The 144,179-nt window shown below is 34.9% G+C and overlaps 1 long non-coding RNA gene across 1 annotated transcript; it reads right to left on the bottom strand.

The window, feature by feature from the left end:
* Nucleotides 1–54,496: 54,496 nt before the first annotated feature.
* LOC107649307 (uncharacterized) lies at nucleotides 54,497–124,476 on the bottom strand. Its single transcript, XR_008912968.1, has 3 exons — nucleotides 124,323–124,476; nucleotides 97,586–97,706; nucleotides 54,497–54,709 (listed from the first exon to the last, which is right to left on the bottom strand). It is a non-coding gene; the product is annotated as an uncharacterized LOC107649307 (long non-coding RNA).
* Nucleotides 124,477–144,179: the final 19,703 nt, after the last annotated feature.

The raw sequence follows: 144,179 nt of genomic DNA, 5'->3' as shown, positions 1-144,179 counted from the left end.
TTACTTATTGCAGAAGATAGTGATGTAGATCAGAGGAAAGACTATTTTACTTTTCACTGGGGATCCCAAGCTCCTAGCACAGGCACACATGATAACTGTTTAGTAATAAATCCCTGGTGACTGATGATTTATAAAACAATTTTTAAGATTTAAAGAGCTATAGAAAATGTACTATTATAGAGGTATCCAATTTTTAAACAATCCCAGCTCATACTATAGCCTGTGTTAGCAACAGTATTCAGTTTACTGGGAATTATATTATCTTATTTTACCTTCACAACAATGCTGAGAGATTGATGTTCTTATCCCTACTTTACAGATGATGAAATTGAGGTACAGTATGGTTAAGTGACTTGACCAGAGTCACACAGCGGTTAAGTGTTGAAGGCAGTATTTTAACTCGGTCATTTTTGACTCGGGTTCATTAAGCCATCAAAGAGGCTTAAGCAAACATTGGGAATGTAGTCCTGGAACATTGGGACTCTCCAGGCATTATAGGGTATTCAACATTTGTAACCTTAATTCTACAAAATGCACAAGGAATATTTATAGATTGAAATATGCAGTATAATACAAGGCATTTAATATGAAAGCAGAATGGTTTCAATAAAAGGAATGTATGAAATTGGCATAAGCCTGTTCCCCTCTTTCCTTTCTAAAAGCAAAGGTTTGAAAAATCCATTTGGGTCCCAGGTCTCAGTCCCATTCTTTGACTGATCATGCATGCATACTGTGGGAGGACACTAGAAGTCCCATGGATCCCTGGAATTTAGAAAGAAACAAACAAAATAAGGAGCACAAAATAGTTAGCCTTTCAGACCAATGGGCAAGGGAAATATTTAGGTTAAAACAAGATCATGAGAACATTATGAGATATAAAATAGATAAATTTGACTACATTAAATTAAAAATAATTTCTGCACAAACAAAAGTAATGCAATCAAGATGAAAGTGCAACAACAAACTGGGGGAAAATGTTTAGAAGAAGGTTCTCTGACAAAGTCTTCATTTATCAAATATATAGAGAATTGAGTCAATTTACAAGTATCCAAAGATGGTGAAATATAAATTTACCCCATTTCTCTTAATATTTACCTTTTTGTTAAACTCCAGTTGTGTATATATATATATATATATATGTATATATAGATACATAAATATATATTCATGCATACATATATGTATATACATATTTGGAACTATGCCCAAAAGGCACTAAAAGACTGTCTGCCCATTGAGCCAGCCATAGCACTGCTGGTTGGGTTTATACCCCAAAGAGATAAGGAAAACGACATGTACAAAAATATTCATAGATGTGCTCTTTGTAGTGGCATAGAAAAATTGGAAAATTAGGGATGGCCATTGATTGGTGAATGACTGAACAAATTTTGGTATATGTTGGTGATGGAATACTATTGTGCTAAAAGGAATAATGAATTGGAGGAATTCCATGTGAACTGAAACCACCTACAGGAATTAATGCAGACTGAGAGGAGCAGAACCAGGAAAACATTGTACATAGAGACTGACACACTGTGGTACAATTGAATGTAATAGACTTCTCCATTAGTTGCAATGCAGTGTTCCTGAACAACCCAGAAGGATTTATGAGAAAGAACACTATCCACATTCAGAGGAAAAACTGTGGGAGTAGAAACACAAAAGAAAAACAAGTGCTTGATTACATAGGTCAATGGAGATATGATTGGGGATGTAGACTCCAAATGAACATCCTATTGCAAACATCAACAACATGGAAATGGTTCTGATCAAGGACATATATAATACCCAATGGAATTGCGCATTGGCTACAGGAAGAGTAGGAGTTAGGGGAGTGAGGGAAAGAATATGATTCTTGTAACCAAGGAATAATGTTCTAAATTGACTAAATAAAATTTAAAAAAATTAAAATTAAAAGAATTAAAAATTAAAATAAAATAAAATAAAGAATCTAAAGCATTTCCCAATTGACAAATAATAAAAAGAAAAAGCAGGCAATTCTCAAATGAAGAAATTAAAACTATCTTTACTCATAAGAAAAAAATCACCTGAAACTATTATTAATTAGAGAAATGCAAATTTAAAAAACTCTGAGGTAAAAGTTCAAATCAATCAGATTGAATAATTTGACAAAAAAAAAACAAAAATGATAAGTGCTTGAAAAGATTGGAAAATTGGGACACTAATACACGTTCAGTGGAGCTATGAACTGATATAACCATTTTGTACAGTCATCTGGAAACATAGCCAAAGGGCCATCAAAACTGTGTATACCTTTTGACCAAGCAATACCACTTATAGGTCTGTATCAGAAAGAGATTAAGGATAAGGGAAAAGAACCTACCTATTCAAAAATATTTATAGCAGATCATTTTGTGTTGGTAAAGAACTGGAAACTGCAGAGATGTCCATCAATTGGTGAAGGGCTGAAGAAGTTGTGGTATCTGCACGTAAAGAATTCTATTATGTTATAAGAAGTGATAGGCAAAATGATCACAAAAAAAAGTTGGAAAGAGTATTATGAAGTAATGAAAAGTAAAGTGAGCAGAAACATGAGAAAATTGTATACAATAACAATAATGTATGATGATCAACTGTGAATGACAATTTTCATCAGGAACACAAGGATACTTGACAGTTTCAAAAGACATAAGACAAAAAAGGATATATACTCTCATATAAGGAACAAATAGGGGCCAAATACAAATGAAAACAATCCATTCTTTATTTTATTTCCATTAATTTTAGTCTAATGTAAGCAATATGGATCATCTTTCACTGCATGACGAACATGGAAATATATATTATAATATGTGTATTGAACCTATATCATATTACCTTCCTTCTTGGGGAGGAAGAAGGAATGTAAGGGAGTGAGTGAGCATTGATTGAATATATCAGAAAATTAATATTAAAAAATGTTGACATGTACTCTGGATTTAATAAAAATTATAAGAATGTGTATATTCCTTTATAGTCCAATTGAATTTTCTCTAAAGGTTTATCATATCTAATTTTTCTAAAATTGTATTCATGTCCTTAACTTCTTTCTTGCTAATTTTTTTTTATTTATCTAGTTCTGGGAGGAGAAAAGATGTGGTTTCCCTACTATAAAAGTTCTCCTGTATATTTCTCCCTGTTATTCATTTAACATTTTTTTAAAGAATTCTTTAAGAAAACTTCAATGGGGGAGGAGGCAGAGTCAAGATGGTGGCATAGAAACAGCAAAAGTTCAGACCTCTGAAAACCCTTCCTTACCAATCACAAACTGAATGTGCCTAGGGGACTAAAAATCAAACCTAACAACAAGTCAGAGCCAAGGAACCCTCCTGCTAGACTCAATTCAAAAGGTATACCCCCCCCCAAAAAAAAAGCCAGAATCCGAGAATACTTGGATTTATGAGGAAGGCAGAAGGGAGGTCCCAGGGCCCCTCCCCCTCTCCCCCCATAGATCGTTAAACCTTCAGTGGCTGTGGGAACCTCCGGGTGAGCAAAGGCACTGGTCTGGATGGTGTACCTTGCAGGCAGGGCTGTGCAAGGCTCAAAGTGTCGAACACAGGCGGTGGTGAAGGAGCTGGGGAGGGAGCGCAGAGCAGGCAGCCTGGTCAGAGCAATGGAGACTCTCCATGTTCTTCCAGACTTCCAGGAGGTTTTGGCCTCAGAGGACATCCAGCCCAACCCAGCTGAACTTCATCCCATCAAAAGTCTTCAGAGGCCAGGGAAGCCCAAGCTCCAACACCCCTCTCCCACAGACTGCTGGACTTTAATCCAATCAAAAACCTCCAGAGGACAGGGAAGCTCAAACTCCAACACCCCTCCCTCACAGACTGCACTGAGAGATCTGACAAAGCACCAAGAGGGGAGACTGACAGAAATTCCAAAACCAAAAAAATGAGAGGAGCAAGAGCCCAGACAAATAGGGGGAGCAAAGAAGAGATAAATATGAGCAAAATAAAGAAAAAAAGAATAAGAAAATCACAATCAACAGCTTCTGAATAGGCAACGAACAAAGAGCAAATGGAACAGAGAAGGAGGCAAGCAATAAAAAAGAAATCCCAGCTAATTGGATACAGGCATTGGAAGAACTCAAAATGCAATTCAAAACACAATTAAGAGAGGCTGAAGACAATTGGGAAAAGAATTTTAAAACTACAATAAGACAAAATCAACCAGCCTAAAAGGAGGCAAAGGAGATGAAAGATGAGGCAAAGAAGATGAAAGATGAGGAAAAGGATATGAGAGATGAGGTAAAGAGGATGAAAGATGATCTCCAAAGAAAATCAGACCAGAAGGAAAAGTATGACCAAAATCCAGGGATGAAATCCAGTATTTAAGAACCAGAATACAACAACTAGAATTAAGTGACCTCACAAGGAAGCAGGACACTGGAAAACAAAACCAAGAGAATGAAAAAACTGAGGAAAATATGAAGCATCTCATTCACAAAACAGAGGATTTAGAAAATCGTTCAAGGAGAGATAATTTAAGAATCATTGGTCTACCAGAAGACCATGACAAAAGAAAAAGCCTGGACATAATACTACAGGAAATTATTCAAGAAAACTGCCCTGATATTCTAGAACAAGAGGGAAAAGTGGAGATTGAAAGAATCCACAGATCACCTCCTGTACTTAATCCCCAATTGACAATACCCAGGAATGTTATAACCAAATTCAAGAACTATCAGACCAAAGAAAAGATATTACAAGCTGCCAAGAAGAAGTCATTCAGATACCATGGAATCACTGTAAAAATAGAGATTTGAACCCTGGACTTCAATTCCCAGAAGTCCTTGGTAGTTCCCAGAATTCCCTAAAATCTCACCCTGAGTCCTCACCTGAATGCGAGAACACAATTTGTTTTTAAACTGACTCTGCCTATTTCAGCCCCTATCTGGCTTCCTCTTCTAGGAACATGAGGCTTTCTACCTAGCAGGCAAGAAGTAGGTTGCACGTGTTTTTTTTTTATTTTGTATTTTCTTTATTTCTTAATCTTTAATAGACCTCTAAAATATACTTTTATCAGAGAAACTAATTTTAATCGTTACAGTTTTGGCGAATTACATCAGTTGTGAGGAAATACCCGAAATCTTTTTAACTTTCCTAAATCTTTACTAAATTAAACTTTTAATAGCAGTGCCTAGATAGTGACTTTTTAAACCATGTTTCTCCAAGGCTTTTTAGCAAGCCTCTTGACTCATCTCGCTCCTGGCTCCGACCCCAGCTCCGGGCTCTGGCTCTTGCTCCTGGCTATTACTGTTCACCTGGTCCCAACCCCAGCCCACCCAGCTGCGGCCTGCAATCCAGACCCAGATGAACAGCCCAGCCCAGCAATTCTGGCTCATTGCCCCAGGCCAAGACTCACTTCCACTGGTTGGTAAAAATGGGGGTGATTTTTCCTTAAGCCACAATTAGCCTCTGCGTGGACTGGGTGCAGGGGATAGCAGAGGGGGTGAAAGAGGAGAAGGAAGATACTTTTTCAAACAGAAACTTAAAGCATGGCTACTTTAAAAGGATATCTTTTGATTGTATTGATTCTTTCACTTATTTCACCTGAGGGTCAGGGCAAAAATTCAACTCCCTGCAATTCATTGGAAACTTTGAGATTCCAAAATCCCACCCTCTCTATGGGGAGACAGATCATCGGTTCAGTGAACTGAGATCCAGGCCTAGAGATGGGCATTCCTAGGTTGAAATCTGGCTTCAGACACTTCCTGGTGGTGTGGCCCTGGGCACATCATTTATCCACCATTGCCTAGCAATTACCAATCTTTTGCCTTCTGACAATAGGCATCTAACTGGATAAAAAAAAACAAGGAACTTTAAAGAGACTGGAGGTTATATTTTAAAGACTTTTCAGACTCCATGTTTTATAAAAATCTCTGTATTCTATTGCATTTTACTGATTGTTTTAAGGTTTAATTTTGTGATTTTAAGTTTATATATTAATGCATTCAATAATATTATGTTACACTGAATCATTTTAATGCACTGGGTTTTAACTACTGTTATATGCTGTTGCTTATCCCCTATAATCATACTGAACAAACATTATTGAGTAGACTCATATGAAAACAGTTTTTCCATTTTTGACTTTGTAAATTGTCACATAGAGGATAGATGGACTCCATCAAAAAAATTGTTACAACAACATGTAGAAAATTTAATGAGATAAATATCTCAAATTGTTGATTTTAAGGGTTCTTTAGACATGATTTTTAGAATTTTTCTTAACAATCTCTGGTAATTTTGCCTGCCCCTAATGCAAGGTAAGGCCCATTTTAGTAGCTGAAGTGAAATACAAATATAGTCTCAACTCTCGGATTTATAAAAATGTGAATGGAAGTTGGGAAATTAATCCCAGGGCATTGTAACCCTAGAAGCCTCCAAAAAAAGGGAGCATCTCTAATTTATACTCTTCAGCTCACTTAACAGAGGTTTTAATTTTTCCTAGACTCCTCTGCCACATTTTTGTAATGATATCTAGATTTCTTAATGATGTTCTAGAGCCAAAATAAGTTTAACTTTGTTTAAAAATATGTTTACCAAGGTTGAACGATATGCTATGTCTGTAAAATTTGTGATAAATATCCATCAGTTCATAGGCTTTTAAAAATGCCATATAGCAACTTATGTGAAATATGATAGTGGGTTTGTTTGTTATTGTAATTAACTGGACGATTGAGAATTTTGGGGATACCTACATATTTGTATTACTGTTCTTAAAAATAAACTGTTACCTTATAAAATTCATTTGCTTGTACTCACAGTAGATCATGGCCAGATATGAAGAGGAAATGGATCTCATTTTTACTGAGAAAGCCTTGTATTCTATATTTTCTTAGTGTGTCAATGATTATAAGTAACATTTTTGAATTTTTAAAACTCGTTTATTGTATTTTTTCTTGCATGTGCAATATACTATTTCAGTTTTTTTCTCTCCTTTTTTGTATTTGAAGCACATGTCACTAGTATTAAGAATTTTTTTAACTTTTTGATTTTGCAATAATATAAGTTTAAAATACATTTGCTATGTCAATGTGTGCCCCAAAAGCTTGAGACTATAAAAATGATGCCACTAATTGTTTAAAAAAAATTATGGGACTTTGCTTAATGAGTCGGTCTGATTCTAGGACAATATATACAAAAGAGCCATTACACAGAGCCAAAGAGAAACCAATCTAGGACAGAATGATGTACTTCTAAGCCAATACAAGGGAATTGAACCTAGTGTGAAGACTCAAGGTTGCGACGCTTAACATACATTAAGACGTAGACCTTCCTTGTATCCACACTCATTGTGAAATTACTTACAGACAAGTATCCCTAACTTGGCTCCTACTTGCCTCCTATAATCTAGTCCCCTTTCTGACTTTCACAGTGTGGCAAACTTTCTGTAATCCTGCCTACTAACTGGGTAAATGCATCATTGCTTAGATCATTTTAATTGGGCCCAAATTCAAGGACCTGTTATAGATTTACTTTTCCTTCACTTGGAATTTTTATACATAAGACTTTAAAAGTCTATATTTTCATCCAGAAATTTTCTTTTTTATTTGGATTTTTCTGATGTCTTTTTAATTTCTCTTGCAAATTGATTCATATACTTCATAACTCAGCCATGCATCCCTAAGTGATCCTGTGTTTTTCAATCACCCTCTTCACGGAGAAATGTAAAAATATTATTATTTTAAATTGCAAAGTATAAATTCTTCTTGAGAAGTATTTTAGGTTGAGAAAGATGCTACCTCTCCGAATTCAGAAACTGAACTGTTGGGAGAAGAAACCATGAAGATGCCACCAGACCACAAGCTGCACGAGAAGATCAAGAATGACCTTTGGGTGTGGTTGATTGAACGTTTATTTGAATGTATACTTTCATGCCAAAGAGGACTGCCCCCTACCAGGCTTTTTGTCAATGTGTCTAGCAATTATTGGTTTTCTTCTTTTTTCCTCTTATCCTCAAATTATTGTAATCTTTAAGTTGATTATGTTTTCATGATCCTTTTGGGGAAAACTTTTTCCAATAGAATCAACAGAGAAATGTAAAAATGGAGATTTGAACCCCAGACTTCAATTCCTAGAAGTCCTTGGTAGTTCCCAGAATTTGCTAAAATCTCACCCTGAGTGCGAGAACACAATTTGTTTTTAAACTGGCTCCACCTACTTCAGCCCCTCTCTCGGCTTCCACTTCTAGGCACACGCGGCTCTGTAATATTTAATGGGAAAAGGAAATAGGATTTGGAAAACAGGGGGATAATGGGAGGTTTGTAGCAGGGTATGTAGGAGTTAAGGGAGAGAGGGAATATTGCTTGGTGATGCAAAGGAGGGAGATGCCCCCTGCTGAGAGGAAACAGCAGGGGTCCAATAAGGTTGGTTTGTCCTGGAATGACTGACCTGAAGTTCAGCTCCCTCTATGACCAGAAAAGATAGTCCACTTATCTGACTGCGAATTCAAATAATATAAAGTTTAAAACCCCATAGGAATTGGAGTTTTTCTCAGCTTCCGACCTGAGGCCAGGCCCCAGAGGCTGGTGGAGGGTCCTCCCACTCCCGTCCACTCTATATCAGTCCAGTTTTGTCTTTTAGAATCTTCAGGGAAGACAGAAAGCAAACAAGGACAGGTCTAACCTTCAGAGGTGAATGGGCCTGAATCTTCGGGCTGAACCAGGAAGAGGCGACATACCACACCAGACTGGGCTGAACAAGTTCCTCTCTCCTCCAACTCCCACCCAGCAGGAAGGAAGTGCTAGTCACAAGACCCAACTGCTACTCCCAGCAGGAAGGAAGTGCTAGTTACAAGACACAACTGCCACTCCCAGTTGGCCCCTTCCCCCACAAACTGTCAGTCTTATTTCCTTTCCACAGCTCTCTACCTAGAAGGCAAGATGTAGGTTGCACATGCTTTCTTATTTTGTATTTTCTTTATTTCTTAACCTTTAATAAACCTCTAAAAATATAATTCTTTTAGCAGAGAAACTAATTTTAATTTTTACACCACAGTGAAGATAACAAAGGATCTGGCTGCATCCACACTGAAGGAATGAAAGGCATGGAATATGATATTCTGGAAAACAAGGAAACTAGGTCTACAATGAAGAATCAACATCCCAGCAAAACCGATTATATTTTTCTTTCACTTGTCAATTGAGAAATACAAATGTATTTTTTATTATCCTTATAAAACCTAAGGAGAATAAGTGAAACTTACATATTCAGCACATATGAAAACTAAAGGGAAATTGTTTTTGAAAAAAAAATGAAGCTTGTACAAGAATGCAAGATTTGGGGGGAATTTTGAAGCATTAAAAGGAAGAATAAAGAGACTCTTAAAGACCAAAAGAATTCAGGGGAAATAAGTATATACTGTCTTTTAAAGAAAAAGATGAAAAGCCTTCAGAAATAATGTGCATCTAAGATATAGATAGATAGATAGATAGATAGATAGATAGATAGATAAATAGATAGATATACCTATCTATATCTAAAACTATATCTATATCTATATCTATATCTATATATATAGAGAGAGAGAGAAAGAGAGAGATTGAGTTGATGGATGGTAACCTCAGAGGAAGAAATCGGGTTGGGATTGGGAAGGGGGAATATGGCAGGGACTGGTAAAGGTCTCTTGAAGTAGGTAGGATTTGATTTATATCAGTTAAAGAAATCAAAACTATTAAAAAGTACATGAAAAAGTGTTCTAAATCTCTTATAATCAGAGAAATGCAAATCAAAACAACTCTGAGGTATCACCTCACACCTAGTAGATTGGCTAACATGACAGCAAAGGAAAGTAATGAATGCTGGAGGGGATGTGGCAAAGTAGGGACATTAATGCATTGTTGGTGGAGTTGTGAATTGATCCAACCATTCTGGAGGGCAATTTGGAATTATACCCAAAGGGTGATAAAAGACTGTCTTCCCATTGATCCAGCCATAGCACTGCTGGGTTTGTACCCCAAAGAGATAATAAGGAAAAAGACATGTACAAAAATATTCATAGCTGCACTCTTTGTGGTGGCAAAAATTGGAAAATGAGGGGATGCCCTTCAATTGGGGAATGGCTGAACAAATTGTGGTATATATTGGTAAAGGACTACTATTGTGCTCAAAGGAATAATAAAGTGGAGGAATTCCATGATGACTGGAACAATCTCCATGAATTGATGCAGAGTGAGCGGAGCAGAACCAGGAAAATATTGTACACAGAGACTGATACACTGTGGAACAATCGAATGTAATAGATTTCTCCATTAGCGGCAATGCAATGAACCTGAACAACTTGGAGGAATCTATGAGAAAAAACATCATTCACATTCAGAGGAAACACTGTGGGAGTAAAAACACCGAATGAAAACAACTGCTTGAATACATGGATCAAAGGGTTATGGTTGGGGATGTAGACTCCAAATGAGCATCCTAGTGCAAACATCAACAATATGAAAATAGGTTCAAATCAAGGACACAAGTAATATCCAATGAAATTGCATGTTGGCTGAGGGAAGGATGGTTGGAGGGGAGGGAGGGAAATAATATGATTATTGTAACCAAGTAATAATGTTCTAAATTGACTAAACAAACTAATTCAAATGGAAAAAAGAATACTTCATTTTCAATGATACCTTTTAGCAAAAAGGTAGTTTCCCACCTTATATTTTTTTAATTAGATCTATTTTTTTTAACTTTTGCTTCATTTGAGATAACAACTACCCTTGGTTTTTGGGGGTTATTTTTGTTTTTAACTTCAGCTGAAGTCAACATCTGAAAGATGTGAGGTGATAACACTATTTTAATTTGCATTTCCCTAATCAAGAGGTATTTAAAATGTGTTTTCATATGACTATTGATGGCTTTAATTTCTTTATCTGAAAATTGCTTGTTCATATACTTTGACCATTTGTCAATTGGAGAAAGTTTAACTTAGTTTGATATAAATTTGAGAAATTAGACCTTTATCAGAAACAATTGTTATAAAAAATTCTCTCACTTTGTATTTCCCTTCTAATCCTGGTTACATTCATTTTGCTTGTACAAAAGTTGTTTTTTTAATTTAATGTAATCAAAATTATTCATCTTACTATTCTGTATCCCCTTGTAATATTTATTGGGAAAGGTGAGGGGATTGGAAAAACGGGGGATAAGGACGGTTTGTAGCAGGGAATGGAGGACATTAAGGAAAAGAGGGAGTAATTATGCTGGTGATTCAAAGGTGAGAGATGTCCCCTGTTGAGAGGCAGCAGCAGGGGTCTTATAAGGACCATTTGTTGTTGAATGACTGAGCTAATGTTCAGCTTCCTCTATGCCCAGAAACAATAGTCCACTTATCTTACTGTGATATTCTAATAAGAGAAATTTTAATAACCAGTTTGGATTGGAGAGATACCAGGGGAAAAGGGAAGAGGGAGGTCCCTAAATAAAGTTGGAGTCTTTCTCTGCTTTGGAGCTGAGGCCAGGTCTCACAGGTTGGTGGAGGGTTTCTGTCACTCCCATCTACCGCTATATCTATGTTAGTTTTTTCAATTTCAGAATCTTAGCAGTAGACAGACAGCAACAAGAACAGTTCTAACTTTCAGAGCTGATTGGGCCTGTGTCTTCGGGCTGAACTGAGTAGAGGCACTCCTACTCCATACTGGGAAGCCAATGCTCCTCCGACCTCCAACATCAAGAAGGAAGGAACCCTGAAGGAAGTGTTAGTCACAAGACCCAAGTGCCACTCCCAGGTTCCCCTTCCCCCACCAACTGTCAATCTTGACAATTTCCTCTCTATAGATATTATCCCTGTACTTATTCCAACACAGTGGCAGAAAGTTCAGAACTTCTTCTTGTTTCCTTTCCACAATTGCCCCTTTTTTTGTAGTGACCTTCCCAAGGACACTTATTTTGATTATAGTTACCAATTTACTAAATCTACTCTAAAGAATTCTATGCAGGAAATTTTGGGTAAGGGTAGTTTTAGGGTTTTAAAATAAATTCAGTACAATAAATGTTTAAACAAAACCATTACAAAGAAATTTGAATCTTAGTGCTAATACTACTTACTCTTGCTAAGTTAACTAAAACAAATAGTTTTCCTATTATATATATATATATGTATGTATGTATAATTATTTTCAGACTATCTTATCTATATATATTTCCATTAAACACAATTTCAGCATCAGCTTTACAAAAATAACTAAGTATATATATAATATCTAAGTATACTAACTATCTGCAAATGAAGCTTGTTTATTCCTATGTATAACTAATTATGCTATGTTTAACTTAACTCCTAATCTTTTCCCTACTTATTATAACTATTATCTTATGTACAACATATATACATGCTATGCTAAATATTTACAGACTATCACTGTTACTAACCTAATTATAGTATATACATTATTTATAGAGATTTTTTACATATAATACAATAATATACACTGTTACACATCCTGATGCCAGTCAAATAGAAATATCTATTAATCTTTCTTTTTGCCTAATACCATAAGGAACTATCTATATACATATTAACATTTTGAATAAATACAAGTTCAGACACTTGTTTATTTAAACAATTTCTCCCAATATGTCAGTTTGTGATTTTGTATTTTGTTTCTAACACTGTTGTGTTGAATTAATACTTATCAAGTCTCTTCAGATTTCCACTTCTCATATTGACTAATGGATCTCTTCTTTCTTCCAAGTTTTGTAGTGATGAATGCTATTTCCCTAATATGTGAAATTACTTTTGTTTTATTATTTCAACACACAGTCTTAAATATTCATTTCATTTTCCATCTGTCCTCTTCTTATATAAACACATTTACAAAGTTCAAAGTCTTAGCTGCCTATTTCAGCTTTTCCTCTTATTTTCTTGTCCCTAGCAGCTTTTCTTGATGCTTTTCTTCTGGGCTGGTTTAAAATCTTTTCCTCCGGGGTGTTTTTCCTCTGGAATGAAAATTTGTCTCAAACATTATGTGTCACTATTATTTCTTTGTGGTGTGCTTTTTTATGTTAATCAGTTTTTTTTTCATTTCTCAGGACTATCTTTTGTCTAATTATCTTCTATGTCTGTTACAGTGATGTTGAATTTTTCTGATTTTATTTGGAAACAGTAGAAGCATGAGCCTTTCCCTACAATTTTTATAGCTGTTGGAGTAGTAAGCAATACTTCATGTGATCCAGTCCATTTTATGTCTGTAGCCAATTTTCTATTGAAATTTTTTAAGTATACTTTGTCCCCTGGTTTGATGTTGTGCAAATTGTAATCTAGGAGTACTGTTTGTTGTATCGAGTCAATTTCATGCAACTCTGCTATTCTTGTCTTTAAAGCTTGTATATATTTTGTTAATTGGCAGTCTAGTTTGTAAGAAGTTCTAAGTCAGAGAAAGATGTGATAAGATCATTACATTGTTTGCTTCTTCTTCTGTTTGTTTTCTATCAGGTATATAATTTTGTTCTACTTCTAATTTAGTGTCCTTTTCCTCAGACTCCTATTTTTCACAAAATCCTTGATAATTCTTGACTCCCAATGCTGCCAGCACTTCTTCAAATGAGATTGTGTATTTTATGTCCTGAACTAACTCCTCTGACAGGATCGTTTGTTCTTGATTTGAGTTGTTAATGAAATCATCTGTCTCCTCCTCTTATAAAGCTTTGTGATCTTGATTGTAAGGTTTGATAAATTCATAAGGTTCTTGGTCTTCCTCACTTTCTGAATCAAACACTGTATATAGTGGTTTTGTGTGATTCATGTCTTGCACTGACTCTTGCTTGGTGATTTGGCTGTCCTCAGGAGACATTTTTAAAACAGATTTAGTTGCCCCTATATTGATAAGAGCTGGGTAGATCTCATTACCCAGTTTTATCATGACCCTTGGTTCTGTGTTCTCACTTTGTTGGCATACTTGGACCATAGGTGTGTGTATTTCTATTTTGTTCAAATCCAACTTTTGTTCTTCAGCTACAGACTTTTCTTGTTGTTTAGAACATTCAATTTGCAATCCATCATCAGTTTGCAATGGAATTGCATCATCATAGACACTTAAGGGTGGCTTTTGAATGTTCTCTGTTATTGCATTTTCCTCCCCATTGGACCCTTCGGTTGTTTGCTAATGCGCTTCAATTAATTCATTTGCAGTTTGTTTAGAATCTTTAGAACCCTCTACTATTTGTGTCTCATATGGTTCTGTGTTTGGGTTTATACTTTCTGTTTCTAAAGTATAGTCATTCCTTTCTGCTAAGTTACTTTTGTCTTGTGCTGAGAAATGTTGCAAATCACTTTTACTTGGATCTAATCTTTCATGTTCTTTGCTTTTAAAGTTATAATGTCCTAATATTTTTAACATTTGTGTATTACAGACTGTTGCCCATTCTGTTCCTTCCACTTTCTTTGTAGCTTGTTCCACTGTTCCAAAAATTTTCTCTTTAATCTCTGTTACATCATTATCTAATTGGATTTCTACTTCTATCTGTTCTTTAGTCTTATTTTGTTCTTTTGGAACCCCAAATTCTATTTGCATGTGGTCTTCTTCCTTTATATTTTCCCCATTTCCTTTCCCATCTTGCTTTTTTGATGTTACGATGTACCAGGCTTCATAACTGACTTTCTTTGGCAGCACCTAAGACTACGTGCAAATAACGTGTTTTCACTCCTTGTTGGATGTATCTCTCCATGGTTTCTAAATTTGGTGCTTGCAATGAATTCTTGCAATTACAATTACAACATTTTGTAGTTGTGTATTGTTACTGCTATACGTTATATTGCTTTTCTAGGACATCTGTTTGTTATTGGATTGGACTAATTGTGCCTTTAAATAACAGTCTTGAACCATGTGACCCATTTTTCCACATAGGAAACATTTGGGTACATTTCTCCTTTGATTGCTTTGTGTGTAATTTCTTGTGGTTTGTATGATTACAGTGTGGCTAGTTTTTTTTTATTTCTTCAATTTCTTTATGTTTATTTGTGCTATTTGCCTCCTTGAGCGTGGCTTTAAGCTCTTTTATTATTCCATCCTTTACCTCTAGGATTTCTTTATGACCTATGAATATGTAAGTTGCAGTTTTTCTTAAATTTTCCAGACTTAGTGTTTCCCAGTCTGGGCACTGAAGTTTAAAATATGATTTAATAGGTGTGTTACTGCCTTTGACAAATTGTCTCCTTATGTGTTGGAGATTTTGTTCAGTTACATTTTCAAATCTAAGCACATCCTCTGCTACTTCAATAACTCTATCGAGGAACTTTGATGGATGTTCTCCGCTTTCCTGTCTCAGTTTCTCAAATTGTCCCCAAGTATGTGGTCTTTTTGAAAAACTTTTCATTGCCTCTAATACATATTCTCTGGTCTTTCTTAGATAACATAGATCTTCATTATTAGATAACTCTAAGTCTGTTCCTTCCTCTGGCCCTGATGTTAAATTGGGATTGTTTCTAGTTTCATCAATTAATTGTTGTTTTTCCCTTTTTGAAAATAATTCTGAGAGAAGAATTTCAGTGTCCTGGAAATCTGGATCATAAAGTCTAATTGCTCTTTTAAATTCTTTCAAACATCTCAACCGGTTCTGAAAACCAGGAAGGCATCCATTTTTTTCAGATTTTCAAGGTAGGCTATTGTAAATGGTTTATGTGTTTATGTGTTTTAATATGAATTATGCTGCTATGTGGTTGTAGGCTTGTTTGATCTCTTAGTGGAAATATTGGTATTTTACCTTCAGCCCCATCTGTATTTTTTTGCTTAACTACATTGTTATTTTTAGTTATGTCATGTTCTGTGTTAATACATTTGCCACATTGTTTCTCTTCAGTCAGTTGCTTAATCATTTGCTTTAGTTACATCATCTCCTCACTCATGGCTAAAATCATCACAGCCATTTCATTGTCTTTTGCTTTTTTTTCCCATAAATTAGATGTACACCTTTTTTTAGGGCTTAGTATAATTGCATTAAGAAGAATAATGTTCATTTCAATTCAGCCATTGCAAACTTTCATAGATCTTAAGCAGAAAATAAATATAATCCAGAATCTTGACAAAAAATAAGTTGTAAAAGTCATAAAAGAAATGTTCAATCAATCTCTTTGTACAATGTTCTCCTGGTTCTGCTCCTCTCATTCTGCATCAATTCCTGGAGGTTTTCCAGTTCACATGGAATTTCTCAAGTCCATTATTCCTTTTACCACAATAGTATCCCATCACCAACAGATACCACACAATTTGTTAAGCCGTTCCCAGATCAAAGGTCATCCCACTCCATTTTCCAATATTTTGCCACCACAAAGAAGGTAGCTATGAATATTTTTGTACAAGTCTTTTTCCTTATTATCTCTTTGGGGTATAAATTTAGCAGTGGTATAGATGGATCAAAGAGAAGGCAGACGTTGGAGATTAAAATCTGTCTATTCATGTCCCTGCACCATTTATCAACTGGATAATGGCTTGATTTTTATAAAATCAACGTAGTTCCTTATACATTTGAGTAATTGGACTTTTATGAGAGGTTTTGGTTATAATGATTTTTCCCAATTTGTCGCATCCCTTTTAATTTTGGTTGCATCAGTTTGGTTTGTACCAAAACTTTTAAAATTAATGTTAAAATTATTAATTTTACATTTTGTAATATTCTCTCTCTCTTGCTTGGTCTTAAATTCTTTTCTTTCCCATATATCTGACAGCTATACTATTCTATGTTCACCTAATGTACTTATAATTTCCCTCTTTACATTTGTCATTTACCTATGTAAAGTCTTTAAAAGCAATCCTATTCAATGTTTTTAATAACTCCTCAAAGAAATGGAAGAGAATAAATACAAAAGTAGTATAGATAGCATAATTAATAATTCTCCACATGTAAATGTAGTTGAAATAAATAGAGCTTTTCTACTTTTGTTGCAGGTACCAAAAGAAAAAATATAGCAAGCAAAGGAAAGTATCCTATGTCTTCTTGCACAAAATAATGAAATGGAGATATACATATTAAATATATAATACAACCTATATCATATTTAAAAATACTTTGTGTCTTAGAATCAATAATAATTATCAGTTCTAAGACAGAACACTGGTAAAGTTTAGACAATTGAGGTTAATTGACTTGCCCAGAGTTATATATCTAGGAATGGTCTGAGGTCAGATTTGAACCTCGGTTTTTCTGATTCTAGATTTGGTTCTCTATCCAGTAAGCCACTTAGCTCCATTACCTGCCATTTTAAGGAAAGTTTAGGGGTGGGAGGGAAGAACATGGATACAAAATGTCAGAAAACTATTATTAAAATTGTATCAACATGTAAAAAAATAATTAATTAAAATTTTAAAACAATGATTGCTCAATGAACTAGGATTCCACTTTTCTGAAAATATATCACCATATGAACTGGCAAACAATCATAAATATAATTGTAAGAAATGATAAAGAATTATCTGCCCAGGACACAATGGCTTGGTTCAATAAGCTGTAATATCCTTTGGAAGCCTCAACAGCACCTAGTAGCTAGATCAATGGTAATCACTTTTTCTCTTCTCTTACAACTATCACTGGGCTTTGGGGCAAGAAAGGGACTTGGGAATAGAGGGAAAAAGTGGTATTTTGTGAACTTCAGGGAAATTATTTAAGGGTAGACAGGTTTTGTTTTGTGTTTTTTGGCTCAATGTTCAGGTAAGTCATTCTCATCAGGCTATTTTCAAAGTGTCTTTATTCTTGTGGGGAAATAGAACTTTCACATAGTTTCGGCCTCTCACATCCATCACACTATCAGAATGCCCTATGGATGTTGAATGTGAGAGATGGACAGGAATCAGGCACCATATGGAGCAAGAAACTGCAAATGGTTGTGATAATTGATTAGGAACCTTCAGTTCCGTTGATAGAGTAAGAACATTGAATCCCTGCAGGCTCACAGGAGTACAGGAATTTGTATACTGGGAAAAAGGGGACCATTTAGTAAATAGAGAAACTTACACATTCATTCCTCTTTAAAAAAAATAAAAATAATAAGGGAGGAGGGCCAGGAAAAGTTCACATACAATAGACTGAGTAGCCACTAAAAAAGTTCCCTTTGAAGGAGAGGTTAAGAAAAATAAAAGAATTTTTGTTTTCTCTGTTTTAAATAGAAACCCAATCTCCCAGATTGTACGTTATATGAAATTTTCATCCACTCAGATAGCACTCATTTCACATCTCATCTGTTCTGTGAATGAGATGGGAAAATAGTTCTCACTTTTTTTTAACTGCATAAAGAACCCTTGGTGAATTGCACATTTACAGTATATGATTATCCATCCTGTCTTTTTCCAAAGATTGACTCTTGGCAGTCCTTCTGTCCCTTTCCCTTTGCAGCCTCGTGGATGCAGTGTTCTGCCCTTATGCCAGACCTTACACATTTTGATAAATCTTCTTATAGTCAGACTACCAGGCTAAAGACCCTGAATTGAAAAGAGAGGATGGAAACTAATTCTTGACAACTGTTATCAAAAAATTAAGACAATAAGAATTCCTTTAAGTATCTTTTATTTGTAACTACTATGTTTAAAAAAGACTGGTTCCCCACAGATAGTAGTTAGGATTTCATCATAAAATACTCCCGTAAAAACTATTTAATTTTCCACTACAGGGCGGGAGGATTTGATCTCTTATTAAACATTTTATGGAAAAGTCTAAAAGTGCTTTCAATTATTTATCTGAATTGAAATCTAGGTCTTGGAAACTGCTGGCATTACACACACACATAATATTATCAGCCCACTGAGTGCCATTAGGTCATAAAATGCTGCTGTAGCAACATCTCTGTTACAGCTGCTGGGGCTCATGCAACTTTTACTATAGTTATAAAGCCATTTATTACATTTTCTTTATGATGCTAATGCATTGCAGTCTGTTATTTTATTGTTCCCACTGTGATAAAGACCGAAATGTATGATATTGTGCAAAAAAAAAAAAACGGCCTAATAATGTACCCTGCTGCATTAAAAATCTCTTAGAAAAGCTTAAGAGACTCATAAAAATATTATCAGGGGATTACAAAAGGAAAATATTTTGTGGGACATTTTCTATCATTTGTTTTATTGTTCCCCATTGAAAGCATTTTTAATTCTGCTTTGTCAAAATATTCCAAAGATGATATGAGTATCTGACAGTCCCCTTTCCCAATTATAATATCATCACAGTGGCAGAACATAATTTGCAACTCACTAACAGGAGAAATGACTAAATAATATCCCAATAAACATATGAAGAGAAGTAAAGTCATTAAAAAATAATAACATCCTTACACCCAAAGGTCCCCCTAATTGATAATTACAACTTGCTCAAATTGTCTAAATTTAACTCTCCCTTTAATACATTTCTATTGTCTTACAAATAATGCTGCTTACTATTGAGGGGAGAGATCAATTAACTTAATTAACTACTACCTGGTAGCATTTTAGTTCATTTAGCTGTTGACTACCTACATGGTGAGGTAAAACTCCAATGGTCTCATTCAAATCTGGATACTTTTCTCCCCCGTTCTTTTTTTCTTTTCTTTTCCATTTTTCTTTCTTTCTTTTCTATTTCTCTTTCTTTTTTTCTTTTTAGAGAACTGTGGATTGAGAACTTTCTTTAAAACAGCAATAATAAAAGCCCTAAAAAAGATTGTTCTAAGACAGAGGGAAAAATCTAAGGAAAACAAACCACTTTGTAAGAGCTCTTTGAATTCACTGATCCAAATGATAGATTTTTAACTTTTGATTTGCCCACAGGGAGCCATCAGAAACAACAGAAGCTCAGCATTGTGGCAAAACACAATATTGTGTTCTCCAAACTGAAAAGGAAATGGGTTAATTTTCTCCAAATTTCCATTCTTTTCATAATATCTTTCGTTAAATTACATGATGATTCTCCCATCATCCTCTCTTCTCACAACCCCTGTCACAACAGTGAAAGATTAGAATGTTAATGCTTACACAAAGTCCTGCCTTATTCAGTTACTGAGAGCTGGAAGGCATCTGCGTTATCCTTCCATTTATAACAGGGAAACTGAGGTCCAATAGGTTAGAAAGGAAGTATCAGCCTCAATTTGGCAGTCCCTAGGAGCATGGACTCCTCTGAATTTAAAAAGTAAAGACATTAACAATTCAGGCGCCTTTTCTTGGGTCTATAAAATGTAAAAGCTGCACAGTGTGAATTGCTCTTGTGGCTAAGATTACAATGCCAATAGAAACAAGGTAAATTAAAATTTTGGATCTGCTCTTGTTTATATCACATCCAAGCCAATGATTTGAATTATGCCTCAAAAACTCTGTTTTGTGGAATGCAAAATGAGCAAATACAAAAGACACCCCAAATTATATGCAAATAGAACAATGAATGAGAAACTATCAGTGGATTAGACTGCTTACCATAATGCCCCATTTTATACCTCATTTATATTTGCTTAATCATACACTTTCACATGTGTTTGGAATCTTCTTTCAGTACAATGCCCTGCCTATAGAAAACTCACAAAGAGTTATTTAATAAAGCCAGATATACCCTTAGTTGCTTTAATACATGATTAATTGAGCCATGACAGTAACTCAAAGAAAAAATTCCAATTTTTAGAAATACTATGTTATGAAAAGTAAAGAATCTTCACAGTATGAGGATTCTTTAGAAATCATATAACTACTTGTAAAGGCTTCATAGTATGTCTTGTTAATTAGCATTACCTCAAGAAATATTTGTTTTAGAAGCACTGTTTTTTGGGTGCCTGCAAAATGTATTGCTTGTATAGTGCATAAATTATAGTACTTATAACTGAAGTCTATATAAAAGTAGTAATAAAGGTCTCAAGTAAAATTAAGAACCTTCACACTGAATGAAACGATTTAGTATGGGCATAATACATTGTATATGCACACTAATTAAATCTGTAATTATTTTGATTAATATATGTTTACTATAGATGGAGCAAAACAGTGGAATGGTATATAGAGAACTGACCTTGTAGTTAGAGAGACTTGTGTTCAAGTTTAGTCTCTATTATATCCCAGCCATGCTCTTTACTATCTGTGTGATCTGGAAGAACTTTTTAATCTTTCTATCCTCTGGTATCCTCATCAGTTAAAGGAAAGGGGTGAGTTCCCGATATCTAATGAAGCTCCCAGCTCTGCAGGAAAAAGCCAATGCCCTAAATGATTCCTGTGCACCTTAAACTGCAGATTAGTTGCTAATATGTGGTGGTGAAGGAAACTACTCTAACCTAAATGAAATCATAGGTCCATAGTATAAGAAGAGAGAAGCTCCATGATAGAAAATATATTTTATAGAAGAAAAATAATGTAATTTTTAAAAACTTCATAGGGAGGTTAAGTGAAATAAATTATTTGTAGTCAGTCTTGAATATACATATTCTACTAGTTGCATGTATCCTCTGTATCTGAATATGTCATCCTGTATCTGACTTTCTGTCTCTCCCTGTCTCTCTTTTTCTCTCTTTGTTTCCTTGTCTCTCTTCTGCCCCACTAAATCTCCTTTCACAGTACAAGAAAGTGATCATTGTCTCAAAGGAGTTCAGAGTTTTCAAAACAAATTTTAATTTCATTCATTTTCATTTGGGCAGATTTAGAGGATAGAAAAGCTATTTTTTCCCCTAAATGGTGCAATCTGGGAAAAGTAATCAGTCTTGTATGCATGAAGTGTGACTTAACAGTAACAGCCCCCCAAGTAGTATCTTTTTTGGTTTTATATATGATAGTAGCCTATACAGATTTGAATTAAAACAAACATTTGGAAACATTTTTTTCTGAGTTAATTTGAGAGAAACAATTTTTTAAAAGAACTAAACTACAATTTTATTTTTTTCTTCTTCAGAGAAAATTTTTCATTCAGACAACTCCCCAGATTTTGTTTCAGTGGATTGTTTTTTATCAATTAACCTTATTCATTGTGTCCTACACAATTATATGAAGTGAGATTCAGGGGAAATATTAAGTATTTGAAGTTAATAAAATTATAATTCTATATGAAATTTCAGTTGATGAAATTTAAAATAGCTTCTGAAGAATATAACTTACAGTGGCTTCTTCATTAGCCTTCATGGACTCTCATAAGTTATTTTCTTTCCAGTCCAACACATACCAATATAAAGGCTTAGTGATGTGTGGGCAAAAAGAATATCTTTCCTGAACCTCAGATGTCTTCCCACATCTGAGTGCACAAATCTACTCTATAAGCATTTGTTTGGTCAAGTAAATCTAAAATAGAAAGTCATAGAAGAGCAAGAGAGTTACTATATTACTTCTTTTATAAGTATAATGTATTCTCTTCTCTGTTTATACCAAGTAATGGAGTTATTCCTTTCAGAAATGGAAGGTCCGTTTCACTGCCTTTTATACACTTGACTTCAAAACAAAATCCTTTCTGAAATACTAAACTTGAGGGATTGAAGGTTCGCACATTAGTGCAGTTTGTTTAGACTTGGTCTTGCAAAATGTCATGTTAGTAGTGAACTGGAAACATTGCTCATTGTTTGGGTCACAGCACATTAACATATGTCAAAGGCTTAGAGTTATTCAGAAAAGCAGGAGGATTTTCTGCCTTTGAAGAAAGCTGAGGTAGAAGTCAAACCATTTATGAAGTACCTGAAAGACCATTTATAAACTAATGGGGAAATAGCCTAAAGACTAAAGCAAGAATTACATGTTCAAGGGAAAGATTAAGCCAGCTCTTCCTCTCCAGATCTGATTGTTAAATTTTCAGTAAGTGCATCTATGCCAGGGAAATTCATAAATACTATAAGTCAAGGCTTGATTTATTGTCTTGCTGATTTTCTTATTTTAAGAAATGATCAATGAAAAGTTAATAATGCATATTAAACTTAAAATTATTTCATGTATGTATTTTTTTCCTTCTAGAGAACTGACTGTATACAATTAAAAGCATAACCCTGCATTGCCCCTCCTCCATTGATTGCTTGTTGAAAAATGGTTTGCATTTTTTCCAAATTTCATTAAAACATATTTTAAACACTCACAAAAATGGGCAGAAATTGTCTACTAAGTATCATAGATACGCAAAGTACTTATTTTTTTCAAATTTGTAAAGTTTTCTGTATGATAATAAAAAGTGCATATTGACATGTGTGTGGGAGCAGTAGGTGCTTTATAGATGCTATTTCATTTGATCATACTTTACCTCATTTCATCGACATAATAATTCAGTATTCTCCACAACTAGAGGATTAATAGACTTTCCTACTTTCCCAGGAAACCTTTGGAAATAAAACAATGCTAAAATTTGCCTAAACCCCTTTGGTGGTACTGATGTAAAACTAATCTATTTGATTATTTAAAGAATTCTTATCTGCCTTTAAATCAATAAAATATTTGGTTGCATTGTGATGAGCTGTATCCTATGCTGTCATTCTCCATATGTTTCATAATACGCACAGAAGAAAGTCCTGTTCTTTTTAGACAGACTAAGCCCTGTGTTATGATTCATTGACATACATAACTCCTGTTTTATTGCCTTCTCTATAGTATTTGGAAAATTATTGCTTGTAAATTTGATATAAGATGATACAGAATTATAGATGTGTGAAGTTAACAAAAACTAATCACAGTCAACTATATACTTAAAAAACACAGAGTATTTTTGATATCATAACTAGATGAGAATTATCAAGGATTAAATCCCCTGTATGAAACTAATTTCAGGAGCAGATGGCTCTAAACAACTTTGATGGCCCTTCAGTTTCTTTATTGCAAATAAAATTCTTGCTAGGTTTGGTAAAACAAAAGTAGAGCCCAGCTGTCTTGTTTGTATATATTTTGACTAAGTATACATAATCAGTCTTTAAGAGATGTGACAGTTAAAAATAAAAACTTTATTTTCATACCATTGGTAATCCAGATTCATTACTGAACATATGCACTTGAATGATGAGGCACTAGGTAGTGGCACTCCAGGGATAATTCATAGTAGAAAAATAAATGAAAGTTATCACTGATTTTTACAAGTGAGAGGTACAGAAGAAGGAAGGGGAGGGGAAGGAAAAAGGAGGAGGAGGAGACTGCGAAGAAATGTAAAAATTAAAATTAGTCTCAATAAATAAAAATATTGTATTTTAGGAGATTTATTAATGATCATTAGAAATCAAGGAATAAAGAGGATACAAAATAAAGACCATGTGCCCATGGTTGATTAGCCTATTTAAAATCCCTGTGCTTAGCTTACCACCACCATCATCTATGCTCTCTGCAAGCCAAAGAGAGGGCAGGACCCTCCATGTTCCTACCTAATACCCCCTGCCTACAGGAAGTATGTAATAACAGGAAGTCAGTGGGCTCCCAGAAAATGTAGTTCCTTTTTTAGGGTAACAGATTTTCAACTATACAGGAATGATATAGGGAGGAAAAGGAGGTAGAAAAAGAAAATTAATAATAATATTATGAGAGAGAGGAAAACAAAAAGGAAGAGGATGCTGATGTGCATTGTTATAATCAAAATTACAATTAATCATAATGGAAGAAAAAACTTTTCATGGAACATAGATGAAAACAAAGATGGTCAGGCAGTTTTCTGCAAAGATATTTTAAAAAGGAGAAGAATCATGAGCCAATATTTTTTTTTGCCTGTTAAAGGCAACAAGTTCTAATATAGCGTAGTAATTTTCTCACATGAAGCCCTGTGTTTGAACTTCTCTTATTTGACTTCTTTTACACCGACTTATAATTGTTCTTGATAGCTATTACCAATTACAACGGGAAAGTTGATTAAGTGTTAATGACATCTATGTTTTAGTGACTACATAAAAGAAGAAATACATGATTTTATAAAGGAACATAACATAAAGATATGAACGATGGAAGATAAGTTAAATCCTCATTATAGAGTGGAACTTATCTAAGGCTAGACAGAGAATGATAGATCCTAGGAATCTGAAAAGGCACAAAATCTGAGCCAAAAAACAGTGTTATATATTTGTTGTCTAAAGACCAGCCCAAATAAAATAAAAAAGCTTGAAATCAAAATGATAATGAATAGATATTAATTTTCTTCTTGGCCATAGTAACTCAAGACAAATGTATGCTAAGGCATAGAGAGGTCAATATTTATGTCAATGGAAGGAATTATCACACCTCTAAAATCATGAATCTTTTGATGTATTGGAGAAAACCAGGGTCTCATTGCTTCCTGCATCTTATTTCATCTCCTGCAGGTTATGGGCTTTTACCATCAGTAGTTGGGGAAAAAACTCTTTTGAAGCATTTGATCTTCCTAGAGTTATGTGGAGATATGATAGATAGGAGTACAATAGCAAAGGAAATGAGAATCCTTGGCTATATTAATTTAATTCCACTATACAATCTTAGTTTTACAAAATGAATGTGTGTTTTCAAAGGAAAAAATACTCAACAGTTTTTCTTTTATGCTCTTGTTTGGCAGAATAAAACTACTTTCAAAAGAAAAATGTTACTGTGCCTCTTGTGTATTTGGATATAGTCAGGATAATAAAAGTTAAGTAGCTCATCTACAATCAGGCAGAGAATCACTCCTAGTGATAAAATAGTGCCCTATTCAATACATGAAAGATAACCATTTTTCCAACTCTCTGATAACCCATAAATAAAAGAAGAAATTTAGTATCATAGTTATATCTTTTCATATTTATCTGGAAGAGATAACATCATTGCCAGTAATGTAACAGATAGATAGATAGATAGATAGATAGATAGATAGATAGATAGATAGATAGATAGATAGATAGATAAAACAGATATATTGAGTGATGAGTAACAGATATGAATAGCAATAAAGCCATAGATGACAGATGTTAGATTAGATAGGAAAATAAATATAGAGGTAGATATACACATATAGATATATCACTGATATAGGTACAGGTAAAGTTTTAAACATAAAGATAGGTAAGAGGGATCAGGACAGTAATACAGAGAGATGTGGATATATACAGAAAATAATTAGAGAAAGTTTCAGATACTGGATGCAAATATTATAGTTATCAATATTTATATCAATGATGGGATCCACCAGTTTTTAATCTATTTCACAACACTGGCCCCTTGACATTTGTCACTGGAGGGACTACTCTAAAAGCTAAGAACAGGTATTTCTTATGCCCTAGAAGTTACCTCTCCAGTCTCTATAGGCATTGTAAAGCTTTATCTCATCTGCCTTTTTACTGTACCAAGAATCTTGCATTTTTCTGAGGCTCATTTGCACTTTACTTTTAATGGAGTTAAACTGTACCTTTTCAGAGATAAATAGTATAGCAGCTATTATTTTCATCAATCTAATCCTGATGTATGTGAGGGTTCTGGTCAAGATGAGCAAATGTGATGCATATAACAAGTTTCTGAAACCTGTTTGCTCCTTTTCTGTCCCACTGTGGCAATGTGCTAACTCAGCTTTCCCTCCCATTCAGCACCAAACTGTTTAAGTGGCTTTGTTGATGTTGACTCTCTAAGAATACAACTTTGAAGAATTGGCCACATTTAAACATCAAATGCACACTTACATAAAGGACTTTTTATTTAAGGGAGAACTCTCAAGAGGCAAGTGCTCACATGGCAATCTGAAGAACAATACAAGGATATTCTCAATGTCTTTCTGAAGGACTTTAATTTTAATTGTGAGACATGGTAGATACTAGCACAGGACCACTCAGGCTAGCATATCTGCATCAAAGAGAGGCCCAATGAGCAAAGCAGAATTACAGTAGCATAAAGAATACAAGAAATGCACAAATTTAGAAATATTTCCATTCAGACTATTCAAATGGACAATTCTTGTCCAATCTGTAATAGATCTTCTTATTTCGTATTGGATTCATCAGTCATAGTTGAATACAATGGATCCTTCTCCCCCAATATTGATGTAATTGGTCCTCTTTAAATATAAAGGACAAACAACAGCAACAGAAAACTTTCTAATCTCCTTATCTATATTTTTTTCATAAAAGAAAAAGGAAGAGATTTGGAGATGTGTCCTCTTTCTACCACTGGTTGGTCTATTAGGTAGTTCAGGATTGAGGTGATGGATACCTGCACTAGAGTGGAGACACTGTCATAGAATGGGGTTTATTTGACAGATGTTCAAAGGTGAAATTTATAGTAACAGCTATATATGGAGTTTGAAAGAGAGTGAGGAATCCATGATAACTCCTAAGTTGAGCCTAGGGCATTGAAAGTATGGTATTGTCTTCTAAGGTTATAAGGAATATAAGAGGTAGGTAGGGTTTAGGAAGAATGATAATGAGTTTCATTTTGGACATATTTTGTTTAACTTGTCTATGTCTTAAAATCAGTTGGAGATGTAATATTGGAGGATAGCAGAGAGTCTAGGGCAGGATATGTTGATTTGAGAATGACTAGCATAAAGATAGCAATTAAATCCATGGGATTTGATAGGATCACAAAATGATGTGATATAGAAGGATAAGAAGAAATGTATAACCCTAAGGGATAACTCTAGTCAGAGGGTATGATCTAGAGAAGGATCCAGCAAAGGAGACAGAGAAGATAGGTGGTGGTCACTTAGAAAGAGAACCAAGAGAGAGACTAGACTGGTGTACCATAAACATAGAGAGAAGAGAATATCAAGGAAGAGAGTTATCAATGGTATCAAAGAGTTCAGACAGGTCTAGGTGAAGGAGGATTAAGAAAAGATTTGGAAATTAAGTGACCATTAGTAACTTCTGAGGAAGCAATTTTGGTGGAATAAGATTGGAAGTCAGACAGAAAGGGATTAAGTAGAGAGTGAGAGAAGAGGAAGTGTAGACATCTATTGTATCTAGCCTTTTCAAAAATTTAGCTACAAAGGCAAAAAATACACATAGGATAATATTCAACAATTAAAAGGTACACTGTATAGAGAGAAATTTGGAATTAGGAACACATAAATTTAAATCCTGCCTCAAACAATTTATTGGCTTTATGATTGTCGAAATTATTTTATCTCTAAATATCTCAGTTTCCTAATTTGCAGAAAAGGGGTATTAAATAAATAGCATCTATCTCTCAGTATTGCTGTAAGAATCAATCTATATAATGTTTTGTATATCAAATAAGTATTTTCTATTTTATTATTTTATTATTACTGTTATAGTAAGTGAATGAGGAAAAATTAGGTATTCCAACAATTCCTAAATTATCTCTCCTGGATCTATTTTCCAGGTTAGTTGTTTTATTTTTTTCAATGAAGTACTTCATGTTTCGCTTGTTTTTTTTTTCCTTCTATTGTTTTTGTTTCATTATTTGTTAATGTCTCATGAAATCATTAGTTTCTTATTACTGAATTCTAATTTTTAAAGTATGATTTTTCTCTGTCAGCTTTTGGGTCTCCCTTTTCATTTGACCCATTTCTTTCTGCATTGCTTTCATTTTTCTTCCCCACTTTTCCTCTGCCTATCTTAATTGGTTTTTGAAGTCCTTTTTGAGCAATTCAAGAATCTGTGTCCAATCCATAACATTGTACATGAAGCTCTGGAACATTTCAAAGTATCTTCAAGACACCTAATCCAGGCTAACTGGTCATCTAGGATAAACCATATAAGTGAAATTTATATATTATTGGGATTCTGATATTTAATTGGATGGACAGCCTACAGGGATAGATAAACATTAAGGATGCAAAATGGACTAGGCCTAGAATTAAATAGGAGAAAAAAGCAAGATACATTATTTTTATATTGTACTTATTATTTTGTTAAACAGCCCCAATTTCCTCTCTGATATAAAGGCCCATTTTTTAAACAAAAATAATATTCCAATGATGTTATATGGCATCATGTCATGGTATACATCAATCTTCAATGAATTAAGATTTCAGGTCACCCAACAGACAATGGAATGGCATCCAATATATGCTATCATTTTCCTATAAAATATCACCAATGAATAAGCACATGGGAGAAACAATATGAATGATATCATCAGAGTGATTAAATGATTGAGCAGGTCATTTATAATGTAAGAACTATTTCATAATAGGGCTTATTATTATTAATCATAATTGTATATTTGGCACTAAGAATTGGGTTTAGCACATAGTAGGTATTTAATAAACAATAATTGATTGAATAAATGATTTTTGTCTCTCAGAACTCCAACACAGTTTGGTATTTTGTTACATTGTAAAAGTTTTCTATATCTTTTTACATGTCTATCTTTTGTTGATTTTTCTGGCAATTCTTTTGAGGAGAAAGTTAGCTCTGTCCATTTGAAGGAAATCAAGATAAAGTTCATACCAAGCACAACATCAGTAGTACCATACTTAAGCATGAATATATAACTGAAGACTGTCCAGTGCTGTATCCTACAAAAACATACATAGAATATCCTCTGGAGCTCTTTTCTTGCTACCACTGAGACTGGCAACTTTGAGTCCTAAAAGTTAATATGAGGTATTGCTCTTAAGATTCTAGGGGTAACTGAGGAACTAGAAGTGGGTGTCTTTTCCAGTGCTATAGATTATGAATTCTCGCTGATATGCTTCTTTCTATGATTATAAATCAATGTCGATTAGAAAGACTTAAATGGCTACAGAAAGCAGTATTTAGGTAGCATAGAAAAGGTTACATCCCTCCCAAAGTTTGTCATATATTCACCAATTAGTATATGGTAAGCATTGTAAAATTGGACTCAGATTCAAAGCACACATGGCAAAAGATATGGCACACAGAGCCTGGAGGTCCTTTGGCTTGAGTCATGGAGATGTGCTCCTTGGATATGCTCTAATTTGTTTCCTGGGTTCCTTGTAGAACTTTGAATCTACCCTGCACATTGCATCCAATCTATTCTCTACTCTTGAGGCAGACATAGCCATGAACTATTCTGGATGTGCTGCTAGAATGACGAAGTTGTCTTTCTTCACAATGAGAATATTAGTGTATAAATTATTCTCCTGTTTATCTTTAGTTCACTCTTTATCAGGTGATATAGATCTTTAAAAGTTTCTCTGAAACCATTCATTTAATAATTTCTGACTATATACATTCATATAATATTATTAGTTCAATCTTTCCTCAGGAGATAGATACCACCTTGTTTTCAAGTTCTTTGATAATAAAAAAGAGCTGCTATTAATATTTTTGTACATATGAGTCTTTTCTTTCTTTGATCTCTATAGATATAGGACTAGTATATTTATGGAGTATAATTAAAGGATATGTATAATTTGAGCCATAGTTTTAAATTTTATTGTAGAATCACTTTGCAAATTCACAGCTCCATAACAGTGCATAAATATGCCTTTCATCTCCACAGACCCTCCATCAATTTCTATTTCTCATTTTTTGCATCTTTGCCAATCAGATGAGAATGGGGGTGGAAATGGAGTTTTTTCATTTGATTTTCTTTAATTGCTTATGTTTTTGAGCATTTTAAAACACCTTTGTTTATGTCTTTCTTTTTTCTCCTTGGGGAAAAATTTCAGATCAAATTATTTGACCATTTATCTGTTGTGGGATGGTTCTTGATCTTATAGATAAAAAATAATGACCTTATATATGTTGGGTTTTCTTACATAACCTATGCTCTTAGAAAAGACTTTAACTTTTCTTTTTTATATAACCTGGTGCTTGTTTTTAAATAGTGTTTACCAAGTTAAGAAAATATACATTTATTCCTCATCTTTCTTAGTATCTTTAATAGAAATGCGTATCAAATCCTCTCAATAGCCTTTTCCACATCAATCATTAAAATCATATACTTTTAAAATTATTTATTGATAATAGTGTCTATTATATTTAAAGTTTTATTTCTATTGAATCAATTCTGACTCCCTGGTATTATATGGTAAAGCCATAATGTCTCATGCTCTTGATATATTGTTGTGGCCTATTTGAATCAATATTCATTTGGAATATTAGTCTATAGTTTTCTTTTTTTCTCTCTCTCTGGTTTAGTTTAAAAAAACATATTTACCATATTAAGGGTGTGGAATATTCCTTATAGTCCTTTTTTGGCAAAAATAAAACCCTAATATAATAGAATTAATTGTTTTATTAATGCCTGATAGATTTTATTTGTAAATACTTCTGGGACTGAATTTTGTTCCCTTCCCCACTTTCACAATTCATTTATGGGAAGTTTGACATATTTTCATGATTGAATTATTTAAATTATTTCCTTGTAGATCTGTCATTCTGGACATTTTATATTTTTGTAAATATTAATCTACTTCCTCAATGAATTGTTGGCATATAATTGATTAGACTAAATAATTTTTTGTAGTTCACTTTGTTCTAGGCTGCTGATTGCATGTCCAAAATCCTTTGGACTCTGAAGTTCATCAGTCTTTCTCTCATTAGAAGAAGGTGAGTAGGGTGAGAGCATACCAAGATAAAGGCTAAGACTGGGACTCTTCTCTCTCCCCTCCCGAATCAATTTTATTTTATCAAGAATACCTTGGCTAGATATTGCCACTAATAAGCTAAATTTTCTTGCTTAAAAACTACCCTGATAGTTTATAGAAGATTCAAAATTAATAACCATTCTCTTCAGCCAATCTGAAAACTATGTGGCATCACTCAAGGGTTCACAAAGATTTTTAAATTAATAAAGGACTTTTCACACTTAGCCTAAAGCCTAAGAATTATTGACATCTTGGCCTTGTTCATTGCTATATAACCTTGGATTGACTGGTTGATTATTTACACTTTAAAAAGATATCACTTCTCACTTTATCTGTGGTAGACAGATTCTATCAACCCTCATATTTAAAAACCTGTATCATCCCTAACAACTCCAAATTTGCAATTCAAGATAAACACTTTGAAAACATATTTTCACAGGGCACATAGGCAGCTGAATAGAAACAGTGAAGCATTATATGAATGGATTATTCAGAAATTAAATCATATAATAATAAAGGAAAAATAATTTATGATGCTATGCATGTTATTGTGATGGAGATAAAGAAGAAGAGTGGACATTCTGGTGCCATAAAGTATAGGGCAATGGTGTAACATAAGATAAAGCAGTCATATTTTTTTTTCCTTACCTATTTAGGAAGATTCCCTAGGGAAAATATAGTTCAATGAACAAGAGTTAACTTGCTGTACAGAAATTCCTTGTCTTTACTAATCTTCATTTTATTCTTATATAGCATCTAAATGTTAATTATCTGGCAAGTGGTCAACTACTAGACGGAAGTAAAAAAAATCTAAGTCATAGGATTTACAGATAGAATGGATCATCTGGTACAATTTCCTCTTAGAGATTAGCTAGTTCATAGATCATTTTCTGTGTACATAAGTCACGATCTTGACTCATAGAATTACATTATTAGAAGGGATTTTAGAGGTTATCTAGACCAAGTCTCCTTATTAATGCAAAATTCCTTCTTCTGCTTCTGCTACAAATGCTCACCTAGTCTTGACTTGAACACTTCTAATTACAAGTGTCACTTAGCATAGGGAAGCAACTCAATTCACTTTCAGGTATATCTACTGTCAAAAAGTCCTTTCTTATAGTGATTCATGTTCTACCTTTCTGTGACTTCAAACTGTTCATTCAAATTCTGATGCATGGAACTAAATATGAGAGCTCTTTAGATATTTGAAGATTTCTATCCATCAAAGACTTTTTTCTATGAGATATACTGTATTAATAAAGTACATACTAAATTAGAATGTAATAAATGAGTATTTTGGATTATTATCATTATTGTTATTTTTATTCTTCTTGTCTCTTTTGGATTTTTATAGAAACAATACTAAGACAGATAATAATAATAACAATAATGATGATAATAATAATAATAAAGATAAAAATCTTCTAATTATCATTTTACATTTATTAATTTGGGTACATGAAATACTTGATCCTGGTGACTAACAAAAAGCATTATGATAATCACTCATCTTCCAAAGGAATATTTACAGTATCTTCAGAATAATTCCAGTAGTAATAACATAAAAGGCATGCTATTCACCTTGTCCTACTTCCATGTTTCTAGTGGTACATGGCACATACTACTATTGCCTTGAATAATTTTAACTCTAGCATCCTTAAGGATAATCCTCCTGTTTTCTCTAGGGACAAAGAAGTAGTTTTGAATTGCCATTGTAAATCTCTCCATATCAATAAAACACATCCAAATATAGCCATTTGCCCTTCCCGTTTTATTGATACATGTTGGATAATTTAATGAGATTTCACCTATTGAGGGCTTTCTGATTCCATTAGTAGATCTTAGCCATGTCATAGTTCCCATCCACAGGCCAAAGCCTCATAAAACAAATGAAGCAGTGCATATCTATTATCAAAAAAGAGGCCCCTATTTTAGAATGCATTCTCAAAGAGTTTAGCCAAAAAAAATGGAGAGACAGAGAAAACTTTCAGAGATACACATATCACATGAGGTTTTAATTCAGAGGAACTGCTTGATTAAAACAGGAATGATTGACTGGAATTCAACATTGGAATTTATGGAGACTTCAGCATAGTCTACTGTGCATCCTCAACTTGGAAAAATAGATTACATAGAATTAAGAGAAATAATATACAGTATTTAACAGCCTAACATCATAATGGGAAAGTCAGATCAGGAAAAAGCAGAGATTCTTTTTTTTAATAATATTTCATTTGATCATTTCCAAGCATTATTCATTAAAGACAAAGATCATTTTCTTTTCTTCCCCCCCACCCTCCATAGCCGACGTGTGATTCCACTAGGTGTCACATTTGTTCTTGATTCGAACCCATTTCCATGTTGTCAATATTTGCATTAGAGTTTCGTTTAGAGTCTCTCCTCTGTCATGTCCCTTCAACCGCTGTAGTCAGGCAGTTGCTTTTCCTTGGTGTTTCCACTCCCACAGTTTATCCTTTGCTTATGGATAGTGTTTTTTTCTCCTAGATCCCTGCAGATTGTTCAGGGACATTACACCACCACTAATGGAGAAGTTCATTACATTCGATTATACCACAGTGTATTAGTCTCTGTGTACAATGTTCTCCTGGTTCTGCTCTTCTCGCTCTGCATCACTTCCAGGAGGTTGTTCCAGTCTCCATGGAATTCCTCCACTTTATTATTCCTTTTAGCACAATAGTATTCCATCACCAACATATACCACAATTTGTTCAGCCATTCCCCAATTGCTGGGCATCCCCTCGTTTTCCAGTTTTGGGCCACCACAAAGAGCGCAGCTATGAATATTTTTGTACAAGTCTTTGTGTCCATTATCTCTTTGGGGTACAGACCCAGCAGTGCTATGGCTGGATCAAATGGTAGACATTCTTTTGTCACCCTTTGGGCATAGTTCCAAATTGTCCTCCAGAATGGTTGGATCAGTTCACAACTCAACCAGCAATGAATTAATGTCCCTACTTTGCCACATCCCCTCTAGCATTCATTACTTTCCTTTGCTATCATGCTAGCCAGTCTGCTTGGTGAGAGGTGATACCTCAGAGTTGTTTTTATTTGCATCTCTCTGATTATAAGAGATTTAGAACACTTCTTCATATGCTTATTAATAGTTTTGATTATCTGAGAACTGCCTATCCATGTCCCTTGCCCATTTATCAATTGGAGAATGGCTTGATTTTTTGTACAATTGATTTAGCTCTTTATAAATATGAGTAATTAAACCTTTGTAGAGGTTTCTATGAAGATTTTTTCCCCCAATTTGTTGTTTCCCTTCTGATTTTAGTTACATTGGTTTGGTTTGTACAAAAACTGTTTAATGTGATGTTGTCAAAATTATTTATTTTACATTTTGTGATTCTTTCTATATCTTGCTTGTTTTTAAAGCCTTTCCCCTCCCAAAGGTCTGACATGTATACCATTCTGTGTTTACCCAATTTACTTATGGTTTCCTTCTTTATGTTTAAGTCATTCACCCATTTTGAATTTATCTTGGTGTAGGGTTGAGATGTTGATCTATTCCTAGTCTCTCCCATACTGTCTTACAATTTTCCCAGCAGTTTTTATCAAATAGTGTATTTTTGTCCCAAAAGCTGGGATCTTTGGGTTTATCGTATACTGTCTTGCTGAGGTCGCTTTCCCCCAGTCTATTCCACTGATCTTCCTTTCTGTTTCTTAGCCAGTAACAAATTGTTTTGATGACTGCTGCTTTGTAATATAGTTTAAGGTCTGGGACTGCAAGGCCCCCATCATATGTGTTTTTTTTTTTTTCATTATTTCCCTGGATGTCCTTGATCTTTTGTTCTTCCAAATGAACTTTGTTATGGTTTTTTTCTAAATCAGTAAAGAAATATTTTGGGAATTCAATGGGTATGGCACTAAATAGATAAATAAGTTTTGGTAGGATGGTCATTTTTATTATATTGGCACGTCCTATCCATGAACAGTTAATGTTTTTCCAATTGTTCAAGTCTAGTTTTAGTTGTGTGGAGAGTGTTTTGTAGTTGTGGTCATATAGTTCCTGTATTTGTCTCAGGAGATAGATTCCTAAGTATTTTATTTTGTCTAAGGTGATTTTGAATGGGATTTCTCTTTCTAGTTTTTGCTGCTGAGCTGTGTTGGAGATATATAGAAAAGCTGATGACTTATATGGGTTTATTTTGTATCCTGCAACTTTGCTAAATTTGTTGATTATTTCAATTAGCTTTTTGGTTGAATCTCTAGGATGCTTTAAGTAGACCATCATGTCATCTGCAAAGAGTGATAATTCGGTCTCCTCCTTGCCTATTTTGATGCCTTCAATTTCTTTTTCTTCTCTAATTGCTACTGCTAGTGTTTCTAGTACAATGTCAAATAGTAGAGGTGATAATGGGCATCCTTGTTTCACTCCTGATCTTATTAAGAATGCATCTAGTTTATCCCCATTGCAGATGATATTAGCTGATGGTTTTAGATATATACTGTTTATTATTTTTATAAACGACCCTTCTATTCCTATGCTTTCTAGTGTTTTTAATAGGAATGGGTGTTGTATTTTATCAAAGGCTTTTTCTGCGTCTATTGAGATAATCATGTGATTCTTGTTGGTTTGCTTGTTGATGTGGTCAATTATGTGGATGGTTTTCCTAATATTGAACCAGCCCTGCATCCCTGGTATAAATCCTACTTGATCATGGTGGATGACCCTTCTGATCACTTGCTGGAGTCTTTTTGCTAGTACCCTATTTAAGATTTTTGCATCTATATTCATTAGGGAGATTGGTCTATAGTTTTCTTTCTCTGTTTTTGACCTGCCTGGTTTTGGAATCAGTACCATGTTTGTGTCATAAAAGGAGTTTGGTAGAACTCCCTCTTTGCTTATTATGTCAAATAGTTTGTATAGTATTGGGATTACCTGTTCTCTGAATGTTTGATAGAATTCACTGGGGAATCCTTTAGGCCCTGAGGATTTTTTCTTAGAAAATTCTTTGATGGCCTGTTGGATTTCATTTTCTGATATGGGACAATTTTAAAATTCTATTTCCTCTTCTGTTAGTCAAGGAAGTTTGTATTTTTGTATATATTCATCCATATCACCTAAATTGGTGTATTTATTGCCATATAATTGGGCAAAGTAATTTCTAATGATTGCCTTAATTTCCTCTTCATCAGAGGTGATGTCGCCCTTTTCATCTTTGATGCTGTTATTTTGCTTTTCTTCCTTCCTTTTTTAAATTAGATTGACCAGTACTTTGTCTATTTTGTTTGTTTTTTCAAAGTACCAGCTTCTTGTCTTATTTATTAAGTCAATAGTTCTATCACTTTTGATTTTATTAATTTCTCCCTTAATTTTTAGGATTTCTAGTTTGGTTTTCTGCTGGGGGTTTTTTATTTGATCACTTTTGAGTTTTTTTACTTGCATTTCCAATTGATTGATCTCTGCTCTCCCTAGTTTGTTGAGATATGCACTCAGGGATATGAATTTACCTCTGATTACCGCTTTGGCTGCATCCCAAAAAGTTTGAAAGGATGTCTCACCATTGTCATTTTCCTCGATAAAATTTTTAATTGTTTCTATGATTTCTTCTCTAACTAAACGATTTTGGAGTATCATATTGTTTAATTTCCAATTAGATTTTGATTTGGTTTTTCATGTACCTTTACTGATCATTATTTTTATTGCCTTTTGATCTGAGAAGGCTGCATTCATTATTTCTGCTTTTCTGCATTTGTGTGCTATGTTTCTGTGACCTAATGTATGGTCAATTTTTGTGAATGTGCCATGTGGTGCTAATCCCTATTTATTTTTCTCCATATGTCTATTAATTCTAATTTTTCTAAGATTTCATTCACTTCTTTCACCTCTTTCTTATTTATTTTTTGGTTTAATTTATCTAAATTTGATAATGGTTGGTTTAAGTCTCCCACTAATATGGTTTTATTGTCTATTTCTTCCTTCAATTCTCCTAGTTTCTCAATTAGAAATTTGGGTGCTATATTATTTGGTGCATACATGTTGATTAGTGATATTTCCTCATTATCTAAAGTCCCTTTTAACAAAATATAATTACCTTCCCTATCCCTTTTGATCAGGTCTATTTTTGCTTTGGCTTTATCAGATATCATGATTACCACTCCTGCCTTCTTTCTGTCAGTTGAGGCCCAGAAGGTCTTACTACATCCTTTAATTCTGACCTTGTGGGTGTCAACCCGCCTCATGTGTGTTTCTTGAAGACAATATATGGTAGGGTTTTGGATTCTAATCCATTCTGCTATTCATCTACGTTTTATGGGTGAGTTCATCCCATTCACGTTCAAAGTTATGACTGTCATTTGTGGACTCCCTGGCATTTTGATATCCTTCCCTGGTTCTAACCTTTTCTTCTTCAGCTCTCCCTTCTAGTCCAGTGATTTACTTTTAATTGGTCCTCCTTGTCCCCTCCCTTGATATTTTTCCCTTTTTAGTCCCTCCCTTTTTGTTCCCTCCCATTCCCCCCCTCTCTTTCCCTCCCCTTTTGTTTTCCCTCTCCCCCCCCCCCCTTGGTATTTTTGCTCCATAAAATGTGTCCAAAGTCGCCCCCTTCTTGTTTTTTTTTTTTAATTTTGGGAAGTTTGTGCTTCTGTGTAGTTTGCCATCTCTATCTGAGTGGGGGGGACTAGCTTTTCTTATCTCTGTCTGGTGTTCAGTGGTTTTAGCCCTAGGCAGATTGTCCATTCTATGCAGTTGTTGTTCTGTCTCCCGGGGAAGCCAGGAGTTGCTGAGTGTCCCTGTTACTGCTCTCCTCTCCTCGGCACCCTCCTGATGCTTCTCCTTTGCCTTACTTCCATGTTCTAAGCCTAGCTTGGCCCTTGTTCCTGTGCCTTAGCCAGCCAGATGAGCCTGCTCTCTGAAGGGGGAGGGGCTGCGGCTTCCTGGAACTCTGAGGGCTCCTAATGAGATTAGCTTTCCCTGGGTTAAATTTAATATGCCTTGAGGCAGGGACTTTTTTCGTGAGACTCTGATGGAAGGATCCAGCCAGGGGGTTACAAGCTCCTCCCTCTCTCTCTGTTTCCCTGCTGTCTGGGTGCCCTCTCAACTGGGTCAGGTTGTTTTCAGGATATGGCCTTCAGAATAGCTGGCTCCCGAGGCCCTTTTGCCAGCCCTGAGGGTTGCTGTTGTTTCAGAAGACCCTGCTCTCTGATGGGGTGGGGCCGCGGCTTCCCGGAGCTCCAAGGGCTCCTCCCAAGGGGTTACAAGCTCCCCTGTCCCTCTCTGTTTCCCTGCTGTCTGGATGCCCCCTCGACTGGGTTAGGTTGTTTTCAGGATGTGGCCTTCAGAATAGCAGGCCATGGGGCTCTGAGGTTGCCTCTGCTGCCTCGGACTTGGACTCGGCGCTCTGGGTTGGGGGGGGATGGGCCCTAGGACCTTCCTTCTGCCTACACCTTAGGTCCAAGTGGTCTCGGATTCTGGCTTTTGGGGGGGGGCGTACCTTTTGATCCAGATCCAGGTCCAGGAGGAGGACTCCCAGGGTCTATGCTGTTGATCGTTTTGAATTTCGGTGCCCTAGGAGCATTCGGTTTGAGATTGGTAAGGAAGGGTTTCAGGAGATCTGGACTTTAGCTTTCTCTAAGCCGCCATCTTGACCGGAAGTCCAGAGATTCTTAATGATGAAGTTTTTAGGCAAAAATAGCTTGAACTTTCTCATTAGAAGGAAAAAAGTATTGAATATAGATAGTATTATATAGATATTATATATGTATGTATGTATGTATCTATATCTATATCTATATCTATATCTATATATATATATATATAGCAAACTGACAAAATTCACTTCAATCCCTAAGCCCCACTACAACCCTTCTCTTAAAATTGTCTGCATAGCCTGATCATAAACTAACATTAGTTGTGATTATTCTCCATAATTTAATGTATAGTTATTTTGTCACTCTTCAGAATGCCAGATTACTGAGAGGAGAGGTTATAATTAATATTTCTTTTTTATCTCTCACAATGTTTAGGTTAATACTGTAGAAGGGACACAAAATACTTTGACAAAAGAGGAAGTTAATTCTTACACTGTATCCCTCACTAATCAACCCTTTTCCTTTTCCTCCTTAGTATCTAACAATATTGAAACTCAGGTGGGGTTCGACATAACACACTGTAGCTCAATAGGTTTAAACTGCAAGTGTAAAGTTGATATGATTATTACATTGACATATTGTCATATTGTCATAAGGGCTTAATCACAGACAAAAACTGCCAATGATTACAAATCATTTCATTCAGAATAACTTTTTTGTAAATCACACATAAGCCTATTTTTTGAGCAAACATTTCATTCTCATGACAGCAACACCAAATGGTATCATTGGAAGACTGAATTACAAAATCAGAGCATGGCATAATATAGATAATATCTATATTTCCAATAAGGTCTGCTTTCTTAGAAATCTTTAATAAACTTCCATCAAATATTGAGGCTAATTTTCCTCCTTTGAAAAAGAAAAGTTATTATAAAGGTTCATAAGGCTTTTCATTACCATGCTGAATAATGAAAACAATAATAATAACATCATTCTGGAAGGCATCCAATTTGCTATTAAATTATTAGGAATATTTAGCTATAAAACTCAAAACCATACCCTTTTAACAATAACTTTTTATGTCAACAGCCTTGCCATTTTCTTCTCTAGGCTCTTAACACAGTTTAGTAATTTTAATTATTCTCCAATGTTCCATGCCACTATTAGAAAATTAAAACTTAAAATTATAATAAACAGAAATATTTATATTGATTATGTATACAACAGCATATTGCAAAGATGTGCACCCAAGAAAAATCAGCATCAATAATAGGGAAAATAAGACAGAGCTTAAAGGGAAAAGACATTAAAGATCATCAATTTCAATTCATTTGTTCGTCTGATGATAAAGCAGATAGGTCAAGTGTCTTGCCCAAAGTCTTTTTTTTATCTTATTATGCCTGGTGTTTATAAAGCACTTCACACTTGATGGAGTGTTTTATAATATAATACTTTTTTTGAGTACAACAATTCTGTGGGCCATAATAAGTATAAAATTGAAATTCAAACAAATGAAGTGATTTCCTTATCATTATATTAGGAAGTTTTCAATGCTTTAGGCTTCTAACTTCAAATGCAGTGGGTTTTTTCTCTTATACCCTCTTGCCATTTCATGTTGCTAGAGGGAGTGATGGTAAATGGAGCAACTTAATTATTGTGATGGTATCTACAAAATCCTGAAGACCTTCTAAATCAATTCTGTCTGGACAATATTATGGACAGATATGGATAAGAATCAAGTAAAGAACAAAAGATAGAAGGGTTACTCTGTACTGATTGTGGAAAGAAACATATCAATGATACAACACATGACCTAAAATATCAAAGCATAATGAATAATTCAGTGATTGCACAAAAGCCAGTTATAGTTCATAATTATGCTTATTCCCTTCAGATAGTATCTGATATGGAGTCAAATTCCTTTATGTCAACATTCCTTCATACTTTTTTATGTACTTCAAACAGACACAGAAATAAAATAAGGACTTAATCATAATCTATTTTACTTCACCTGAAGTGAAAAAAGGCAAGAGATAAGCAGAGAAATGATATCTTGCTAAAAGATTGTATAGAGAAGAAATAGAATACTTAAATAATCCAATATAATAAAAAGAAATTGAATAAGCCATCCAAGAACTCCCTAAGAAAAATCCCCAGGACCAGATAGATTCACAAGTGAATCCTATCAAACATTCAAAGAACAAATAATCCTTAATGAACACAAATGCAAAAAAACTTAAAATACTAGCAAACAAACTCCAGTAAGTGATCAGAAGGGTTACTTATTATGATCAGGTGGACTTTATACTGGTAATGCAAGGATGGTTCAATATCAGAAAAACCATCTACATAATTGACCATATCAACGAGGAAACGAACAAAAATCACATGCTTATCTTACTAGATGCAGAAAAAGGCTTTGACAATATATAATACTCATTCCTATTGAAAACACTAGAAAGTATAGGAATAGAAGGGCCTTTTCTAAAACTAATAAACAGTATATATTTAAAAGCATCAGCAAGCATCATCTGAAATGGGGATAAGTGAGAAGCATTCCCAGTAAGATCAGGAGTGAAACAAGAATGGCCATTGTGTCAAGGAAATTCATACCTTCCCCCTCCTGGATTGCTGACCTGGTCCTTCAACATTCTTAAAATGCCAGCAAAGCATCTGCAAATGTCAATAAAAGAGAGAGGGCAGGTACTGACCATGGCTTCTTGCTTGGAACAGACACAGGAGCAGAGCAGGCAGGTAAAGGGAAAAGAAGGGACTGGCAGTCCAGGAAACACATGGTCAGTTTACATAGAGGAATGATTGTCTATGCTTTCTAATAAACTTTATAAAATATATATCTGGGTAGAAATATTATTTCAATTCTTACAGAATGGCAACCACTTTGGCTTAAAACAGACCTTTAATTTTCTTCTGAAAAGTTTTTAGTGAGTGCTTAGATAAGCTTATGTAATAAAAGTGGCTTCAGTTTGCTTACCTGCCTGCATATACGAAACACCCTGGCTGAGAAAGAGAAGCAGAGCCATCTAATGTGCTTCCCCAGATTGATTGGTGAGCAAACTACCTCCCATGTGTTCCCCCACCCCCATTCTTTTAACTTATCCTAGTGTGGGTCAGTAGACTCCTGGCCAGAGCACAGGAACCCAGCCCAGCCCAGCCCCTGACTTCTGTGGGTGTGTGAAACAGCGGGGTCCTACTGCCACTTTGCTCAGATAGGTGCTGCAATGAATGAGAAGACACTCCTTAAATTAATCCTGGGGGTCCTTCTAGGTCTGGGATCCCCAAACTAGGACTTGTGGGTCACATGTGACCCCCCTTGGGCCAGGTATCCAGCCCCAACACACTTTCAGTAGGGGCACCTCATTCATTGATGGTCATTGAGAGGAGCACTGTATGTGGTAGCACCACAAAGCACAGCGTCACTCATGTACAGTGCTACTTCTGGTGACATAATCCTTTGCATGGCACCTTAGAATGCCGCACAAAAGATGATGTGGTTGCTCAAAGGAAGACATCAGCATGGTAAGAGACGATCTGGGGGAGGGGATTCCACACTGTGTATATTGCTTCAGGGTTAGGGTTAGGGTTAAGGTTACGTTTTTATAGTCCAGCCCTCTGACAGTGAACTGGACCCCTGTGTAAAAAGTTTGGGGACCCCTGTTCTAGGCTGTGGATTAGAGTTAGGAGCTCTCTGGGGCAGTATATAAGGGGAAGAACACTTTTTGCACAGGCAGGGCCAGGACCTAATTTTTCCAGCCCAGCCTCTGGGACTTTTGACCCAAAGCCCTCCCACTGCACTTGGCATAGCATGGCCCTTGTGGACTGGGGGAACGGTGCACATGGGTGGTCTCCTAGGAATTGGTGTAAGAACTCACCCCCCACAACTTTTGACTTTGGCAGTGTGGGGAGAACTCATGCTTGGTAGTCAGACCAAGAGAGTGGAGTTCCTGGGTTTAAAAAAAAAAAAACTGGCACTATTTGAGCGGGTCCCTGGCATTTACCAGAGTCCCCCAACTTTTGAAAGAAACACGTAGCTGTTCACTCTGAGGGAGGGGAAATGATTTATTTTTCTTACACTTCTCTCTTCCCCCTTCAAATAGTCCTTAGAACTGGGCTAAGAGGAAGTGCTTTTTGGAATTATTTTCTTTCCTTTCCTCCTTCTCCCCCTCGGCATGTTCCTTCAGACTGCAATTTTCCTTTAGTAAACTGGTGGGTTTTAGGGCCCAACAGGAACTCCTGCTCTTTTACTTTCCACAGCTGGAAGGATCCTAGTGCCCTTTCTTGCAGTGCAGTGCAGGGCAAGGGAAACCCCTTAAATTAATCATGGAGGTCCTTCCAGGCTATAGACTAGAGTTAGTGGCTCCCTGCCCTGCCCCAACTTTGAAAACATCTGACTAATGACTAACCTCTGGGGGAGGGGAAACTGAATTTTTACAAGGAAATTCTCTTTTGAATTTTCTCTTTCACACTCCCACCCTCAAATTTTCCTTGCAGACTGCCTGCCTTCTTTAACATATCAAAAGCCACAATTTTTTTTCCCCTTTCTCTTCCTTTATCTGCTTTTAGATAAAGGTCTAACCACAACTACCTTCCACTCTACATACATTTATATCAAGACCTACTGTTGAGAATTAAAATTGCAGGAAAATAAAAAGAATTCCTTTGCTACTGCTAATAGTAATCTAAAATAATGTTATTAAATTGAATACATTTAAATAAAATAATTATTAATAGGAAATAATAATATTGAATTTAAATTAAAACCAAATTTCTAAAATTGAACAAAGCATAGAAGATAATATTATCAATAATATTATCAATAACAATAATTATTATTTTAATAATTATTATTGATGATTGATACTTGTTGATAATGGTAGTTTATTGTTATTGATTATTAATGACATTATCAATAACTATTCTAAATTCATATTATTAATTATTAATACCATCAATAATTATAATAAATGCATATTGTTGTTAAATATTAATAACAATTATTATGCTAAAACATCCATCATTGATACTATTGCTGTGCAACAATTAATATAGCTTTTGTTTTAAACCTCCTCTTATTACCTTCCACAATAACACTGAAGAAATTTGTGTCTCCATTTTTTTTATGTTTTAAGAACTTTTCATTGTTTATGTTAACCATTAAGCAATACTCAAACTAACTTAAATAGTACATACAGGCTAAAAATATTGCAAAAAATCAAGGGAAATCAAGAAATATTCCTCCTGATTCACCGCTGCATGTCCTATTAAATTCTTGGATTGATCCTAATTTGCCTAGGAAGAATTGGATGACAAGGAAAGAAGCTAGAAAGCTTTGTAAGGCACGGATGGACATATCATTTACCTGGCCAAAATATGGCTCTTTTGACTTCAAGAACTTAAAAGATTTGAAGTTAGCCATTAAAAACAAAGATTCCAAATACTATAAATACTGGTTCTTGTAGGCATATCATGTTGATACATTGACCATCCCCTCCAGTGAGGAAACCATTCTTTCTTTGGAACCAAACCATTCTAGCCTAACTCCTTCAGTGTAATCTAGCAAGAAACACACTCTATCATCCCACCTGGCCTGTGAAGAGGATCCTCTTCATACTGATCCTACCCAGGACTTGAACCCATCAGCTCCTCTTCCTGTCTGACCTTGCTCATCCCCTATTCCTCCCATCCCCTTTTCCCTCAACCTACCTCTCTAACCTCATATACCTACCCATCTCCCCTATTCTCACCTTTACCATCCTTTTCTATACCTCCTTCCCACTCACCTTACTATGACTCATATAAACTTCACCCATCCTACTCTCTACCATATACCTGATCCCAGCACTTCTTGTCTCCATCTCACCTCCAGCCTTTCCCTGGTCCACTTCAACATGCCCCCAACCCCACCCCTGGTCTTTTCGTCCTGCCTCCCCACATCCTGACCAACTCCATTTCACCACCCCATCTCCTTTCCCTACTAGCTTCACTGCAACCAGTCACTCCATTGAACTCCAGAACACAGGTCAAGCAGCAGATACCACAGGTGATTCAAATAAAGTCTTTTCCCTCTAAGAGATTTCATTACCTATAGTAGAGCTGAGCTTAATCCCATCAGGAGCCCTCAGAACCCAGGGAGGACACTACCCCCCCCCCTTAGAGAGCAGGGGCTTCTGAAAGAACAGAAACCTCAGGGTCGGCAAAGGCACTGAGATACCTTGCGGACAGTGCTCTGCCAGGCCCAGAGCATGGAAGTAAGGCAGCGGAGAAGCAACTGGAGAGCAGTAACTCACAAAACAAAGGCATGCAGGGGAGGACAGACCCTGGGTCTCCCCGGGAAGACAGAACAGCTGCGGAGAAAGGACAATTGGCCTGGGGCTAAAGCCTCAGACCATCAGACAGATACACAAAGAGCTAGTCCTCCTCACTCAGATAGAGATGAAAAATAGTAAAGAAGTACAAAAACCTCCAAACACGTAGAAAAGCAAGAAGAAGGGGGTGACTTTGGACACATTTTATGGAGCAAAAATACAAAATACAGAGGATATAGAAGAGGAAACACAAGCAAATGCTCTGATACCCTCCAAAGGAAATATAAACTCTCCACAAACTCTTGAAGAATTTAAATGAGAAATGATCAAAAAGATGGAAGCCTTCTGGCAGGAAAAGTGGGAAATAATGTAAAAGGAATTCAACAATTTGAAGCATGAAAAAACACAACTACAAAAACAGTTTCACCAAACTGAAAAGGAAAACCAGGCTTTAAAGGTCATAATCAGGCAACTGGAAGACAATGATCTTGCAAAAGAGCAAGAATTAATAAAGCAGAGCCAAAAAAACAAGAAATTAGAAGAGAACATAAAATATCTCACTGACAAGGTGATAGACTTAGAAAATTGAGGAAGGAGAGAAAATCTGAGAATAATTGGCCTTCCAGAAAAACCAAAAATAAATAATAATCTCGACATTATAATACAAGATATCATCAAGGAAAATTGCCCAGGATAATAGAACAAGGGGGCATTACAGGCATTGAAAGAGTTCACAGAACACCCTCTACACTAAATCCCCAAAAGACAACTCCCAGGAATGTAACTGCCAAATTCCAAAGCTTTCAAGCAAAAGAAAAAATCTTACAAGACGCCAGAAAAAGACAATTTAGATATAAAGGAATGTCAATCAGGGCCACACAAGACCTTGCAATTTCCACTCTGAATGACCATAAGGCATTGAACATGATTTTCAGAAAGGCAAGAGAGCTGGGTCTTCAACCAATATCAACCAGTATCCATCAAAACTAACTATATACTTCCAGGAAAAAGTTTAGGCATTCAACAAAATAGAAGATTTCCAAGTTTTTGCAAAGAAAAGACCAGAGCTCTGTGGAAAATTTGATATCAAAAAACTAAGAGCATGGAATACCTGAAAAGGTAAATATGTAGGAAAGGGAAAAGGAGGAAAATGTCATCTTTTTCTTTCATTCAAAATCTCGTCTATAAGCACTACATTTATATCAATTATATATATATATATATATATATATATATATATATATGTATATATATATATATATAGGGGGGAAAGTAATGTGTAACTCTCAAAAATTACATGCATCACCAGAGTGGGGCATCAAGATGATATGGAGAAAGGGGGGGTTAGAAAGGAAAAGGGAGAAGGGAATCGTTGATGGTACTAAGATATACTCCAAGAAATGGGGGGGGGGGGAGAAAAAAAACTAAATAAAATAATCTTTCTCACACCAAGATACATATGGGAAGGGGAGGGGAAGAAAACTCCTATAAGAAGGAGAGGAAGAGAGATTTTACTTATACCTTACTCTCAGTGAAATCAAATCTGAGAGGGAAGAGCATTCAGATCCATCGGGATCTTGAATTCTATTTTATCCAATTCTATTTATCTAGGGGAAGGGAGAAGGGAAAACCAAGGGGGTTAGGAGGGGAAATGAAAAGGGAGGAAAGGAGAGGGGGCAGGGGGAGGGAACAAAAAGGCAGGGGCTAGAAAGGGAAACATATCAAGGGAGGGGTCTAGGGGAATGATTTAAAGTAAATCACTGGATTAAAGGGTTATAGCTAAAGAAGAAAGGTCAGAATTAGGGGAGGATATCAAAATGCCAGGGAGTCCACAAGTGACAATCATAACTTTGAATGTGAATGGGATAAACTCACCCATAAAATGTAGACGAATAGCAGAATGGATTAGAATCCAAAACCCTACCATATGTTCTCTTCAAGAAACACACATAAGGTGGGTAGACACCCACAAGGTCAGAATTAAAGGATGGAGTAAGAGCTTATGGGCCTCAACTGATAGAAAGAAGGCAGGAGTTGCAAGCATGATATCTAACAAAGCAAAAGCAAAAATAGACAGTTTGAAAAGGGATAGGGAAGGTAATTATATTTTGTTAAAAGGGACTTTAGATAATGAGGAAATATCACTAATCAACATGTATGCACCAAATAATATAGCACCCAAATTTCTAATGGAGAAACTAGGAGAATTGAAGGAAGAAAGAGACAGTAAAACCATATTAGTTGGAGATCTAAACTGACCACTATCAAATTTAGATAAATCAAATCAAAAAATAAATAAGAAAGAGGTAAAAGAAGTAAATGAAATCTTAGAAAAATTAGAGTTAATAGACATATGGAGAAAAATAAATAGGGACAAAAAGGAATACACCTTCTTCTCAGCACCACATGGCACATTCACAAAAATTGACCATACACTAGGTCACAGAAACATGGCATACAAATGCAGAAAAACAGAAATAATAAATGCAGTCATTTCAGATCACAAGGCAATAAAAATAATGATCAGTAAAGGTACATGGAAAACCAAATCAAAAATTAATTGGAAATCAAATAATATGATGCTCCAAAATCAGTTAGTTAGAGAACAAATCATAGAAATAATTAATAATTTCATCAAGGTAAATGACAACGGCAAGACATCCTTTCAAATCTTTTGCGATGGTGCCAAAGGAGTAATCAGAGTTCAATTCATATCCCTGAGTGCATATATTAACAAACTAGGGAGGGCAAAGATCAATGAATTGGAAATGAAAATTAAAAAAAACTTGAAAGCGAACAAATTAAAAACCCCCAGAAGAAAACCAAACTAGAGATCCTAAAAATTAAGGGAGAAATTAATAAAATTGAAAGTGATAGAACTATTAAACTAATAAATAAGACAAGAAGCTGGTACTTTGAAAAAACAAACAAAATAGACAAAGTACTGGTCAATCTAATTAAAAAAGGGAAAGAAGAAAAGCAAATTAACATCATCAAAGATGAAAAGGGGGACATCACCTCCAATGAGGAAGAAATTAAGACAATCATTAAAAATTACTTTGCCCAATTATATGGCAACAAATATACAAATCTAGGTGATATGGACGAATATATACAAAAATACAAACTGCCTCGACTAACAGAAGAGGAAATAGAATTCTTAAATAATCCCATATCAGAAAATGAAACCCAACAGGCCATTAAAGAAATCCCTAAGAAAAAATCCCCAGGGCCTGATGGATTCACCAGTGAATTCTATCAAACATTCAGAGAACAGTTAATCCCAATACTATACAAACTATTTGACATAAAAAGCAAAGAGGGAGTTCTAGCTAATTCCTTTTATGACACAAACATTGTACTGATCCCAAAACCAGGCAGGTCAAAAACAGAGAAAGAAAATTATAGACCAATCTCCCTAATGAATATAGATGCAAAACTCTTAAATAGGATACTAGCAAAAAGACTCCAGCAAGTGATCAGAAGGGTCATCCACAATGATCAAATAGGATTTATACCAGGGATGCAGGGCTGGTTCAATATTAGGAAAATCATCCACATAATTGACCATATCAACAAGCAAACCAACAAGAACCACATGATTATCTCAATAGACACAGAAAAAGCCGTTGATAAAATATAACACCCATTCCTATTAAAAACACTAGAAAGCATAGGAATAGAAGGGTCATTCATAAAAATAATAAACAGTATATATCTAAAACCATCAACTAATATCATCAGCAATGGGGATAAACTAAATCCATTCCCATTAAGATCAGGAGTGAAACAAGGATGCTCATTATCACCTCTATTATTTGACATTGTACTAGAAACACTAGCAGTAGCAATCAGAGAAGAAAAAGAAATTAAAGGCATCAAAATAGGCAAGGAGGAGACTAAGCTATTGCTCTTTGCAGATGACATGATGTTCTACTTAAAGAATCCTAGAGATTCAAACCAAAAAGCTAATTGAAATAATCAACAACTTTAGCAAAGTTGCAGGATACAAAATAGACCCGCATAAGTCATCAGCATTTCTATATATTTCCAACATAGCTCAGCAGCAAAAACTAGAAAGAGAAATCCCATTCAAAATCACCTTAGACAAAATAAAATACTTAGGAATCTACCTCCCGAGACAAACACAGGAACTATATGAACACAACTACAAAACACTCTCCACACAACTAAAACTAGACTTGAGCAATTAAAAAAAAAAAAACATTAACTGCTCATGGGTAGGACAAGCCAATATAATAAAAATGAACATCCTACCCAAAATTATTTATCTATTTAGTGCCATACCCACTGACCTTCCAAAAATTTTTTTTTACTGATTTAGTAAAAACCATAACAACGTTCATTTGGAAGAACAAAGGATCAAGGACATCCAGGGAAATAATGAAAAAAAAATACAAAGGAAGGGGGCCTTGCAGTCCCAAATCTCAAACTATATTACAAAGCAGCAGTCATCAAAACAATTTGGTACTGGCTAAGAGACAGAAAGGAGGATCAGTGGAATAGACTTGGGGCAAATGATGCGAGCAAGACAGTACATGATAAACCCAAAGATCCCAGCTTTTAGGACAAAAATCCACTATTCGAGAAAAACTGCTGGGAAAATTGGAAGACAATGTGGGAGAGATTAGGTTTGGATCAATATCTCACACCCTACACCAAAATAAATTCAAAATGGGTGAATGACTTGAACATAAAGAAGGAAACTATAAGAAAGTTAGGCAAACACAGATTAGTATACATGTCAGACCTTTGGGAAGGGAAAGACTTTTAAACTAAGCAAGACATAGAAAGAGTCACAAAATGTAAAATAAATAATTTTGAATACATCAAATTAAAAAGTTTTTGTACAATCAAAACCAATGTAACTAAATCAGAAGGGAAGCAACAAATTTGGAAACAATCTTCATAAAAACCTCTGACAAAGGTTTAATTACTCAAATTTACAAAGAGCTAAATCAATTGTACAGAAAATCAAGCCATTCTCCAACTGATATATGGGCAAGGGACATGAATAGGCAGTTTTCTGATAAAGAAATCAAAACTATTAATAAGCACATGAAAAAGTGTTCTAAATCACTTATAATCAGAGAGATGCAAATCAAAGAACTCTGAGGTATCACCTCACACCTAGCAGATTGGCTAACATGACAGCAGAGGAAAGTAGTGAATGCTGGAGGGGATGTGGCAAAGTAGAGTCATCAATTCATTGTTGGTGGAGTTGTGAATTGATCCAACCATTCTGGAGGGCAATTTGGAACTATGCCCAAAGGCTGAAAAAAACTGTCTCCCCTTTGTTCCAGCCATAGCACTGCTGGATCATAGTACCCCAAAGAGATAATAAGGAAAAAGACTTATACAAGAATATTCATAGCTGCACTCTTTGTGGTGGCCAAAAATTGGAAAATGAGGGAATGCCCATCAATTGGGAAATGGCTGAACAAATTGTTGTATATGTTGGTGATGGAATACTATTGTGCTAAAAGGAATAATAAAGTGGAGGAAATCCATGGAGACTGGAACAACCTCCAGGAAGTGATGCAGAGCGAGAGGAGCAGAACCAGGAAAACATTGTACACAGAGACTGACACAATGTGGAACAATCTAACATAATGGACTTCTCCATTAGTGGCAATGCAATGTCCCTGAACAATCTGCAGGGATCTAGGAGAAAAACACTTTCCACAAGCAGATGACACACTTTGGGAGTAAAAACACCGATGAAAAGCAACTGCTTAACTACAGGGTTTGAGGGCACATGTCTGAGGAGAGAATCTAAATGAACACTCTAATGCAAATACCAACAACATGGAAATGGGTTCGAATCAAGAACACATGTGATACCCAGTGGAATCGCGTGTCAGCTATGGGAGAGATGGGGGTGGGGGAGTAAAAGAAAATGATCTTTTTCTCCAATGAATAATGTTTGGAAATGATCAACTAAAAAAATAAAAAGTAAATAAAAATTAAAAAGTAAAAAAAATTAAAAAGTAAAAAAAATTAAAAAGTAAAAAAAAGTAAAAAGTAAAATCATCCTAGACAATATAAAATACTAAGGAATCTATCTGCCAAGACAAACACAGGAATCATATGAACACAACTACAAAACACTTTCTACACAATTAAAACTAGATCTAAACAATTGGAAAAAATCAATTGCTCCTGGCTAGGATGAACTAACCTAAAAAAAATAACAATACTACAAAAATTAATTTACTTCTTCAGTGCCATACCTATCAAATTAATAAGAAACTTTTTTACTGAATTAGACAAAAAAAAACAATATTAAAGTTCATTTGGAAGAACAAAAAGTCAAAAGTCTAAAGGGAAATAATGAAAAAAACAATGAAAAAATGCAAAGGAAGGTGGCTTAGCAGTACCAGATCTCAAACTATAATTTAAAGCAGTGGTCATCAAAACAATATGGTCCTTACTAAGAGACAAAAGGGAAGATCAGTGGAATAGACTCGGGTAAATTACCTCAACAAGACAGTGTATGGTAAACCCAAAGATCGCAGCTTTTAGGACAAAAACACACTATTTGACAAAAACTGTTGGGAAAATTGGAAAACAGTATGGAAGGGATTAGGTTTAGTTCAACATCTCACACACTACACCAAGATAAATTGAATATAAAGAAGGAAACTATAAGTAAATTAGGTGAACATAGAATAGTATACATGTCAGATCCATAGGAAAGGAAAGATTTTAAGACAATGCAGGAGTTAGAAAAAATTACAAAATGGAAAAAGAGTAATTATGATTATATAAAATTAAAAGTTTTTGTAGAAACAAAACCAATGCAACCAAAATTATAAGGGAAGCAACAAATTGGGAAAAAATCTTTATAGCAAAAACCTCTGACAAAGGTCTAATTACTTAAATTCATAAGGAGCTAAAACAATTACATTCCCAATTAAAAAATGGGCAAAGGACATGAATAGGCAACTTAAACTATCAATAAGCACATAAAAAGTATTCTAAATCTCTTATAATTAGAGAAATGCAAATCAAAACAACTCTGAGGTACCACCTCACACCTAGTAGATTGGCTAACATGACAGCAAATGAAAGTAATAAATGTTTGAGGGGAGGTGGCAAAGTTGGTACATTAATGTATTGCTGGTAGAGTTGTGGATTGATCCAACCATTCTGGATGACAATTTGGAATTACACCCAAAGGGAGCTAAAAGACTGTCTGCCCTTTGATCCAGTCATAGCACTGCTGGGTTTGTACCACAAAGAGATTATATGAAAAAGGCTTGTACAAAAATATTTATAGCCACAAATTTTTGGTGGCAAAAAATTAGAAAATGAGCGGGATGCCCTTCAATTGGGGAATGGCTGAACAAATTGTGGTATCTGTTGGTGCTGGAATACTATTGTGCTAAATGAAATAATGAATTGGAGGAATTCCATAGGTAGGAATCCAGACATATACTAATTTGATAATATTTTAGGGGTACTCAAAACACTAACTCTTATGAAATTTCTAATGATTGTTTTATGTCGCCTTGAGGTAAGTTAAATCTTAACCTTGTCGGATTTCTAACCCATCCCTGAAGCTACACTAAGGAAGACAGACCTACAATCTCTGTGTATTTGTTTTGAGGATAACAATTAATATCTGTATCAAACAAGCTTAGATGCCTTAGGCCATAAGTACTCTTGATTTGTGGCAATAGGTACATCTATTGTTCTAAGATCCTGCAGTGTACATCTTAAGATGATTACCTAACTACTCTACCCAGACCACCTTTGTCCCTTCCCCCTTTCCTTTTTGTAACCCCAATTAAAAATGAGTATGATGGAACAAAAGGAATCTCTTGAACACAAAAGCTCTTCACCACCAGAACCCTATTCCATCAGTGCCTGATTGCTGTAAGGACTACTCTTTTTCTACTATTTTCTCTGAGTCTTTATTGTATTCCTCTATCTTATTACCATCAGAGGACCAAGTTGTTGAATCATTAAGTTCTATATATTTCTTCCTTTATTGTTTCCTCTCTCCTTTTACCTCATCACCCTAATTCTCCCTCAGTATATAACCTCTGAGGGTTCACCCACAAATATATTAATTTATGGCTCCTGGCAGCCATACCATGTGAACTGAAATGACCACCAGGAATTGGCATAGAGTGAAAGGAGAAGAAACATGAAAACACTGTACACAGAGACTGATACACTATGGTACAATCAAATGTAACAGACATCTCTATCAGCAGCAATGCAATGATCCTGGACAAATCTGAGGGACTTATGAGAAAGAATGCCATCCACATTCAGAGGAAGAACTCTGGGAATAGGAACACAGAAGAAAAACAATTGCTTTATCACATGGGTCGATGAGGGTAAGATTGGTGATGTAGACTCTAAATGATCACCCTAGTGCAAATATCAATAATATGGAAATAGATCTTGATCAATGACACATGTAAGACCCAGTGGAACTGCTCATTGGCTATGGGAGGGGGGTGGGAGGAAGGGAGAAAAAGAACATGAATTATGTAACCATGGAAAAATATTATAAATCAATTAATTAAATAAAAATTTTCAAATAAAAACATTTTAAGGTTTTATAGAAAATGAAATATCAATAATAAACATACAAGCATCAAAGAATATATTTTGCAAATTAAATAAGAACCTTTTTACATTTTAGTAAAACTATAATTATAATTTACCATGCTATTCAGACATTTGCATTCATGTCTGTTTCTTCATGACCTCATATGGGGTTTTCTTAGAAAAAATATTGGAATGGTTGCCCATCTCCTCATTATATGATAGACAAGGAAACAGGATTAAGTCACATTTCCAGTGTCACACAGCTAGTGTCTAATGTCAAATTTAAATTCAGAAAGATTAGTCTAACTGAATCCAATACAGGAAGTTATTCACTCTACCACCATGCTGCTATGTCCATATAATGCATATAACATGATATTATAATTATTCAATTCTAGAAAATCAATTAAAACCGAATGGTGGGGAGAGAAGCAGTACAAGGTACTACAACCTCTCTACCCTTCCGGTGTATTGATATTCTCCACCATCCCACCATGAGCTTCATTATGACATATAAATTTACCCCCTTTTGTTTCATTTCCCATTTCTTTTAGTATTAACCTCCTTTTAAAGCTCTAGTTGTATGTGTATATACATATACATATATTTGTATTTATGCATACATATATCTATATACATATTTATGTCTTGGAATTTCATCCTATACTGTTGGTCACTATTCCCCCTAAGTGTAATTCTTCTAGCTGCCAGGTGATGATAACAATTTTTAAGAGTTACCAATGACCTCTTTTCTTATAGGGATATATAACATTTTAAGTTATTGAGTCTCTTAAAAATTTTTTGTTTGTTTGTTTTGTTTTTCTATTTTCCCTCCTTTTTAATTACCTTTTGATGATTCTCTTGAGTTCTGTGCTTGGGCATCAAATTTTCTGTTCAGGTCTGGTCTTTTCTTTTCAAATGCTGAAAAAGAAATTGAACAGGCCATCAAAGAACTCCCTAAGAAAAAATCCCCAGGTCCAGATGAATTCACAAATGAATTCTATCAAACATTCATAGAACAACTAATCCCAATATTATACAAACTATTTGGCAGAATAAGCAAAGAAGTTCTACAAAATTCATTTTACAACGTAAATATGGTACTGATCCCAAAGCCAGGAAGGTCAAAAACAGAGAAAGAAAACTATAGACCAATCTTCTTAATTAATATAGATGCAAAAATCTTAAATAGAATATTAGCAAAAAGACTCCAGAAAGTGATCAGAAGGGTCATCCACCATGATCAAGTAGGATTTATACCAGGGATGCAGGGCTGGTTCAATATTAGGAAAACCATCCACATAATTGACCATACTAACAAGCAAACTGACAAAAACCACATGATTATCACAGTAGATGCAGAAAAAGCCTTTGACAAAATACAACACTCATTGCTATTGAAAACACTGGAAAGCATAGGAAGAGAAGGGCCTTTCCTAAAAATAATAAACAGTATATATCTAAAACCATCAGCAAACATCATCTGCAATGGGGACAAACTAGATGCATTCCCAATAAGATGAGGAGTGAAACAAGGATGCCACTATTATTTAACATTGTACTAGAAACACTAGCCATAGAAATTAGAGAAGAAAAAGAAATTGAAGGTATTAAAGATGGCAATGAGGAGACCAAGCTATCACTCTTTGCAGATGATATGATGATCTAATTAAGGAATCTTAGAGAATCAACTAAAAAGCTAGTCGAAATAATCAACAACTTTAGCAAAATTGCAGTATACAAAATAAACCCACATAAGTCATCAGCATTTCTATATATCTCCAACACATCTCAGTAGCAAGAAATTAGAAACAGGAACTCTATGAACACAATTACAAAACACTCTCCACACAATTAAAACTAGATCTAAACAATTGGAAAAACGTTGACTAGTCATGGGTAGAATGAGGTAACATAATAAAAATGACCATCCCACCCAAATTAATTTACTTTTTAAATTCCATACTCATTAAACAACCAAAAAACTTTTTTTCCTGCATTAGAAAAAAACCATAACAAAGTTCAATTGGAAGAACAAAAGATCAAGGATATCCAGGGACATCATGAAGAAAATGTGAAGGAAGGAGGTCTTGAAGTCCTAGATCTCAAATTATATTAAAAAGCAGTGGTCATCAAAACAATTTGGTACTGGCTAACAGACAGAAAGGAGGATCAGTGGAATAGACTTAGGGTAAATGACCTCACCAAGACAGTCTATGACAAACCCAAAGTCCCCAGCTTTTGGGACAAAAAACCACCATTTGTCAAAAACTGCTCAGAAAACTGAAAGACTGTATAGGAGAGATTAGGTTTGGATCAACACCTCACACCCTACACCAAGATAAACTGAGAATGGGTAAATGACTTGAATATAAAGAAGGAAACTATAAGCAAATTAGATGAACACAATAGTATACATGTAAGATCTTTGGGAAAGGAAAAACTTTAAAATCAAGCAAGAGCTAGAAAAAAATCACAAAATGTAAAATCAATAATTTTGACTACATCAAATTAAAAAGTTTTTGTACAAGCAAAACTAATGCATCCACAATTAGAAGGGAAATTACAAACTGGGAAACAATCTTCATAACAAAAACCTCTGACAAAAGTCTACTCAAATTTATAAAGAACTAAACCAATTGTACAAAAAATCAAGCCATTCTCCACCTGATATATGGACAAGGGACATGAATAGGGAATTTTCAGTTAAAGAAATAAAAAATATTAATAAGCACATGAAAGTGTTCTAAATCTCTTATAATTAGAGAAATGCAAATCAAAACAACTCTGAGGTACCATCTCACACCTAGCATGTTGGCTAACATGACAGCAACAGAAAGTAATGAATGCTGGAGGGGGTGTAGCAAAGTTGAGACATTAATGTATTGCTGGTGGAGTTCTGAATTGATCCACCATTCTGGAGGGCAATTTGAAACTATACCCAAAGGGCACTAAAAGACTGTCTGCCCTTTGATCCAGCCATAGCACTGCTGGGTCTGTACCCCAAAGAGATAATAAGGAAAAAGACATATACAAGATTATTCATAGTTGGACTCTTTGTGGTGGCCAAAAATTGGAAAATGAGGGAATGCCCATCAATTGGGAAATGGCTGAACAAATTGTTGTATATGTTGGTGATGGAATACTATTGTGCTAAAAGGAATAATAAAGTGGAGGAAATCCATGGAGACTGGAACAACCTCCAGGAAGTGATGCAGTGAAAGGAGCAGAACCAGGAGAATATTGTACACAGAGATTGATACACTGTGGTACAATCAAATATAATGGACTTCTCCATTAGTGGCAATGCAGTGATCCTGAACAACTTGGAGGGATCTATGAGAAAGAACACTATCCACTTTCAGAGGAAAAACTCTGGGAGTAAAAACACAGAAGAAAAAACAACTGCTAGAAAACATGGGTCGAGTGAATATGAATGGGGATGTAGACTCTAAATGAACATCCTAATGTAAACACCAAAAACATGGAAATAGGTTCTGATCAAGGACATATGTAATACCCAATGAAATTGCGTGTCAGCTATGGGAGGGGTAAGGGGAGAAGAGGGAGGGAAATAATGTGATTCTTGTAACCAAAGAATAATGTTCTAAATTGACTAAACTAATTAAAATAAAACAATTTTCTCTTGGGAATGGCTCATATTCTAAATGTGATAACATTCTGTATATTTGAGATAAGACATCTATTTTAGAATTATTCAATAAATTATCCCATTTTATTTATTCCTTCTAATCTTGCCTATATTGGTTGCATTTGTGCAAACCCTTTTTAATAGAAAGTAATCAATGTTATCCATTTTAAATCTTACAATGTATTCTTTCTTTTTTCATTTACCAATGTTTCTCCTATCCATAAATCTGGTCATTGTGGAAAGGAAAACTAAAGCAAGTTTTGGATTTTCTGCCAATCAGGTTGAACAAACAGCAGTTGGAATGTTAGAGAGAAGATATTGACAAGAATGACAGTTGGTGGGGGAAGGGATAACTGGGACTGACAGTTGGTCTCTTAATTCACTCTCTTCCTGGCCCTGGAACTGGAAGTAGCCTCTCTGTGAACTTTACATTACCCCACTCTACTTAGTCCAATAAAATCAAGTATGTCTGCACCCATATTAAGGATTAAGTATTTAGGAGGATGACTTATGACAGACATGTGCTAGCAAATGGCAAATCAGAAATAACTGACAGACTCCTGGGCTGTCCTAAGTCAAGTTTAAGCTACCATTGGTACATGTAAGACGTAGGAAAGTGATGTAAAAACCATCTATATATTTTGCGTCACTTACTTTCTCCAGCTTCTTTGGTAGCTGAGTGGTGGCTGACGGAGAGTGCTGAGCGTGTTGGAAACTTGGGTGGTGGATGCTATTGTCCAGGTTTAGCAGTGATTTTTCCTTGATACCATACTGGAGGAAGGTGAGGAGCCTCATTCAGGTGAGTCATCTTTACTGAGCTCTATCAGAATTTAGGCTGATTCTTTCTCTTTTACCTTCCAAACATTATCCTCTTAGAAAGCCACTAATCTTCTTCAGGGACCTTGTGGCAGAGGGCTTTGAACTCCCACTGGCATAGGCCAGGCTAGAGAAATCCTACACCTTTTCCCTCTCCCTTCTCCTTAATTCCTTCCCTCTATATTAATTAAATCACCATAAATTTAAAAACTGACAGGTATTTTATTTGGGATATTCCCTGGTGACCAAAAATAATTTAGATTAGGTCACAACCCTAAAATTATCCTAATATCTCCTTGTCTCTGGACAGAAGTGCCTCTATTCCTGAATTTCCCAACTGTGTGCTCTACCTGGATTCCTGTGATACTATCATCAGACAAAAGGACTTAAGAGAAGTAGTTTTTATGCTATCATTTCCTGAGTCTTTCTTGGTTCTTTCAATTTCTATAATTCAGGGTCAGTTGTAGATCCCACTCCCCCAGTTTGCATATCCCATCTGAGTAACCTCAGGTGCTCCTCTCTCAGTCTGAACCATGGACCCAGCAGCACTACTCCCTATGGTTTGTACGTGGTTGTAAGCATTAACTCACCTCTCAGTTCTGAAACTACAACTAGGATCTCAGTTCCCCTGGGAGTAATGACAGCCAGCAGGAGCCCCCACTTCCCAGCAAACACAATAACCTGGTTGTACTCATCCCTCACACCAACTCTTCTGAAGCCACAGCCTGGGACAGAGTGGTATCTGGTCACTATATCTTGGGGGAAGTTTTTCTCTGGTCGGCCACCCAACCCCAACACAGGGTATCAGTGGAAATTCTCTGGAACTGAGGATTATCCAGCTGCCCTCCAAGGTTTGTTACTTGTTGATTCTAATGGTATTTTTCCATGGGGTATAAACTTCTAGATGAAGCTGACAAAGTGAACCTTTTTGGTAGCCCAGCTGTCCTGAGAGGTTGTTGTTTGTTGATTCTACAGTATTTGTGGGAGATATTTGCCTTCAATCATAGGAGACCACCATCCAGTTTAGAGACCTACCTCCCAAGCTGTCCTGGAACTAGACTCTTTCATCTCTGTTAAGTATTTCTGCTACTCTATTATAGAAACCTATTCCACCATCTCCCCCCAATCTCTCTTACTGAACACAATTATAAAAGACTTTTCATACAAAGATAGATGAAAACAGTTTGAGAAAGGTTAATTACTCTAGGTTAGACTAAGACAAAATATTAAAATGGCAATTCTACCTAAATTGACTTACTTATATTCAGCACCATAGTAATAAAACTACCAAACATTTATTTATAGACATAGAAAAAATAAAATTTGTCTGAAAAAAAAGGCAAGAATATGAAGGTAATTTATTTTTTTAATGGGTAAGCAGCTGAGCAGTTCTAGATTTTAAAATATATTACAGAGCAGAAGTCATCCAAACTATCTGGTACTGGCAAAGAAAAAAAGTGATGGATCTATATAATATAACAGTCACACAGTATTTGTTATTAAGTGACCAGAGTCATCTAGTGTTTGATAAACCCGATGATCCAAACTTATGGGACAATAACTTAACATTTGACAAAAATCACTGGGAAAGTTAAAAAGCAGTTAGGCTGAAACTAGGCATAGACCAATATTTCACAGCAAGGTTTACCAAGATAAGATCCAAACCAAGATCAGATCCAAACCAAAATTTAGACAAAAAGAATAATATAAGCAAATTAGGGAAGCATGGAAAATTCCACCTCTTAGATCAATGGATAAGGGAAAAGTTTGTGACCACAAAAAAGATAGAGTATAACAGAAAGTAAAATGGATAGCTTTGATTAAGTGACATTTGAAAGGTCTTGTACAAACAAAACTAAGTCAACCAAGATTAGAAGGAAAAAAGGAAATTGGGAATATGTGGATGTAGCAGGTTTCTCTGATAAGGGTCTTATGGCTTAAATATATAGAAAATTGAGCCATATTTATATATTTCAAAAGTGCTTTTCCCTAACTGATAAATTAATAAATAATACAGTTTCGAGACCAAAAAAGAAAGCTATTAATAGTAGCATCGAAACACTCTAAATCACTGTTAATTAGATAAATACAAATTAAAACAATTCTGAGGTACTACCCTTGCCTAACAGATTAAATAACATGACAGAAAAAATGATAAATGCTGGAGGGAAAGTGGAAAAATTGAGCCACCAATGTAGCATTGGTGGAGGAATTGTAAATTGGTCCAATTGGTCTGGAGAACAATTTGGAATTATTCTCAAAGAGTAATAAAACTGTATCTCCCATTTGACCCACCAACACTACTTCTAGGTTTATATCCTAGCAAGATCAAAGAAAATGTTAAAAGACTCATATATAAAATATTAATAGAAATTATTGTGTTATGGCAAAGATTTGGAAATTGAGGGGATGACCATTAATTGGGGAATGATTGAATAAGTTGTGGCACATGATTTTGATGAAATCCTTGCTATAAGAAATGACAAGCTGGAAAAACCTGCGAAGACTTTCATGAACTCATGCAAGATAAAGTGAGCAGAACTAGGAGAACACTGTATACAGCAATGTTGTAATGATGATCAACTGTGAAGGGCTTAGCTATTCTAATAACCACAATGATCAAGACAATTACAATGGACCTATGATAAAAAACGTTATGCACCTCTAGAGAGAGATCTTATAAATTCTGAGGGGAAATTGAAACATACTCTCCCACTTTGTTTCTTACTCTTCATTGTGGATTTTTTGTAACATGGAAATCTTTTATATTATTTTACATGTATAATTGATGTCATATTATTTGCTTTCTCATTTGGTATTGGAGGCCCAAGAAATAGAGAGAATTTGGAATTTTTTAATGTTCAAAAGAAAGAGAGAAAAGGAAAAATGTAAAGCACTAAAAATGAATAGTATTTTAAAAAAATAAGCAATGAAGAATTTACCTTTTAGATTTGTGGAGAGAAGAGAACTGATAGAGAAAATCAAGAAGAAAGAGGGACAATTTTGATTATATAAAATGTTTTAAAAGGTTTTTTTTTTGCACAGATGTGATGTAGTAAAATTTCAAAAGTAAATAGATAACTGCTAATATTGTTTATAAGTTTTTTGATAGAGTTATCATTTACAAGATATCTAAGGAACTGATTTAAATTTATAAGTCTATGATTCATTCAATAGAGCCAATGAATAAAACTATATGGGGCCAAGGTGGCAGAGTTGAAGTACTCTCTAATGTAAAATACCTCTAAATATACTTGCATGGTGTTATTATCTTTATTTTGTGGATGAGAAAACAGAAGCAGACAGCTCTCTCAGGGTCATATAACTAGCTAGTATCCAAATCTGGATTTCAACTATGATCTTTCTGCTCCAAATCCAGAACTGTATCCACTGAGCTACCTAGTTCCATAGCTCTCATGTTGTCCTAAATCTCTCCTCTTGAAGAAGAAAGTTATCTGATAAAGTCACTCAGTATACATGTGTTAGTGCAGAAAGAAGACTCCAAGGAGACAGTGATATATTTAGGTAAGATAAAGGAACAGCTAATGGTGTAATGTCAGATATGGTGATATTTATGTAAGAAGTTGAGAATTATTTTTTGGAAGTGCTCCCTGGGATCTATCATATTGTGCAATTTGGGTAACCATAACTCTGCATTCAGTCAAAACTATAGAAATCACTTGAAATTTGGCAGCCACTTTCAAAGCATGAAGGAGTTGCCAAAATGTCAGCTCCTATATCACACCTTGAGAGTTTTATAAATCCTGGGTACACAGACCTTGCATATGAAAGACTGCTGTTTTTACATCTCCACCTAGAGGTTCCCTTAATATCCAAAATCATTGAAATTTCCTGGACTGGCTCTGTAAACTTTTGGAATATTTACATTAATTCCATAATCCTATTGAATGGGATACCCTTCAAAGTCCAAAAAGAAGGGAATCATCTCAGCAAAAATTAAAATGAGATTGCTTAAAGCCTCTTTAAATGACTATGGCAACTAGAATAAGGAAACAGACATGATGTAGCAATGAAGGTAAGAGATTTGGAGATAGGTAATTTCTCAAAATGGTTTATATCTCCAATAACTGAAAAGGAACCAGTGGACATTTTAAGATGTTGGAAGAAACCAATTGCTGAAATTTGTAAGACTATTCAAATACACAATCTTTTGCCTGAAAAGTTCTACTGATTAGAAAATTCATTTTTATCTACTTCACAGTGATATTTATTAATATTTTAAGCATTAAAAATAGTTGTATCATAATATTTTTCTAATGTTTTTATTTATGGATCAAGCTTCATGAACTGTTATGCTTTAAGCATTAAGGTCTCTAACCTGTGACATTTTCTTAATATGTGTATTTATGCACATCACAAACAACTGTACACATTAGGAACATTTTAAAAGGAATCTGCACAGAAGTATTTTTAACTAACATTGGTAATTTTATAGGTGTTAAGGTCTCTTTGTCTCCATAATGATTTGAATTTATTTTTCAATGGTATATAACAACATTACTCTTTGCCTACCTGCCAGCCTCCCTCATTTTCTGGGTTGAAGGTCACTTTGCCTCTGGCACACATGGATTATTAAGTCATCAAAAAAGTCGAGTTATGACACATGGCCAAGAACTAAGTATGTTTTTCAGTGAACAGCTCAAAATATCTTATATATTCATATTAATGATCATTTTACTCCACGTTAATGAACATCACCCATCATCCTCTTAAATCGTAAGTCCGATTGTTATGAAGCTATGATGGAGGGAGTATCTTTACTCACCTTCAGGGATACCTTGGTCTCCTTAAGTAACATGGGGACTGAATGAAAACACATGAAGTAACCTGTGTTGGATAATTCAGCTACACTGTACTAGGTTGCACCATCAAAATAATACATGGCAATGCATCCCCTTCACAACCAAAAATTCCACAGCCAAATTAATTTATATTTCCACATCAAGTCTATTTAATATCCTCTAAATTATATGAGTTATTTTTTCATACCATCTTCCATTTTACTATATCTGATAAAAGGAAAAACTTCTAAATTTACTTATGAGTGAGATGAGTATTAGCTTACCAATGAACATTGAGGTATACCAAAAAAAAAGACTCTCCATTTCCTCCCTCCCCATGAATAAATATCATACTCCCCAATAATCTGCCAAGGTGTCTATACCTTTTCCAATTTAATTTCATTATCTATATTTAAATTATTATGTCTTCAAACTGCAAATACAATGAAAAAAGTAGCCAGTAGACCAGCCAAGAAACAGGTATCAGTCAAATAAAAATAGGACATGTTAAAGGGACTAATTTTTTATCCCTGTCACAATTAAAAGAACACAGAAGGCTCAGACATCCAAGATAAATCATTTAACTAATCAAAGGTATAAATCAGGTGCTAAAAAGATCTTATTCAATTCAGGAAAAGTGAAGTACTTTGACCATTTGATAAATATAGGTAATGCTACTCAGAAAGTTATTTGTTAAACATCTAAACCTACATATAACAAATCTAAGCCTATGTAGAACAAATGATACAGTTCAGAATGGCCCTTTCTACAATTAGTTGAGTTGACTTGGTTGAATACCATGGTAAAAGATTGCTAAGAAAGGGTAATTTTTCATGAGGGAGTAAGGAGGGAATATTATTTCTCTGCCTCCTTCCTTCCCATTGACAAGTTGATGACCTTGTAAACTTTGAAAGGTCAAAAAATATGGAGTTTCCATTGGCATCAATAATAATGTTCATTGGAGTAGTAGCAATATCTCCCCAGCAGCAACAGCAGATATCAACATCTGCATTGGCAGCAGAAAATGTAGCTTCAGACTTATATAAGAGCAGAAATCCTTGAGCTAGCAGAGAACTACACCTAAGAGGAATTTAATGAGGACTTCATGAAGAGATGTAAAGACTTGGAATAACCAGGAGCTATGTTTACCCTTTGGCAACAGGTACTCTATTATGTTCAAGCTCACTGTCCCCAGGGACCTTTTATGGTGCAAGGGGAGAATGTGCTTCCAAATTAGGTGGATATTTATATAACAACTTCTCTTGCTACACCTGTTTAGTAAATTCTTTGCTTAAAACAAATTAATTCAGGACAAATATCCATGGAGAGCAATATAATGGAGACTGAGAAGTAACAGTACTAGAAATTACCAGACCCTCAGGCTCATTCCTAGAAGCTCCTCTGGAAATCCCAGACTTCTATCCCAAGTGCAGGTTGAGGGATATTATGCATGAATAGACTATGTTACCCACTCAGCCCAAGTTTCAAGCTAGGTGGAAGGGCAGATTGGCTGGGGCATAAATGATTTTTGGCTAATAACCTCAGGAGCTTCAGGAGTCTTTTAGTCCTATTCTTTGGGGTCTTAGTATTTTATTTAGAATTGAAACTTCTCATGAAAGAGAAGGAAGTGTGACAAGAGAAGAAGACAGTGTCCATAAAAGGCATGATATATCCTGCCTGGAGAAAGTATCATCTCCCTCCTCTTATCTGTTCCTAATATACATCTCTAAAAAGAGGAAAAAATATGCTTACCCATATAGGAAGCTTAATGTAACATTGCCGGCAAGATTTTCAGTCTGTTAAAATAGTTATTTAAAATTGTACGTTCACATCCTGATTTTAGAGAGAATTTTGGGTTGCAACTGACTCCATTTTCCTAACAGCAATTCTTCAGACCTTTTAAACTTCAGTAGCTAATAGGATTCCAACAAATGGCAAAGCTCAGTCAATTAGGGATCACTTTTTAGAAAGGTATATTATTTAATAAGGACTAGAAAGCATTTGCATTTTGGGTGAAATTTCTAGCTCATGTTGCATACTTTAAAGTCATTAAACTATCTTAATATGTTGAGGATATAACTCATAATAATAAACTTTGAGATAGAGACACAAATTTCTCTGCCAATTACATATATATGTATGTATGTATGTGTATATATATATATATATATACATATGTATAACAGTAAACCTGAAGGATAAAGAGGAAAATTTACAACAATTTCCCCTATATCTTTTCTAGTACTTCCAGTCTAAGCAGTTCACTTGTGATTTACCTTGTTGCTTGCTAGACTTTGTAACCTACTTCTCTGTTTTCCCTGTGGATTAGAGCTAAAAATTATAACTTTTGCATTCCAAGCTCCAGGTTGAATTCCATGTTCCTGAGGGGAACTGTACCTATTTAAAGAATGGACCAGTATTGGGTATTAAGTAAAGAAGGTCCTACCTTAAAAGCAAAAGAAAGACAACTCTTTGAGTCACATGGTCCCTGGTAGAACTATTTTTCATGAGGGATTCAAGTGAGGAAGAAACACTCCATCATAACTCCTCAAAAACACAAGAAGGGGTCAATCAAAAATTATAATATTGTCAAAGAAAGGCAAACAAGCAAGCATTCAACAGTCAGCAGGTCTTGTGAGTATACTCCCTGTACCTGTCAGAAATGCTTCTTCTAAGGTGTGATTATAATGCAAGCTAAGAATTAGAAGAAGGGAGTATATGATGCAATTTTGTTTCCCTGTGTACTGAAGAACTCTCCTAGTTAAAGATGGCTATTCAGAAAATAAAAGAATATAGATTATCATACTAATGTAAAAACTGATAAATCTATATTAAACTTATTTTTCCTTTATTACCTATTGTTTTGCTTTTATTTCCCCACATGTTTCTGGGTAGAATTTTTTAAATTATGAATTGCACAGGTGCCAGATGGAGCAAATAAAGCTGCTCATGTGTACAAATATCATATTTTCATGTTGGGATTAAAAGTATACATCCTTAACTTGAAGGTGACCATCAAATGGCATGCAGCATGTTTATTTGTTAGAGCTCAAAGTAATAACCATCCAGCCTGTTGTGTTCTTAAATTCCTAACTGGAAGGTGCACAATATTAGAAGAGTCCATACAGATAAAGGCAGTATTCTTCTTTACTCCATAATTGCTTAATAAATATTACTGACTGATATTAGGACCACCAAAGACTGGAAAGACATATGAAGTGACAAGTGAACAGGTCTAGTAGAAAACTGTCCACAGAAATATCAATAAACAACAATTATCAACCGTGAAATACTTAACTATTATCATAAATGCAACAATCTGGGACAACTGTACGGGACTCATGATGAAAGAAGGCTCTCCACTGCCATGGCAGAAACTGACAGAGTCTGAATGCAGATTGAAGCATGGCATTCTTCATTTTATTTCCTCCATGTATTTTCTCTAGCGTAAGCCATATGTTTCTTCTTTCACAACATGAAACCTGGAAATGTGTATTATATGAAAACACATATATAGTCTACAACATATTAACTGTTTTGTTGTGAAGGGTTGAAAAGGAGGAGGGAGGAAAGAACATGGATCACAAAATGTCAAGGAATGATTGTTATAAATTGTATTCACATGTAATCTGGAAAAATTTAAATGATTTATATGAAGGTGATATAGATATGTAATATAGGTAAGATTCATAATACAAGTTCTAATACAATGCCATGCACTGCCATAGCAACAAGGAGAATAAAAATTGTATTTTGTTTTGTTTTTGTTTGATATCTAATTGCATTCCCCATCTCTAACTTGACCTTGCTAGAACATAAGCATTTTTTATCAACATGCTGAACTTTATCATCTTCTCTTTTGCGTCTAATACCTTGGTTTCTAAAGGTAAGCACTCGGAATTCCTCTAATTTACAAAATGATGCCAGCATCTTCTTTTTACCCACCTACTCTCATTACCATGTAGCCATGCTCCACTACCTGAGGACTAAGGCATAAAATGTGGCCAATTCTTCTGCCTATAAATTCATGATATGCATGTTTTCAGCAGTGACTTTTGAGGTCTTGACATAGTGACAGGCTTTTTCCACATCACTAAGGAATTTCCATGCAGTTTACTATAGTGGCTTATATTCTTTACAAGAAATGCCCTGCCATTTACATCAAAGATCCAGACAGACACCTTGCTGACATTTCAGAAAACACCACAGGGCAATTGGAAAGAGAATTAATTATGGTCTCTCCTTGCTTTGAGCAGTCATGATTTCTATCATCTATATAATTTTTGACCTTAGATATAGATCTCAAAAAGCCAGAAATATAAAAAAAGAATCTTAAATTATTGGTTGCTTGGATTTATACATCAAATCATATTCTTATCTCTTAACAATTCATTCAGTTCATTCTTGTTTTATAGAACTGAAGAAGAGAAAAAATGGCCTCCAAATCCAGCCTCTACTCTAATTCTCCAAGCTTATTTCAAAGCAGAGGGAAAAGTAGTGGTTAATTGCAAGTACCCTGAATACTACTTTTTTATAGTCTAGGAGGGGGAAATGTTTAGAGCTACTTTGAATTAATACCTTTCCATATGGAAAAAAAGCAATTCTAAATTAACTAGTTGCCATATGAATAAATAAATTTATATTCTAGCAGTTCCTCCTATAAAATCAGAAACCTGGATTTCTTTTATTTTTATGCTTCTAGAGAGACTGTAATAACTAAAAAACCTATGGGTAGACTTACATGGAAAACAAACTCTGGAAAAATGTCTTTCTATGGGGAGAAATGCTTTTTATGGATACCATCTGATCAAATTTCTTAATCCCAGAATTTTGCAGTCACAACATGGTTCCTTAGTTCTATTAACTATAGTTAATTAATTTCCTACATTTGTAGTTCTATCTTTCAATATTGCACCATCTCCATTCATTTTAATTTGGTACCAACTCTAATTATTAGGAATTCTTTTATTTTGTACACTTATAAGGCTATAAATTTGCCAAGTATATTCTAAATCAAAGATCATAATTATGAGACCAGTGTAGATATCCATGACCTGTTCAAGTCATAAAATACTTTTTTTTCTATACCATTAAAAGTGCAAGATACAACCTTATACCTAGCAGAGTGGCCAATAAGACAGCAAAGGAATATAATAAATGTGGGAGGGGATGTGACAAAAATGGAGCATTAATGCATTGCTGGTGGAGTTGTGAACCAATCCAACTCTTCTGGATGGCAATTTGGAATTATATCCAAAGGGCTTTAAAAGAATACATACCCTTGGATTCAGCAATACCGCTGCTAAGTTTGTATCCCTAAGAGATAAAAAATAGGAAAGGTTCTGTTTGTACAAAAAATGTATAGCCATCCTTTTTGTTGTGGCAAAAAACTGGAAAATGAGTGTGTGTCCTTCAATTGGGGAATGGCTAAACAAATTGTGGTATATGATGGTGATGGAATACTGCTGTGCTATAAGGAATGATGAAATGCTTGATTTCTATAAGAATTGGAAAGACCTTCATGAACTGATGCAGAGTGAAATAAGCAGAACCAGGAGAACATTATACACAGCAAATGAAACATTGTAAGATGATTAAATGTAATTGATTCTGCTACTAAAAGCAATGCAATGATCCAGGACAACACTGTTAGACTTATGAGAAAGAATCCATATCTGGAGAAAGAACTATGGGAGTAGAAATCAAGAAGAAAACATCTGATTTATCACTTGTTTATATGGGTATATGGATTGGGTTTTGGGTCTTTAAAAATTACCTTAATACAAAAATGAATAATATGGAAATAGGATTTGAGTGATAATATATACATACATATATACACATATGTATATTATATATCAGTGAAATTGCCTGTCAGTTCTTGGAGGGGGAAGGGAGACAATAAGAATCATGTAAAAATATAAGCAAGGTAAAAAATAATAATTTAACTCTTTTAACTTTATTCTCTGGCATATTACTTATATAGCCTAGCATAGGATACATCAAACTAACCCATCATTTACAACTTTGGTTAATAAAATTTGAAAAGGCAAATTGATCCTAGGCTCTATAATGGACACTTCATGATTTCACTTCTCTTGAATATGAAAAACAATAGTATAGACAGATACTTATTCTATTATAGAATTTCCCAATTGGAAGACACCTTGAAGACAATCTAGTACATTCATTTTACAGTTGAGGGAAATGATACTCTATGAAGTGTATGGGTGTTCAAGATCACACAGAAAAGGATAGACAAAGCCAGAACTTGAATCTAGTTTCTAATTTTAAGACCTATGCTCTTAATAGTACATTTACAATAATCCCTGTATTTAAAGATAATCCCTGTATTAGGTAACTCCTGGAACTGTTGAAAATGCTAAATAATGTTCTGGAATTCTCCTCAAAAGAATTATGATTTTCATAAGACTCAAAACATAATTCAATATCCTCCTAGACCATCCTTATCCTTTTTTTTTCTGTATTGCTCCTCTTTGAATAGCTTTTTACTTAAACTTCTATTTTAAAAGCTATAAGATCAGCCCAGTAAAGGACTTAGGATGTCCCATAATCAACCATCTAATTTTGCCAATGAGGAAACAGATTCAAGGAATTTAACTGTCTTGTCCAAGACCACAAAGGAAGTAAGTGTCAGGGCTCAGGTTCTCCGACTCCAACTTCTGATATCTTCATTGTATCATGCTGCCTCCCCAATAGTATTGTCTTTGCCAGGAAGTAATCAAAACAAAGGATAATGTTTTATACCTCCTTGCCTATTTTACAATGTGTATAAAGTCATATGTATAGGGTGATTTGGCGAAAATATGAAATAAATATTGATGTTGGAAAATGGGAGACCTGGAATAAAACAAGTAGGCATTGGACTAGATGGAGCTTTAAAAAACTTTTCTAACATTTTTATAATTCCTTATATTCTCACCTTTGAATTTATTGCACTCTTTCAACTGTAATTTTAAAGTATATTTTAATAAAGTTTAACAAAGTATATTTTAATAAATACCATATTCTAAATTTACATTATTCAAAATTGGATATCTTTAAAATTCCATCAAATCACACCGTCTATTTACATTAGCATTTTAGAAAATGTCCTCAGATGGAGATAAGATCTTTGGAAAAAGCAGCACAATTCAGTGAAAGGGAGATAAACCTAAGAGATAGGAAACCTGAATTCTAATCCCAACTCTACTAATTTCTAGGAATGTGACTTTGAGTAAACCATTTAGCCTCTCAAGTGACTTGCCCAGGGTCACATAGCTGGGAAGTGTCTGAGGCCAGATTTGAACCTAGGACCTCCGGTCTCTAGGCTTGGCTCTCAATCCACTGAGCTACCCAGCTGCCCCCAAAATCAATTTCTAAGATAACACCAAGGAAGGAATCTGCAGGTCACCCTCAGGAACCAAGAAATAGGAAGCCTTGGTGGGATTTTGAGAGGGATTAAACTTGGGAGAGAGACTGAGACAGAGATTGGTCTGGAGGGCCAGAGAGGCATTGAACTCAAGGGCTTCTCTGACCCCTTTAATTGTCACTCTGGGAGAGGCATGGACTTTGCTGGACTGGCAGCTGATGGCCCTTCCTCCTAGGAAGAAAGCTTTTGAAGATGACCTCATCTCCATCAGAATTCATCAAACTCAAGCTTCTTTAAAATCCCAAATTTTTCTTGGAAGCTGATACCCTTTACTCCCAAGGCAGGGGTAAGTAGCATAAAGTCCTCTATAGCCTGGAGGAGAAAAGGGAAGCATTTGAGGAGGCTCACATTATCTCTGAGGACAAGCACCATGGCATCCGTGCCACCAGGGTCAACATCACCAAATCTAACTACTGGCCAAGGATCGTACTCCAGGCCCTACATTTCCCTAAAGGAATGTAAGAAATGCCAGAACAGGTGTGCAGAGTTAGAAACTCGGGAAGTCACATTTAAAGCTAAGAAGTTTAAGATAGAAGAGTCTATTGTACCTGAGAAGAAATTATCCTCAGAACCCAAGAGGAAGCAGCTCCTGACATGTCAGGTCAAGGAGTCCTCCTCCTTAGCCACGATGGAGTCACCACCAGCAACCTCAGTAGCGTCCACAAAAATAACCCCAGTGGCCCACCTCATCAGCCTTCAGCTGGTGGGCCCATGAAGCAGAAGGCAAGGGGTGCTCACTTCATCTTCGTGGTTGTAGACTACTTCACCGGATGGGTGGAGGCTGTCCCAGAGAAGATCTGCTCCCCTGAGGAGACAGATGTGCAGATTCTCAAGTTGGCCCATCGGTTTGGCTTCCCAGAAAGAATAATTCATGCCCAGGGCAGTGAGTTTGTCCAACAGCTAAATCAAATGTTGAGAATGGAGACAAACATCCAGTATGTCCTTGTTGTGGACTATCACCCCCAAATCTGGGGGCTTCTGAAGAAGACCAACTCCTTTGTGGAGAAGTTGCTCAGAATGATGGTGAAGGGAGACACTGTCAACTGGGACCTCCAGCTCCTGGAGATTCTCTCTCTACAGAAGCAGTTGGAGAATGAGTCTGAAGAATTAAATCTTAGATCAGAGGAGGAAGAAGAGTCAGAAGGCTCCTCAGACAGTGATAAAGGTTTGCCATCCATCCCCTTTCCCAGAGACCCCTCTGAACTATCCCCAGTTAAGGAGTGGGAGATCAGCACAATTCTAGTCATGGAGGACATCAGCCTGAACTATAACCAGCTCACTGACAAGGGGAACAGTGACAGTTTCATCATGCTGCAGAGTGACTGGTGTCAGGCCTGGGTTCGCCAGAAGTGTGTGACCCAGCCTCACAGAGATGAAAGCTGGAGAACCAGATTCCAGTACAAAGTCTGCACCTCGAGCCATCAGTCTCAGACTGACAGAGCAGCCCCAGTTGGCTGCTGTGTGCTACATGGGTAAGGCCTTCTTCCTCTGGACCCAGATGCTCCTGGTCTGGTCCACTGAGAGAGCCACCCTGAGCCTCAGGCCAGACTGGCCTTGGGAATAACTCCTCTCATGGGTCAAATCATCAGACTACCAAAGGAGTAGGCAGGCTGTCTGCTCCACTCTTCTCCTTCCTTCCCAAGCAGTCCTGGAATGCTACCAGGGAGGTGGGCTTCTCTCTGCCTGGGAGGCTCTGGAAAGTAGTCTAAGCTCATCATAGGCTCTCCTAGGAACTGAGCAGCGACAGCTTCAGAAAGGTCTTCCTCATGCATGCCCTACCCCTCCTGGGTCTCTCCTGAACTCCTGGGGCTGCCACTTTTCTCCAGTGATGCATGGATTTATCCCACAAAAGATGGAAAGGCTCCACAGGTCCCTGTTAAAGTCCAGATGGGATTTCTGTCTGCACCTCCCTGATTTCCATAGTCAGATCTCACAGATGGGGGCTCCTTGGATTCTGCCTAGTGTCTCCAGCAGATCTGTCCACTTCCCCCTCCTCTTCTCTTTAAAGTTCTTTTTAATTATAAAAAAAACATTTAAAGCCCCCAAAAGTCTCCATTGTATATGAAACTGAAACTGAATTTGAGTTATTAAAAAAAAGATAACACCAAGGAACATGTAATAAAAAATGGTATCCACAGTCAAAGGAACTCTTGGATTCTGATTGCAGATCAAAGCACACAATATTTCACTTTTAATTTTCATGAATTTTTAATTTTATGTTTAATATGTTTCTTCTGTCATGATACAGGGAACATAGAAAGATAGATTACATGAAGGCACTGATATAATCTATATCAATTTCTAAGAAGAGAGAGAATCTGAATCACAAAGTACCTGAAAAATTGTCAAAAATTGCCTCTAAATGTAAAAAAGTAAAAAAATAAAAATATTTTAAAAGGTAAAGCAAGGATGTTAATTACCACCATGCTTAGTCAATATTGTATTAGACATGCTAAGAATAGCAATAAGAGAATAAAAATAAACTAAAAGAATCAGAATGAGCAATGAGGAAATAAAACTATCTCTTTTTAAAGGGGATATGGTTGTATACTTGGAAAATTCTAGAGATCCAACTAAAATATTAGTTGAAACAATAATTTTAGCAAAGTAGCATGGTATAAAATAAATCCATGTGTAAGGATGGGGAGTAGGAAAGAGAATGGTTGGGGGGTGTGAATGGAATGTTGAGGATCGACAATTGTATGAGGCAAGAACTACATTTGGGAGGTGAACAAAGACTTCTGGGAAATTCTCCTGAGGAGTAGGATCTTGAGGGCTAAGACACAGGAGGGGGTGGAAGGAGGAGCTGTTTCTTGGGACCATTCAAGACACCTGTGGAGATTTCTTTCACAGACAAAAATCCTAATACTGAGGGTTCCTGTTTAAACATCACTAGTTCCTGTCAAGAAACCTAATTTCTTCAAAGACATGTATTCCATGAACTATTGAGATATTGGACTCAAATTGGTGAGGAGTGCTTTCCCCTATTCTACCTCTCCCATGGGCATGAGAAAACCTTGTACTTCTGTAATGAGTTTTATTTAGAAATAGATTTAGGGCAACCAGAACCCCTCTAACCTTGACCCTTTGCCCCAATCAACAATTAAATCAAACAAGCAGTCGGATAGCGAATTCAATCTCGTTTATTTATATCTAGAGAGTAAGCCTATTGCCAGACTCCATCTTGTTGCCAATTTTCAAGAAGACATGAAGAGGAGGTTTGTGAGCTCCCCAAAGCAGCACATATCTGGATTGAGGTCCCTCATACCTCTCCTTGTAAAGAAGACTTCCCTGCCACCCTTGAAGGCCAGCATGGCCATCAAGGAGCAAATCTACACTGGGGGGATTATCTTCATTTTGTCTCTCCTAAGTAATTCAGGGACTCCAGGAGGGAGTAGTGAGGGAAGCCATTTTCATCAACCCTTTCCTCAGTACCTTCACTCATTTCTCCATCTAAGGAGTGTGAGTCCCCCCAAAAATTACACATGGAAATCATCAGCATTTCTATATATCACAAAGTCCTGCAAGAGGAGATCTAAGAGATATTTCACTTAAAATAAGCATAGCTAGCATGTTATCTGCGAATATATCTACCAAAACAAACTCAGGAACATTATTAAACTTTTTTTCATACAAATGAAATGAGATTAAAATAATTAGAGAAATATTAATTGATCATGGAAAGGCCAGACTAATGTAATAAAAACAAAAACTCTCCTGAAATTAATCAACTTCATCATCATCTCAATTAGACTACAAAAAATATTTTATTGAGCTAGAAAAAATAATAAAACTCCCTTGGAAGAATAAAAGGTCAAAAATATTAAAGAAATTCATTTTTATCTGATACATAAAATTAATGCCTGAAACCTAACTAATAACTAATAAATGCTTGTGGAACTGAGTTTAATTGATATGTAACACGAATGGGGGAGATGAAGTAAATTGATATTGTAAGAGGATTTTGTGAAATTATAGCAAGATTGAGTAATTCTATGAGAATAATATCATATAATTACACTCACATGTATTAGTCTTGTATGCCCCCAAACACTGGACATTTTTCTATTGACCTGAGTGATAAATTTCAAAGAGGAATAGAAGGGAAGAAAACAGTCATCATAGGAAAAAACTTTTTAGAATTATACTTTAAAGTAACGTAAATATATGTCTATAACTATATAGTATCATAGAACATAAAATTAGAATCTTACTGGATCTTTGAGATCAAGTCCAATTCTTCCATGTTATATTTGGGGAACCTGAGGTCGAAAGCCATAAAGTAACCTTCAGAGGAACACACAGAGTATGAACTAGTTTGTTGTTGGCTCCAATTCTATCATTCAATGAGTCAATAAACATTTATTAAGGTCCTATTATGAATCAAGCCCTGGGGATAGAAAGAAAGATAAAAAGACAGTTCCTGCTCTGAAAGTTTTCAGTGTCTACTGGGGAAAAACATACAAATTTCTTCTTCTTTATATTTATCTTAATTTTAACTTCATCTACATTTATCTCAACATAATTCAAATATGGCTGCTTCTTCTATACTATTAGATGCCTACTTATTATGGGGAAATATTTAGATTCATACATTTCCATGAATAAATAAATTTTGATTGATAAATGTGTTTTAGGGTATCTTATAATGTTTAATTTAACTTCATAAAATATTTCCAATATTGTTTGTGCTCTAGATTATGGGGATATTTAGAATAAAAAGACCTATTAACATGCTGTGACAAAAACTTTTTAAAAAAATCTTTTCATTTGAGTTAAAATTACATTTGCAACTCAACTCATAATTCTGAAAACACACTAGAGAAATCAAATATCATGGGTTTGGGGATAACTTTAAAGAAAGTCTAAACATGTTTTTTAAAGAAAGTCTAAACATGTTTGAATATATTTATACAACTTTTAGAAAGTATTTAAATATTCTCTAATTGGCATGAGCATCTATACGTAATTTCTTCACTTCTATTTTTCGTGGAAATAAGTAGTTAGATTTGTCTTCTGAATATACTATACTATACTATACTATACTATACTATACTATAATATAATAAAGTATACTATAAGTATACTATAAGTATACTATACTATACTATACTATACTATACTATAATATAATGTAATATAATATAATATAATATAATATAATATAATATAATATAATATAATATAATATACTATACTATACTATAATATAATATAATATAATATAATATAATATAATATAATATAATATAATATAATATAATATAATATAATATAATATAATATAATATAATATAATATAATATAATATAATATAATATAATATAATATAATATAATATAATATAATATAACATGCTGTGAAGGACCGAAATAATCTCCTAAGAAAGGTCAAAATATTAGAATCATGCCTAAAAGAAAGTTAACATTCTATAAATCAAGTGAGAAAATGAAATTGTGGAATTTGTTCCTATTTAACTCATAGCAAATTAATTTCTTTTTAAAGCAGGGGGGGGGTGTAGATGGGAAGAGAAGTGTTTTTTTCTTGTAAGAAAAGATTATTTCATGAAAAATAAAGTTTCTTTAAAAGAAAATATAAGGCCCTACCCAACCTACAAAAAAAAATACAATACAAAAAGTAGTAAATATTATTCTCAGAATCCATGATTGCCTTTATCCTGTAAATTTTCCAAGTCAGTCATATACTCATGAATATATGGTGGTTGATTTCCAACCTATTCTGTTAAGTATGACTACTGGTATTCCACTTGAGCCTCATGGCAAGGGACAAACTTCATGATCTTTTCAGCCTGTGGAATCTCACTGAAACATACCAAACCTAGTCTTTTTGTATGCTTTTTTCTATTTCATTATGCTAAGATTATTCAGCTTTATTGGATTCCATTAGTATCAATTGCCATCAATGTCTAGTATAAAACCATTCTTCTGGAATCTTAGGGGGGGCATTAAAGTTGTGGTAAATCTGTTTCCTGCTCATTTATCATTTATAAAATTATCATTTAACATGATGTATTGAAAGACATGGGGTTAAAGTGAGAATGAATTATAACTAAATGTAGACTATAGGACTAAATATTTTGAACAAGATTTCAAATATCTGTAGGCCACAAAAGCAAATTTCCAACACTCACTACCTATCTTTCAGCAAGGTTCACAAGATAAAATACTTTATATGTGAAAAGTAGAGTATCCAACCTTGATATTAATGAAATTCAGTATTGTGCAAAGTTTTTTTTAAATGTTATGAATGTCAATCTGCAATTTTTTATTGCTTTAAACAATTTATCATCTTTATTAGTATATCTACATTTGATTTATTTTTCATCTAATTCCCTTCATATTATTTTGATCCATTAATAAATCTGAGTATATGATAGTTAATTAGAATATAATTATCTTTAATGTCTATCTTAATCAAATTGCTGTGCTAAAGCAAAGTAAGAGAAAAAAGTCACATATTTCTTATTTTCTTTCATTCCTTTTAAAAAATTGGTATTATATACAAATTTTAAGAATGGTTCAACAGGAAAGTTCCATCATTAAATTAATATTTATTCTTTCATAGAACATTTGTGTTTCTTTTTTGCCAGAAAGATGGGTAGTTTATACGATACATGTTCTTTTCAAGTCAAGTTGATTTTTCCTATTTCCTTATATTCTAGTTGTTCTTAACTTTGAGTCCATGAACTAGATTAAGAAGTAGACAGACATGAGGTAGGGAGACCATGTAGGATACTATTACAATAGACCATGTGAATTTGTAAAATATTCAAAATGTCCTAAGTATGTACCATATACAGTAACCTTTGCTTTTCACAGTCTAGGAAACCAAATTTATAGAATTTTTAAAATGCAAATATGTATGCAGATTTATGATTTTATTTAAGGGTTTAGGTTTTGAATCAGTGTGCTCTTACAACAATGACCAACACGGAAGTGTGTTTTGTATAATCACACGTATCTGGCCCTGATCAAATTGCTTAGCATCTCCAATAAGCTCTTAAAGGAAATGAAGTACTCCAAGTCACTCAATAAGTAAATAAGATAAACAGGATTTGAATCCATGTCCTGTACTCCATATGCAATGCTCTTTTCTGCTACACCACAGTCTAGATCAAGCAGACCTTTACAGTAAGAAAGTCTGTGTTTGAGGATGATAACAAACCTATAATAATAGCCTCAAATTTCCTCATCTATTAAAAGAGAATAATAATAGCACCTCCCTTTCAGGGCTGTTGAGAAGATCAAATTAAATAATATATGCAAAGTTATTTTTGCAAATCTTAAAAGAGCTATAAAAAGGCAACCTATTACCCTCTGATCCTTTGTGCTTCATATTTGATATACAGTTCAATTCAATTTCTCTGTTCTATAAGTAAATAATATCTCAGTTAATCCCAAATCAAAAAATTCTTACTATTGAAGGAAAAGCATAGATAAACTAGGATGCTTTTAATAGCATGAAGAACAGACTTGAAATCAGGAGACCTAGTTTAAAATCACAAATGTGAAATTTACTTACCTGTGTGACTAAATAATCAAATCATACAACTCCTGTGAGCCTGAGCCTTCCTCATATTGAAACTAGGGATTAGAACTTTTGTCCTTCTTAGGTTTGTTGTGAGTAAAGTACTAAATAGCTAAATACATATGCATTCTGATTGTAATATTATTACCATTCAACCTGAAAATGGAAATCATTCCAGGACTTGAAATATAAAATCCTTTATTAAGTGCTGAGTGCCTAGTTCTTTTCCAGTGAATTCTCAGTGTTTGCTCAAGTTCTTTTTAACTTGCTAGGACTCTAGCCTTCATTTCCTTTGGAACTGATCAATATCAAATTTAGAGGTAGGGGAAAACTGACTGTATGGAAATAATGAAGTGAAATTATATATCATAAAGTTGATTGTTGATTTGCAACTATTATCATTAATTAAGAATCATTGTTAGAAGATGAGGATTATTAACTTTTTACTGCTGATTTAATAATAAAAGATAGTTGCAGTCATTAGCTGGTTGAATAACAGAGCATAAGACATACATGATACATAATCAATAGTAAAATAATCATTTATAATCATATTGATCCCTATAATCATATGAACCTATAGGGTAAGAATTTTCCATTTGCATGCAAATAAGATTTTTTTCCTGATTGATTGATTGACCCAATGTAGAGACTTATTTTTGAGATGACTATTCAAAAAAAAAGGTTATAGAGACCAAAGAGACTACAAATCATTGTCAAATTTTCCACTGAGGACACAGATATTTCACCATCATCATCTGACCCCTACTGCCTTGAACCCTCTTAAAAGTACCATTGTTAGCCCCTACAAAGCACAGGACCCCTGGTATTCCAAAGGGTGGGGATCAAGTCCAGAAATTCTTTTTATTGTTTATAAATATCTGTCATGTGTGATACTGTAGCAGTTAAAATTAGTTTCTCTGCTAAAGGTATTATATTTTTATGAGGTTTATTAAAGATTAAGAATAAAAGAAAATAGAAAATAAGAAAGCACGTGTCTAGGCCCAGAAAGCCCATTCACAATCACTCACTCTACATCCTGCCTGGTAGAGCCACATGTGCCCAAACACGGAAGCCAAAAGAGAGACATGTGCTTAGAAGCGCAAGCAGGAAGAGGAGCTATCAGAAGGCAGTCAGTTTAAAAACAATTTCTGTTCTTGGTGCAGGTGGGGATTTAGGTGAGATTAGAGGGTATCTTGGGAACTAGAGCAAGGACTTCTGGGGATTGAAGTCCAGGGTTCAAATCTCCATTTTTACAATACTCAGGTACAAAGTAAGCTGGGAATGTCTGTAGACCTGTTGAGTCTGTATGTCTCTCAAGCAGATTGATGTAATTGTATTTGGCTTGGTGTGATATGCTTGCTATCATAGTTAAAATTAATTTGTTCATATGCTTTGCTCTCAGACTTTCTTCTTTACATACATACTTGCTTATACTACATGGGTCCAAAATGTACAAATATCTAGCATATGAATTCCCAGAATCTCAAAATATATAACAGTTATAATTAAAAGGGAAATGTGCTCAGAAAGAATGTTTTATAGCTCAATAAATAGAAGGCTTTTCTATTTGTGCTGATAAAAGTGGTTAACATAATGAAAATATACCTATTGAATATATTAAGGGATATATTTAATATTTTGTCTTAAGATTTGTTACTCATAGTTACAGTATTTATCATAAAATTCTAGAAATGTATTGTCTCAAACTACCTTTTTGCATTTCAAAAATGCCATCAATAATTTTTATATACATTCATTTCGCTGTTTTTATCACATGTTTGATAATTAAATATAATAGTTTAAAATTTTGAGTCACTTTTACTAATGAGAATGCAGACTCAAAAGGACTTCAAACTAATTGATTTAAAATTCCCTGCCTCCTTTTCTGGAAGACTATAATATACATGATAAATCATGAATAATACTTTCTTTCATGATTAAATATAATATTTATAATGGTATTCTATGTAATAATGGCAATGAAAACATTTTGATCAAGGGATCAAAAAAAGAAAAAAAGAAAAAATCTTTGAATTAAAGGGGACTGAACTATCCAATATTCCCTTTTAAAGCAGAATGTTTGAGAAGCTTGATTCTTCAGCCAAATTTTCACTTTGAATTACAAAGCAGTCAACCTTTAGATTCTGTGTACAAAAACATTACTTTAAAATCCTATCTGGTATTCCAGTCAATGACATTTACAGTGAATTAAGATCCATTTTTAAGAAACTTGGAATCAATTAATGAAGTTCTCCTATAAATAGAACATAAATATGAAACAACATTGGATTCAATCTTGGGGGAAAAAAAGATAATTTCCTCCAAGAATTCTGTTTTCCACGTGAAAGGAAATCACTTTGTAGTGACACAAGTTTTCAGTTAAGAAAATCATCTTTTCCTTTATAGACTGGATACATCTATGCAAGGTTATACACTGATAAAATAACAATCTGTATATTGAGTACATATACTGATGTAACTTAAGAGGGTATGATGTACTGTCAGTGATAGATCCAGCTTGCTATGGAACCTTTAAAGAGGCAAACACATGAAAGGAGATGTTAAGTTTACTCTCCACTATTCCAGTTAATTCCACTCAAGTCCAAATTCCATATAAAAAAGGCACTCTTTGGGGTTTCACCTATATCCTGGATCTGTCAAATTTTACTTGATTGAGTAATAGAGTACATTTTTGCCCTGTGAACTCTATCGTTGTTCAGTCATGTCTGACCCTCTGTGACACTGTGGACCTTACTATCCATGTGGTTTTCTTGGCAAAGATACTGGTTTGTCATTCCCTTCTATGGATTAAGGCAGAAGATAAGTTGAGCCATCTAGATGCCTTTGTATGCTCTTTACAACACCCCTATAAGGGCAATGTGTAAGATTCCAGTATTCCCCCATTTACAGGTTAAGACAAGGAGGTTCACAGGAACAAAATACCTAGGCCACACAGTAAGTGAGGAAGCTTAGATTGGAACTCAGGGATTCTGATTCCTAGACCACTCTACTTTCTCCTGGTTTTCATTTCCTAGAGAAATGTCTGAACTCTTTCTGACATTAAAATATAAAGCCTTTCTGAATCATAATAATTTAATTTTTTAAAAAGAAAAAAATAAACTCCTACACAAGTCAGTTGGAAAATTTCCACTTTGGTGGTTAAAAAAATATCAGAAAACCAAGAAGTGTTACTGAAATTAGGTTAAAACTTTTCTTTTGTAATGGACCACTCATGTCATGGTTTATGATTCTACTAGGTAAACCTTAAAGTTATTTCAAAATTATTTAGTATTAAGTTTTTTAGGTAACCCATTAAATTTGTATTTTAGAGGTAGTTTTCTTTATTTGTTCCTAATATTTGATTTGATTTCAGTAGGGAATCCTCTGAAGAAATTTCACAACCAGTACCAATCAACAGCTCAGCTCTAAATCATCACCTGAAGAATTGCCTCCAAAGACTGTCCACGACAGAAGCAGGACTTGAACTAAGGACTTCCTGATTCTAAAGTCCACCTGCTCTATAAGAGACTATTTTAAATTGATCATTAAATAGTACTTGTTTTTCAATGCATCTGTCAGCTCAGAAGTGCAGGTAGACTTTCCACATTACCATTTAAACATTTTTATTAATCCTGTTTATGAAACGTCTAATAAGACACAGAAACATCTAATAAGCTACTATCTGCAGGACATCACATTAGTCTTTGGGGGTACACATATACAAAAATGTTATTGCACTCCAAGAACTTACATTCTCTTGAGGAAATAAAATATATAAGTCCCAGATAATTTAAGAGGAGAGCACTAATGACTGGCAGAAAGGATGTCAATCAATTGTAGATTACAACCCATCCTTGCCTTCCCATCTTGTACAGTTCTTGTCCATATGTCCCTCACTGTGGGGCTATTTAACACACCTTCATTAGGTTCATTTAATATTTCATGGATAAATAAAATCCAGCACCTGGGCTGTCCATCTGTTTTCCCTCACTCTTTCTACATGACCAGCATACTTTCTTTTTCAGATATACATGTCCTCAATATATCAATACTTCAAAGAGCTATGATATTGGTAATGTGGGAGTTCCTTTCCCCAACACAGATGGCAGCCCATATGCAATTTAGTTGCTAATTTAGGCCTGAAGATCAGAAAGCTTAAATGACTTGTCCATAGTCATACAACCTGTAAGTGTCAGAAATGGGATTAGAAATCTTGGGTTCTGTGATCTTACTCCATCACTCCATATACTCTATACATTGTCTAATAGCTTTAAATATCACATCCTTCATGTGATGTCTTTTACAAAAACTTCATGTTCCATCTAGCCCTAAATACAATAAATTGATTATATAAGCCTATGCATTTAGGATGATGTCTTTTTGTAAAAGAATGATTATTTCTCTATTGCATGTAAAAATAATTATAACAATAATTTGATGTAATTTTTGAACTCTAAACTACTGTTTTCCCTCTCCTTCCCTCCCTTGGGAAAATAAGCACTTTGATATAGAATATATATATATATGTGCAGTCATGAAAACCATATTTTCTTATTGGTGATATTGAAAAAGAATATAGACTTTCCCCACAAAAGAAAAAATAAACAAGAAAAGTAAAGTTTAAGGAGAATACTTTAACCTTCATTCAGATACATCAAATCCTCTTCCAGAGGTGGAGAGCATTTTTCATTATAAGTTCTTCAAAATCGTTTTGAGTCATTGTATTGTTGAGAATAGTGAAGTCATTCATATTTGGTCATAATACAATATTGCTGTTACTATGAGAATGATCTCCTGGCTTTGCTCACTTCATTTTTGAATTGGTTCATAAATGTATTCCAAAGTTTGTTTGTTTTTTTAATTTTCTGTAACATGCTGCTCATCTTTTCTTATAGCACAATAATATTTCATCACAATCTTATTCCTCAACTTGATAAGCCATTCCTCAGTGGATGGGAATCCCTTCAATTTTCAGTTCTTTGCCACTGTAACATAAGCAGTAGCTATGAATATTTTTTGTACAAGTAGGGTGTTTTTCTTTTTAATTTGATGTCTTTGTAAAATAGACTGAGTAGTTTTTTTGTTTTTGTTTTTGTTTTTTTTCCTGCTGGGTTAAATGGTATGGACAGTGTCAGAGCCTTTTGGGCATAGTTCCAAATTGTTCTTCAAAATAATTGGATCAGTTCACAATTCATTAACAATGTATTAGTGTCCCTATTTTTCCATGTTCCCTCCAATACTTGTTTTCCTTTTCTGTTATATTAGCCAATATAAGAGGTGTGAGGTGCTACCTCAGAGTTGTCTTAATTTGCATTTCTATAATCAATAGTGATTTAGATCATGTTTTCATAAGGCTATTGATAGCTTCGAGTTCTTTTGAAAATTGCCTATTCATATCCTTTGGTCATTTATCAATTGGAGAATGGTTAGTATTATAAATTTAAATCAGTTCCCTATATATTTGAGAATTGAGGCCTTTATCAGAGATACTTGGTATTTTTTTCAAATTTCTTGCTTTTCTTCTAAGCTTGGACACACTGAGTTGCTTATATGACAACTTTAACATAACAAAATCAAAATAATCCATCTTACATATCATAATGCTCAATGTCTCTTGTTTGGTCATATTATGGATCCATAAATTTGACATGTAAACTACTCCATGATCCCCTGATTTGCTTATGGTATCACCCTTTATTTCTCATTCAGATACATATTTTGATCTTATCTTTGTATATGGTGGGGAGACACTGGTCTATACCTAGTTTTCACCAAATTGCTTTCCATTTAGCAATTTTTATCAAATGGTGAATGAATTGTTTTCCCAAAAGTTTGGATCTTTGGATTTATCAACCATTAGTTTACTATGGTCACTCTATATATTATGTACCAACTCTATTCCATTGATCCATCACAATATTTCTTTTCCAATACAAGATTTTTTTTTATCTTTACCATATTGTAATATAGTTTAAGATGTGATACTGCTAGGCCACCTTCCTTCACAGGTGGTCTTAAACAAAAGATAGAAAGCATTATGATATATAAACTGGATTATTTTGATTACATTCAATTATTTTTTGCAAAAACATAAAATCAATGTATCCAAGATTAGAAGGAAAGCAAAAAATTGGAAAAAATAAACTTTTTCCATTGATTCCCTTGATATTCATCATCTCTTATTCTTTGAGATGAATTAAATAATTATTTTTATAACTATAAATTTTGGTAGTTTGATTGGCATGGCACTGAATATATAAATTAAGTACAAGTATAATTTTATTATAGTGCTCAGCCTATCCATGATAATTAATATTTCTCCAGCTTTTTATGTCTGTCATTATTTGTATGAAAAGTATTTTGTAATTTTGTTCATATGGTTCTTAGATATGTCAGCAGGTAGCCAATCAAGTATTTTATATTGTTTGCAGAAATTTAAAATGCAATTTCTCTTTTTATTTGTTGCTGTCTGTCTTTGTTGGTCAGATATAGAAACACTAATGATTTATATGGGTTTATTTCATATCCTACAATTTTGCTGCAGTTGTAATTACTTTATTTAATGTCTCAGTTGATTCTTTAGGATTTTCTAAGTATACAGGATGATGTATTCAATGGCACAACTCAGGTACATACACACCATCACTGATATTATTCTATAGCCTATATATACTAAATATAATTATTGCCATTACATTGTGTGTCCTCTGTAATGCCAATTCTTTAGATGTAAAGATGTTTACTTGGGACACATATCAAGAATATCTTTGATTGAAACTTAAGAAGGCAACAGACAAGCAGTTAATAAGAAGTCACTCAGTCAACAAACATTTTATTAAGTTTTTACTCTGTGCCAGCAATTATTAAGTGTTGTTAATGTTTATACAACATTCATCCCTTGCCCCGCAAAAAATTACCCTGTTAAAATGTGAAAGGTAACAGAGTTTAGTAGATTGAGAAATAGTCCTAACACTGCCTGTTATGACTATTTCCAAATCACCAATCATTCAAAGACTAGGCAACAGCCTAAGAGGATAACATCACAAAAAAAAATGCTGATCAATGTTGATAGAGTGTCCTTATCTCTATACCAATGAAATCACAGGTCCAGTACTTATCTCAGAATCCTTCCTGTTAGTTAATACAAGTAATGTCATATTGTTATTTTGCCATATCTATCATTTCACTGGTTTAAGGAACTCCTAATGAGGAAACATCTACCAACACAGATAAGTACCTTCTCCACAACTCATAATCCACTTAGAAATTGAAGCTCAGCGATCTGCCAACCTCAGTTTCCCTATTAGCAGGGATTAGAAATGTGTACCAGCACTATTGGTGTGCATTCATTTCAAACATTTTCCAATAGAGTTTTTGCCATCCTCCCTTGTAAAAATCCATCAAGTGGCAAAATACAGGTTGACATGTGTGTGTGTGTGTGTGTGTGTGTGTGTGTGTGTGTGTGTGTATTTCCCCAGCAGAATGTGAGTTCTTTGAAGACAGGAACTTTTCCATTTTTATTTGTTTTCCTAGAGCCTGGCACAATGCTACATATCAAAGGTGCTTTATAAATATTTGTTGCTGAATTGACTGATTGATTGACTTTGGAGAATCTTATCAGATTTACAGAGCTACTCTACCTTTCCATAGGCGACAGAAGACCACAAATTTTATATATCTTATATAATACACTAGATGACCGCCAGGATCCAAAACAATCTTAACAGGCTAGAGCCTTGAGATGAATCTAATAAGGTAAAATTCAGTAGAGATAAATTCAGTAGAGAGTAGTCCTGAACTTGAGCACACAAATAGATTAATCTCACAAGTATAAAATGGTCTAGACTTGAGAGACATTATTTGTTCTGAAAAAAGGTTTTGGAGTACTGGTGGTCCATAAGCTCAGTATGAATTAGAGATATGATATACAAGCCAGAAAAAGATATTGTAAGCTAGGGTTGCACTATAAGGAACCTAACTTCCCGGAATAGAGAGGGGAAAGTCTCACTGCCCTCTGACCTCATGAAAATGCCCCTGGTATATTTTGTTCAAGCAGCTAGATGGCTCAGGGGATAAAACTGGAAGTAGAGTCAAGAAGACCTGAGCTCAAATCTGTCATGTGTTAATGTGTGAACTACTAGCTGTGTGAACCTGGACAAGTCACTTAACCATTGTTTGTCTTAATCTACTGTAGAAATAAAATGGCAAACCACTCCAGTATCTTTGCCAAGGAAACCCAATGGATGGCATGTGGTGATCACAAAGAGTCAGATGCAACTGAACATCTAAACAACAAATATTATGCTTAGTCCTTTGTACTATAGTTTTTAAAAAGAATATTTATTGATTAAGTAAAGAGTATCCAGAGGAGAATAACCCAGAATAAAGGGAATTTGGTTCAAGACACAACAAGAGCAGTTGAAAGGACAAGGAATGTTTAGTTTGGAAAAATAAGATTCAGGGGAACATAATAGCTTAAGCATTTAGATAAATATAGCCTATTTAAAAAATAAAAACATAAGTATTTAAAGACCTGTCAAATTGAAAAGGACCAGACTTTTCTATTTGGCTCAAGAAGACAGAATTTTTAGTCATTACACATAGTTGTATATTAAAGGTACCAACTGGAGAATATAATAGTCTAAGAACTATATGATTTTTGTATCAGCTAACTACGTTTCCTTTCATCAATTACCATCACTATAAAAACCTCAGTTTTCTCATTCTACAAAATAGATATAATTATAACTATGCTACCTAAGTGGTACAGTGAATACCCAATTTTACATGGAGTCAGGGAAAACTCGAGTTAAAATTCAGGCCTCAACTATCTCTATGACACTGGACAAGTCACTTAATCTCTTTGATGTTCAATTCCCTCATCTGCAAAATGGGAATAATAATAACACCAGGATTGTTGTGAAAGTATTTGTGACATGCTTTCCAAAGCTGAAAGCACCATGTAATGGTTTATACTACTACTATCACTACCAATGCTGCTGCTGCCATTACTACACCAAAAACTTATCTGTACATCTTTCTACTTAGCTTTCAGGGAGATCTGAGGAAGCTACTTTTTAAATGCCAAGTTATTACTTTTGTTAACAGGCAATTAAAACTCACTCCATATTTTAAATGTACATACTTTGTTGAGCTAAACTCTTACCTTTAGAAAAGTATATAAAGATGAGGTAGGAGAAGGGAAGAAGAGGAGGCTCATAAGCATTTTATATTAGTTATTGTGAGTCAGACACTATGCTAAGCATATCACAAATATGATTTCATTTAATAATCAGGTAACTATGAGAGAGTATTTTTAATGGAAAAGCAACATTTCAAACAGACAAAAGAAAACTAAAACCACATTGTTTAGAGATGAGTAGTCTGTAGTATATTGCAACAATTATTTATTACTTGAAAGAAGTGGCATAAAAATAAAGTTGTAGCTGCTTCTTCAAGATTTGCATTTTTCTTAATAATCTTACTTGATAGCTTATTTCCATCTTTTGAATTAAGAAACTAATGCTCAATATATCTAACTGACCCCTAGTAAATGTTAGGATTTGAACTCTAGTCTTCATGACTCCAGTTAACAGACATCAAGGAAATACAGGACTAGAAAAGGAAGTTGGCTGATCAAGCTGAGTGAGTGAGCAAGGAATTATAGATATAATATTTATTATTATAGATATTTAATGGTTTTATATATGTGTATAATATCTCTACTGGGTCCAACTCAAGTACCACAGTAACAACCATAAAATATTCAAAGAAAAAGTAGAAGACCTTTTGTTCATTTGGTAGCTTTTTAAATGAAGGATATATATATATATATATATATATATATATATATATATAAATATATATATATATAAAACATAGACAAGACTAGTTCAGAAAGAGGTGAGGATGTATTTCAATTTGCAACAGTGAAGAGAAAGGTCTATTTGAAAGGGATTATAGCTGAATATGCTTTCATCATTTCTATACCACAGACTGCTCCAAAGATCACTTTTTCCATGTAACATATCTAGTAATGATAGTGAGCCTTGGCAAGATCCATTTGGGTTCCTGTTGGCATAAGCATTTCATTGAGTGCACATTTCTATTAGCCATTCCAGACAAGGAGGGACACATGAGAAACATGTGTGGCCATAAAGACATTATACACTGAAGTTGTAGATGTTTTAGGGGATGAACTAGTGTACTTGTAGGAATATATTATAATCCACTTGACCAAAAACGAAGCATCTGGACTATAAAAATGACAGAGCAAATGAAAAAAGTATAAAAAGGCCAGAGTGGAAGTAAGTAATCAGTAATTTTAATACCAAGACAGAGACTAGAGTACATTAAAAGATCAAAATGAGATTCGTTGTGTATTTGTGGAGATGATACCATAATGGCATTCTGATTTAATTGGGAACTCTAAGTGTACAAAAAGCAGAGACTAAGTTTGAAATGGGATAGAAAGTGGTGAGGCAGAAATGAATCTCAGAAATAGTACTCATCTTTAGTGTATGTAAAAAGAAATTAACTCTATCACTTTTTACCTGTAAATTTTCAATGACCTATCTTCAAAGATGTGGACTCACATGCTTAATGGAATAAAATGTGTATGCAAAATTGGTTAGTGATAAATACAAAAGATAATTTTACATACATAAATGAAAAACAACACAGAGTGTAATTATGGAAAGCATGTACCTTGTTAAACATCGAAAAGACCAGGGAGTAAAGTGAAAAGTGAGGGGACAAAACATTAAAGTTAAAAAATAATTGTAAAGATTAAAGTGGCTAATAATTCAAAGGCAACACCATAAGAAAAGAGAGACATTTTAATTACCAACAAACAGCAAAGAGGATGCAAATCATTCTATTTCAAGGCTCTCTATCAGTCTAGCACTTCATAAATCACCTTGTCTGTTTTGATGCAGTCAAATCTCTGAAAATAAATCAAGCATATTTGCATCTCTCCTCCCTTGAGCAGTATGGTGTAGCAAAAAATAGAATTGGTTTCAAATCTCAGACCTTGAGTTGGAATTTCATAATTGGCACTTACTTGTTACATGTGACTCTGGATAAGTTACTCCCAAACTCAGTTTACTTATAAGTAAATTGGAGACAGGGATGATTTTACTATTAACTTATGTGGCCCATTAGAGACTAAAACATAATAATGATTAAATAAATTACTAAAATAAGCACCTAAAATATAAAAAATGTCTATGAAGTGCTTTTAAAATGCTTAAAGAGGTCTATAAATGTGAGCTAGTATTACTAATATCATTATATATCATAATGTCATGAAAAGATGAAGCAGGTTTATTTAGAGTATACCAAACTCTTTGAACATAAAATCTAATGAGGTTTACTCTCCCCAACAGGAAACTATTGTGATATATTTATATATAAGGACACACTAGACAGTTTTTTAATAAGGGTCATGGCCTACTATATGAGTAACCTACTAAGAATGCTCATAAACAGTACAGACATAAATATAAAACAATCCCTAAAGACATGCTAGATTGGGGAACCTGAAGGGGAGAAATGATAATGTAGCCACCCTGGCCACAGAACCTTGAGGTATCCCTGGAAATCAGAAACATCTTGCATGTTGTACACCATCACCACCACCACCATCATCATCATTGTCGTCATCATCATCGTCGTCGTCGTCATCATTTCCCATTACTAAATGACTACTAGGTGCTAAGCTAAACACTTCAGATATAAAGCAAGGCAAAAACAGACCCTTCCCTCTAGGACATCCCATTTTAAAGGGAGAGACACCCTGCCATATAAGTTACAGACAGTGTAAATGAGAAGAGAACTCAGAGAGATGCATAGCACTGGTAAGGTTAGGGGGAGGCCAAAAAAGAACTTTTGATAAGGTTGCATTTGAGCCGGCTCTTGAAGGAAATTGGGAAGGCCAAGAGAAAAAAAAAGGGAGAAATAATGGGTGCCTGACTATAACACAGTCCTGGGGCATTTCTCTGAACCTTAGTTTTCTATAAAATGGAGATAACATCCATAGTACTTAAGTAATTGGTAGAGAAAACAAGTAAGATAATATATATGAAGTGCTTGGCAAATCTTAAACATTTCTAGCTGTATAGCCAAGAGATACAAGGACAGGGGAAAGGAGGTATTTGTAAGAAGTCCTAGAGGTAGAGAAGGACAGATGCCATGGCAAGAGTCAGAATTAAAACTAAGGATAAGGAACAAAGAATGGAATAAGGATGTCTGGAAATAAAGTAAAACAAAATAATAAAATAAGCCAGCATTAAACCTAGGTAAAAGGTCCAGAATTAGTCTTTCCCAGAGCCATGGCCTACTGATTTCATCTTAAAGCAAAACCTTAATCAGGATATGTTTTATCTTCTTAGCAAGGTGCCTCTGTGGGAAGAAATATGCATAATCAAAGGATTCCAAACAAATAGCCATTTCCTGAGAAGCTCATAAAAATGATCAGCAAACTCCTTTGTTCAACCCTCTCTGACAAATAACAAATTAGCTCACAAGGACAGAATGTATAGTCAGTACATACAGCATAGCTAAAACCCTTCCTTTACCAACACACTTACAAGCTTTGGTTTAGATAAGGTTAACAAAAGATCCTCTTCGTCCATCTTTCTCCCCTCCAATACCAACACACACACACACACACACACACACACATACTCACTTCTTTTAAATACCAGCTAAAATCTATTCTTCTATGAGAAGTCTTTCCAGTTCTGCCTTAATATTAGTGCCTCCTCTTGGTTATTTTTCTCTAATTTATTATGTACATAAATGTTTGCATGTTTTTCCATTAGACCTGGAGCACCTTGAAAGAAGGGATAGTCTTTTACCTTACTTTCTATTTCAAGTACTTAGCATATAGCTGAAGCTTAATAAATAAATACTTATTGACTTTTCTCGGTCTCTGTTTCTGTCTCTTTCTGTCTCTCTTTCTCTCTTACTCTCTTTGTCTCTGTCTTTCTCTTTCTGTCTCTCTGTCACACACACACACACACACACACACACACACACACACACACACACACACACACACACACACACACACTTTTCCCCTTCAGATAAGGGTCAAAATTTAAACCAACAGAACTTTCAGAGCCATACAGAAGGGGATGTGACCCAACAACTGCAGTAAATAATGAAAACCATAAAAGTTTGCAGCTGGTTGAGTTACTTTCATTGAAATCCTAAATAGGTTTACATCTCTAAATTGAGAAATCTGAAAATGACTAGACCCTGAAATCGCAGCGTCTTCAGGGAAAGAAGTGAAAATGTTAAAAGGATTCTTGATTGTGCACTGAGCAGGCAAATAGGTAATTAGACCTATACAAAGTAGCCAATCACCCCAGGCTCAGTGGAATAACATTTTTGAATTTTAGGGGAAATCACAAAGGAAGCTGGAGGACTCTTGGCAAGAGTGTTCACAGAACACTCCAGGCAAAGGGAACAGCAGAGGCCTGGAAGGTACCGAGAGCAATATCAATGTTTAAGAATGAAACTAAGTAAGATATAAAACTGTAGACCCACAGGGAACAGAAAGGAGAAATGTAGACATTGCAAAGGGCATAACACCATTATAAAAATGTATAATTTAGGGAGAGAGTGCTCACTGAGTTCTACAGTGTCTAGTGAATTTTGTGTTTGAATTCACATGCTGAGAGACTGAGTTTAATATAAGCATTCCAAGAAAGTATAGTCATAATAATAGCATAATCAAGGAAGAATATAATTATATAATCTACAAAAAAAAACCTGAATTACTAAGTGAGAAGGTTTGGTTTGGGGAAAGAACTTATATGGAAATAAAACTGGCATAGGTCCTTAATTATAGAGGGCAGGAGCTAATGAGAAAAATTAAAAAAAAAAAACAAAAAAAACAAAAAAACACAACCACCAAGTAGAGTGATTCAGGTTTCCTTATTAAAACCACATGGTCGCTGGCTTGAAATCAACCCAGAGCTGAGTAAATTGAAGTTGTTTGAATTTAATGGCAACAGAAAATGATGGAGTTTTTTTTTAAATCAGAGGACCAATTAATGTAATTATTCACAATGGATTAGCTTTATGAGTTGATAAATTACTCATATAGTTAAATATACAGAATATATGGTAATAAGATTGTGAATAAGACATTTTCTGAAAAATTGCTCTGCTGAAGTAATTATTATATGGCATTCTAATTGGTCAGAAAAATGAGAATATTTGTTAGCTGGGTTAAAGTATATATATATATATACATATATATGTTGATTTTATTAACAGTAATATATTTTGGAAGGAGGAGAAATGTATATGATCTTTCCCATCTAAAAATATCACTTATGACCCACTGTAATTGTATAGTTAGATTTTACCAAAACTCTTCACTAGGAAGAGGCTATAAGTCATTTTTCAGATACCTGAGAGGGGTGGCTAAAGAAGCCAGTTGAAACAAAATTTCTATTGTTCATTTATCACTATTCCAAATAAGCTAGGATCCAGGAGTCTGGGGAGGGCGGGAAATACAATTCTAAGGATTTCAACTAAAGGAGGGAATCATGAAGATCTTGGTATTTTGCCCATACTTACATGGCCTCCAGCATACCCAAGATACCCAAAAGATGGTTTAGGAGAATACTCAGCTAGCAAATTATAACTCGGACAAATCTACCTACCATAAAACAGAGGAATGATTAGAGGGAGAGAGGGGGAGACAAATAGACAGACAGACAGCGTGTATGTATGTGTGTGTGTGTGTGTGTGCTAGAGAAATTGTTGTGTCAAGATCTCCAAAAGTTTGAATAGAGCAACTAAAAGTTTTTCATGGTCTGAATAAAAGCTTCAGGAAAAGAATGTTCTTGTCTAAAGTCCTAGAATTAAGGACTAGACCTTCTGAGGTTCAAGTGCAGAATCTCATAGAGTATTAGAAAGAGCAGGACATTGAGTCAGAGGACCTGATTCCCATTCCTGGTTCTCTTACTTTATAACCAATTGAATTCAATGACTCAAATATTTATTAAATGTCTATTATAAGTCTGCCTGTGCTAGGGCACTGGGTATATAAAGATATTAGCCAGGTGCTGCCATATAATATTTCTTGGCCTCAGTTTCCTTATATGAATAGCCTGTACTACATTATTGCTAAGGTCTTTTCCAAGTCTGAATCAGAGGATCCTATGTCTGATCTAAGCTTTAGGTGGGCCTGAAGTCTAGAAGAAGGTTTCATATGGAGAAGGCTACTTGAAGTATTCCTGGATTCTCAAAATATTGAAAGTCAATTTCAGAGTAGCTGACACAAAATCCTTGCCAAACCAAAGCTATTCTCCACTACCTGGAATTTGATCAATGTTGAATTGAGATCACAACTGGTCACTTTACACTGATGACATAGCCAAAAGAAAAAAAAAGACAGGCAAGAAGAAGGGGATAAGCTAGACAAAAAGATGCAGAATGAAGAATAAGAAAAAAAGTAATTCTCTCTATTGTGCACGATGCACCAAAGTAAACCATTAAGATTGCCATACATTTGTAGCTTCTCTTGTTTCTGTCTAATTTAATGTAATTCCTTTCCCAGTAGGATTTAGTAACAAAACTCCCTTAAAACACCTTACAGAAAGGTTTTACTTTCAAGTAACAGGGTAAGGAAGAAGAGGAAATCCTATTTCCTTTCTTCAAAACAAAGCTAGGATGATGGGGAACTGAGGGTTAGAAAGAAGACATAGTGATAATATGGAAATAGAAATGAGTATCAGTAACAGAAGTCCTAAGACTTGATGGTAGATAAGCCTATAGCTTCAGAGTTCAGTAAACCCATAATGGTACACCCATGATCCACAACTGTTTTTATTTATTATTACTGATGAATGAATGGATGGATGGATGTCATTTGTTAAGCACTTAATATGAGCCAACCACCATCCTATACAAAAATGAGACAGTTCGTGCCCTCAAGAATCTTTTATTTTTATTGGAGGTAAATCATGTTTATAGATAAATGGTAGCCAGGGAAGTGAGTTATAGTCTGGGAAATCCTAAAGATGGTCAGTGGAGCAATAGGAAAAGCAATCTACATGTCCTTTCAGAGATAAAGATAATATACATTTGACTACATTTCTCAGAGCAAGAGACGGAAAACAATAGATAGTTTGTGTTTGGGGGAGCAAGAGAGAAAATGGCTGAGGAAGAGATGAAGTGCCATGATTTCAGAGTGCATAGTGTCATACCAGGTGTTGTCACTAGTTTGGACCATCGATCAATGTATCAAGGTAGAAAATGGCTAGGTTGAAGATGAAGCTGCATTGTCACAGGAAACAGAATCAAATGACTTAGCTCCTAATATTAATGTTCATGCGTCTTTACTGTTCACAATATATTTTAAAAGCCCTACTTGTAAATAAATGAGAATTTTATTCATATATCATAAGGGAAAGACTTCATTACCACAGACTATTCAAGAGCACTTCAGGCAGTGGATCCAGGCCACAATTCAGGCGAAAAGCTGCCTCCTTATTTAACCTTCTTCTTTTGACCCAACAAGTTGGGTGGCCTTATGATTTGTATTGAGAGGAAGATGTCAAAGAAAGAATGTGGGTTGGGTAGGTATGGATGTGTTGTGATCTCTATTCCTGTAAAGAATGAGAGCTGAGATCCATTGAAATATCAGAGTACAGAGATGCTAGATCTATGCTGACCCTTCTAAATACTTTCTTGAACGCTGATCATTGTGGCTAGGTCATTCATTTGAATTTGTTGGAGGCACATTGGCTATCTTAGGTATGATAAAAAGCCAACAGAGGAAGATTGAAAATGAACCTGTGCTATTCATTGAGCACTATGCTGAATCTAACTGAGTTATTTAACTGCCCTAAGAGTTTCTCTAGTGATTCTGATCTTTGGCTTTGGAAATGTTTGCGACCCTTAGGAACAGTTGGCAATTATTTCCAAAAAAAAGAAATAAAACTTCACAGGTCTTACTCATTCACTTCACACAGTAATTTAGAGGGTAGTTTTGGATATATGAATATATCCAAACATATGAAAACATATATGAATGAGATTTTAAAGAATTTTCATTTGCAAAAAATAATTTTCAAGATGTCTCACAATCAAACTCTCCTTTGAGGCCAGATGTACAATGAGCCTAGTGGTTGGAATGATCTCTCTAAAGCCACCTGCATCTATGATTTAATCCAAAGTTCAGCATTTTATATACAACATGTTTAAATTTCATGATACTCGTTTTTTACATATCATTCCTCTTCTAGGATGCAAGTTGTTTGTGGCAGTAATTTATCTTTTATGAAAATCTTTGAAAAAAATCTAATTTATCTTTGAATTTCCTTTCCTCCAAGGTTAATCACAACATTCTGGACACAGTTGGTGCTGGAGAGAGGAGTGTCTGAATTATTGACCAATGTGAGCAGCTCCAAAGGCTGAGATTCTTTATTGACTCTATGACAACTTGTATGATAGTCAGACATTAATACTTTTGAATTTTGCTCTCCTACATTGTTCCTGCTTGCCAGTAATAAGTCCCCAGCTCTTGTATTCTTCTCTATGTTCAGGGTTGCTTATAGATATGACTTCCTCTGTCACCAGTAATAAGGTGTCTATAGGTGAATCAATGCAATTTTCAACCAAGATTTTCAGGTCCCATCCTTTTGCAAAAGGACTACAGAATCTCATTATGAAGAGAAGCACTCTATGGAAAGAATGGAAAGGGCATTGGGTTTGGAATCAGAAGACCTGGACTTAAATCTCAGCTTTACTAATTTCTATTTTGTGACCCTGAATGAATCTAATAACAACAATAATGCTCACTTTGTGCCAGGCCATATACCAAGCACTTTACAACTATTATCTTACTTAATCTTCAGAATGATCCTGCCTAGGAGGTGCTATTATTATTCCCGTTTTACAGATGAGAAAATTGAGGATGAGAGAAGTTAAGAAATTTGCCCAAATCACAGAGATAGTAATTGTCTGAAATTTGATTTGAAGGCAGAATTTTGTGACCCCAGGACCAGCACTCAGTCCACTGTTTCAGCTAATTATGGGCCTCAATTTCCTCAAATAAATAATGAGAGGATTGGACCAGAGGAGATGTTTTTAAACTTTTTGTTGTATATTCCCTTTTGGCAGTCCAGTAAACCTTATGAACCATTTCTCAAAATAAAGATTTTAAAATGAATAAAATAAAATATGTAGAATTACTAAGAAAACCAATTATTTTGAAATGGTTATCCTTGAAATGAATCTGTATAAAAAATATGAATGAAGCCTACCAGAAATCATAGTGACTTCCCAGAAATACATACTTACACTAATTCCTGTTCTGGGGAAGGAAGGTTATAGGAGAAAATGAGATAATTTTCCTATTTTTCCGGCTTGGGTTGCTTGCAGCTTTACTCTCTACCTATCCAAATGTTGCCAGTCTCTTTATGGCAGAGACCGAGACCTACCTTGAATCCTCCTCTCAATTCCTGCAAATATATGATGAATATCATTTATCTAAACACTCATTTTTTTGTTTCATATATCTTACCCTAAACTCCAATAGAACACTAGGGAATATATTCTTTTGTTCTTATGCAACACCTATGGTGGTTGTTCATACAACGCTGGCTATACAGTGTGCTCTCACTTTGGTTATTTGATAAACCTTTATTTAATACTGACCATAAGGGAGTCATGACAGGTGGCATTATAAGGCATTATTCCTAATCCTTAGAACTCATACCTTGTTTTTGTTTTTATTTGTTATTGTCATGTAAAACACACTTCCATATTGGTCACTGTTATAAGAGCAAACTCAAAAAAAACCAAAACCCCAAAATAAAATAAAAAATACACTGATGTGAAAGAAGACTCCCACAGTTCTTTCTCTGGAGATAAATAGCATTCCCTGTCATAAATCCTTCAGGATTATCCCAGATCACTGCATTGCTGAAAATAGTCAAATTTTTGCAGATAACTGTCATACAATATTGCTGTTATTGTATACAATGTTCTCTTAGTTCTGCTTCTTTCAGTCTGCATCAGTTCCTACAGATTTTTCCAGATTTTTCTGAAATCATCTTCTTTATCATTTCTTATAGCACAATAATATTCCATTACCAATATGTACCACAATTTGTTCAGCCATTTCCCAATTAATGGACATCCCCATAATTTCCAAATTTTTGCCACCACAAAAAGAGAACTTATGCTTTGGAAAACACTGCTCATCAAGTCACTGCCCTGGGTCTCACATCTTTTAAGATGAGCTGTTTAAGCCATTGTTTTGATTTTGGCACCTACAAGCTGCTTTGAGGAGGATTGGTATCCACTGTCACAAAGTGAAATTTCAAAACTGAAGAGAAAGAGGCAGAGAATGTGAAGATTGTAACTAGAGCTAAACAGCTAGAACCATCCCTAGGGCACTGACATTTAGAATGTATTTTTTTTACTTTAAAAAAAGTTTGCATAAATTCTAAATTTGTTCTAATTGCATTTTGATAGCACTTTCACTCCTGAATTACAGAAACAATTGAACTTACCACATAGCTAAAAAAAAGGTCTACATGACTTCTTTCTTACATCATGAACAGCAGCTGAATTCCTTCTTGGTCTGGTCCCTCCTTTCTCTCCTTTGATGATTGCCTCTCCAGCAGCAGTCTCCTAGAATCAGAGTATCTTTTTTTTTACAGACCAGAATTGTAATAAGGAAGTAACAAATGTAAATAAATGGAAAATAAGGAGGTTGGGACAGGTAGAGGGTGACATTATAGGTTCCCAAAGTGTTGTTTCTTTAGGATCTCTACCTTCTAACTTGAATTTGCCTTAATTATTTCATATATTATTTCCATTTTGTAAAATAAAAAGATGATTTATTTGAAAGTACACTAAAGAGATGCTTTTTCTGGGCACCAAGCATGCTAATTAGAAGGTCTGGTTAGTGGGTTTAAGGGTGATATGGTCAATTTTGGAGTGTAAGCTAAAGGAAATCTCATCAAGGCTATAAATGAATACTCCATCCAGTCGTTCTTATTGTTGTTGTTCAGTCATGTTCGACTCTTCATGCCTAGTAGTGGGATTTTATTGGTAAAGACACTGGCAAGGTTTTGCTATTTCCTTCTCCACCATATTACAGGAAAGACACAGATGCAAACAGGGTCAAGTGGAGTCACACAGCTAAACCCAGATCTGAACTCAGGAAGATGAATGCAGACCCAGCACTCTAGCTACCATATCACCCTAGTCATCCCCATAGCTACTTCTATTCTGTGGATGAGTGAAGGAAGGATAGGGCCATAATGCATGTTGAGGTTGCTGAATTCCATAATAGCCACTCTGTGCAATCACGGCAGTATTGCCTTTGTGATTTCTTTTTCTCTGGAGGGAAACAAAGAAACTAGAATTCTCTTGTGCTTTGCACTAGACAAGCCAATGGATAAATATTAAATCCCTCCCCATAATGCCACAACAACATGCTTTTCAGCACTTTATAAGGAGAGATCCCCTACTTAGGAGGCCTCATAGATGAGTTTCCCCTAAAGTCTTCTCTCTAAGTAATTAAGGTTGTGTCGATAAGGCCTTTATTTAATGAGCAATACTCTGGGCAATGTTGATGCTTAATGAATATATTACTATTATTAATAATATTTGTGTTAAGCTTGTGTGTGGATAAATGTGCATTATGTGCTTATGTGTCTATGTCTAGCAAGGTTATTCCTGAATGATCAATGACTACATTCACAGATGCTGTTAAATTTTATGCTAAAAATATATCTGTACATTAAAGGAGTTATAATATACAATTATCCATCTGCTTAGCTGACATTTTTCAGTCTGACATTTAATATTGTCACAAACAGGCAAACAGTCCTACTGAGCCCTTCCTAGGATTACAAAGGAAGAGTCTCCAGGCAGAAACTTTTTAATTAAAGTTTGATTTAATGAAAATTATGAGGCACAACAACAATGGCTTTAAGCAGTATCGGATACACAGGCAGAGCTCTGTCTGGGAAGGCATCATTTTAAAGACCTTCAATTACTTACAAGTCTGTGGCCCAAAGTACCCAGGATTAATATCTCATAGAATCATAGATTTAGAGCCAGAAAAGGTCTTATAAATGATCCATGCCAAACATTCTTTTTTTTTTTACTTTTTACAGATGAATAAGCAACTGGAGCAGGAGAGATTAAGTGATTTGCTCAACACTAAACAGGGTATGAAGTCGGAATATGAACTCAGCTCCTCTGATTCCAAATCCAGACCTCCTTTTCCTTCTTTTACCTTTCCTCTATTTTGGAGTTACTGAAATATGTTTATTCTGTTCTAGCTCATCACTTACAAAAAATAAATTATAACTTCCTTTATGCATGTCAGAATCTTGAGGATTCAGAGTAGGTAGGAAACAGATGGGGAGAAAACCCCAGTAATTAAGGAAATGTTGCCATAGTAGAGCAGCTCGCTCCCTTTTTCTCAATCTGATTCAAGGAAAAGGCTTAAAAATCTAAATTAAAAATACTACCAGGGCACTTTGGGAACCACTTGGCAGAAATACATCTCTAGAAAGCAATGGTTCAATCAATTTTAAGAAAAGGAAAGTAAGGATAATGTAAAGACATCAGAAAAATCCCATCTATTAAGTGGTTCTGTTCCCTCCCTCACCCCATTCCTACTAAGAGTTCATTAAGGGGACTCTAATGGTTTGGGATTTGGGAAGAGAAGGGTAGCAAAAGAGACTTCTTTCTTTTACCAGCTTTTTATTTTCAAAGCCCCGAGTTAGCCTTTTTTTTTGCTTTCTTTGTTCCTCTTCCTGTAAAATAAGAATAATAATCATAGAATAATAAAACTGAAAGGGTTCTTGGACTTCTTATCTACATTTTTGCTGTCAGGAAATAAAATGATAAAACTATCTAGAGGAAATTAATTTCTATTCACTTGAAGTTGCCACTCAGCATTCCATACTTACCTTTCCCATATATTTTTTTTTTCTTTTAAATTTCCTCTGTTTTAATGGTGCAAGAGAAAAGGTACTGAACTCAGGGTTCAAAAACAGGGGTTCCACATGAGGGTGTGCTGAGAAATACTTAAGAACCAACTCTGAGAAAAACATAGCATACCTTAAAGTTTCATCTGCAATATTTTCTCCAATACTTTCTTAAATTAGGGAATCACCAAAGCAGTAAACCAAACATTGATTTGTGGCATTTAAGTATTTTTGAGGCATAAATGCTCACATTAAAAAATTAACAATCAGCTTTCCTCTAGAATATCCCTGATTCTAGGTCTGATTTGTGATTAAGTATCATATGACTTGATGTAATTTCCTTAATATTTCAGAGTCTCATTTTCCTCACCTAAAAACAAGGGGTTTAGACATGATGACTTCAATGTCCTTTACTGCTATAGTTCTATGAGTCTAAGTTCTTCCTTATGTCCAACTGAAATATCTCTTGTTTTTCCTTAAATTCATTTCCCCTTGTTATTGTGGTGGTTTGTTTGGTCCTCTGTGTAGCATTGCCTCTTCATAAAAACCTTTCATGTACTTGAAGAAAGCAATTAATTCACCTCTTTTCTTCTCTAGGCTAGACAACCTCAATTCCATTAACCTTTCCTCATAGGTCCTCTTTTCAATTCATTTAATTATCTTTGTTGCTCTTCTCTGAACCCTTTTCATTTCTATATCCTTTTTAAAGCATACAGGCCCAAACTGGACACAGTACTCAAATAAGAATTTTAGTTGATTCAAATAATAGAAGAATTACCCTACTTCCCAGTCTTAACATATCATAATCCTTTTAATAAATTAGTTTTTTTCCATGGTGTTAGTGCATTCTACACTCAATTTTCAGCTTGTGATCAATTATTATCTCTGAGATTTCATTTTCCTTGTTCCTAGCCAGTTTTTCACTGTTCTTTCTTCTATTTTTTTTAATCCTTTTGTACATGAACTTCAACTGAATTATATACACTCTTTCTTCAGGATTATTCTGTTACCTTATTAACTTTGATTTTTATTTTGTTCCATCACTTGGAATTTTAGCATTCACTTTGAAATTCAGAATCAATCATATATTTTGCAAATGTAGTCTTGATTTTATCTGTAAAGATCTTGGACTAAAAAATATTGAGTACAGATGGCCCCAAATCCAACCTTCAAAGTTATACACTTCTTCAGTTAAAACTATCCTACTAGTTGCATCCAGTTCCCAATGATTCAAGTGTTCAAGTTATATATCACATGTAAAATATACTTCTTCCTCACACTTACTTCATGGATTTCTAGTTTTCTTAGAAGCACGGTTCATCTACTGTCTCTTGACATTACCACTGCCACCACCACTTTGTCTACAGTGATTATCAATCTCTCCCTCTTTAAATTACTTTATCTTATTTTATATAATTGATGTGTACAATCCTATGGTCTAGGTTACACTATAAATACGTACTGGTGCATTGTAGAACTATTCACCTAGTTTGGTCAATATAATGCTTTTAAAAATATTTTTAATATTATATACCTTAGAGGAAACAATTAGTTGTTTCTTTTTCCCCAAGTTTCTCAGAGGGAAAGTATGTCATATAGACTATAATCAAGTCAATGAATGTAGTAGTTTCCAATATAATTAGTGGAATTATTCTAGTTAAGATTAGGTTCCTCTGAAAGTGAAACAGGCAGATGGAGGTGAAGTAATTCTGTGGAGAGTATAAAAAATCACTTTGAAAACTAAGGGCTTGATTTATAAGGAAAGACATAAGAAGTGGGATAGCCTGATGTCTGAGGGGAGATAAGATAAAAGTCTTTAGCTGCTTGAAGGATATAAACACCAGGGAAGGAGAAGAACTATTTATCATCTTGGATTTTCAGTTTTAACTAGAAGTAATGTGATGGCACAAAGCTATTGACTGGCCATTCAAAAGGCATAGTTGATAGATTAAGGACTCCCAAATAAAATGGTAAAAAAAAATTCTAAAATGTTATAATATTTATAATGATGCTTGATTCATACTTTAAACTTCTGGAATTTTTTGATGTGGTATGCAGTTAATGGTACCATATTGGGGGGCAGGCATGTTAATGATCCACTTTGTTTCTTCAATCAGCCTCTGCTCTCAGGAATCTGGGTATTCTGTCTAGTAGTGAAAATTAAAAATCATCCATGTCTTTTTGTTCTCTGTGAGAAAAAAATATGAGGCTGGTAAAGTCACTTAGGTTCTCTTTATCTCAATTTCCTCATCTGTAAAACCCGGAGAATAATAGCACCTACCTCCCAGGGTTGTTGTGAGGATTTAGTGAGATAATAATTATAAAACACTTAATAAAGTATCTGGCACATAGTAAGTACTATATAAATGTGTATATGCAAATAAACCTAAATGTATGTGTAAAAATAGATAGATATTACTAGCTATTATTATTAGCTATTGTGAATGCCAATAGAGCATATGAGTTATCTATCATTGCTCTTGTGCACAATAGCTCACGTTTTTCTTCCCAGACGTACAGCTTTCATTACATATAATAAAACATTTCATTTTGTTCCCTGGTTGAAGTTAATTTAGAATGAGAATATTGAGTTTAGGTAACTTATATCTTCAGAAAATGATGAGATACACAACAATGGAGTTTCAATGATATAGATCACAACTTCTTCATGTATGCTGAAACTATGCCACTTTTGTCCACATCTTCCCATGACCTGACTCAAGACCTTTTTCCTCTTTACTGACTTTCATCACTAGTGCTGTCCCTTAACTATCACTCTGTTATCACTCACTCTCAGTGTGTGACCAGCCCTCCTTCTCTTCCTGTCATTCCATTCCTTGATTACATCTTTTACACTTGTTCCACTCTGGAGTTCTTCATTGGTTGTCTGTTGAAGTCCACTCAAGTTAATGATGAGTTTCTCATTTCCTACTGCGATTCATTCTTTTTTTTTAACTTTTTTAAAATTTTATTTGGTCAATTTCAAACATTATTCATTGGTTACAACAATCATATTCTATTCCTCCCTCCCCTCACCCGGTCCTTCCCGTAGCCAATGTGTAATTCCACTGGGTATTACATGTGTCCTTGATCAGAACCTATTTCCCTGCTGTTGATGTTTGCACTAGGATATTCCTTTAGGGTCTATATTCCCAATCATATCCACCTTGATCCATGTAGTCAAGCAGTTGTTTTTCTTCAGTGTTTTTACTCCCAGAGTTTTTCCTCAGAATGTGGATAGTGTTCTTTCTCATAGATGCCTCTGGGTTGTTCATGATCACTGCATTGCCACTAATGGAGAAGTCCATTGCATTCGACTGTACCACAGTGTATCAGTCTCTGTGTACAATGTTCTTCTGGTTCTGCTCCTCTCGCTCTGCATCAATTCCTGGAGTTCCAGTTCCCATGGAATTCCTCCAGTTCATTATTCCTTTTAGCACAATAGTATTCCATCACCAACATATACAATTTGTTCAGCCATTCCCCAATTGAAGGGCATCCCCTCATTTTCAAATTTTTGGCCACCACAAAGAGTGTAGTTATGAATATTCTTGTACAAGTCTTTTTCCTTATTATCTCTTTGAGGTACAAGCCCAGCAGTGCTATGGCTGGATCAAAGGGCAGACATTCTTTTATCGCCCTTTGTGCATAGTTCCAAATTGCCCTCCAGAATGGTTGGACCAATTCACAACTCCACCAGCAATGAATTAATGTCCCGACTTTGCCACACTTTGCCTGACTTTCCTGTGACAGAGGCTGGCACTAGAGAAAAGTGCCAGGCTGAAGAGTATGTGAAATTGATCACATCGACGGGGGGAGGGACCCCATGAGTGGATTCTAGAGGAGGAGGAGGCTCTGGCTTGGAGAACAGTGAGGGTCTCTCAGGCTTGAGAAGCCGAAGAGAGAAGTTGAGAAAAAGACTTTCTCCAGAGGGTTACCCGTTTTTCCTGCTGGTGACTGGAAATCTTTCCCCCAATACTTCCCAATTGAAGGGACTTTCTGAAGAGAAATCTGAACTGACTTTACCTCAGCTCCTGTTGCTCAAGGGTGAGTCAACCTGACTCTCTCTCAGGGGCTCAGGCTGCCAAGACCTGAGTTCCCCCCAAACTCAAAGAGAGAGTGGAAAGGGTTTAGATAGAGACAGGGACCCCCTTTCCCACTTTCCTTTTCCCATTCTTCCCTGACCATTATTTCCTTTTGTATTATCTGATTGAGTTAACTTTAAAAGTTATCTGTTCCCCAATCTGAGTGTGAGTGAATGGATCAAGGGGAGACCTTTTGGTCTAGAGTAGTGGAGGGGGGACAAGAGGGACAAGAGCAAATTGGGGAGAGCAGCTTTAGCTAAGGAGGGAAGGCAGAAGGGGGAAAATCTTCAAACCCTCTTTTGTCTCTCTGAGCCAACCCCTTACATCTGCTGTCTCCCCTGAACCTCAATTTGAGAACTGGGTTCTCGTCTCTTTCCCCCTCTCCATACCAAAAGTCCAAACTTCCCTTGGGGTACAAACTTCCCTCTTTCTTTTATCTTTTTTTTTTAATACAATCCCCTCCAGCATTCATTACTTTCCATTGCTGTCATGTTAGCTAATCTGCTAGGTGTGAGATGATACCTCAGAGTTGTTTTGATTTGCATCTCTCTGATTATAAGAGATTTAGAACACTTCTTCATATGCTTATTAATAGTTTTAATTTCTTTGACTGAAAATGGCCTATTCATGTGCCTTGCCCATTTATCAATTAGAGAATTGCTTGATTTTTTGTACAACTGATTTACCTCTTTATAAGTTTGAGTAATTAGAACTTTGTCAGATATTTTTTTATGAAGATTGCTTCCCCAATTTGTTGCTTCCCTTCTAATTTTGGTTACATTGGTTTTGTTTGTACAAAAACTTTTTAATTTGGTGTAATCAAAATTATTTCTTTTACATTTTGTGACTTTTTCTAAGTCTTGCTTGATTTTAAAGTCTTTCCTTTCCCAAAGGTCTGACATGTATACTATTCTGTGTTTGCCTAATGTACTTATAGTTTCCTTCTTTATGTTCAAGTCATTCACCCATTCTGAGTTTATCTTGGTGTAGAGTGTGAGGTGTTGAACCAAACCTAATCTCTCCCATAATGTCTTCCAATTTTCCCAGCAGTTTTTATCAAATAGTGAGTTTTTTTCCAAAAGCTGGGATCTTTGGATTTATCATAGACTGTCTTGCTGAGGTCACTTGCCCCAAGTCTATTCCACTGATCCTCCTTTTTGTCACTTAGCCAGTACCATATTGTATTGATGACCACTGCTTTATAGTATAGTTTGAGATCTGGTACTGCAAGGCCTCCTTCCTTCACATTTTTTTTTTCATGATTTCCCTGGATATCCTTGATCTTTTGTTCTTCCAAATGAACTTTGTTATGTTTTTTTTTCAAATTCAGTAAAAAAAGTTTTTTGGTAGTTTGATGGGTATGGCACTAAATAAGTAAATAAGTTTGGGTAGGATGGTCATTTTTATTATGTTAGTTCTTTCTACCTATGAGCAGTTAATATTTTTCCAATTGTTTAGATCTAGTTTTAATTGTGTGGAAAGTGTTTTGAAGTTGTATTCATATAGTTCCTGTGTTTGTCTTAGCAGACAGATTCCTAAGTATTTTATATTGTCTAGAGTGATTTTAAATGGAATTTATCTTTCTAATTCTTGCTGCTGAGATGTGTTAGAGTTATAAAGAAATGCTGGTGTCTTATGTGGGTTGCGGTTCATTCTTAATTTCTTAGCATGTCAGTTTTCCATGTCTTCCTGACATTTAAGAAGACCAGTAAAATCTTAGTATTTTAAATGGATCACTTTTCATGGAATTTTTAGAGAAAGTAAAGAATCTTTACAATTTCCCAGACAATTTGTCCTCTATTCTCCCCACTCTCAAATCCTGTTTGCCTAACCCTAGCTACCCATATACACTATCTATACCAGATATAAATACAGGTTGAATTTTACGTGATAAATAATCTTCATCCCCTATGACTTAATCCAGTGGGTGGTTAGACAAAACTCCTTTCAGTGATTATCGAGATCTCTTATAGGAAACTGCAATGCCATCTAGCTGGGTGTAATTTGGAAAGTCATAACTAACCAAGACTATCTGAAGGATCTAATAATCTACAGGGAATCTCTCTTCAACCTTGAATCTAAAGTAGATCTCCTCCATTACAGAAATGAACACAATTGGTGAGTACATACTTAGCTTATGTCTTTACAGACATATTTGTCATCAGAAAGAAAATGATGTTTAAAAATAGATTGTATTTGTTTACTGGAGAATTTGATTCCATTTTTTAAAAAGACTACATAATTTCAAAAAGATAACTCACCCCGTTCTCTTTCTTTTATTCAATACCGTGCCCATATCACTATTTATGTGGCCTGACATTCCAAAGCAAACATATTAAAAAACAAATTCACCCAAATGTATGTCATAATTTGTAAAATAACCATTCTTTATACATTCAATTTTTTTCCTGTGTGGATAACAAGGCTGAGTTCCTTTGGATAACTACATATCTTATTAAGGATTTTCTATTATTTTTGGAGAGTTTGATGCAATGAGAATAATGTAATCTTCTAATAGAAACATTTGGAACATATTTGGACTGTGCAAGAAATACCTCTTCCATTCCAGTTCTTTTGGACATCCTTCATGTTTGTGGTAATCATTTATCCCTGTTTAATTCTTCACTAAATTGAATAATATATACCATCAATATTTTTCAAGACTTCTTGAATGACTGACATAAATTATCAGAAAAAATTTCATTTAAAAAACCCTTTAAGTTGATGTTTTTGCTCTACTTGGAGATTTTTTAAAAATAGATAATAAGCAACAAACACAGTGGGATCTTATGTCCTTTATGCCTTTGATTCAATTGTATGACTGGAAAAATGTAGCTTGCTTTAAATGTTGTTTACATAAATGCTATTTTATTTCCTTCTCAAACCATTTCAATGATGTCCTCGATGTATATTTATTAGATTATTCTCATAAAGATATTGAAGAGAAGGAAAAATAGGCTTTTGTTACAATAATTATTGAGATTTTCCTCAGTGGCTTTTTGGTGGGGGAATAAAAAGGTATGTTATTTTTCCAAGTATTTGAAATCTTCCCTTCTTTCAGACATCTTAAGAATTGATTTTTTTCATATCCTCAAAATTATGGTGCCCCCAACCCTCTCAACTCTTTTGTTCTAAATTCGTTCTTGCTCCTTTTATTTTCTATATTTCCAAAATGCATAATGTAAAATATTTGAATTTGTCTTCTAAAAATTAAAAAAATAAAACTTAATCATAAACAATGTTTTGAAACCATAAATATATCTACAAATAATATCTAATGTAGATAGCTAAACACATAACTATAGAGAAAATAATATATGGCAAATAGAGCATGAAAGTTATGGCTATTTCAATATTTCTAGAATTATCCTCTATATGTATACCCTCTGTTGAAAGAATTCAGTTCATAAAATATATTGGGTACCTATTAAATGCAGAGCATTATGTGAGACATGGGGAAATAATTGACATTTTAAACTTTTTAATGAAAGGAAATATCCTTTTTCTATCTTGAGGTGAAAAGGAGAGAAAATAGAGTATAATGGAAAGAATGCTGGATGTAGCACCCAAGAACGTGAGTTGATAATCATTTTTACCACTTACTGCCTTTATGATCTTGGGCAAGTTTAGAGATTTAGTTGAATAGTAGAGGACATCAATAATTATGAAAATTTTACAATAATGGTGATATGTTTCATAATTATCAAAAATTAAATACTATTATATCATAAGAAATGAAAAGGTTCCAGAGAATCTGGAAAGATACATATGCAGTAAGCAAAAATAAAGGGACAATTTTCACTATACCATCAATATTCTAAAAAAAATTCTGAAAGACTTAAGGACTCTCATCATACAATGACCAACCATGATTTCAAGGATTAATGAAGAGCAAAGCTGCTTTCCTTGTGGCAAAGATGTGCTAGACTAATATGTAAAATAAGAAATGCATTTTTGGACATTACCACCATGAGATATTTTTTGTGTTTATCTTTCTATCAGGATTCTGGCTTTCTTTTTATTGGGTAGGGAGATGTAAGAGGGAGAATTGAAAAAAAATATTTGAAAAACTAAATTGAATGCCCTTTTTGCTCTTAACAAAAAAAGATAGAGGTCAATTTTTCTTGTATGAGACTTGGTCTATTATGGCATTTCATTTAGAGTTCATGAGAAGGATGATCTAATGGAAAGAACATTTCAATTAGAAGCCCAAGACTTTGGTTTGAATCTCAGCTCTCTCATTTGGTATCTTTGTGACTTAACCTCTCTTCTCTTTAGGTTCCTCAAATTTATAATGAAAGGATAAGAAACAGGAGTGTGTCAATAAATGTTTACCATCTGGCTTTCTAAAAAATGCATGACATACTTTTAAGTTAAATCTGCACTTTTAACATTTTCTCCATCACTTTCTTATATCTAGACCATCAACCAAAAAATAAATCAAGCCATGATTTGTAGCTTTTTCTAACTTCAGAGGTGAAAATGTTTACACTGAAAATTCAAAAATCAACCCTCATAAGTTCATTATAGCTAGCTCCAGCACACTGCTGGACAGGCCTCGAATATCCTCAATTTTACATCAATGATATTATAATGCAATCGTATAACAAGTCACTTATCCTTAGAGGACCATAGATTTAAACCTTGAAAGGGCCTTAGAAGCTGTCTAGTCCTCTTTTTTCCAGCTAAAGAGACGCCCAAAAAAGTGTCAAAGGTCATATACCAATTTAAGTCCTCCATTATATCATACTGCCTCCCTCTGGATTCCTCTATAAAATGCCAGAGCTGGATCAGATGGTTTTGAAGATTTTTTGCAGGTAGATTTTACCTTATGTATAACACAAACCTCTGAATTCCTATGAGCTGGTTATCCTACATCACTGAACTTCTCTGGCTCTCAGTTTTCTTCTGTTACATGAAGGGTGGTTTCAATATTCACTAGAGCCCTTCCCATTCTAAATTCTATGTTCTCCTATGAGATTACTAGGACCAGTACAGCTTTAATAGCAAATATCTGATTTGATTATGATAGCAAATATCTGATTCTCAATGAGTTGGGGAGAGGTAGGAAGGATGGAATTTGGAACTCAAAAAATGTTAATGAATGTCAAAAATGAATACTAAAGAATTGTAGATAGCACATATTTGAACAACCTTAATAATTTTTTCTACCATCAGAGATAAAAACAAGACAGGCAGGTGGAGGGAATGAGGAAAGCTAACAGCAATAGAAGTAATAATAACAGGAAAATAGTCTTCCCCTAAGGGAAACAAAACAAATATAAGACTTGACACATGCAACTACAGAAATTGCTCCCATTTGTTATAGCCAGAGAAACTGAAAACAATGAAATGATATAAAAAGAAAAGAATATAACTGCAATGTACAAATTTTTGACTATGAAGAGACAGGAAAGGAAAGTCCCAATAGAGTTTAAAAGAGTATTCTGTGGAAGTATGACTTAAGGGAATATGGTGGGGAATCAGATCACGGAACACAACAATCTTTTTTTTCATTTTTTATCAATGAAATTACATGTTTTTCTTCAGAAATAGGTTAAAATCAAATTAGAAAAAGCAGAAATTATCTTATAAATAGAATTAATCACCCTTCAAAATAACCAATATTTTATACCATAAGCAAATCACAGTTTTGAGAGCTCCAACTTAAATATCCAGCTTTGATCCCTGACAGATCCATTTTAAGGAGATGTCTAAATGAAAGGGAAGTTGAATTATTTTTCCAGGGACACTTGTTAAATATGGGATTAGAGAAAAGGGCTTCCACAGGCTAAACCCTGTCTACTAGCGACTAAGCTTCTCTATTGTCTGCCATATTCAAATTAATGGCAAAAAAATTAAAAAGAATTTTTTTCCCTGAAGGAAGAAAACAAGTGAATAACTACCCCCAAAATAGTAGGTAAATTTTACTAAAGGTAACAAAATTAGAGGAAGCAAGGTGGTACAAGTGATAAAATTCTAGACCAGGAGGTGAGGAAAACCTGAGTTCAAATTTAGCTATGTGAACTTGGATAATTCACTTAATCTCTGCCTGCTTCACTTTCCTTATCTGTAAAATGGAGACGATAATAATACCCAATTCACAGGGAGTTTTGTAAGGATAAAATGAAATAATATTTGTAAAGCATTTTGAAAATATTAAAGAACTATATAAATATACTTTCATCATTTAAGTCTTACCTCTGAACACATGAGCTAAAAACTTTTGACCTAGGTATCCTTCCAAGCACTTTTGCACTTTATTTTTTAAAGCATAAAAGCAGATTTCTAAACCAGGAGCTAGTAACAGGTCTGTCAGTGGGGCTTCTTTTCAGATTAGTTTCATTTTAATTTTTAAAAAAAGGAAGAGAGGTTTCTATTTGCACCAAACATATCACTGGTAACACACCATTACTCACACCATATTTCAGATGTCTTTATAAAATAGAATGGTTCTGATGACAAGGATAGTCAGGTACATTGTTTGAAATTATGGCCCAGCAGAGTCACATTGAAGAAAGGTCTCTCAATTATTCAAAACTATTATTTCAGCTTGTCACATACATCCTAAACTGTCAAACCTGATATATGGAAACATCCAATGGGCAGATACTGTTCTTGACATCATCATTATACTCAGGTTAAGTTTTTCAATGAAAATGATATGATCTATAATATGTTTCATTGTATCACAATCATTATTTCCAGCTTTCTTCCCATTCCATATTTTATTTAACCTTACAAATGTAAATGTCAGTTTTCTGGGAGGGAGCTTGTGGCAAGGTCATTAGCTCATTAGACTGTTGCAAGGCACTAATGTGAGCCTCTAGGAAATATGCAAACCTCATATGTATCTAAGCAAGAAAACTTCACCTTGAACAAATTGCTTGCTACATGCAGATCACTCCAAGTCAAGTCTCAGGTTGCCAAAGTGTGTATTAGCCCATCAGACTGCTTCATATATTATAATTCTTAATTTTCAGACATTCATTTAAAGTGATTTCCAACCTTGTTATTTAAATGGATTTCTTCTAATATAACCTCTGATAATTTATTTCAGTAATTTTTGCAGAATTGAAAAATTGATGAATTTCAGTGGAAATATGCAAAAGTAAACTTAATTTCCTTAAGAGAAAGCCCGAGTGTTTGCCTTTATTGACTGAGTTCATAGAGTGGTAATATGCAAATAGGAACTTGATCATTTTTTTTTAAAACAAGCACAAGGAGGTTTAGGAGACCTGGATAGACTCTGGGGTATAAGTGCATGACTCAAAAAGGATTCTAAAGAGAGATTCATTCCCTATGCATACATGCAAATACTTGTCTCAAAAATAAGGAGCCTCTAACACATTCAATGTGCCACACTTGTCATATACATCACAGCATGAAAAGAAAGAGAAAAAGAAGAAATCTGAAGACATTTTTACGATGCATATATCAGGTCAAGTTCTCCAAAGCATCCTCTGAATCTCTTCCTGTAATTTGCTGTGGGCATGCAATTTTCTGCATGAAAGTTTTTAAGCAGCTTAAAAACTTGTATGTAAAGAAGTTCAGCATTTAAAAAGCACCTGCAGAATCACAGGTGCAAACTTAGAGGCCAGTTAAGGCTATTTTGAAAATGTCACCATCGGCACCAACTGTTCTTATTTTGATTCTAGTGTATACCCTATTCTCGATATATATGTATATAGTTAAGTGTATGTATGTATACATATATGTTCAAGAACATATAAACTAAAACAGTCCCGAATTTCCTGTGACTTGATATGATATTGTAATGTCAATTTTCTGTGCAAATATAAGTATTGAGGTCGATAAGGGCAATGTTTATACTTCAGCAATATCCTGAAAGTTCATCTTCGATTTAGCTGTGCAATAGAAATTCAGGAGAACACAAGGGAAGGGAGTTCTAAGATCATCTGACCCTAACCACATGCAAAGCATTTAAGAGCATACAAAGGATTTCTGCAGTCAGCATTCTCAGAGTAAATCACTTAATCATTTTCAGTTTGACCCTAGAGTATAAAAAATGTTGACCCTGAATTGAAAGCAGTATTCATAAAACATTTGAGAAGCTGGAGCACCTTATTTGGGAAACATTTAGAAATAGATACAAATTTTCAAGAAAGCAGAATTGGAAACTATGCGACTTTTATCTGCTTTTAAAAGCCAGTTAGGGAGAAGTTTCTGTAAAGAACACCCCAGCTTTGTCCCAGCTTGTTTTTTAATCAGAGTGGCCATGCCTTAAGGTAGGCCTGGGACCCAGAGTAACTAGCTAAAGTTTCCTACTTTCATCAGTTGTAAAGCGAAGAATGAATAATATAGGTATCAACATATAATGTCCACAAGAGCAGATCCTTGGAATAACAATTCTTCAGGCAGGAAAACGAGCAAAACAGATCCTAGGAAATTCAAAATGGTCTCTATTAGAGTATATTCTCCTTGAAGGCAGGGAGCACATTTAATACATGTAAAAAATTCCCCTTGTATTTTCCCTATTCTTCAAGTAACGTCAAATATTCCAATGGCATGGAGGTCAAGTTGGGGTCTTGAAGGACATGCCATCAGAGATTGTTTTGAGAACAGGTCCAGTGATTTTGGGTCTGTGACCTGAAGACGAGTCTAGTTAAAATCAGGAAGATTTAACCAGAAGGCTAGCCAACAGATGATTCACTTTTAGTCACCAGGTGTCACAGAGAATGACAGGAGCAGAACGAGTGCCCATACCGATGAAATCACAGGACATATCAGATTATCTTCCCAAATACTTATCCCAGGGCCTGGATCAGAAGAGATTTTTTTAAATGTCTGTTAAATGAATGAATGAATACCTAGGACAGGAGATGTGCCTGTACTCCTCCTCATCCCTTCTACTGGACTGCCTGGCCTGATAGCCAGGCTATTCCAATCATCCAGAAATTTTCTCATTATAGTATATTCTACTAACTCAGGGGGTGGGTAAGGGGGAGGTTTGATGAAGCATTTCATCGAGAGGAATACAAGGAATAGTAGAGGAGGGCAGAGAATATGGTTTCGCCATTAAAAATATTAACAACCATGTTATTAGGTTTATTCTTTTCTAAAATATGTTCCCGTCATGTAGACAAGGCCATAATTAATGTATATTTCTTACGGAAAGCTCATGATTCTGTTCTCCTTACCTTCAAGGTGACATCTTCCACACCACAGATGGATTTAAGAGGAAGGGTATTTTTAGCTCTCCATCTAGCTGACTTGATTCTATTCTAGCTATTACACAGCACATTAGTTTTTTGCCAGGGTGTTTTTAGCTATAAAGTAGTCTTGAGGCCTATCACACTCAATGATTTTAATGTTAAATACCTTTGGCTCAATTTTTTTCCCTTTCTGCTTCATTTCTATTTTCCCATCTTCATTTCTTTTTCTTATTTGTCATCGTTCTGTTTCACTTCAATCATTTCTTCATGTTTTCTTTTCCTAGTCCCATCTTGAATTGTAATTATCTTAGCTGACTTTATAAAGTCTAATATGCCCCCTCACACACTTGACTTTTCCTCTAAGTTCAGTGGAAGTATTATCTCACTACAGTAAAGAATCATGCCACTTTTCTGACTTTAATAGTTTCCTTTTTCATAAAAAAAAAAAAAGCAGGGAGTACGGAGGAGGGGATTATTCTACTAATTCTAAGGGAAACTGCTTTCCATGTCTTTTTCTGTGTACTTGGCCTCATTTTTCTTTTAATGAATTTTTTCTAACTCACTATCTTCCTTCCTAAACCCACCCCTGCTCCTTAAGGTCAATCCCATTGTATTTATAATCATGGTTCATGGGTTTATAATCTCAAAATTAGCCTTCACCATGTCTTCATATCTATCACATCCAGACGGTTGCCAAGTTGTAACAATTCAACCTCCATAATTTCAGTTGAATTTGCCCCATTCTTTCCATTGTCAAAGTCAACCCTACATACTTAAGTCCTTGTAACTGAACTGGAGCATGTAGATCTTGCATCGAATATGGGATGGAGTCTAGAATCACGAAGACCCAAGTTCAAATTCAGCTTCAAATACTTGCTACCTGTGTGACTCTAGGCAAGTCACTTAAAATATGTCTATCTCAGTTTCCTCAACTGTAAAATGAGAATAATAATACAACTCTGCATTCCAACTATAAAATAACATAACATAATATAAAATAAAAGCCCAACAAACCAGTTTCCCATTGTTGTTGAGAATCTCAGGTAAATTAATATGCATTAAGTGCTTAGCATAGTGCTTGGCACAAAGGAAGTGCTTAACAGAACATTGTTTTCTTCGGTCCTTAATAACCTCTCATCTGGACTATTGGGATAGATTCCTTCTAGCATCCCTAGCTCAGGAATCTCCTCTCCAATCCTGCCAAACTGACATTCCTAAAGCATTCTGCAGCGTATTATCAATAAGTTCCAATGGCTCCCGTCTCCCTACTGGCACAAAGTCCATGTTCTAGCTTGTTATGTATTTTCTGAGATTGCTTCTGTATGACTTTCCCTCATACCCTCTACATCTCAGAGAAACTGGCGCTCTACACACCTTTCCTTCTTCCATCTCTGAATCTTTGAGCAGTCTAGGACTGAAAGAGCTTGGACCAACATGGGATACTCCTTCTTTCCTGATTTTTTCCTCTTCCCTAACTTTTTTCTAGGTTTAGCTTGAGTCACCTTCATGAGAAATTTTTTCCTCATCCCTAACTTTTTTTCTAGGTTTAGCTTGAGTCACCTTCATGAGAAATTTTTACCCTAATTATGAATACTTCATCAAAATGACTTGTATTCATCTTATATTTACATAGCTTGGTATTTGTTGTTCCCCCTTTTATAAAAAAAGTAAGATTCTTGAAAACAGAGAAAAATTCATTTTTGTCTTCACAAATCCAAAACCTAGAGGAATGCCTGGTAAATGCTTAGCAAGTGTTTGGTGAATTGAAACTCTTCTCATTGTTCTTTGTATCCTACATGTGACATCAATGTGCCATAGTGACTTCGAGTCTAGAAGACCTGAGTTCAAATCTTTCCTCAGATATTTAACATCTTATGTGAGCTTAGTAAGTCACTTAACCTCTATTTGCCTCAGTTCCCATATGTATAAAATGGAGATAATAATAGCACCTACCCAGGACAGTTGTAAAGATTAAATGAGATAATAACTATAAAGTGCTTAATAAGGTACCTGGAACATATTGAAGAACCCTAGAAATGTTAGCTATTATTATTAGTTATTGTCCTACAAAATGATGGGTTTTTTAAAGAAATTGCTATAAGGTTATTAACAAAGCTTTTACCCAAAGTAAACCCATCTAGAGAACTCTATTCATGGACAAGTGGCACATGTTTGTCCATTGCTTTTTTCTATACTTCATTGAGGTAATTTTAGGGGGGTTACAACCATTCTGACAATTTCATAGGCAGTATATGGCAGTGGTGGCAGCAAAACCTGACCATGATACAGTTTGATTTGACCAGTCATTTTGACTGTATGGACAACCTACATGTGTAAACTGGAGGTTACATTACATAACGCAGTTAAATAAAAGTGCTTCTGCAGATTGCTTCTGACACCTGTCTGGCTCAGTTTTTGGCCTTGGTCTGAAAAATCAAAACCACCCATAATTCATTTTGAAACCTATTATGAAATGGAAAAATTATTGCTAACATACTCTCTGATCTCATGATGTGGCTTTGACACTTGAATCAACTAATAATTGTAGCTTTTCCACAGAAAAGGTCAATTTTGACAAATGGCCTCTCGTACATGGTGAATGTACTCATACACTGTCAGACTTTAGTCTAAATTATTGTAGTAAAACAATCAGAAACATTTGTTGAGGACCATAGCCTACAAGCAGGATGTCCTTGTCCTCATCTTTAACTATCTTATTTGCTAATGAAGAAACCAGAGATCCAAATTAATATATCTAAATACTAGTGGCAAAAACATCCAACTATCCAGAGATATGCACTGATGAGACATGTTCTCTTTGAGGCTGGTGAAGAGGGAGGACAATGCAAAATAAATATGAGACTTACTAAATACCAGTAGCAAGAACATCATAAATGTAACATAACTACCTAATGATATATACACAGATGAGACGTCCTCTCTTTGAGGCTGGTGAGAAGGAGGGAGGACAATGTAAAATAAATAAGACTTACTAAACTGAAGTCTTGTCAGAACTGGGTAATACGTCTTTTCTTCCTTTAGGGTCCATCTCAAATGGCATTTCCTCCATGAAGCCTTTCTTAATAGCATCCCTTTTCCTCCCCCTGCCTTGGGAAAATGATCTCTCTTTCCTCAAATTTTCTTAGAATACTTTTTTTTGATCTCACCATTGCTTCCCACTTATTATAATTCATATCTTATTTACTGGTACATAAGGAAAATTCTTTATTAAATCATGAGCTCAGTCTTTTGTGTCCCAAGCATCAAGAGCAGTGACACATACCTTATAATGGTTTCATGAATTTGAATCTAACTTGGCTTGGTGTCCCATATGCTAACATACCTATACAGTCCTTTCAAACCAGTAAAAGTGTTATTAATTACTATTTTACAGATGAAGAAACTGAGATTCTGAGACGTTAAATGATTTGCCTATGTATATGCAGCTAACAGGTGTTAGAGTTTGAATCTTCTCACTGGCTTTTTCAAAATGACTAATGTCAGGAAAGCTTTCAGTAAAGAAGCAAAAAATCCAGATTAGAAGCTGTACATACAAATCTGCCTTTAAAGGCCCTATATTTCAACGATCTGTTTTCCATTCACCAATTAGGATAGGGAGAGAAAAATGAGATTTAATCACTTTTAGATAGGTGCTTCTATGTTCCCTGAATAGTATTTTTAGGATTCACTGTGAAATCAGAAATGCATGTTACTTTAGAATCATTAGAGTCTGTATGATGATGATGCTACCTACTGAAATGTGTAAGGCATTATGACCTAATCTTTTTATTTCTAATCAGCAAAAGTGATTCTCAGGAGATATATTTTTGCATGCCATATTGTATATGTTCTGAGCTGGCTGCTTTTGGGGGGACTGTTTCAGTATCTCAAAAGGTCCGGGATTTTATCAGGGCTGTGACTATTTAAAGGTAGGTTTCTATATGCCTTAGAGAAGCAAATCACTTAGCATTTATTAAGCATCTGGTATATGCCAGGCATTATGCTCAATGCTGGAGACACGAAGAAAGGCACCTCTACCTTTAAAGAGCTCTCTGCATACAAATGACCAAGTACATAGAAGATATATGGGGTGGAAATTGGAAGCAATATCAAAGGGAAGACACTGGGTAGTGAAGGAAGGAAAAGTCTTCTTGCAGCAGGTGGGAATTGACCTTAGACTTGAAGGATGGTGGAAGATGGAAATGAAGAAAGAAAGCATTCCAAGAATGAGGAGCAGCCAGTGGAAAGGCACCTTAGAGAGGGAGAAAAGTCACCAGTGTTATTTGATCATAGAATCCATGGAGGGGAGCAAACTATGAAAAGACTGGAAATGTAGAAAAGAGCAAGTTGTGAAGGGCCTTTGAAGGCAACTAGATGAGTTTACACTTGATTCTGGAGGTATAGGGAACCACTGTAGTTGTTTATTAAGTTTATTAAATGGTACTTGTTGGGACATCATCAGACTTTTGCTTAAGGAAGGATATTTTGGCAGAAGAGTACAGGATGGACTGGAAGGAGGAAACTGAGGGAAAGAAACCAATCAGAAGTCTATTGATATGGTACAAGCAGGAATGAGATTATAGGTCTACATATCATGGCTGTGGCTATGTTGTAGGAGAGAAGGGAATGGATCTGAGAAATACGGTAAGGTAGGAGTAGAGGAAAATTGGTGAGGGTACGGAGTCAAGAATGACAATTATGCTGGGTGCTGTTTGGGAATTCTGAAGAGGGGACAATTAGGTAGGGAAAGATAATGAGTTTATTTAAAAAAAGATATATTTAATAGATCTGTGGAAAATAGACTCTAAAATAAAGTAAAATTAAATACAATGAAAGTGACCCAGTAGGCAAATCCTAATTAACTTCTCCAAATTTCGTGAGACTGGTAACAGATAAATTGACTCAAGTGAATTAGAAATCATGGAGAAGTTGGGAGGAACTGACCACTCTAACTTTGAATTTGTGATAGAAGAGAAGAAAGCTTAGCATAGTATAAAATACATAACAGATTTGGGAAGGATAGATTTTAAAAGTTTATAGAAATGTAGCCTCTATAATATTGCATCAAGGTCCTTGTAACCAAGTTCAGGTTCATCATCTATTTAATCATTATCAGACACCCTGATTTTCTCTCCATTAATTAAATGGCAATTTTAAAACATGGAAATAATTGCATTAGATAATTCTTCCTGAAATCAGTAGAACCAAAAGACTAACCTAAGAATGTTTGCCTTCAAAGAATAAACTGAGAAGTGGAAACATAAAAGACCTAATCTATTTATACATATCTGTTTGCTGGATGATGCCTTCTCTGGTATGGGGAAGGGAGGGAGGGAGAAATAAATTCTACTAATAACTTTTTAAAACCCCTACCTTCTGTCTTAGAATCAATACTGTGTATTGGTTGCAAGGCAGAAGAGTGGTAAGGACTAGGCAATGAGAGTTAAGTGACTTGCCCAGGGTCACTAAGCTGGTAAGTGTTTGAGACAAAATTTGAACCTAGGACCTCTCCTCTCTAGGCCTGTCTCAATCCACTGAGCCACCTAGCTGCCCCTTATAAAAAAAATTAAAAGAAGACATGACCTAAAATTGTGTTGAGGAAGTTCACTGGATTCTTAAGTTGCCATGAAAAAGAAAATTCCCAACTCCTGTGCAGTTTTTCCTCTGACCAAGAGCTACCATTCCTATGTAGTATGTATTTATATAAGAGGAAGAATCATCAGGACAGCCTTAATAAATTGCTTCCCACCTACCCAAGAAAGCTGTTGTAATTTTAGAAACTAAAGAGCAGAATAACATAAACAATGAGGCAGTAATGATTTAAATAAAACATATAGAGTTTACATGTTTTGTCACACTTTACAAGTTGTCATATAGCTTATAAGTTAAAAGGCCAATTTCCCATCATTTCAGGTGAATCCTTAGTGGTCTTCCATAAGCTACTTTCTTTGCTTTATAGAATCAAGGTAGGAGACATTTGTAGAGTATGATCTCTGGCAATCTGAAGTAGAGATAAATATAGAATACAGATAAATATAACTAGCTCTTAAGTGAGGATTATTCTTTTATTTTTTCTTGTATCTCTACTAGAGTGCATCAGGCAGGGAGAGGATTTCTTTCAGCCCACTTTAGTCATGAAGCTGTTATTTCTACAGGCAACATCATACTTGGCAAAAGACAAGAACAAGGAGATAAGGAAACAATTGTCAGTGGAGGTAGTTCTAAGGCAAGGGAACCCTAGTGGAACAGTCAAATATGAATTCAAGAAAGAAATGTCCCTGGAGGACAGAAGCTGAGCTGTAGAGTAAAGCAGGTCATGGCATCTCAGATAAGCCAACCACTCCTCAAAAAAAAGTCACCAACTGGGGAGCAGCATAATAATGCCCTGAATAGAGAAATGAAACCATGAACGTTCACTTCCATAGATAGGCATGAGCTGCTTTGGCCACAAGTATTTGGTAGATATAGGTCTTACCAATGGCACTCTTTAGGTAAATGCCAACTCTTCTCAAAGAAGATATAGAGGCAAAAAAAAGAAAAGAAAAAGGACCATTCATATACTCAAAAATAACTATAGTAGATCTTTTTTGTGGTGGCAAAAAACTGAAAGTTAAGGAGGTATCCATCAGTTGGGAATAGCTAAACAAACTATGTTATGTGAATATAATGGAATAATATTATGGAATAAGAAATGTAGAAGGAATAAGTCTTGTCAGATTCATAAGAACTGAAGCAGAGTGAAATGATCAGAACCAGAACTAGATGTACATATATATACATGTATATATGTAAGTATATATATATATGTATATATGTACATAATAGTACCATCATAATGACAAGATTAGAATGAGGCTTTATGATTGCTTCAAAATAGAAGGCATCAACAAGGGAGGTAGAAAATGAGCAAGGAAAGAGGCAAGAGGAGAATCAGGATCATATAATGTAATACAACAATGTAATGTAACATAACATAACATAACATAACATAACATAACATAACATAACATAAAATAACATAATGGATCAAAGGAACAGTGAATTTTGAGATATTTTATATTGATTCTCCATTTATTTTGAAGGAACTACAATCTTCCCAGTCATAGTCTAATGCAGAATAAAAGTCCACACAAATGAGAAGGAAGAAGAGTTCACTTTAATACTCAACAAGTTCATCTTTAGTGATCTTTAAGAGTGAAGTTTCACCACAGAGGAGTGACGAAATTTCAAATGCAGAAAGTTATGGAAGAATTAAATAAGTGAAGAAATGGAGATAGTGACCATGGTTCAAGTATCTGAAAGATCTAAAATAATAGCTATTATTTAAACAATGCTTGATGGTATATCACTTAGAACCAAAAGGAAGGAAAGATTTTAGATAGTACCTAGAGGGTTTGAGGGCTGGCAGGTTTTTTTTCTCTTTCATGGTAGGTGAGATGCATATATGTTTGAAGGCAGAGTTGAAAGAAACATTTAGAGCTGGGAGAGAATGAAGATGTTGGAAAGGAAGAAAATGGATGCGAGAACAAGGTTAATCTTAATATCGACTTAATGTTTGCTATTGAATTGGATTTCTTCTCTCTTCTAAGGCAAATCAAATTAAGCATGTAATCATTTTCATAAGTCTAAATTATCCCAAATGATATATAAAGTTTGGTAGTTTCTTATTCATAAGAAAACTTTTTATTCATTTTACCAAAGGAAAATATCAAAGCTTATGACCCAAGCATATCTGGAGATTGTCAATATAGTGTAAATTGGCATTCTGACACCCTGTTGTTTCATCCTTTAGTTCACCAGGAGGCTAAAAAAAATACATTCTTTTAATAGTTGTACCCTGTTCCAGGATTCATTTATGCTGTAGCTTGTAAAGAACTATATTTTGCATTTTTGGACAGAAGATAATTCTTATATGATTTTGGCCATGGACTTAATGATATGCTATGTTTTAACAACTCCCTTTTATACCAAATTTCCACATTGTTGATCTGATTTTCACCAGTCATTTTAGAACTAATCATAGCTCTGCCACAAATTTGCAATGGGATTAGCCAAGACAATTCACTTCAAATGGTCTAATTTTATTTCATAGGGTACATCCCTTCTAGCTCCAAGACTTGCCAATTTTATAGTTCTGTAACAACACTCTTTTACAGAATTATTTAGAAACTTCACATTTACATTTTTTTTCTGTCCAACTAGCAAGATGAAAATGAAAAAAAGGAAATTATTAGACTATTTCAACCAACTAGCTTATAAGATTCATAAGAACAAGGAATGTGTCTTCTTAGATCTACCATAAATGAGCAAATAATTTTTGATAGGGCAAGGAGATCTAAATCTGTGATTAAAGTGATATAGGTATATGTGTGGATATGTATGGATAAAAGGGCATATATTTATGTATATGAATCCCTATAGAAGTATATTCATACATACCCATGATATATGTGTGTTTACAAAAAGCCAATGCTAATTTATTCATTAATTTGCTTATTTATTTATTGGGGGGTGGACCAAACCTATGATTTCATCATTATTGGAAACTTCAATTGAGAAATTGCCCTTTACTAATGTAAGTCAGTACTTTCTCTGCAATTTATAATCTTAGTAAGTTGTTTGGGACACTTAAGAGTTTAAGTAATTTGGGAAAGGTCACCTAGTCAGGCTGTGTCAAGGTAGGAACTACCTCCAAGGACTCCAAGGCTTGGGCTCTCTATATACTATGCCATGTACCTCCTCCATCTGCACAGATATTAATCCCATGAAGATTATTTTTTGACTGATATGAGATATTCCATTTGATCTTCATAATTTCCCTGGGAGGTAGAAGTATTCTCTTTTCTTCTCACTCTATACTCTTTTCCTTGCTAATCTCATCAACTCACTCCTTGCCATTTTAAAACTAAAGAAAATGAAGATTAATGAAGATAAAGTCTAAGGTCACACAGTCACTAATTAGGGAATCTCAAATTCATTTCTTAATCCAAGTTAAAGTCTCTTGCCACTTCTCCCAAGATGTTATATTGATTTTATTTTTCCAGAAAAAAATAATGCCTTTTGGAAGACTGCTTATTACTAAGCTCATCCACTTCTTTATTTCTCAAACAGAAATGATACCAAGCTATAGCCTATGCTTTCCCCCCTTTCAATCTAGCACTGTATTTGCATGCATAAACATATAGGATGTCTATATTATATGTATATATATATATATATCCGGTAGGTCATATATGTGTTGTATGTATATATAATTGTGCATGGCTACTAGTAAAGCTTCAGTAAAATAAAGATGAGGCAACCACTAGAAATGAAAAGCAGAGTCCCCAGACATCCTCGGAAAATAAGTGTGTAAAATTTCAAAAAGAAAGACAGGCAATTAATTGAGAATCTCACAAACAAATTCAGCGTCTAGTTTGTAGATTTTCAAACAGCAGGGCATATATTAAACTCCCATACTGGATGCAATGGCTATGAGTATAACCCATTGTTCACAATTTACTTTGCAGTATTTTTTCATAAACAGATGGAAATGTTGCATATTAAGTGACAGAGCATGTCATTTACTGTACTTTAAAGTATATGAGATTTATAATCAGCCTACTTCTAATTCAGTGAACACCATCAACAGATTGCACAATGGGTCATTTTCACTGTGGGGTGCTAAAGGATTGCAAGGAAAGTTGACAAACAGAGCATATTAATAAGAAATTTAGTAAATGTGATTAATGTTACTAGGAAAGCAGCACTTATTCAATAACCACTATCATTTTTTGTGCACACTGTGACATGGAGAAGCTTGGGCCACCCCCCAGGGAAAACATAATGGAGATAAGTACGTACCAGAAACTGAATTCTAGTTTTACAATAAGCACGGTCTATGAATTTCATTGACAACTGAAGGATCTGTAATTTCAAAGAATTTTAACCTAAAGACAATAAAATTAGCACTTTCCACACACAAAAATGGAATAGTACAATTCTAGATGAACCGAGTTAACAAAGGAAAAGTGGTTCACATCCCTTGAAATGCTAGATAAATGATAGCTGTTATCTTGGGGGGGGGGGGGTTGTTGCTGTTGCCGTCATGTCATTATTATTGTCATTCTGATTAGTAGCAGCAACAGCAGCAGCAGAGGGAAAAGGAGGGAGAGGAGGGGGAGGAAGAGTAATAGTGAGGACAACAAACCTAGTTCTTCCCTTAGAATGAAGTCTTCCTGTACTTAAACCAAGAGTTATATTATCACTGAAGCATTATATTCAGGTGCAAGTCAAATTCAACAGATATCTATTAATTGTCTGCTTTTTATAGGACATTGAGGGAAAATAGATCTGGGAACCTACAAACTTTAACTAAAATATGGCCCCTGTCTTTACGGAGCTTGGAGGGAGTTGTGGCACAAATATGTTGCTTCAGAGAAGAGCAAATTAAAGTTATAGGTGAGGTGTGAGAGACAGAAGATTATAACTGATTGGGAACTTTTGGGAAGAGGCAGTATTATTTGGACTGTATGAGATATGCAGGGATTACACACGGTTGAAGGAGGAGGTTGAAGGTATTTTAGCCATGTTTTCAATGTTTTATACTGGGATCTCTTTTCTTCTCACTCGATACATTTTCCCTTACTAATCTCATCAAGTCTCATAAATTCAGTGGATAATTCCCAAGTTGATATACCCAGCCCTCACCTTCCTTCAAACTGACATCAATTGACTACTGAATAATTCCATCACAATGTCCAGAAAGCATATCAAACTAAACCTGTATAAAATAGATTATCATTATTCTCCCTAATCAGGCATTCTTCCCCTGAGAGTCATTCATTATTTTTAAACATTTTGATAATTATTTTAATTTAGACTTCCTCAAAAGTCTCAATAACTTAAATATATTATATACATCCAGTATATATTACAAACACCCAGGAGCTTGAATGAACTAAAACAGCACTAAGATTTTTGGGACACTGTCTGTGATGTGACAGTAAATTTTAAAAAGCTACCTTTCTCCTTAAAACAAAGAAACAAAAACCTTACCTTATGTCTTAGTATCAATTCAAGACAGAAGAGCAGAGGTTAGGCAATCAGTTTTAAGTGACTTGAACAGGGTAATACAGATATGAAGTGTATGAGGTATTGTGGCCTGGGGAACTGCATCCCCAAACTTGCCTCAGGGATTCCTCCCTACTACTTCCTGGTGTGGGATTGGTCTCGAATGGACCAATCCTGTGCTGGGGGAGAGACCACGCCCTGTACTTCCTGGCATGAGATTGGTCTTGAATTGGACCAATCCTATACTAGGCAGTTACCACACCCCCTACTTCCAGGCACAGGATTGGTCTATATAAGGACCAATCCTACACCTAGGAGGGAACTTGGAATTGACCTTGATTCAAAGTTTAGAGTGAATTTCAGCCAGGGGAAATTCTGGTTGTTTTTTTTTTCTTTCATAAAGTTTTTTTTTTTTAAAGATAAAAAGGATAGAGTTTTACTTTTAGTATCTACAGAGGACAGACTTCAATCAACATCCTCCAAATTCCAGCTTTTCTGCCTAGCTGCTTTTAACAGGTGCCTTCCTGGAAAAAGAAAAAGTACACAGAATATAAATTTCTATTTAATTAGCATTATTAACATTTTTCCTCCCAAATATTAAATCTAGGCAATCAATGAAATAAATCAAGCCCTGATTTGTAGCGTTTGCCAATTTCTGAGGAATACTCACTTAATATTAACAATAGGTTCTCTTAAAGGTGTCAATATTAAAATAATTAGATGTTCATTGAATACAATTACATGGAAGGATCTGGACCTTCTTAAGGAATGCCATATTCCTATGTGCCCCCGCGAAGACCTAAGTGGATGCTTTTCTTCCTTCAATTGTCCCACTAGTTTACTCTTACAGATCTGATAGTGAACTCAGTCTTGCTCCCTTATATGACCTTGGGTAAGCAATTTAATCACCCTAAGCCTGACTTACCTCATCAGGAAAATGAGGGGGTTGGATGTGATAACCTCTTAAGTTCCTTCAAGCTCTAGAAATAGGATCTTGGGACCCTATGGAGAATGACTGCCCTAAGAAATAGGATAAATTTTCCAATGTAAATACCTCAGACCAAGCTATTTGGAGACAGAGGCTAACTGACTCCTCTCTTACTTCTTTCTGCTTCCCTCTCACCCCAACATGAGAGTGTTAGTTTTTTTTCTTTTCTACACCCCCTGGTTACCTTATATTGCATTTCTTTTCCCATATACTTTGCTTTTCTGCCATAAATAATTTGCTAATCAATTTGTAATTTATTCATGATCTACAAGGAAAGAGAACCTATAAAATAAAGACTGAATCATACCCAAAATACCTACTGAAAGATTGCTGCAAATCCCAGCCAAAGTAGGAAAGGGAGCTGATTAAAATTTGGGGAATTATCCCCAGGACCACTAAAGAATAATCACATAGTGTCTATGAATATTATTGGATCATCAGTTTTGAATTTTAGGACAAGCTAAGGTGATCTGAATGTATGTTTTTCTAGCTCACTTTGATCTGATGAACTGTCTGCTTAAATTGTTTATACTCAAACATCTACATTGGCTGACTAAATTGATGCTTTAAAGCGAATTGATTATACCTGTAGTAGTAAATTTCATTGTATAAGTTGCTTGTGCTAGTAGCATTGAGTTTTGTTTTGTATTTTCAGGGTCTCAGCTGTCATTATATAGCAGTTTTCCAATACAAACTCTAAATCTGGTCCAGGCAATTATACCAATAGTATATAAAACAGCAGTAATGGTAAAGATTGAAAATCAAATCAAATATACTTTGGTATAAGACAATTAACCCCTAGGGAGGAGAATAAGCATTTAAGTCCTACTATGCACAGGAGCTGGGCTAAGTGCTTTACAAACGTCAACTCACATGATCCTCCTACCCAATCTAGGAAGTGGGTTCCTAGTATTATCCCTATTTATAGTTGAGGAAATTGAAGGGAAGGAAAGGGAATAAGAATTTATATAGCACCTACTATGTACCACAGAAGAACTTTTTTAAACAAACATCTCATTTGATCTAGTCAGGTAGATAGATGATATTATTATTTCTACTTCTGAGTTGAGGAAACCAAGGCAAACAGAAATTAAGTGCCTTGCCCAGGGTAAAACAACAAGAAAGCATCTGAAGCTAAATTTGAATTCAGATGTTCATGACTTTGGGGGCAGCTAGACAACTCAGTGGATAGAGCATTAGGTCTAGCATTGGGGAAAGTTGAGTTCAAATATAGCCTCTGACACATAACTGGCTGTGTGATCTTCTGCAGGTTACTTAACCTCTGTTTGCCTTATTCATTTGGAGAAGGAAATGGTAAACCAATTCAGTATCTTTACCAAGAAAACTCCATGGACAGTATGGTGAATAGGGTCATAAAGAGTCAGGCATGACAAAACAACTGTAGAATAAATTCATGACTTCAGACCCAGTGTTCCATGTACTGTTCCACCTAGTTGCTTCCCAAGTCAGGGTACCATTTTGTTAACTTTAGACAAGATGCTTGTCACATGTACTTCTATATCCTTAACCCTTTAGTACTGATTGGAGATCATCAGGATAAGAATTCTGAGGTGTGATGTTTAATTTGAGATTGTATTTAATTGCATGTCACATGTGCCAGTAATGACTTTTCCAGTACTGGTGCTATCCAGTATTGGCAGATACAAATAAGCCACACTACCAATGACCTAGAGAGCTCCAGAAAAATTCTATGCTAGGTCAGCATAGAATCTGGTACTTTTATAAGCAAAGGAATCCCTAACAGGAAGATTCATTATCTGATCCTAGAAAGGTCCTTCAAACCTATCTCATCCAACCTCATTTTACAAATGAGACAATTGAGTCCCAGGGAGGTTAGGTTTCTTGTCCAAGGTCACAAAATAAGTAGCTGGGACAGAATTCAAACCCAATTCATATCATTCCTTACACTGTTTGAAGTAGACAAAATAATGTGTGTTTGCTCAACAATAGCTCACTGAACTGTTCTAACACTATATTGGATGCCACTGGTGAGAGATGGTATTAGATGACTGATTTCAATACACCTTGCTGGCCAGAGATGCCCAAAAAGAAGACAGCTGTCCTATTCTATGAATCTTAAAAGTTTGGATCCTGGGGATGGAGATGATAGCCTCATTCTTACATAGATCCAGGACTGAGAGTCTGGCATTATATCTGCAGATGCTAAAGGGAAAGAATGGTGGTTAGATTGCTGCAAAGGTGCCTGAACTATCTTGACAGCTAACAGGTCCTAATGCTCCAAGGATAATGGAGGAATAAGCACATATAGATAATCATATTTTAAATAATATATACTTGACATGAAAATTCAATATGTGATGTTATCTATTATCAAATACTTCAATAATTAGTCATCTATACACAACTAAAATATTTTCACATTGTACATTGGTCATATATGCACATGACCCACATATATTGTCTCACATGTACATTCCTGAGGTGATGGAGTGTGCTATAGATTGTTTATAACTTGTATATTTGGTCTAATGTAAGGAACTTTATTTTAAAAAGATGAATGACAGAATGGGTAAATATCTGGTCTTATAGTCAGGAAAACCTGGGTTCTACCTTTATCATATATCAGCTTTGTGATTATGGGCAAGTTTCTTAATCTTTCAGTGTCCTTAGGCAACATTCTAAAACTATAAATTGCAAATGAGTTACTGATATGTATCATTAATGGGAATGTAGATCCTGGAAATTCCATGCACTGATGAAATCTATTTCAAACAAGCAATATGCTGCTATATGATACATTCTGAAACCCGGTCATACAGGTAGAATTTTGTTACTGGAGCCAGTGAATATGTGATTGCACTCAAATGCCATCCCTAGGTCTTCATGACAATAACTCATTCTTTCTTTATTCCACTGCCAAATCCTCCAGATTCCCACCCCGTGTACAGTAGGCTTAATTTTCCCAACTCAAGAGCATTAGCCTAAGAATTTTTAGTTTTCCACCAATGCTGAGAGAGATTTTTTTATGTCTGGAGCATAGGAAGAATTTGGGGATGATTCTGCTTCCTATTCCTTTTCCTGATTTTCTCTGTGCAAATTAAATACTTTTGTCATTTGATTTGTGGGTCTTAGCTATCGATGGTGCATGCTCTAGAATGGAGGTGCCATGCTTTTATAATTTGGAATTCAAACAATGCCCACCCTAAATCTGACCTATGGGTATCCAGAGTAAGGCTGGTTAATGATTTTGAAAGTATTTAGTGACATATGAAATACCTGTGAGTTCACCTGCTGAGATAAACCTAGGAACTAGATGATCACAACTACAAAACACTTTTCACACAAATGAAATCATATTTAAGCAATTGGAAAAATATTAATAGCTCATGGATAGGCTAAGCCAATATGATATAAAAGACAATTCTACCTCAATTAATTTACATCTTCAGTGCCACACCAACCAAACCACCTGAAATATTTTTTAGAGATAGAAAAAATAGTGAAATTCATCTGGTTTTACAAATGGTCAAGAATATAACCAGAATTAATGAAAAAATGTGAGGGAAGATGGCCTACCTATGCTACATCTCAAACTATAATTTAAATATTTAATAATTTATATAATCTGATACTGGCTAAGAAATAGAGCATATGTAAGGGCAGGTTGCAGAGGGAAAGATGGAACATTGAAAGAAGAGATGGTTGACAGCAAAGACTGTTAGTAGCAAAGGATGCTGGGAAAGAAGAAGGGACTTAGCAGAGCTCCGAAAAGAATTCTGGGCTTTTGAATTGAGATCTTGAAGAGGCAGGAAGCATATTCCTTGCTGGTGATCTTGCCAAGAGCAGATCAAGGATTCACTTGAGATTAGCCCTGAGACTACTCCTACAAAGTATTTCAACAACAATATGCCTCTAAGAACATCCAACCAGTGTCAAGTCTCTTTGGTCCCAAGAGGGTCATAGACTCTCTGCCAGAGAGCCTGGCTCTCTCCCCTTAGCCTTTTGTACCTGTTCTGATTATTCCTTAGAGCCTGTAGTATTATATTAGGAGTGAGAGAAATAGTGGGTAAGGGGAGAAGAAACTCTAGGTAGCTTGATAGCTCTCAGAGCCACCAGACCTCAGGGAATTAGAAATCAGGGACTCCTATTTCCACAACCCATCTCTCCATCTTTCCTTATATTGTTAATCTATTAAATAATATAACTCACAGTCAGATTTATTCAAGTGGCTTATTTTAGGAGCCAAAGGAAGATAACCCATTGAGGCTACCGATCAGCCATAACATAATGCAAACCAATACCCCTCTCCAGCTGAGTCAGAAGCCAGGCTTATCCCGTTGACCTCCTCATGCAAGGGAATTCAGGGGTATCACTTACTACTCAAGGTAGGGGAGACTTTCCTTCATCTCCCCTTCACCCCTTTATAACAGGGGATTCCCAATTTCTTGTGAAACACCCATTGTTAGCACAGCCCAGCAGGAGTGTAAGAGAGACAGAGTAGGAGTCAGCCCATCAAGGCTCCTACCATTCAACACCTTCCTCCTTCACAACAAGCTTCTAGACCATCTTTTACCATCCTCAAAGTAACAACAGTGTCTGTTCATATATAATCCTTATAGTATTAGAAAAGTGGACTAGGTTAAGTAATCAATACGTAATAGTAAATGATCATAGTAACCCAGGGTTCAATAAACCCAAAGATCCAAGCTTTTGAGGGAAGACCTCACTATATAACAAAAACTACTGGGAAACCTAGAAATCAATAAGAAAGTAAGTACAGAGAGACATCTCACATCATATTCCTCAATGAAGTCATAATGAATACTTGATTTAGAAATAAAGGGCAATGCTATAAATAAGGGAAATGAATATGAAATGGTTTAACCTGTTAGCCAATGGATAAGAGAAAAATTTGTGTTTAGACAAGAACTAGACATTATGAATAGTGAAATGGACAAATTTTAGAACACTAAATTTGAAAGGTTTTATACAAACAGAACCAATGCAACCAAGATTAGAAAAGAAACAAAGGCTTCATTTCTCAGATATACATAGAGAACTAACTCAAATTTATAAAAATACAAAGCATGCCCCAATTAATAAATGGTCAAAGAATATGAATAGACATTTCTCAGATGAAAAAATTAAAACTATCTATAGTCATATAAAAATGCTCCAAATCACCATTAATTGAGAAATACAAATTAAAATAATATTGATACCACCTCGTAACCATCAGATTGGTTTATATAATCAAAAAGTAAAAGAATAAATGCCGCAGGAGACATGGAAAAATTGGAAAAATACTAATACACTGTTGGTAAAGCTGTGAACTGATAGAACTATTCTGGAGAGGAATATGGAACTATACCTAAAGGGCCATAAAACTATGTATATCTTTTGACCTAGCAATATCACTACTGCGCCTGTATCCCAAAAACATCAGAAATAGAAGGAAAGGACCAACTTGTACAAAAATATTCATAGCAACTCTTTGTGTAGCAAAAGCGATGTCCATCAATTGGGGAATGGTTGAACCAATTGTGGTATATGATTGTGATGGAATATTATTAGGCCATAAGAAATGAAAAACAGGATGAGTTTAGAAAAACCTAGAAAGAAGTGAGCAGAACCAGAAGAGCTGAATATAGTAATGGAAATAGTGTATGATGAGCAGTTGTGAAGGAGTAAAATATTATCAGCAATTAAAGATTCCAAGATAACCCTAAGGGGCTCATGACAAAAAAGTCTCTCCACTGCCATGTTGGTCTTCTTTCACAAAATGATAATCATGGAAATATGTATTGTATTAAACATGTACAACCTATATCAAATTACCTACCTTTTTTGGAGGAGAGGTATGTCAGAAAAGGATGAATAACGAGATGTCAGAAAACAATTATAAAAACATTGTATTGATGTAATCTAGACAAAAATAAACATTAAGTTAAAAAGTATTCTGTGGCAAGGGAGCAATCAGGAAAGTTCACTTCACTAATCAGCAAGTCTCCTTCCTCTTGAGAGTCCACTTTTATTACATCGTTTTCCTCAACAAATATTTGGAACTTTCTTTCAATCTTAAGTCCCCATGGTTGTATTATTGTTAAAAGTTCACCATTCCTAAAAAATGCTACAATGACATAATTTTATTTTTTAAAACCCATATCTTACTTTTTAGAATCAATACTGTGTATTGGCTCTAAGGCAGAAGAACAGTTAGGGCTGGGCAATGGGGGTTAAGTGACTTGCCCAGGGTCACATAGCTAGGAAGTACAAAGACATAATTTCTCATAATCAAACTCAATCTTCTTTTGCCCATATAGGGTAGTCCTTATGGACTTAGCAAAATTTCCCTGGAATTAAAGTCCGTGTTCTACTCTAATAAAAGATTTCCTTGTTAGAATTACAATTCTATCCATGATAAAACAATTCACTTCTCTAATGTCATCATCATAATCAACCATAACCATCAAAATGATAATAAGTGACATTTGTATAGTGCTTTAAGGTTTATACATCTGCTGTAGATATAATAGGAAAAAGGAAAGAGTGGGGAGCAGATTAAGTTTTTATTTGATGTTTAATATGTGCAAGATATTGTGTTAAGAACTGTAAAAATATTATCTCCTTTGATATTCCATTTGATCTTTATAATAACCCTGTGAAGTAGGCACTATTAGTTTTATAAGCCTCAATTAATAGAAGAAGAAATAAACTTGGAGACTGTATCTTACCCATGGAAACACAGTTCATAAGCATCGAAGATGATAATCAAATCTTTGTCTTTGCTGGGTTCAAGTCCCATGCTTTTTAGCTTAAGCACACTAATTAGGAGATGTTTGAAAAGTATATGCTTAGTAAAAAAATATATTGAAAAGAACAAATTTTTCTTTTAAGACTGGCTTAAAAAATTAAAAAAAGATTACTAAGTCAACCATATAATATAGATCAAGAAAATATAGCAACATTACTGAAAGTTTTTTGGGTGCATTTGCCAGCTCAAGAGGCCTGTACAAACATTCATCATGTCTGAACCATGTCCAAAATCCTGTCTTCCACTTATCCTTGGCCTTAATTCTACAGGGGTTATAGGTCTCTGGCACGTCCAGCTTGGTATAAATCCATATCCCTGAACACTAGCCAAAACATCTCAAATCAATGGAAAGGGCTTTTGGTTACAGATGATGATTTCATACAGGCTTTAGTAGTCTATGTAGGGTGCAACTCACCTCCTTCTTTTTTAGGAACAAAAAAAAAGAGGCTTCTGCCAGCAAGCAGGAAGTTCAAACAAATCCTTTTTTAATTCTTCCTGGAATGTATTCCCATAAGACCTGTATTTCTCTCACATTTAATTAGCAAATTTGGCTGAGCATGCCAGGTAAGAGTTCTATGGAGCAATGCTGACCTTGACACAGAGGTAAAAAGTAATTCTGCTCTTGGCTCAAGATCCCCAGCAATCTCTAGTCTTTAAAGGAAATCCCTTCTATATTCTTCTCATCTAAAAAGTTCTGTCTTTGGTGGATGGAAATATACATATTTTTTTAATCTGGAAACTAGATTTTGGATATGGCATTTCTGAGAATTTTCATTAAGGGATTCTAAGAGATCAAGATCTTTCCTGACTTTTCATGTTGAAAGCTTACAGATAATCCTGTGAGTCTTAAATTATTTCTTCGTAATTTTGTTAGTAGATCAATTATTTTATATGAAATTACTTATATCACCTTCCATCCCTTTCCAGTTTTTTTCTTTGTTTTGCTTAGTTTTTAAATTTGAATATTTCTTAACATCTCATGGAGTCATTAACTTCTTTTTGGTCCATTCTATTTTCCAAGAGATTTGCCAGGGTAAGATTTTGGAGGTCCTGTATTAATCTATTGTTCCTTTCAATGTCCCTTTCTTTTCTACATACTTTATATTTTTTCCAATTCTTTATTTCAGTGTTCCTCTCTCATTTTAAAAAATAATTTTATATTTTCTTTTAATTCTTGGTTAAGTTCTTAAAGGAATTCTATTTAAACTTATATCTAAGCTTTTTACTGTTTTCCTTGAGGCTTTGCGAAACTTTGAGCCATTTCTTCTATGAGATTCTTCTACAGGATCAAAGTCATATAGCTCCTGTTTGCACTTTTCTCCACCTTTCCCAAAATAAAGTATAGGAGTGTAACTTCTCTTAGCCCTCTTCTGCTACTCCAGGTGAAATGCTATTCCTTATTACTCACTGGTGAAACCCAGCTCTGGAGTACAAGCAATGGAGCTTCCAGTTGGCACCTGTGCCTGCTTCCCTGAACAACATCAGGGGCCATCAGTACCACATCCCAGAAATTTTCTTGCCTTAGTGCATAGTCATAGGCCTCAGTTCAATCCCCTGCATATGATAGTGCCCTCCTAGAAAGACCTCTTTCCCAGCATCCACAAGCCTCTATCTCCTTGAAATGACTTGGGTTAGAAAAAAAAACTCATAATTTTCCCTGATTAAGTTTCCCTGAATTTCCCAATCAGGACTCAGCCTAGTATTTTTCTATATATCTGTTGGAGTAATTGAGGGGAGGATGAATAAGAGAGGGAATATACTGCTTCAACTTATTCCTCCTTAGCTGATCCTCCTCTTCATGTAAGGAGACCAGGTTAAGCACCTCTAACTTCTAGTAAATAGTATGGGTAACTAAACTGGATAGGCAGATGGATAGATGGTTAGGCAGATAAAAACAAGTAAGGCAATTCATGGTCTCAAAGCAATTTCATTCAAATGGAAGAAAATAAAGCACACATGTGATGGCATGTCTGGAAATGCCTGGGAAGTTCTGTGGACTAGAATCAAGCAAGACAAGACCAAAGAATATCTCCTGATCTCTGGGGTAATTTCAGTAGCAGAAATCACTTTTCTAACAGTGAAAGAATGGATACAATGACCTAAGTGGAATGCATGGAGATGGCATGGCTAGATATGTCAAAGGGTATTCCCCATAATGTGAATGTGCTACTCATCATCCCTCTGTATAACCACTCTTCCTACTGAGGGTTTGTGTATTCATGGTAGAGTGAGCTCAAGCTTTTTTGAGAGAATCTTCTGTTCCTTTCACTTCTTCAAATGCTTTCTCTTTGAATTAAGGGTGTCTTGTGGCTGAATATTAAAGGCAAAAATCTTTGGTGAATACTTTGGAGAAGATTCATATCCACAAAGGATATAGAGTACAAGATAACCTTCATCCCCATAGGTAAGGGGGAGTCCCTGGAGCTATATTTACAGGAGACAAAAGACCCAAACAGAAGTTTTACATGCTTTCTGGAAGTGACCAGGTAGTTATTGTTGGGGAAAACTTATGGCAACCTAAGCACCATTCAATCTTGGAATTATGTTGTCTTCAACTAATTAATTCCTCCCCTGCATGTGAATAATCTGTGCCTGGCTCTCTAGTGATAAAGGAGAAGGTGGAATAGGACAAACAATACTTTCAGCACTGGTACATCTTGTGCTGTCCAATAGCCCCAAATAAATGGGACAGAGTTCAGAGCAGTGTTGTATCAGAAATGAAACTCTCGAATGTTTGAGGAAGGATTTATCATTATAAAATCACCCATTCTGAGGAGGCGACAGACCAAATGGAACATACAAAAAAATTAGGATGCTCTGGAAACACACCTATACACAGTTCCCCTGGGACACATTTCTATGGGTCAGAATACCAGGAGACACTCACAATGAGAAAGATTAGCATTCAGACATTTGGACAATTTAGTCGCATTATATCTGCATATATCTTACTAGAGATGACAAAGCAAAAACTAACTTTATATCCAGTCTCCACACTAACTCTATGATTTCTGTTGTTTAATGATGATGAACAAAAAATATATTATCATATTGTTCTTTTAAAAAACTTTTATTTTGCTTTCCAAAGCTAAGTATGCTTTGGAAGTTATTTACTTCAAACTGAAATAATTTTAAACTCCATTTAAAATTCTTACTTCTCAGACTTGTTTCTTAGTTCTCATAGCTTTATTAAAGATTTTGTTATTAAAATATTTTCTGATATTTTTATCTTCTTATGCATCTCATTGTAATTTGTTATAAAAATGATTATTTACAGATGAAATTAAATGCAAGTCTATCAATCTACAACCAGAGTTAAATATGTACTTTTATATGTAGATGTTTCCTCTTTGACAACTCTACATTGACTTCTGTCCTTATTTACTGAAGGCATTTTTAAATCTAGCATTTTTCATGAAAATATTACAAATGGCTCACATCCACAAATACTTCTAATTTTTTAGTGCAACAGAGATAGATATATACATCTCTCCATACATATTTTATATGTACCTACTTTGGTATACAGCTCTCCATATATATATGATGTGTATATATATGTATATATGTGTACATATATACATATATATATATCTACTTTGGATATTATATATGTACATATCCATTTTCTCATTCAAATTTTATTGAGTAATTGTTATATATAGTCACTTTTGAGGATATGATACACAGTGTTAGAATAGAAAAAGAATCTTAGAGACCTTTTCTAGGGCCAGGGTAGGTGATACAATTGATAGAATCCCAGGCTTTATTAAATTCAGGAAGACCTGAATTTAAAACTGGCATCCTGGACCAACCACTTAATTGGTTTGTCTCAGTTTCCTCATCTGTAAAATTGGGATAAAAATAGCATGATGATGCGAATGATGACAATGGATCCTCTACCTTTAGAGCTTTCACTATGGAGAGACTATTACACTTATTCAAAACATGAGAGATTCTTATTATGAAATTGATATTTATATCTTTATAAATTTTTATACCTTTTCTACAACTGAATATCAAGCTGCCTCTTGACCATAATTTCTAGGGACTGAAGGGCTCATAAAGTTCTTGAATCATTGTCCAAATTACTCACCAAAAAAAATCACATTGAGTTATTCAAATTTCCTAAGCCTACCAAATATACTTACTAGTTTTGCAAGTAGTTATATTCCACCAGTGCCATCCTGAATTCGGCTCAAACAGTCTCTTGAGAGATGATTGTCAAATTTTCAAGGGCTTGCTTCATTTAAACTTTCTAGACTTAAGGACATAATGGAAAAAAATATTAATGATGCAGATTAAATTAAAATGTGTAATGAGAACATTTTCTGGAAGACCTAGTTGTTAAACTTTCCCCATCCAAAAGCTACAGATAAATTTCCTAAAGAGATTAAAGAAAGTCAGAATACAGAACCTCCCTTAGCCTAAGCAGGTCTGAACTTGCAAAGGTGCAGAGCTAAGAAAACAGAAGCCTTTTTTTAGGTAATTTTTACCTAATGATTATTGAAGATGTTTGGAAAGTAGTGGGGAATGAACCTAGGAGAATACATCAGTCCTAGTGTTAGAGGATGTCAAATGGTAGAGGCCAAAGAGTTATATTGCCAATAAGCCTTGGGGAAGTAACCACTGAAGGATTTTTTTTTATCAGGGAAGGCACACAATAAAAATACTACTGGGGGATAGTAATCTTTCTGTCATGTGATTTGGTAGAGTCAAAACTGGAAATGGAGAGACCTGTTAGCAGCATATTTCAACAATACATGTGTGAAATAATAAAGAGTTCAAGTAAAATGGTAGCAGAGGGAATGGTTGAATGGAAAAGAGAGATAACTTGAAGGAAGAATTAACAGAATGAAATTACTCTTAGGAAACGCAGATTCTAGAATCAGCTTAGAACAAACTCTCATAAATCCAATGGAATTAATTTTACTCTTATTGAAAATAATAAAGAATATAGAAATTAAGGACACATAATACCAAAATGGACCCAATAGTCAGAATTAATGAATAGGCTCCTTTGCCTCTGTTGCCCACAGCATGACTCATCCTCTAATCCTCTAACCTCTGCCTCTCCATTGGAGGTTTTACCAGGACAGAAGGAAAGATCTTCCTTCCTGGATTATTTTTATCCTGGAAAGTGTTGCATCACCCCTGGGGCCCTGAGGCTAATAGTGAAAGCACATTGTTAGATTTAGACCACAAAAGGTGTCTCTATGACTGGAAGTTGAATATTTTCCCCTTCCCCTGTTCTAAAACTTCTTTCCTCACTATTACTTTGTTTTCCTGCCCCACCTTGTTGCATCACTTTTACCTGCCCTTGTGTATTTCCTTATTCTAAATCAATGTGTAGCAATCAGGTCTAAGTGAGGGCCAGAGCAAACCTAGACTAAGCTCAATACACAGGACCTGCCACATTACTGAATAAAGAGATGGTAAAGCATTAAGGGAAAAGAAAGAGTAAAAAACAACAATAAGATTTTGAGGCCAGTACACGAGAAGAAATGTTACAGGAAACAATTGAGTGAAAGAGGAAAGACAGAAGGAAGAGCTGGTTTGGGTAGAATTATAAAGTTTCTTTCATTTCTGAATATATGTGTATTTCTGTATGGGTGGATGGATATATATTCTCTAAATCTTTAATGAGTTCAATTTTACATCTGTTGTTTTTGTGAGAGGATAGCAATATCTCCAAGCCTACATTTTCACCTGAATTTTGAATGGGAGTACAGAGCTGATGAATAATAATGCAGTGAAGTTGAAGCTGAGGGAGAAATTTAGAAATTTAGAGAAAAATAGATCACTAAGAAAAAGCATTCAAAGAGAAAAGAAAAGTGATCGAAGGAAAGAAACTTGGGAAACATTTAGGAGCAGGAAGAGTCAGCTAATGAGACAGAAAAGGCAGGATAGACAGAAGACCCTACATAGTGAAATGCCATGGAAACTTTGAGAGGTAAGTTTCAAGAGGATGATCAACAATGCCAAAGGCTACATACAAGTCAAAGATGAGTAAGGCCTGATAGTCAGCCATTGGATATGGTGATTAGAAGATCAATAATGGGTCTCAATTAAACAGTAACTCTCATTCTTTTTTGTGGAATAGGAAGGGATCAGTAATTCTTAAAGGCTGGACAAGAAGAGTGACTACTATATCAGATAGTACCTTGTTCTGTATTTTTAAATAGACCTGGTCAGACAATATGATTTTTGTCCAAAGACAAACTTAGCTAGCTAACTTTAGCCACAGGGTAATGAATCTGGGAACTATAAAATATCATAAAGACTCTTCAATATAATATCAAGGAATTTTGGTCTACATGAAAAAAGAGAAGACACACTAACAAAATCATTGGGCCTTACTATCTTAGAGGAAGTAGCATATCCAGTGTTTTAACATGACCAATGAGAAAATTTGTTTTGCTTGACTATATATATATTTTTTACAAGGTTTGGTCTTTTTTTTGTCTAATTGAGGTGGGGAATGGAGGGAGAAAAAGACAAATGCATGTGAATTGAAAATAAATTAAATGCTTTTCTTAAAAGAATAAAGTTTAAAGTAGTACAATCAAATGATATCTAGGTTACATTGGTTAAGGAATGAGTAAGGTAATGAGTATAGGGAAAAAATGAAGGTTGATCACACACTCCCAAACAGAGTCTTAAGGCTGGAGTCTATTGTGAGCATTACAAACTATAGATTTTGATAGCTGCCCCAAAACAACCAAACAAAGATATTCAATAAAATCATTGTAACTAATAATAAATGATGCCACTCTTCACTTTTGTAGTTGAATTATTATCAGGAATGGAGCAGTAAGAGCTTTACCTTCACCATTTAATGCTGACATTGTTGCCTTTTAGTGTGGTCTGCTCCTGTTGTTATTGTTGTGGTCATTGTGTGCATTGTTCTTTCTGGTTCTGCTTTCTTCACTCTGAAGTACTTCATACAAACTGTCTCATGCTTCAATGAAATCATCATATTAGCCATTCTATTCAGCACAATAAAATCCTTTATATTTGTACAACAGCCATGAAACATGTCATTGGGCCCATAATTCAGTCATTGGCACATAATTTGTTTCCAGCTTTTGCTGTCCCCCTCCCCTTGCAAAGCTCTCACCAAAGGAATATAAATAAAAACAAATTTCTCTCAACCTTCCCACTCCCTTGAACTACTATTACAAATAATGGTTCTATGAATATTTTAGTACAAAATGAGTTTTTTGTTTGTTTCGTACTGTAACAGTGGTGACTATTGATTTATAGGGATAAACCTATAGATTTTCTGTTGAATTTTTTAATAAAAGTAATACTCAGACACTTTTTTACTGGTCCCTTTGTGCCTTCCCAATATGGTTCATGATATGTGGCTATGTTGAAGGATGGATTGCAGAACAGGGAATCAAAATCACTAGATTGACACTTAAGAGAGAGAAACTTTGCACTCTTAATCTCCTCTTCTTCTCATATGGTTGGGCATTCTAGTTGATCTCCAAGAACATTCTAGAACTATTCTTGGAAGAAAAGAATTTTCCTATACCCCAGAACAGCTATGGCAGCTGCTTGCACAAGCAATTAAAATCATGTCCTTTAGCTAAAATGGAATCTTAAGGCTCTCCCTGCTTTCTCTGATTTGTGTTTTGATCCTGATGTGGGTATTTCTTTTCTTAGTGACAACTTTTGGAGTTGGAGAGGTCAAGAATACCTGGATCTTGCTGCAAAGCAGGAGGTAAACCCCGAAACAGCTTCTCAGTGGATGAGATGACCACTGTCAACAGAATGAGATCAAGCCTTCCTTGCCATAGCTTAACGGAGCAAGTTAATATATAAATTAATAATATACAAGTTAATAATAACTTGAGCAAGTTATTCATATGATATAAAATACCTGTTCAGCAGTCACACAAATTAATTCATGTTTTGAATATTTGTCAATGACTACCTAGTAATCTTTTGTGTTTGAGAAGATTTCTTTTATAATGAAGGAAAGAAATAATTATTATGCTAAGTATATACTCAATACATTTAGTATATTTCCATAGAGACATTGTTAATCCATTTTTGAGAGATCCTAAGCATGAGCAAAACCAAAACTTGGAGAGATAATACATGAGGTTCCAAGGTAGAGACATAGATAATAACCAGAGAGTATGCTAGGAGCTTGGCTCCCCTATTTAGAGACTTAGCATTTTCAGGATTGGACATGTGAATCCAGAACTGGCTTCAGAGAAGGTGCCTCCACCTATCTCTAGGCCTGTGAGCCCTTAACACTTTTATTAATATTTTCGGCATATAAGTTAGTAATGATGTCTCTATATAAAGGAATAAGAATATTTTAATTCATTTTCTTGATTAATTTTAAATTATTTTATAGAGAAAACAATTCAATAATATAAGGTTTACAAAACACCTTACCTATGTAATTTCCATTGATCTTCTTGATAATCCTATTAAATAAGTTCTAGTATTATCCTCATTTTACATTTAAGGAAACTGAAGCTGGAAATGTTTTAGCCATTTGCTTGAAGAAACAAAGCTAATAAATATTTAAACTCAGGTCTTTCTAAGTCCAGAATTTTATATGCTATACCAGCTAGATGTCTACTAAAACAATTGGATCAGCTTACAGCTACATCAGCGAAGAATTAGTGTGCCTCATTTCCTAAAGTTCCTATACTTTTAGTATTTTACCATCTTTTGAAATCTTTGTTGATTTGATTACTATGAAATGGAATCTCAGAATTACTTTGAAAAATAATTCTACAACTATTATAATTAATGATTTTGAAATGATAGTTGAGAGTTTGCATTTTGCTTTTTCCCATTATGTATATTTTATATAATTCGAGCCATATTCATTGTATTTATTCAAAATCTCAATTATACATAACCAAACATATGTTGTATCAAAATAATTTGTACTCTCCTCTGTTGTGATTTTGGTTATCAATTCTTCAGCAATCCATAGTTGTAAAAGATATGTCCTCTATTTTTAATTGTTACTTCTTATTTCCAGGTCATTTATTATCATTTTTGGTTTATATGAATTATGACCTGAAGTTCATAAGCTTGTAGGATGATAGATATAGCGCTAAAAAAGCTGAGAAGTCTCTGATTATTACTTTTTCATTTTACAGATGATAAACTAAATCATAGAAATATTAGTCAACTTCTGAGGATCAGAATTTGGACCCATATATATTCCTGAGTATAAATCCAACCACTTTTTGTGTTGCCTTTCTGGCCTAAAATGCTGTTGTAAATCTATTTTCCAGCATATTGCTTTTCAGATTCCAGCAATTCTTGTAGAATAAGGTTTCCATTTCTAAGTTTTTGTTGTTATTGTTCAGCTTGTCAAACATGGAACAATGATCTCCTAAATGAAGACTGGCCTCAAGGGTCAATCAAATTGATTTATTGCAATCAAATGGAATAAAAATGAAATCCCTACTGCTTTCTCTACTATAGCTAACTGTGAGTCTTATATACAACACAAGACCTAGATTTTTCCTATGGCCATACAAAATTCCTCATTCCCATCTTAACCCCAAGTATACAAGATGCCTCCTAATATTCATCTTTCTCTCCCAACAATCAGTCCTTCTGGGAAGTTATAACCTAACTCTGAGCTAAGCACCTTCAATAGTAACTCTGTAGGTGCCATTAGAGAAATTCTCCTTTCCTCCATCTCCTACTCCCCAGTTTGTTTCATTGCTATAGTAGGAAACCCTCAAAGGACAGGTTCAATTTTCAAGGCTTTTTACCTTGAGCCTCAGTTCCCCCTTTTCATTTTACTAGGTAGAATGAGTTTCAAAGAATTATTAGCCATAAAATGTCTAATGTTGTTTATTTAATTTATCCCAACCTTTTTAAATTTCTATTTTGTGCATGCTTTATGACATTCATCATCTATTGGTAGAATAGTACATATGTTATAGTAAAATAAAATCCCAATAAATACATATATAAGGGGATGTTTTCCCCCTGATTATTGCTTTTGTTCTATTATTGCAGTCAGAGCTGACTCTTTGTGACATCATTTGGGGTTTTCCTGGCAAAGAGATTGAAGTGGTTTACCATTTCCTTCTCCAGCTCATTTTTCAGATAAGGAAAAATCAAACAAAGCTGATTCTCCCAGAGTCACATAGCTAGTGTCTATTGTCTAAGGTCAGAGTGAACACAGGAAGCTGAATCTTTCTGACTCCAGTTTTAGCATTTTAGCCACTGCACTACCTCCATTTTTCTGAAAGAATTATGAAAAAATGAAGTCTAAAGATCTTGCCCTTTCATTGCTATATGTTTTGCATCTTTTTCTTGCTTCTATATCCTGTTTAATTGAGCTATGTATTAATTTTCATATAATAAAAAATAGCTTAAAAATCCAACTCAGTAATATAATTCAATTATAAAGAATGAACCCTTAATTCCTATGTTTTTTTCATCATTTCACTTCATATCCTCATTTCATTATCAAGAAAAATAGTATGGGACTTCAGAGCTAAGATGGCTGAAGAATAGAATGAAGGGACTTCTCACAATCAACTGATAGGCAGGCAGGGTTTGGACATTTCTATTCTAAAAGGTGGAAAAATTACATCTATTAAAGTGAGAGCAGATCACCCCTGCCCCATACCACTTACTGTGCCAGAGTCAGAGCAAGGACTGAGGTAATCTCTAGGTTCTTGGGAGCTTGCTAAGAGCAACACACACCTCTGAGGGCAGTGCAAGGCCTTGATGGCCAGACTTGGGACCCAAGGCTGAGGAGAGTGGAGCATAGGGTCAGAGATAGGGCAGAGATAGGCTACCCACAGCAGACATAATGGAGACTGAAAAAATAGCCTCAGGGCAAAAACCACTTGATGCCTTCAGTCCTCACTCAGATTTCTGGCTGGGAAGGGAAGAGAAAACTACCACAGCAATGTCCACCAAATACCCAAGGACTATAAACCACAAATACCAAAATAATAATAATAATAATAATAATAATAATATACAAAAGAAAAAGCCTCTGACACTGGAGAACTTCTATGGTGAAAACAGCAGAGTACATAGACAATAGCAGAGAGCAAGAAACAAACACATCCAAACTTTACAAAAACTGTGGAAATTGGTCAAAAGCTCTCAAGGAACTCAAGAAGGAGTTGAAGAACCAAGTAATAAAGATGGAGAAACAATGGGAAGAAAAGTAGGAGAAAAAAAGGAAAGTGATTCAAAAGGAAAATAACATTTTAAAGGGCAGAATCTCCCATTTCGAAAAAGAGGCACAAAAATCACATGAAATAATAAGCAAATTAGAGACCAGAATTAACCTCCTGGAAACTATGAAAAGCAGGATAGACAAAACTGGGAGGGAAAATCAAAAGACCATAGTTGAAAAGCAGTCTTTAAAGACTAGAATTGAGAAAGGAAATTGAGAAAGGAAAAGCTAATGAAAAACAGCAAGAATTAACAAAGCAAAGTCAAAAGAATGACAAAATAGAAGGAAACATGAAAAATAGAAGGAAATTTCATTGAAAAAAACAAATGCCCTAGAGAGCAGATCTAGGAGAGACTTGAGAATCATTGGTCTACTGGGAAAACCTAGGAATAAAACAGAGGCCTTGACATCATATTACAAGAAATTATCCAAGAAAACTGCCCTGATATCATTAAAAAGGGGAAAAATAGGCATTGAAAGAGTCCATAGATCATCCTCTATATTATATCCTCAAAAGACAACCCCCAAAAATGTAATTGCCAAATTCAAAAGCTTCCAAGTCAAGAAGAAAATATTGGAACAAGCCAGAAAGGGACAATTCAGATATCAAGGAGTACCAATCAGAATTACACAGGATCTGGCAACCTCCACACTAAAGGACTGTAAGCCTTGGAATATGATATTCAGAAAGGTAAGAGAATATTGTCTACAACCAAGGATCACCTACCCATCAAAACTGACTATATACTTCCAGGAGAAAGTATGGACAATTAACAAAGCAGATAATTTCCAAGTATTCCTAAAGAAAAGACCAGAACTAAATGAAAAAAAAATTATGTCTAAATACAAAATTCAAAAGAA

Source organism: Monodelphis domestica, chromosome 6 (genome assembly GCF_027887165.1).
Source record: "Monodelphis domestica isolate mMonDom1 chromosome 6, mMonDom1.pri, whole genome shotgun sequence".
NCBI classification, from domain to species: Eukaryota; Metazoa; Chordata; class Mammalia; order Didelphimorphia; family Didelphidae; genus Monodelphis; species Monodelphis domestica.
This window is presented reverse-complemented; position numbering and strand designations above follow the sequence as displayed.